The sequence below is a fragment of the Platichthys flesus genome, chromosome 9, assembly GCF_949316205.1.
Source record: "Platichthys flesus chromosome 9, fPlaFle2.1, whole genome shotgun sequence".
In the NCBI taxonomy this organism is placed as follows: domain Eukaryota; kingdom Metazoa; phylum Chordata; class Actinopteri; order Pleuronectiformes; family Pleuronectidae; genus Platichthys; species Platichthys flesus.
In genome coordinates this window covers 21,504,347-21,630,004 of record NC_084953.1, presented here as the reverse complement: position 1 = coordinate 21,630,004, position 125,658 = coordinate 21,504,347, and the positions used below count along the sequence as shown (strand labels likewise).

Genomic DNA, 125,658 nt, shown 5'->3' with positions numbered 1-125,658 from the left:
AAATCTGTCTTTGGGAGGGAAGAGACTTTATTGTTGCAAATGTTCTGCTGATGCTGGTCATGTTTTATAAAGTCACTGCAGGACAGTTGGTGTGTTTGTTTTTAAACTTCTTTAACTTGACTTTGTCACATACAGAGAAGATGTGACCGTTCTGTTTGAAACAGATCATTTTATTTTTGGGGCTGCTGTACGTTTGTCCATCAACATTAAATAAATAAAAGGCTTTTTTTGTTTGACCTCTGCCCTTTTCTTTAACTACTCTAATATTTCATTAAAGAGGATGAAACACCCTCTTAGGGTCAAGAACTGACATTTGGTACGATATTATATCATCTGAACTATTATCAATAAAGTTTGGAGCTTTTTTCATTATAGTCAATCCAATACTAACCAGGCTGAGCACTGTTGAGAGATGATGATGGTAACTATAACCTCCTCTCTCCTTCCCAGGACCTCGATGCAGTCTCAGCCCTCCTACGGCTCCGGCTCCCCTACTCACGGAAAAGTCAACAAGCTGCCCTCTGTCAGCCAGCTCATCAACCCGCAGCAGCGTAACACACTCACCCCGTCCAGCATGTCTGGAGGCCTGACTGACAGTAAGTGTGGCCCTTTGTTCCTCTTCCTGTCTGTCTCATGCCGTAGCCCCCCCCCCCCCCCCCCCCCCGACCCCTGCAGTCGTCCTGTCCCTCCTGGGCTCTCTCTATAAGGACAGCGTGTCCAGGCAAAGCAGGAGGGGACGTGAATACACCCCCACCCCCAAATACAAGCACACACACCCCACTAGAAAGCTTCCCCCTTAAAAAGAATGTGATCCCTGTGAGACTCTCCCTGCAGGACCTGTTGTGATGCATCATGTGTCACGTCGACAGTCGTGCCGATGTGTTTTGAGTTGATGTGACATAATCTACAGATCTCAGAGCAGTAAGAAAAAGCTCACAGTAGCTGCTTTTGTCTCTGCAGTGACTCCCATGATGGGCAATCACATCCCCATGAACGCTGACATGAGTTCATTGAGCCCCACACATGCACTGCAGCAACAGCTCCCCCTGGTGCCTTCCTCCCACTGTACCCCCCCTCCTCCATACCCCATGGACAGCAGCATCTCCAGGTACCTCAATAAACCACAGTGGAAAACAATCACTGCTTTTCTCACTTTGAAAATGGTGGATGTACCATCAAACGTACGGAAGCCCAAAGTGTACAATATTAAATAAATAAGACATTATAAAATAAATAAAATGACTGAATAGAGTAAAATATACCGTTCAGTTATTTTTCTATCATTTTATTTCATAATGGCATTTGTCCTGACAGTGTCACCAGTCACTGTCCTCGGCCTTTTATAACAACCTGTAGTTAGCAAGAGAAACAAGAAGTAATTCTGATTCAATTAAATAGAGGCTGTTGCTGCTCTAAATTAAAAATACACTGCCACATTGACTAACCTCGTTTTATTTAGCTTATTGAGCCCATTCATGCTACAAAACCTACTGGCTAAATATTCAAATGACCCAGCTTCAGTTAGCAGCAATATGGTTAATCACATGGGGAGAAAATGCCATTATGAAATGAAAACACCCCTCAAAGGGACATTTTGAAAGATTTTATAATGGATTAAAAATAATCTCTGGAGCAATGAAAAAAACATTGTATAATTGATAATAACTGATTTTGTTTTATACTTTTATTTCATAATGTCTCATATGTTTATTTAATTATTGAATGTATTGTGTGCATTGAATGTGTTTTCATTCTGAGCTAAAGTCAATGAATCGAATAAGAATAAAGGCCAAGAATGTATTTAACTGTTAAATGTGCCTCAACTGAAACTAAAATACATGCAGGAAGTCTGAATTATGTCTTGAGGACTTTCTCCATGCTCTTATCTTTAAGATAAGATTTGCTTTGCACACAAAGTCTCTATTTTTTTCCCACAATTGTTGCACATGTCACATTGACCCACTGACTATGAAACTCGTTATTAAATACAGACTTGGTGTGCAAAGACCTTTTATAAATATTTGTTTTATTTGCCCGTTCTTACAATTCAAGTGCAGATATCTGGTGTCAGTATGGGCTGTAAAGTAACTTGCATATATATCTAAACAGCTCTCTTCCTCTCACAGCTTCCTTATACGGCTGGGCTGCGCAGGCTGCTTGGACTACTTCACAGCACAAGGCCTAACCAACATCTACCAGATTGAGAACTATAACATGGAGGTGAGCCCTTGCCTATCCAACACCAGTCATTTGATGGGTTAGAGAGAAGAGTGGCTCCCCCCTGCGCATACTAACACTCCCTGTGTAATGACATTAGGACCTGTCCAGGATGAAGATCCCTGTGGAGTTCCAGCACATCATCTGGAAGGGCATCATGGAGCACCGACAGGCCATGGATTTTTCCCCACCTCCCCACATAGTGCGCACCACCAGCGGGGCCTCCTCCGTCAGCATGGGCTCCTCCGAGGCCCGGGGCGAGCGCGTCATTGACGCAGTGCGCTTCACCCTGCGCCAGACCATCTCCTTCCCACCACGCGACGAGTGGTCTGACTTTTCCTTCGACCTGGATTCTCGCCGCAACAAACAGCAGCGCATCAAGGAGGAGGGCGAGTGAGGCGACCCGCGTCCTCTTCTCAATTCCCCCCAAATCTCACCTCGCGCCTGCTGTTGGAACATTTCATTTGAAAACCCTGGTTTCAGTGCAAAAACCTGCTGAGAACAAAATACATATTCACATCGAGATGCACTTATTTCCATTGTTGTTCTGGTTCTCGTAGTCGCAGAAAAGAATGGCGTCGAGCAAAGGCGCATTTTATTATGTTCTGGTCTCTTGAGAGCACTTAGGAAATGCTGAGGATTTCAAGATGATTGCTTTGAGCTTGTGTTAAGTGTCCGTGATTCATTCCCATGTTAAAGCATGACTGGAAACAAACGTTGCATTAAAGGGCTTATTAGGGCTTGTATTTCTGCTATGGGCCGTAGCAAAAGTGTATTTTACTCTGTCATACTTTTCAAGTTTTCACATATGGCTGTACGAGTTAGTCGAGTACACTGGTTTTCATGTGTGGCAGAAGTCAGCATTGATTGTAAACATTTCAAACATTTCCTGTCAGAAGTATTATGTCAGTTGATGGGCAATCTGTTTTCTACTGTAGCTTCTTTATTTTGCTTTTCTTATGTCTGTTGTGAGACCAATGCATCACCTTGCTGTGTCAGGTTGTGAAGTGTGTGTGCTTAAGTGACAGATGGTCGTTCATTTGATGTAGCCATATATAGGCCTAATGCTCTTGACCCAGTGTTTTACAGTACGTTGATACTATGACTGATGTTGTTTGTTCCTTGTTTTACTGCTGTGCAAAAGTGGTTGAGTGAGAAAGAGCAGACCTTTGTTTCTTGCAGCGGGTGCCTAACACAAGTATTTCTGTTTTTTATTCATAAACCATGTTTTGGTAGAGGTTTACTTCATTTTATAACTGGCCAAAACCTATGATATAGATGTATATAAATTTGTATAGTTCTTTTATGAAAGTCTCCCTAAAGAAAATGACATGGTTTTCATCATGGAAAAAAGCACACTGATGTGAATATTCCCTGGAAGCTTCATCGGCGAGGACACGGTTTGTATGAGCTCTGACGGGTGCGTACTGTATGCGTGTAGCCTGAATTAGCTCGCAGCCGATTTTCAACATGGTTTCAATTAGCGAGCATTTGCATTTTCATATTTTTGTACAATGTATTGTAAATATGTTGCAATATACTGTGGGTATTTTGATATAAATCTGAAATAAATATCCATACTTGCTGAATTGCATTTTAATGCTTATCTGTGTCCTGTCATTGAGTGTGGCATCATTTCATTACTTCACATACAGACCCCACCAGCCTAGGTTCATTACGGACACTCACTGACAAATATATGAAATGATCAGTTAATTGGAAATCGCAACTCTTGTGAGACGGTTCTATTAAATTGGGGGGACAATTAACTTTGTTTTCAAATTGAAGTTGACAAACGTTTTTCTTTTTGTTTTTATTGTTCATGGAGCCGCAGATTCTTAAATATCCAGAAGAAATAAAAGGTTTCTGCATGACTGAGAAATAAAAGGTTTTTTCACAGTGAAGTCTCATCTGTTCTGTCAACAACAACAGATGAAGATGTGATAGTGATATTCTAGTGAGAGACGATTCTGAGATCAATTCTGAATTCTCAAACATTCAGAGGAAAGAAATGTTCTCATCCAACAGTAACGTGAGTGATGATGCACCATTTCTGTGTGCTGACACTAGGGGGAGCAAATTATCCCACAGCTGCTCCATCACCAACATCAGCAACAGATGAAGACATGATGAAATGATGAAGTGAAACATTCATGTTTCTTACTTCTACATTTATTTCTGCCGAGTGTCAAATGTCAAGGATTCATCAGATAATTGTCACTGTATGTGCAACTATGTACACACAACACGAGTGAGTGTGTGCAGGATCACAGCTCATCAAACACAGGTCGGAGCTGAACACACACTTAATACATTATGTACATTTTCAGAAAAATAGGCATCTTTTTACACTGTGATACATTTTGTGTCTGTGTGGGACAACCCTGCTCACTCCACTTCGGCCACGTGAGCCACCTCCACCTCCATGGTCTGAATCATCTCGGGGTTATCATCCAGTTTGGGATCTGTGAGGCCCTGCTGGGCCAGGACGTAGTTCACAACCTGCATGATGCCCTGATCTGACAGCGTGGCCACGGAGCCGTCCAGCTGCGTGGCATCCCCGGCCTCCACCGTCTCCTCCGTGATCAGCACCGTCTCTATCTCCTCTGAGGGCTGCGGCTGGGCGGGGCGGAGCTCGGGAGGCAGGTCGGACGCCAGGATGCTGACGGCGTGCTCCACCTGGGTGCCCTGGTTGTGGAACTGCAGGGTGTCCTTCTCCAGCATGATCTTACCGGGCAGGTTGTCGCTGTGGTACTTGGCCATGTGTTTGCGTAGAGTGCGCGCATCGATGTGGGCCTCCTGGCACATGGGGCACACGTACGGCCGCTCTCCTGTGTGTGTGCGCACATGGCGCTTAAGGGACCGGGCGTCGGCCCAGGCCACGCCACAGGTCAGACATTCAAATGGCTTCACTCCTACAAAGCAGAGGCAGGAAAATGATGAGCAAATTATTTCTATGATTACATTACATGACATTTAGCTGACACTTTTTGTCCAAAGCGACTTACAATTAGTACACTCAACATTCATGAGGGGCCATTTAGGGGTTCAGTATCTTGCCAAGAACACGTCGGCATATGGGAGAGAGTGGGGTTTGAACCGGCAACCTTCTTGTTGGAGAACCACCACTCTAACCACTAGGCCACACCGCCCCACTGATGGGTCACAGACACATGAAGTGAAAGTCTCACCCTGGTGGTTGTTGATGTGGCGTCTGTACTCTCGCAGCTGAGTGAACTTTCTTCCACACTGCTCACACTCCCTCTCCAGGTTCTGCTTCACTCGGCCCTTCTTCCCGTGCGTGGCTTTTTTGACATGTCTTCTGAACAGCGCCTTCTCAAAGAACTCCTTCCCACACACGTTACACCTGAGGACACAAACACACGTGTTTAATATGCAGCAATGTTCTGGGCACCGTGTTCACACAAACAGAGCGTGGACTCCGAGTCCTCCGGGACTTACTTGTAGGGCTCGGCCACGCTGTGGGACTTGACGTGGGAGTACCAGTCCTTCTTCCAGCTGTAGCACTTCCCACACACCTGGCACTGGAAGGGCTTCAGGCCCAGGTGCTTATTCATGTGCTGCTGAAGATCTTTCGCTTCATAGAACCTCTTATCACAGCTGCAGGACGGGATTGAAGAGGAATCAGTGAGATATAGTTACACCGTATGGCCAGTGGATGGGAAGGTGAACACTACTCACTGAGTGCAGGCGATTGGACGGACGTCAGGTTTGGGCACGTGCTTCTTCATGTGTTTGCTCAGAGCTGAGGCTCGGAAGAAAGTTGCTCCACACGTGTTGCACAGGTACTTTGATTCACCTGTAGACAATATTTCAACAGTGAAAACAGCTTCAAGTTAGTAGTTCAATTTACAGAACTACCGGAGAAATTTGTAGAAAATTAAAGGGTCAGTTCACTTAAAGGGCCAGTTTAGATGAGACCAAAGATTTAGGTGAAAGGGATCTATGATGTTTCACTAGTGTGTTTCATCTACATTGTACAAATTGTGGTTTTTCTTTACCCTAGAACGGATCCTTTACACTTAAATACTTTATATCGGGAGCAGGTCCTCTCTATGGAGCCATGTTTTTCACAGTAGCCCAGACTGGACAAACTAAAAACCTTTTCAGGTTCAGGTTCTCTTTCATCTTTGGATGGGGAGGGTGAGGTGAGGGGTATTCAGCTGCAACATGCCACCTCACCACAAGATGTCACTAAATTCTACACACTGGACCTTTAAATAATAAAATATTGCATCACTTGATCAAAACGTTTAAGTCTTGACTGTGGAAATGAGGTCTGTTCCACCTAATAGTGCCAAATGAAAGTCCTGTTTCACAGAACAGTGTGAGTCTGGACAACTCAGTGTCTGGAGAGACCAGTCATTTTTCCACATGCTTTTCTTTTGTCTTCTATTTGTCAGAAAGTCTGAACTATCTGTCCGAAAAAATTCCTCAAAGCAAACAAACCGAACCACTTTTCCATTTTTTTCGGACAGAGACCACATGTTTTGGTCGGACTAAACTTTGGACCATTGGTCTGTGATCAGAAGCACCTTCACACCTGTTATCTTGGTTCACACCAAACCTCCACTCCATCGTGGCAGGAGACATTTTTAATTTTAAACTTAAACTATCTGTGTGTCAAGACAGTAAATGGAAATGATGTTTGGTGCACACAAAAAAAATAATTCTGCTAGAAAAATTGAGCAAAAGCTTTGAAATCTTTTAAGTGCATGACCTACACGAACAGCAATCAGAGTTTTCAGAGTGCTTGGTACACGGCTATATCATTTGGGTGAACTGGCCCTTTAATTAAAACCCAGTGTGTACGGACCTGTGTGCAGGCTGGTGTGCTCCTCCATGCCCCTCTTGCTCACAAAATACTTCTTGCAGAATTCGCACTGGAACTGTTTGGTGACGTCGTGCAGCGCCCAGTGCATCTTCAGGCTGTGTTTGTGGGCGAACGTCTTGCCACAGATCTTGCAGGAGTGGGGCCGCACCCCCGTGTGAGTCAGCATGTGGATCCTCAGGGAGTAAAGCTTCGGTAAGGTCTTCCCGCAGATGTCGCACACAAACTCTCTTTTTGTGTGTGACAATAAAGTCTTGTTATTCACATCGCCGCAACCCTCAACGCTCTGTCTGACCAGGAGTTTGGTGATGGGCACCCGCTGGCTCCTCTGCTGCTTGTGTCGGGTGAGGTGGGCGCGGAGCGAGGCGGCGTACTGGAACTCCTTACTACACATCTGCAAGGACACACAAACATCGTGGTGAGAAGCTGCTGTGTTAATAATTACATGCACCATGATGACCAACACCCGTACTTACACTGCACTTATATCCGAAAGCTTTCTCGTGTTTTAACGAGTGCATGATGAGAGAATAGCGTCTTGGGAAGGACATGCCGCACTCAGTGCATGTGTACTCTCCTTCCACAGCGCCCTCTGTTGGAGACTGATCACGGTTGGTTCGGGTCTCTGCCTCTGCTGCCGCCATCGTCGCGGCCTCCTCTGTGCTGACCTCTTCGGCTGCCCCGCCCTCCACAGCGCCTGTCTCTGGTTCCGCCCCGGACTCAGATGCTCCTTCAACTTGACTCTCCACTGGATGCTTTGGTGGTCGTCCCCTCTTCCCCGGCCTCGGACCCACCTAGAAAGACAATTAGATATTGGCGTTTAGTAGTTTTTCACTTTTGACAAAATATACGATGGAAAAATGTCAGTGATAATGTGCAATGTACCTTCGGAGTGATTGCACGCGGAGGGGTAAGGCTTTTCTTTGCCTCCTCTTCCTCCTCCAGCCCCATATGCAGACGAGCGTAACCGCCCTCAGCGATAGAGCGCTGCCGTAGTCGTCTTTTGCTTGGATCGTCCGACATCATCTCCTGCTTGTCTGTGTGGCCTTCATCGGCAGATGGATCCTCCTCCTCTGGTGGAATGGTCACCTCTTCTTCGACCTCCTTCTTCACCTTGGCCGGACGCCCTCGTTTGCGTTTTAGGGGTATAGGTGCTGGATCCACCGTCTCCTGCGGCGACGCTGCTGCTGCTGCTGCTTCGGTGGCAGCTGCAGATGCTAGTTTCACCACCTCTGTGGGGCTCACGCTATCTGTGTCCATGTTTATGACAAAGGCTTCTGCTTCAGCGACTTGCGGCTGCTCCATGGCCAGGCAGGCTGACACCACAGCGAGGGACTCGCTGGCTCCAGCCTGTCCGCTGTGGGTGACCACAGTCATCGTCTCCCCGTCCATTTCTTCTGCGCTGTGTGAGATCAGAGTGACAGTCTCTCCTGGCTCAGCCTGTCCGGTTTGTGCGATCAGAGACACTATTTCATTTTCACCAGCCTCCCCTCCTCCATCCACTTGGTCCCCCTCTACAGCTTCAGTAACAACGCTTATCGGCTGCTGGATGTACGAATCTTTGGATGGTGCAACAAATGCCAGGGACTCGCCCGTAGCAGCAACAGTACCTTGGGTGACCACCATCCCGTCCTGTATGGCCAACATGTAAGCATCAGACTCGTCCTTCGAGACCTCCTGGGGAGTCGGTTGACTCGACACCACAGTGTGCACGTCTCCTCTTTGATACACCGTCAGCTTCTGTTCCTCCACCTGCTTGTGCACTGACTCACATATCAACAACACCTCGTTCATCAGCAAATGTCGGGCAAGGTTAGCGATTTCTGCCATGATGCAGAAATTAAACGTGAGCGTGGAGGTGTACGCAAAGTCCAGCAGCGGGAGGAAGCTCACTTTGCTGAAACCTGGAGAGAGAGAAGAGCGAATGTTAAAACGGAGCCAGGGTGCAGAACACTCAGACACAGGGATGAACAAAACTGGAGCTCTTACCCGAGAGGTCGACCACAGCTTCATGTGTTGACACGGCTCCCTTCTCAAAAAACAGCTCGTGGAAGTACTCGCTGCACGCCGCCAACACGGCTTTGTGCGCTCGGTACTCATCTCCCTCAATCAGCAGCGTGATGTCACAGAACTGATTGCTGAGCCGCTGCTGGTTGAGTTTGTCCAAAATGGTTTGGCTGTGTTTGGACAGGAACTGATTCACCTCACCCTTACTGTCCACCTGGAGAGAGAACACACACACACACACACACAACAGACTTCATGAATACACTCGACCTTACAGGAATCAATGTCTCGCTGCTGACAGAGATGATGCAATCATTTCGCAGACTTACAAAGACCAGTTCGTGCTTGGCCGTCGTCTTGGACTTCCCATGAGAAGATGAGTTGGTGAGGAGAAAACCATCACCTCCCACTTCTTCCAGTTCCTCCTCCTCTCCTTCATCATTCGCGTTTGCAGCCACCCGTCGTCTCCCAGACCGGGAAAATGGCCGGGATCCAGAGCCGTCGTCAGCAGCCCTCTTGCTCTGACAGTGAGTGCACTCTCTGATGAAGTCTTTCACGTGCTTCAGGATCGCTGAGGACGTCATGAAGAGGACAGTTCACTCACTGTGACAAACAACCATGATGGTTTATGTCTTTAAAAAGGCAAACAATCTTTATTCCGTCCACTATATTAATTTTAATCGTGCAATAACTTACACAGATCTTTTATTATCAATGTATAACCTCACCAAGGAGTTGATGGTTCCTTTTAGGTTTGTTTAGTTGTTTGTAGGATACTGCAAAAACTACTAAACTGAATTATATTAGATTTTGTGAAAGAACTTGGCATGACTCAGGGAAGAGCTCATTACATTACGAGGGGGCAGATCCAGGATTTTTCCTCTCACTCTCATTTTTACATTGAGAGATACTGCGTTTTTCAACATTTTCATTGATTTCTCTGAGAATAATTCATGGATGTTAATGAAAAAATCTGTCATGTTTAGGGGACTGATGTTAATGAGTATGTGCACTTTGGGGCAGATCCAGATAAAAATCCAAATCCAGTGAATTGAAATGTGTCAGAGGTTGGATCTGTGTCTACCTGAAGATTAACAACAGTGACAGTCCAAACTACAGAGATAATCAAAGAACAACCACAGAAGAAGAAAACCTAACATTCAGGGGGTTGAATCTGTGTTTTACTTAACTTGAAAATTTAATATTGCGTGTTTATATTCCTTAATCCTAAACATGACTATCAATATAAACCGTTTGAACCGTCTGATACATTCAAGTGCAAACGTGTAGTTTTGCAAATTCAACTCAAGCAGCTACTTCATTCAAAATAAATACAACAAAATACATAGTAAAACAACAGCCGCTTGAACTAACCACTAGATGGAGCCGGAGCGAACATGTGTGTGATGGAGACAACAGACTAAAGTGCATGTGTCGTTCACAGGCTTGTGTTTACACCGGTTCCCCGCCTGTTCGCACCGCCTCCCGGGGACCGGGCCCCTGACCCGGGTCTCGGGGACTCACCTCTCCACCAGTACTTTTGGGAGATGAATTCCCACGTGAGTTGCTGGTTCAGGTGCTCTCCTGCCTCCATGATGTGCGCCTGCTTGATAAATTCCCTTCTCCGTTCGTCCTGCAGCACCACCTCCAGCTCCGTGAATTCATCCTGGCCCTTCAGGCGCCGCTGGTAAAACAACGTCCCGCTCCTCACCACGTAGCAGGCGGCCGCTTTCCGGATTTTCCTCTTGGTGTTGCCGGGCGTCCCCGGTGCGTACGGCTCCTGCTCATCAGTCAGGTAGCGAATGATCGCCAAATAGCTCTCCTCACACGACATGTCTCGGCCGAGCCGCGGCCTCCCTCACAGTTCCGGGTTTCTCTGGAAGAGGAGAGTTCTCCCCGCTCATGTGCGGTCAGATTAAAATTTTATAAACCCCTCAGGCCGGAAGTAGAGTGAGTGTGAAACACCACAACTACATTTCAAATTGTTTTCCAGGGTGGAACTGCAGTTCGTAACCGTCAGGGAAGACTTGCCCGAACAGACAAAATGGCTGCTGCACAACCGGATGTGGCGTCAGCAAAGGCGGAAGCACGTCATGCCCAACATCCACCGCAAGAGGGCGTAGTGTCCAAACAAACAACATCAGAGACATGCAGCGATTTTTTTATCAAACGTCTTCTTTTATTTTCATTTGTTTAATCATTTAATTATTATCTGAAATATTCCATATTACCTATAAGTCATATTATAATTATTACTCACTGCCACTTTAGTATACTTTATTTTATTTTTATAATAATATTGTTATTTCAATAAGGCACTAGCTCTACATTTACTCCATATCCTTTTCATTCTTTTATTTCAACTCATAATTCACTTTATACTTATATTTTCTCATACATGTTTAAGATTGTTTTATTTTCTACTCTTATTTTTATTGTGCTGTAATCTGGCACAATAATTCCCAGATGGGTTAATAAACTTAATTTAACTTCGCTTAAGCAATTTAATTGAACTAAACTTGTGATTCAGGCCTCTGTTTCTCAACCTACAGTGATGACTGTAATTTATTTTTTTAATGCTATAACAGTGAACACGTACACTCTGCGTAATTACATACAATATGCAAGTTAAGCTACAGATGAGTGTTCAACAGCTGACCAATACTGCCAATATAAAACAAACATATTTTGTATCGTATGTATTAACTCTAAATATATACTGACAGAAAAGAGACAAGAGAGCAAGATCACAACAGCTTAGCTCCCGTGTGACCTTCTAGTCAGAGTCCCATTCACCAGTTCATGTTTGTGACCTTCTCAGGCTGTAATCTACCACTTGGATGCACCATTTCTTTGGTCAGATTCTCCTTTTTGAAAGTTTACCTCTCACTGTGAGGGTTTCCCTCACTGTGAGCTTTAAAATCCTGTCTCATTCACTTTTCAGTCCACAAAAACTGTTACTGTTTTAAAATGAAAAAAAATCAGGTTTACTTTATAATCTTACGTCGAGTGTCTCTAGTAGTTAAAATTAGTAAAGTGAGCAAAGTTGGATGTTTTTATTCACTTCCTGTGTGAAACTATTTATTTTATGTCGTTAGTCAGTATGAAACCAGGTCACTGGAAAACACCTGCAAATCTTAATGTAACAAAACCGCACAGTGTTTCCTTACATGTCCTTCAAAACTCACAGATTCAGCATGGATATCTGGTGCTGTGGAGATCAGCTTGACATGAGAGTTGATGCACTCACTGTCCCATTGGTGGAGATAAGTTGTATTTCTGTGCACACCAAATTCCACAATATTTTCAAGCATCCGAAGTGCAACTGATCATCTGATGTCGTCAGCGTTTTTTAGATTAAACACAAAGTTCAGTAAGATTGAAGGGGACTGAAGTGAACTAACCCGAGTCCCTGTCGGGGAATCATGAATAAGTGTTTACACATGCCAGTCTAAAGCAGAGTGGTGAACTGTAGCGCCTCAGTTAACTTGTTTTGTGTGACCCCCAAAGTACAACAACCCGAATGTATTCAGTTCACAAAGCAGCCACACTTAGATTTGGAGAAGGAGGAAGTGGCACATGTTTGGATCTTTTGCTCAGTCGAAGAAACTAAGAGTAAGAGCATGAATCAGCTCCACTTCTTCCATCGGGTTAGATGAGCAGAAAAACAAATCACACAGGTCTTCTGCTTTTGCTGAAACTGAAACTCAAATGTGTCTGTAGGGCCCAGCAGTGTTCACATGTGGATACCTATGAGAATGATTTTTTCTTTCAAACAGCGTGTCAAACAGAATTACGGGAGATCTGGAGGGGTGGGACGACACGATTTGTTGCTCATCCATGTGTCACATACCAAACTCGCCGGCAAACACTGGTCAGTGATGTGTTTCCCCACCACATTCCAGTTCGCACAGTTACACTGACTGCAGCAGCTACAGCTTTAGAATGTCATACTGAAACAACACATCGGCCCCTGCTCGTCACAATACAAACCTGATGGACACTCTGGGGAGGGTTAGTGTTTACTGTTGCCTGGGGAATGGACAGAAAATTGTCAGAGCTCTAGACAATGTGGAGGCAGAGACTCTTGTTCAGTCACTTCTGTGTCCACTGTCTCACTATCAGGCACTTGCTGTCAGTCTTAGACACACTCTGATCTTCCCGCAGCTGCTCCAGGATCTGCCACTGTGACCTGAATTCAACTATAAACACAAACTGGAGACTCAACCTTTAACTCTTCAGCTTTTCTTAGATTCTGTGATTCTGAACCTCCTTTAAACACCCCCTCCAGGATCCTTGCGAGAGTGAAGAGCTGGTCCGTAGTTCCACGTCCGGGGCGAAAAACCGCATTGTTCCTCTTCAATCTGAGGTTCGACGATCGGCCGAACCCTCCTTTCCAGCACCTTGGAGTAGACTTTACCAGGGAGGCTGAGAAGTGTGATACCCCGGTAATTGGTACACACTCTCTGGTCCCCCTTTTTGAACAGGGGAACCACCACCCCGGTTTGCCAATCCTTTGGCACTGTACCCGACTCCCACGCGATGTTGAATAGGCGTGCCAACCATGACAGCCCCTCAACACCCAGAGCCTTTAGCATTTCTGGCTGGATCTCATCAATCCCTGGGGCTTTGGCACTGCGGAGATGTTTGACTACCTCAGTGACCTCCACCAGGGAAATTGACGACGAAACACCATCAACCTCGAGCTCTGCCTCCAACATAGAGGGCGTGTTATTCGGATTCAGGAGTTCCTCAAAATGTTCCTTCCAATGTCCGACGACCTCTTCAGTTGAGGTCAACAGAGTCCCATCTTTACTGTACACAGCTTGGATGGTTCCCCGTTTCCCCCTCCTGAGGTGCCGGATAGTCTTCCAGAAACACTTTGGTGCCGACCGAATGTCCTTCTCCATGGCCTCTCCGAACTTCTCCCACACCCACTGCTTAGCCTCCGACACGGCAAAAGCTGCAGCCCTTCGGGCCTGTCGGTACCCTGCAACCGAGTCCGGAGTCTCCAGGATATCATATCCCGGAAGGCCTCCTTCTTCAATCAGACGGCTTCCCTGACCACCGGTGTCCACCACGGTGGCCGAGGGTTACCGCCTCTTGAGGAGCCTAAGACCCTGAGGCCACAGCTAGCCACCGCAGCTTCAGCAATGGAGGCTTTGAACACCACCCACTCTGGCTCAATGCCCCCAACCTCCACAGGAATGCCAGAAAAACTCCGCCGGAGGTGTGAGTTGAAGATACCTAGGACGGGGGCCTCCTCCAGACGTTCCCAGTTCACCCGCACTACTCGTTTGGGCTTACCAGGTCTACCTGGAAATTTCCCCCATTCCCTGATCCAACTCACAACCAGATGGTGGTCGGTTGACAGTTCCGCCCCTCTCTTTACCCGAGTGTCCAAAACATGCGGCCTCAGATCAGATGACACAATCACAAAATCGATCATTGATCTTCGGCCTAGGGTACTCTGGTACCAGGTACACTTATGAGCACCCTTATGTTCGAACATGGTGTTTGTTATGGATAATCCATGACTAGCACAGAAGTCCAATAACAAACGACCGCTCGGGTTTAGATCAGGGAGGCCGTTCCTCCCCACCACGCCTCTCCAGGTGTCTCCATCGTTGCCCACGTGGGCGTTGAAGTCACCCAGCAGAACTACGGAGTCCCCTACTTGAGCCCCATACAGGACTCCATTCAGGGTCTCCAAGAAGGCTGAGTACTCTGAACTGCTGTTTGGTGCATACGCACAAACAACAGTCAGAGTTTTCCCCCCTACAACCCTTAGGCGCAGGGAGGCGACCCTCTCGTCTACCGAGGTAAACTCCAACACCGCGGCGCTCAGCCGGGGATTTATGAGTATCCCCACACCCGCCCGGCGCCTCACGCCCTCGGCAACTCTGGAGAAGAATAGAGTCCAACCCTTATCAAGGAGTACGGTACCAGAGCTGAGACTGTGCGTGGAGGTAAGCCCCACCAGATCTAACTGATAGCGCTCCACCTCCCTAACAAGCTCCGGTTCCTTTCCCCACAGCGAGGTGACGTTCCACGTCCCCAGAGCCAGCTTCTGCCGCCCGGGTCTGGTCCGTCGAGACCCCTGACCTTCGCTGCCACCCATGTGGCTGCGCACCCGACCCCAACGGGTCTTCCCACAGGTGGTGGGCCCATGGGATGAAGAGAGGGGGGGTGCCACGTAGTTTGTTCGGGCTATGCCCGACCGGGCTCCGTGGCAAACCCGGCCACCAGGCGCTCGCCATCGAGCCCTCCGTCTGGGCCTAGCTCCAGACGGGGACCCCGGGCTTCCTCCGGGCCGGGTCACATCTCCTCTCCTTCCGTTATTCATTGAGGTTTTTTGAACCATTCTTAGTCTGGCCCCTCACCTGAGACCACTCTGCCATGAGAGACCCTACCAGGAGCACAAGGCTCCAGACAACACAGCCCTCAGGTTCATAGGGACACGCAAACCTCTCCACCACGATAAGGTGACGGTTCCAGGAGAGGGCTGTCAATAGATACAAAAAAAAATAAAGTAATCTGGGGAGGACTCAGAAAACCTTTCTTTATGAATATGAAATTTACCAAATAATTTATAAAGGGTTCATACGTCAATGGCCTTAAGGGGATTTTCATTTTTTCATCACTTCTCAAAGTCAGAAGACTTTTGTTCACCCATGACTTGTGTTCTGAATGTAATCTGTGACACAATCAATCGTCTGTCTGACAGAGCTGCCTCGGACTCCTCTTTACATCTGCTCTGCACACCTTGTCTCGTCCTCCTGCTAAGGTATTTGTCTCACATTCATGTCCTCTTCCTTTTCTGAAGGTGTGCTGCTACAAACAAACAAGTATCTGTGACTTCAAAAGGATGAGTGGTGAATGTCTGAGAGAGGTAAAAAATCCACTCACGCTTTTGAGTGGACGGTTTCGGGAATTTGCTCAGCCACAAAGTTCAGTGCTACTAAAAGCTGAGAGCTCAAGGGTGCATTTTGCCATTTTTGTAAATATGCTCATATTCAGTCAATGACTTGTTGAGTTGCATGATAAATAGCGAGCAACCAGTCAGCTTAGATTTGCATAAAGACTGCAACAGGGAGGAACATCAGCCAACATCTGTCCAAAAGTGTAAAGTATAAAAAGTATTTATAAAACAAATAAACCCATCAGTGTGTAGATGAAATTCCTCTGCATTTGTTCATGGTGTTTATTGAAAAATGCCACTTTATTTGCTATGTCACATCTTCAATGACACATCGACTTGTACTAATACATGTGTACACACACATATGCCTTAATCCAAGTTGATTTGAATGAGCTTCAAAGTACAAATGCAGATTGGATCACAAGTACTATAACAAGTCAATAAGCTCCATCGCCACCACACACACAGCTTCCTGTCTGCTGAGTGCACCTCTCAGTGATCACTTGATCAGTTCACTGAGACTTTTTGAAATATGTTCACAACTTGAAGCAGCATTTTGAGTAATTTAGGATACTAATATCGAACCAAATCATATTTCATTCCAAAACATCAACCTCTGTGTTGTGTTTTCTGACAGGTTTGAAAACCAAATATTTTGTTAGGTCAGTTGTGGAGTTTAATAATTTCCATTTCAAAAGTCACTGCCATGCAATGAAACTGCGTTTTTTAAAGAAAAGATGTAAATTGTCTCACATTAAACATGATGGATTGAATAAATGCTTTGATAACTTTTGTATCACATCACCTCCACATGCCTTTGATGTTCCTGCTCAGGGCTATGTTTAGGTGTTAGTTGTGATCCAGTGATTATCTCCTTTGTCACAGAATCCACTTGATACATGTCACAATTTGTTTTTGTCTGTGTCTCTATAAGCTCTATTTTCATCACACTGTCTTCTACTTGTATTACACTGTTGCAAGTCAAACCAGTAGGGAACAACCTGACCTGTGTGTTCCACACATTTAGGCAATGAAATCCTCTTCCTGTCCTGTACTAATCTCTTATCAGCTTTTTATCTCAGCGTTTTAAGGTTTAAGCTGGAATTGCTCTCTGACACTGTCTTCCCATTGAAATGATGGATGTTATATGGTTTGCATGTTTCTTTTTCCCCCCAAGTGCATTTGTAGTTATAGCTGTTACATCAATAAATGGCTTTATGGTCTGCCATCTTTCTCCTTTTATTACCCACTTTGTTTTCATCATCCCCAACTTTATCACTTTAGTAATCCCATAATTGCAGTTTATGTGTCTTCTTATCAAAGGTGTCCATTCTGACTTGAAAGCCTCGGCTGAACTGGAATAACTCCTCTCACTACTGCTACTGTCGCTAGTTTAGTGATAGTCACAGAAGCAGGGTTGTAACAATGATACATGTTAATGTATTATCTCAACTCTCTACCATGCAAAACCAAAATGGTTCACGCTAATGTTCCCCTCCTACATTAACCTTGAAATGAGAGAGAGTGAAACTGGCCTCAGGCATGTTACAACAGAGAAATAGTACTGATCAGTGCCCCTATTACCCGCATGGTTGGCCATTTAGCACTTCATTGTATATTTGCTGTTGAATCTTTTTCCACTCTCAGTTGAAGCAAACCAGTATTGAGTGTACACAGAGGAATCAAGCCTTTAAATTCTCTGTTTATCCTTAAGCTTAGGTTTCGACCTTGATCTAAAATGGTCAGGACTTTTCAGACATTGCATAGTTGAGATAAGGTTTATTGTCCTTGTTCATGTAGACTCCATAACCATAACCTTGTAACTTCACAACACAACCAGTCAAGGCAGATATAACGAGTAATAATAAGTCTGGATCTGTTGGAAGTTTCCTCCTGTTAAAATTGAGTTGTTTTTGAGTCCAGTGTTTGTATGGTAACAAAGTATAGTATGTAATAGTAATAGTATGTTAACTTTGTGTTGTAAGGTCTTGGCCATATTCAGCAAAAGTGCACCATAGTATTTGGGGCCATGTTGAGACAAAAGATTCTGAGATTTCGAAAGGAAATGCATAATATATGAGAATGAAGTCATAATATCGTGAGACTGAGGACGTAATATTATGAGGAAAATAGTCGTAATTCTACAAGAACTCAATGTAAATACCTGATATGAAAGAGCTTGGGGTGCAGTTCAAAGGAAATGATTGGTCGGAGGTTTACAGTACATTTGTAACTTCAATTTGCAGCCATTTTGTAATCTACTATCTGTCCTGTTACATTAATGGCTCTGAACTGTAGCTCTAAGGCAGTCAGAAAGATCTTGTGTCTGACCCAGACACCTGAACAAGATAAAAGAGTTTGTCTGCTGAAGGACAAACACAGCCGGGGAAACAGGGAAAAGGAGACTGCCTTATCTTTCATTGTCTTGCTCTTGCTGTGCCTAAGGCCAGATATAGTTGATAGAAAGCTTGCTACATTTCTTTCTGGCACTGGAGTACTTTTCCATTACATGCTGCCTCTGATGAAATCTCTATGCCAGCAGAAATGTGCCGGACACAGGGAGGATGCAGGCAAACCTGTAAATTTAGATTGGGCTCAGCAAAAGAAGTTAGAGAACATTATTTTTATATCATAATACCTTGTTTCCCTCAATCATACTTAGAGCTGGTGAACATAGAGTCAGGATAAATCAAACAGTCTGTCAAGGAAGCGGAGCTTTTGCATCACAGAGGCCATGAATGGATGATGATGATGATGTAAGAGCTCACAATCACGGCTCTGCTTATATCACCTCTTAGTTATCCTTCAGACCTTTGTTGTCTGGATGGCTACGGGTGACTGGTATTTTAGGGTATTTTTAGCCAACGCAGTAATACAGCCACTGAGCTTGTTTCCAGACAAGACTTAAATCGCCCTGCGCTCTTTAGGTGCCAGGGAAACTCAACAAATCAAAATTTCTGAGACAGGAGGACTGTTTAGTCAAAGCACACATAGGGAGATTGGAGAGAAATGCATGAATTATTTATCATTCAGGGTTCATGATTTGTGTAATACAGCTTTCATTTAATACAATTACACATTAAAGGCAAGAGAGCGCCTTGAGAAGACGCTGCATGTACCGGAGCCACAAGAAATCATTCCAACAATTTAAAGTTCACTAAAGAGAAGCAGATAAAAAGGATAATGCCAAAACAAAGCTGAACATTTGCATAGAACCTAACAACGACCACTAAAAGCTGCTTGTCAAACCAAATCAAGTAAGGCTATGACACACAGTTACCATAAGGTATTGAGTTGAGCAAGAGTGTGTTCTACTAAACGTTTGTTTTTTAAGAGGAGGAAAGTATTGTTGCTCTTATTGTATCGTTGCTTCATGTTGGCTGTAAATAGGATCTCACTGATAAGGTCTTCTGAACACCGGGTCCCACGTCTTAGGGTGTGTCTATGTATCCAGTGAATAGATGTTGATTTACCTCTATTGGATTTGGATCAGTGCACTGGAATCAGGGTGATAAGAAGTGGGTTTCATGATGACACAATAGCAAGTGGGTTAAAAGAATAGCTTGGTATTCTCCCATGTTTGAAGTGTGAAGGCAAAACTGGACACACATAGATTTTGGTTTCATAAAACATACTGAGTTATATTCACAGATTTTGACAATAGGTTTGCTGTTTGGGGTGCACACATTAAGTTAAGGTTTTTTTGAGTTACAAGCTCCTGGAGTCGTCTGGCTGGAAAACGATAGGAGCTCAAGCTACTGCAGTCAGGGTGTGATTGCCAATTGGACAGCACCATTTTTGTCATAATTGGGACTGCGATGTAATGTTGATGTTTTGTTATTTTTCCTTGGTAGCATTAAACAGCATGTTAATGTGGTTTGTTTAAATGTTGTTTTGTCTTTGTCTATCCCCGCTCTGTGTTTGAATGGCCTGACCAGCCCCTTTATATGTTTCACCATGTCTCAGTTTGTGCAGCTAAGTTCTGTTCAGTTGGGGCTTGAGGTCATTGTTAGGTCAATCTTTTTTATGGGCCACAGAATTAGTGTTGAGATTTTTGCATTTTTTGGTATAATTCTCTCTAGTTAACCTGCTTTGTTCCTGCCACAGCCAGATCTGGCTTCATTCTTGAAGGACCTTCATCTCACTTTCAGCTTTAACTTAAAGACGCAGTGTACTTTACCATAAACATAAGGAACATGCTAAAGGGAGAGAATAAAAAGAGCAAATGCAGCAGAAGCAAGATATCTATACTTTGAACTATACTTTTAATACTTTTCTCCAGGCTGCAGCTTGACAAACATACTTGTTTGTTGTTTTAAGTTGTATCTTTTTCACTAGTAGCACACTTACGTTTATTTTTGTGTCCGTTTCAGACCCACTTGACTTGAACCAGTCAGCCTGCCTAACAGCTGAAAATATCACCGAGATGTGGATGTATGTGCGTCAGCTCCTCTGTGAGCCTCTCTGACCTTTACTCACCTTGCTCTGCTCTCTGTATCTTTAGACAAACACAACACAGTCAAAGGCATGTGTCGCCATCCAAAAGAATTTCTCCTACACTTCCCATAATGCAGTGCAGTAGTAACCTTGGTTAAACTTTCCCCTCCTAGTAATTTAGCATGGCTTTGATCCAATGACCTCAGTGTTTTCAATGGTTTAAAATAAAAACACTGTAAAGGTTTTGATCAGACATTAAGTCAGACCAAGACCTATGTGACTATTAGCTGACATTTACAGAATAAGTTCTTACACTTAATGGAGAAACCTGAGAAAAATGTTACGTCGAGAATGTTTCCTGTGTGTGTGCATTGTGATGTATTTTCTATATCCTGAGAAACTGCGGGAGTGTATCTAAACTCCAGGTCACGGTTGGATTCCACACGACTAAGACACAAGCACATGCTCGATGGTGTGAGGAGAGCCTGTTGTGTGTAACACAAAACTGTTTGAGTCCTCCTCTCCTCTCTGCCTGGGCCTCTGGCCAACAGACAGATTAACACACTGACAAGCGCCAGTCCATCTTTTACACTCTCAATCTTGACCTTTCACCTGCAGCGACGTAAAGTAATGATGTCTGCCACCGTAAAGACGCTGCTCTCTGTGGCACCGAGTGTTTCACTCTCAGGCCACCAGGAAACGCAGCCACAAGCTAATCACGGCTAATAAGAGAGGCGTGACCGCCATTGGACATATTGCGGTGAAACATTTCCCGCTCAGAGTGAGTGAGTGGAAAACCCAGATGCTGGCCTCCTTTTCGTGGATCCATTCAGCTCTCTCCATCACAGACCATAAAGTGTCTAATTTATTCTGTGCTGGTTCACTACCAGGAACTCACCAGTGAAGAATCCAAGAGCAATAATGATGCTTTTGTCTGGAGGTGCGCTGCAAGCACAGAAAGTGAGAAAGCCAAAGGGAAGGCTGGGAACCAGTAGGTCACGGAGCTCACCTTACACCTCTTGTTCCCACAATGTTTTGGCTGCCTTCCCAAATCACAAACTTTTATTTTTTTGCTCCGCAGACACAGAGCGGAAAAAGTGAGTAAGCTGTTATTCTTAACTTTAAATCAGAACCAGCTTGTAGTATCTGACACCATAATTTTGTAATTTCAGGACGAACACCAGTTGACTGTGTAAACAAGTGCAGAGCTCCCTCCCGAGTTCTCAATGCAAAGAATCTTTCCCAAGAACCAGCAACTGGGAACTTTAACTCTCGGGAAGAAGAGACTTCCCACCAGCCTTTTGTTCGTCTTTATCCCTTCGACATTACTGTTCCTCAAAGAATCCATGTGGCTGGGACAATCATCCTCTTGGAGATTTTAGTACATGAACTGAACTAAATGGTATGTAAAGTGGGATTAGATGTGATGGAGCTCCAAGGTGCAGCTTCTCAATGCTTGTGCCAGAGCAGAACCATGGATGAGGACACACCCGCACTATTAACCTTTGGCTTGCCCAATAAGCCACAGGTTTAGACATGTTTCATTTTGTATTGGACCGTCCCATGGACAAACACGCCGTAGGTGTCAACTGTACACCTCCATACAAGAGGCCTATACCGTACAGAATGTACCTTACGTGTCAGCACATGTCAGGTAGGCAGTTTGATGAATGAAATGAAATGAAAATCCATGTTGGTGGTCATCTTAAGGCAGCTGTTAAAGTAACACGATGTAACATCCACCATGTTTCTGACAAAAAGCTGCATTAATGAGCATTAAAGTGCAATACTGCTAAATTCAACACACTTTTTGATGTATGCTGCTACACTTTGACATTGTTTTGTATGATTACCTTCTATTGGCTCAATAGAAACTGTAAAAAATTGTGTGAAACTGACATTACATACATACTCCCATTCCACGTCCTCTCATTCAGATCCATGAAAGATGTTGATCTTCAAAGCAATGAGTCTGGAAAATCTTCGAAAATTTACAGAGCAAAAGTTATTTTTAGCAAAATACCACCGACCTTCAATTTTATAAAATATTTGTTTTATCCAATAAGCCCTACACACGAAAGTCGTCACACCTCAGTTGTATCAGCACAGGGTCAGTAATCAAAAAACAGATAATTTGATTGAATTTACCCTTTGAAATCCTACCACCAGTTTTACGGTCCCTGTATGATGCTGTGTAAACATTCTATGAATTCACACTATCCACTCATGTCTTCTCAGAAACGCAGAACATTTCTTCAGTAAAATCTTGGTCACACTGGGTTGTGGTGGGTCTCTACCCTGCACTGCGCCCCTTGTTGTCAGACATGAAAAGAGGCAGCTGTTTTTGTCCTCAAGCGAAAGCAGGGAGAGCAGCAGAGGCTCCCTAAAATAAACAGGCTATCTGTGCAGCCCCGGGGCTGGGTCAGGGTCACACTCCATGCTGCTCGCTCACTCGGGTTCTCCCTGTCCGCAGCCAATCACAGTGCTTCACTTCTTTGCTGGCAGAGAACAGATCACGTCTCTTGAATGAAAAACAGTGCATTAGGACAATGATCGGTCCCAAAGTTTGAACATTTAAAAATAAAAGGCTATGCCTGATTTTATGCCTCTGAAGGGGTCACTTTGTGCTGGAAATAAATTCATGTAATCTTCTTTCCCTCTCATTTCATTGTCAGGTAATTGATTTAGGAGGTAAATAATTTAATATAATATCACAATTTAATAACAGCACTGTAGTGGATGAAAAGCTGTACAACGTTATTTGGAAATAAATTCTAGTGCTTAGTATACATGATCTTACTCAGTATATTTTAAAATAAGCCTCAGCAAAGTTGTCCCTGGTGAATTCAGTGGTAGACAAAAACTGTGAGGTGATTCGAGACAATATTGAACAATATAATGTTCATGTAATTTATATAATAATGTTCTTCAGACAAGAGTCGACCGCAATGCTAGCGGCTCTGTGAAGCTATTCACAGCAGTGCTTTGAGCTAGATGCTCAAATTAGGAGGTTCTCAATGGCAATAGTTACACACCACAAACATACTTTTGCATGTATAATCTTCAACATGTTCATCATCTCAGTTTAGCATTTTAGTATGATAATATTTTATATTTAGTACTTAACACAAGGAGCAACCAGGGCTAATGGACATTTCAATCTTGTTAAAGGGATTTGACGTGTGCAGCGCTAATAAAAGACTGGGGGAGGCACAACTTCTTTACAACTTTATTTGCAGGTTTTCAACTTAAGAACCAAGTATGCAAATTAAAAATGACTCTGTTCTAAAATTGGTTGAGCGACAAACATCTCACCACTGCCTCCCATTTTAGGTTGCAAACATAATAATGAAAATCTTTTAGAGGGTTGATTGTCAATGGATTGTCATTGTGTTTGTAGGAATTAAAGCCTATGTACTACTACTGATGTTATATCAATGTTATTTACAACTGTGCTTTTACCCTCTATGACACGTCAAAGGCTGCATCCATGTTTTCATTTGTTAAAAGCGTTTTCATACTCAAACAACCTCTGTCCATGCGAGCTTTTGGCTCCGTATCACCTTTAATTATGTGAGCCTCTCCTTCTGAGAAGCTGTTGTTTTCTCATTCTTATGGCTGCACAGAGGCCTCACTGGATCACAGCTATTGAACTGAGGCCTTTATTACAGCAGCTGGCTTCAAGTTCCGAGGAAAGAGCAGGAAGCACGCAGGGATTGACTGTAAATACATAAACATCACGTGCTCTCTCTTTAATTCAGAGTGTCTAGCACTTGAACTCACGTTACAGTTGCAATGTAGATCTTTTTATTGAGATAAAGATATTTCAAATCAAATTGAGACACATTGAGGGTTCACTTTGAATTTGTAATAAACCACTTACCATTGAATAGTGACAATTTTGTGCAGTTATATTTTATTAGGAAATGTATACTAAGTAATTTGTGTCTACTCGCATGAATCTATGGCCATATCAGTTTGTCAGTCCAACATTTTAGTCCAGGCCTAACTGTTTGGATTTCTCAACTTTTCAACAGGAGCTGTCATCAAGTCAAACTTGAAGTGAAGTCATCAGTGACATGTGTACACAGACAGAGGGTCTAAAACTACCCAATATAAATGAGAGCTTATTTACTTGAACATGAGTTATTTTCATCCCTAAAAATGAGTGAATCATAAAAACACTTTCACTATCCTAAGAATTTAACCTGCCTGTTTGCTCAGAGAGCAGAATTCACTGCTAACACAAACACTCTGGTCAGAGTTCTGGATTTTATGAAGTCTGTGGAAAGTTTTACACTGATATTAGACATCACAATGTTAAACAGTTGAGGTCATTCTCAGTGTGTTCTGTTGAAAACAGAAGCAGGTTTTCATCGGAACTTAAACTCTTTTCTATGGGGCTTTATCGCCATAAATCTATACTCTAAATTATAAGAATCAGTTTCTAAAAATGATTGTAGCAAGGAGATGTCAGCCTTTTGGCTCCTCTTATGAACGCTAATTACAGCCAGGGTGAGTATTGTTTTGAAAGGATCATTTTTCATCCTGCTGTAATGAAGATGTGTTGGAGGGCAGAGCGGATAGAGTGGGACAGTATATATCGCTAGTGTTTTCCAGCTCAGGAAGGAGGCTTCCACCACAGGGACAGTGGATCTCTGTGGGTAGGAGGCCTCTGCAGGCGTGTGGCTCGCCACCGGCCACTGGCTCAGGGGACAGCTGTGTTACTCTGCAGTGTTTGGCCCTTTGCCCCGAGACAGCAGTTGCCATAAACAAACAGCGGTGAAAGCTACTGGCCCAGTCCCCAGCTCTTTTCAAGACGGTGCAGCAGGCCTGCTCAACTTCAACAAGTTCACTCCATTAGGTTTGAATAAGACTTAAACAGCATGTTGGAGAGTGGTGCTGGTAAAACACACTGCTTGTCCTGTCCAGAATGAAATAGAGACAAAGTGGCTAATGGACAGTACTGTGTTACTACAAGTGCTGTTACTGCGCACCTTGAAGTCACATGCTATTAGATGCTTTGGGAAAAAAATACATTTCTTTTTTGGAAAGTTCACAAGAACACAATGCAGCCAAGTCAAAAAAGTTGGAGAACATTTTGTTACGCAACCAAAACATTATTTAAAAAAAAATCTGACTCAAGGTTTTCTTGCTAATTATTTCCAGAGCTTTCAATTGAGTTTGTTAACTCGGCAAAGAGATGGACTTGTAGATGTTCTTTTTCATTCAGAGCAGTTAGTTAGTGGAGTAGTGATTTATACTGCTACTATTATCAGTCGAAAAGAACCTTCAATGTTTACCTGAATGTTTGTTTTACTTAGTTTTACCATGATTAGTTTGTTCACTTTATTGGTGAGCTTTATTGTTGAGAGGACTGCAAAGATGTATTTGTGTCTGATACAGTAGATGATTAGCTTGACATAGCTTCAACGTTACTGCTCTTATACAGACTAACCAAACCTTACAACTTGTTCATTTGTAGGTTTAAAGACCTTGTTTGCCAGATCTTAACTTTTAGTCTTGTTCTGCTGACTAGCTGTGAATTTGGCATCACATTTAACAGACAGACATTTCTGTCAATGCCTTTGTAAGTCTGAGCAGCAAAGTTTCCCAAATATTCATTTAAAATAAATTATAATAATCTTACAACATGTATCAAGGAAAATATCACATAAGTGATTAGCTGTTGATATGGTAATCCCTGATGTCAGGCCCTTTAGCACACAAACACACTCTTTCTCCAAGCTTTTTGTTATGGCAACATGTGGTGTTGAGTTTGCACTCTGCCAAGTTAAGCCCAGAGGAGCTGTTGATATCATCATGGATGAGTTCATCCTCTCTGAGCTTCTGGAAAGCTTATACTCCCACAAAGCTAGATTATCCTTTCTCCCCCAACATTTATCCTGGACAATATTGTCCTGTATTGAATTCTGTTACTCACATCCCATTTGGTTCAAAATGCGTATAATTAATCCCAAACATCATAAGCTCTGTGTTTAGTCTTTTTTAACCATGCGTGCAAACTTTTTGTTGTCATGTCAAAATGTGTCCTGAAAAAACTTACTACACTTTAACACCAAACAAAAATTAACTTTATTAAGTGCCCTATGAGTGACCCAATGTAATGTGTAGAGCCCACTCAAATGATTTTCAGCTTGTTTTCAGCTGTACTTGCCAAACCGAACAAGACTCTTTAATACAGGAGCAATGTGAAAGCAGGTGGGACATTTCATTACATGATAAGCTCGTGTTTGATCCTCTAATCACTCTCAACACATACATGGGTTTTGTGTGATTTAAAAAACAATATCACCAGTCAGTCACACAAGGCAGCTCTCCCGATACTTGTATTGCTTTTATGAGCATGCAAATAGTGTTAAACCATTTTACTTTAACATGACCCCAACTCCAAGGTCTTGGAGCGGAGCCTGACTTAGTTATTTTCCATCATCATGAGCACAGCATCCAATAATTGAGTTGTTTGGTATAACCACTTCCACGTGTTGCCAACAGACTACCAGGTCCTCCTGCAACAAAATGAAAACAGTCGAGCCATCGGTGAAGCCCAAAATCCCCGACAGACCCTCTGTGATGAGGTTCATTTTGCATGCTAGAGCAGAAAATCAGTGGTTACGCAGGCATTAGTCACATGCCTGTGGTTGATCTATTTATTAAAAGTAAATATATTGGATGAAATGGATACATAGACAATATCGGTTTTATAGAATGTCAGTGTTATATCTTGATTTAATAGGAGTAAATATGTACTTGGGTTATGATAACTGTTGGTTGGATAACATTGCTGCAAATCTACAAATTCTCAAAATCACAGTCAAAGTCTGTCATTCTGCACAGGATGTACTTCCATTGCCGATCTCTGAAACAAAGTGAAAGACAAAATCAGTTGAGTGATCACACAGTACCAGATTTTACTTTTGAGTTTTTCTTTTGGCCTGATCTGCCTGAAAACTCTGGTCCCATTGGCCTCACAAAATAAACATTTTCTTCCCACTCAGCAATGAGGGGTTTCAACATTTTTGGTTAGATTTTACATCCCATTGCCACATGGGATCAGAAGTTGTTTAGAGGAAAGAGCAGATGTTTTGAACAAACCGTAGCACTCCAGTGAAGGTGGTCTGAGCACCTCGGATGAAGTAGCCATAACTAGGGACTACCAGCTCTGCCTCTTCTCTGTAGTGTTCAGGAATATCAGAGGTCTTCCTGTGGAAAGCAACAAATGTTTGATAAAAACAATATTTCCTGGGTTATCATTAATGTGTAAACCTTGAAATGAATACAATTTGGTAAATGCACTTTCTTGCATAGAGTTAGATGATAAGATCGATCCCACTCTCAATTGCTACACTAAAAATATAGCTAAAGCCATGGGAAGGTTATTTGAGCTATGCACATGCACTAGATTGGCACAGTGAGAATACATAAAAAAGAAAAACAGCCGACCAATACCCCAAAGCTTTAAAAGTTGTTATGTGCTGGATTGTTTCTTGGCCAGGAGAGGTGACTCCCTGGTTTCTAAGATAGCAACCTCGCACTGAAGAAAAAGTCAACCTAACCTCTGTAGGACGAGGAGGTCGGCATTCTTACACCTCTAGTCATGTACGGCCTAAACACAAAAGTAAATGCGGTAATGAATGAACTTCAGAAATGTCGACACGTGGACTTGAGAGGTAATTAATTTGTTCATCTGACTCTAAACAAGAAAGTGTCCAACTATTCTTTTAACATGATAATATTCCCATGAGTTGAACGTACATGCAGGAGTAGGGACATCGGCGTTTGTAATAGCAGCAGTAGAACTGCCACTCCCGGTCAAGAACAGATTCAAAGTACTTGCTTTGTACTCCCGCCACCAGGCCATTACGAGTACAAGTTGAAGTCCTGCAAAGACACATTAGAGTCATTAGGTTATTAAAACTACAGTGAAAAAGACGTTAAATGAAACCCTGTGTATTCTTTGTTCCATTCATTCCAGTCCTTGACATTCCCTGTATAATGAAACCTTACATTGGAAGGAATATTTTGAGAGATAAAACACTGACCAACCTTTTAGACCAAGAGAAATTGAGTCCATGTCATTTGAAGTAAATACTGGGTTGTTGACGGTTCAGTTGTTTATGGCCCTACACTAAACTGTCGCCACAACACATTGAAGAGGACCAGGTCCAATCAGCAAGAGCTGCAGCGTGTGTAGACATGTGTCATGGCAACATGGGCACAGCCTTCAGCTATTCAACCAATGGGGGTAGTTACCCTGCAGGGTAATGTGCGAGCCAATGTAATTCAAATAGACAGCAGACGTGGCAGTGATAAAGAGTGTTCACAGTGTTTGCCTTTGAATAGAGGAGCTGGGTGCAGTTGATCTTAACTGAAAAATAAATTTGAGGCGCTCAAGCAGGTTCGGCTCTCTAGCCAGAAATGTTGATCTGAAGCAGATAGTACAGAGTCAGTAATCTGTGGTTGTTTACAAAGAGAAGCCAGGCTACAATTCTCCCTCTAAACAGGATCTCTAATGTTCGATCCAAGTCCTCTAATTAAATCAACCTTTCAGTGCAGCCGATGATTAGTCTAACATGTTTATGTGAGTTGTAGCATTTGGAGTGGGCTAAAATTTGAATACCTGTTTGCACGAGAGAATATTTTTCTTTCCTTTTTTTTGTTGCATTGTCTGTTTTTACTCAGCTTTTTCTTGAATGGCATTCTGCAAAAGTTTGGACCCTGTAAATTAGAGTGGGACATATTTCTCCTTAGGAGTATTGACAAGTCCTGTTAGATGGATCTTATTGAAATTCACTAGAGGTACTTGTGCTCCAAGGAACTGTCTGTTGAAAACACATTACTGGATAGAGGCCGAGAATCGCGATTTTATATGGAAATAATAGATGATACATATGTGGAAATTGTGAGGTAAATTCTGTGATTTAGCAGGGACAAGCAAGTACATTTTGCTGACAATCACCTGCTATTTAATTGCAAATTGTTCATCTATTTCTTTTTTTTTAAATGGCTAGTTAAGGGATGTACTTACATTTTTTCATTTGAAAAAATATATTTATTCGTGCATACATGGACAAATATGCAGTTAAGAATGAGTGGGAAATATCAGATCCTGCTAGACTGGCTACCCGTTTGTTATTTGTAATAAATTATGTTGGGATTTGGTACTGCACAAATAGAATCGTCTAATAATGGTGTCAGTTTATTATTATTATTAAACATTGTGAATGATTAATGAGGAAACCATATTCAATTTTACCTCAATATTAGATGACTTTTAAGCTAGCTCGTTTAGCTACACAGCAGAAACACATGGAAGTTAAAGTTATCCATTCGTTTTCACTTAATAAAACCTTAATAAAAAGCAGCACAACAGAGCAGCAGCTTCAGCCCACTGCAGTCAACTATTGATAGTGTGGTCGGCTTTATACGCCACCAAAATGTCTGTAATTTTGTCTTCATATGACCAAAAACTTTCTGTCTTGACGCTCTTGATGAGGTCAGGTCTCCCATCTTTGTATGTCCCCCACTTACCTACAACATGGGTGCTTGTGTTCATACAACAGTTTGAGCAGCAGACTACACACAGGCCTTGTATGGGCCATTGTTGTCTGCCAATGGTGACCTTTAACAGCCTGTGTTTCTGGACACAGTCTGTACTAGAATGAGGGTCCATCATTTATTAGTTGAAGGCATTTGATCTGTTGCCTACTTTCTACAGATGAACCAAAGATGTGCCTGAAATGTGGCTATCACATGGATCTGTCTGTAATTATGTATTATCTGGCCCTAATTGCTTTTCTGGCATATTTTAGTGAAACCCAAACATGTCCACAGCTGCTGAACAGAGTAAAAGAGAATCTCAGTATCCTGATGTGAATGGTGTTTCATGGTGTACACGTGTGTCCTGACTCAGATGTTTCTAGATGACTAATTTGTTGATTTCAGTTCTTTTCTGTTTCATTTTGGTCGTTTATCATTCTGTTGTATTGATTAATTTCATTGCTGGTTACATCCCTGTTGGCAACGGCACTTAGTTAATGCAGCTGCAGTAAGATTAGAAACCAGCAGCAACCTTTCATCACTGTGACTTCGTGTGCCCCGTTTTAGATTTCTAACTGTGACAGCTGCTGAAATGAGTCTTGCTTAAAAAAATGTAGTAAATTCAACATAAAGGTTGTTTAAACTTTAAGTCTGCCCAAGATGAGTAGAAATGCAGAAGGCAAACTCCCTGGTTTCCCTCTGAACACTAAACTGACGCGACTGTCCTGCCACATGCCAAAGCTCACAGCTGTATAAGTCAAAGAGAAACAGGTGGCAACAAGTGAGTAAAACACTGATGTGTGACAGAGGACCCACCACTCCAACCCAGCACGGTTGATGTCGTCCCACCAGCAGTCACTGGGCTCCCCCAGACCCTCAGGTGTGGGCTGGCACTCAAACGTCCACAAGCGGTCCGAGCCGTTCTCCTCACTGAAGAAGCTCCTGATGGCCACGAGGACCTCTCCGTGGGGACACTGGAAGTTGAAGCCCTGACGGTAGCCGTTGACCCAGGCCATGTCATGGTGGTCGTGAGACTGAGCTGCAACCAAGGACAGCAGGGACAACGCCAACGCCACCAGAGCAGGATTCATGTTGAAGAAATCTGTTGGTCCTCTCAGATCTGCTCTCCCTCACAGCTGCCTGAAACTCCTCAGAGCCTTTTGCTGTCCAGATGTTTTGTATCCAGGAGTGATGTGTAATTTTCAGCTTACAGGACAAATCCAGAATTACTTGACATTTTAAGGTGGACTCTGAAATAGAGCACAAGCAATGTCCCACCATAGAGATGGGTGTACCTTAAAAGTCATCACTTGCAGATGACATGCAATTCAGATATTTATTCAATGCTTTATTTGACTCTGGAGAATGTGGTCCTGTGTTAACCATGTAATTGCTTAGCTTATAAACTTTACAGTGTAATTTACTTCCTCAATATAAATGGCCCTTTGGACCATAAAACTTATTTTATCATAAATTGTCACACCCGCCCATAAGAACTTCACCAGACAGGTTTTATGACTGAGGTGTTCTGTAGTAGTTATTGAAATGCTGTGTGAATTTGACAAAAGGGATATCTTGATTTTTATCAAGTAGTGTCTCAATATGAATAAAACAATTGTTTAGTTTATATTGTTGTATAATATTGTTTCAGGTCATATTTATTAAATGTGAGAATCAATAGATTGGTAATGTGGTTAAGTTGGAACCAAGAACAAAAAGGAATTTATCAAACATTTTACAAGCTCAGAAAATGTGTCACTAAATAATGAGGTTAGGAAAGTTTGTCTCGCATTGAAAGATACTTTAATATGAACCTTCTACTGGTCTATGTCATGACCATCAGTTATAATTAGTTCATGGTGTGTCTGTACATCATGGCAGAGGGGTGTGAATGCCATAGTAACCATGAGCCTGTCACACCCTATTTTGAGCTTTGAGTTGGAAACAAAACTTCGATAGAATCTGATTTCGAATTTAAAGATGAAGTGATTTCAGCTTTAAGAATGTTTGTCTTCATTTTCCTAAATGCTAAAACCTGTAGCTCTCTCTCAGTAATTTAAAGTAATGGGCTGTGGAAATGCTCTAACTGTGAGTCATGTAATGGGAAAATGACTTTGACTTTCACGTTAACTGCTCCAACTTCCCAACACTATTGACTGTTCTCTTAACTGGGCGGCTGTGGCTCAGGGGTTAGAGCGGTCGTCCTCTAATCAGAAGGTCGTTGGTTCTACATAAATTCAGACCATTCATAATTTAAACCCCTCCCCTTCGCAACCATTGTCCAATCATAGTTTTGTTATCAAAACGTAAGCAGAAAAGTGCTGTTTACCCCTGACTCTACCAAAAGTGTTTTGGAGACTCAAACACTTCCCCCACCCCTCCATTGGCATAGTGGTGAGTAGATAATGAGGGTATTTAATTTTTGGGGTAAAATCCAGTCCATTAGAGAGTTATATGTACATTGAGCCAGAGCGCAATCAATAAACTATTATCGTATTATCGTGCGCAGCTGTTGCTGCAGTTATTCAATCTGTCTGAGAGAAATTTGTCCTAAAGCAGTTGTGGTACTGTTTATGCTCTTCTCCACTTTAAGTTCTCCTCATCTCATGAGTATTGTAACCAGCTATTTCATTTTTGTATTAAGTAAAAGGAGTACGAGCTCATCATCAGGTTCCATCCATTTTTTACTGGGGCAGAATTTTTTTCGATCCTCACGGCGTGCTTAATGGGATTAGTCAGAAGCATTTGCTATTTCGGGTCACCATTGATTGGCAAAGGCTTTACTGAAGTAGCTTGGTCCTTTTGAAATCGATGCAGTTGAAATTGAGGAAGTTTACAGGAGCCTCAGCCAAACTTGTCAAATGAGATAGCATTTCATGCTCTGAAGATAAAAGTTAAACCATATTGTTTGAAATTAAGAACCATAAAGCATTTAACTGTTATCCTTGACTTAGCAGCTAAAAATGTTGGAACAGATGCAGACAATCAACACTTTGAAGTACGCTGTTTCTTTGTTATTTAATTTTCATGTCTTTATAGATCAAGTGTATTTGAAGGCCCTTATACATCGTGCTCAACAGACACAGATTCAAACATAATTTGGTGAAAGTTGCAGACGTTAATGTATAAAAATTGAAATCATAAGCATCCATCAACAACAGCTACAAGCTCAAATGAGAAGCCTTTCCATTATCTACATCTGCTTGATTTTCTGCAGTAAATCATCCCTCTATGTGAAATAAGAAAGCTTGACAGGCGTAGCGAGGCAAACAACTCAAAATGAGAGTGAGTGAGTCACTGCTTTGCACTGTGTGGCATGTTTCTCCCCCCGCATAATCCTTAGATATCAGTGGGGGCATCTCAACAAGATAGGTAAGCAGGCAATTGCCACAGGAACAGCTGCAGTGTTGTGAGAACCCCCTTGTTCAGCTTTGTACAGGAGACAGCAACAACACCATTGCTAGAAACCCCTAACAAGACTTCATGCCACCAACCTTCTGGTACAAAGTTCGTGAGGAATGGATGATGTGATTGTGGAGGAGGTTTGCACTCTCCTACTTTGGTTTATTTATGTATATGTAAAACAATTTGTTATAATGTTATTGTTTGAAGATTGGACTGATATGGGTTGGTATCATGTATTTCTGGGGGGTATCCGATTTGGTCCGATGAAGGGCTCTTTTGCCTGGGGCCCCTAAAGTCACTTGAAGCACCCTGTTTATGCAATACATATATTTTACAAAATACAGTGTGAGCTGATGTGCAAAAGAACAAGTGTTTGCAAGAGAGAGGCAGACTGGGTTGGTTGACAATAGGAAAATATATGGAAAAAATTGCAGCCATTTCGTCAGAAAGGTCATTTCTTTACAGAGCCAGCAGAGGACACGTCCATTACAAAGAATAATTCACAGAGCTTGTACACAGTTCGGATGCAGATCACTCAGTGCTAACATGACCCTGACATTCATTAGAAAAACAAATGGATCAGTGCACACAAACTGGTGGATTTTTTTCTCTGTATCACATAACAGCCATTACAATTTCCCCAGCCTCTCATGTTCCTGTGAAACAGTGTTTTTGTAAAAGCCAACTGGCAGACAAATTAGGCTGTTGGATGAGATCACATTATTTATAGGGTGTGGTATTACAATCATTAGTGCAAGTGTTTTTTGCTCATTCTTACATCAACTATTGCTACAGAGTCGGAAGATCTGGCAGGTTGTGCCGCTTTACTGTATATGAAAAATGTACAATAAGCTCAAAGTCGACCACTACCAAACATATTCCCTTGCAGAAGAGGCAATTTCCCAGAAATCTGTGTGGTTCTTTATATGTAATAGACTCAGTTTCACACTCACTCACTGCAACTTGTGATAATGTGGTGCTGATGTGTCAAAAGATAATGTATTTCCTCATTTAGGGAACCAATCCTTAACTAGACGCTACATAGTCCTCATTTTAAGGCAGGTTCCAAGCTGATCTTCTGATATTTCCTTCTAAAAATTACATGTAGCATTTATAAAGCAATTATTACTTTATTCTTGTCATATTGTGACTTTTTTTCTTTAAAATAATGATTTCATTCCTGTAATATTATGACTTTTTTCTCCTAAAATCATTATGATCATAATCTCGAATCCCTATTTGTTTGTGTTTGAGTGGGTCTAATACTCTGTTGTACAAAGTTAGGGTTAGGTTTAGGAAAGGCTCACTAAGCCTTGTGTAATAACAATTAATTGATTATTAATATGTGATTCATATATTCTGTTACGCAGCATGCATCTTGGTTATTTTAAAATGTTTTCCGGCCATTAAGTCAACCTAAAAGGTTCTTGTATTATTGCAGCCTTGGTGAAGTAAGGAGAGAAATCCATTCGATCACTGCCTGCCTGAGAATCTGATCCCATGCGAGAGATCATCCTCACAGCATCTAAAAATAAGTGTCAGCACATGTTCAGGAATAGTGCGCGAGTCACTGCATGAGGAGTTCCACAAAAGTCCAAATGGAGCAGAACTCAAAGTTATTAATAGACACTATTTTCTATTTAAAAATCTTTATTTAGAGCAGTGCTGTTGGCACTTTGAGAATGTAGGGCTTCATTCACAATACTTTGATCTGACTGTGACATACAGACTTCACTGTGCCAAAGATCACACAGCAGAGGCAGCTCTGACTGAGGCCCAGTTCACAAAGCACCCCCAAAGGTCTAAAGGGCTCATACATCGCTTACATTCACATGTTGCTGATGTTGCAAAAGAAACAGGCTTTAGGTAACTGAGCACTACCAAGGATTGTCAACGGGCATGAATACAAGTTTTGTGTATAGTGAAGACTTAATCCATTTGAATTCACTCCAGGGATGAGTCATGCTAACAAGATGACACAGTGACAACATCTTGCACAAATTAGTACCAGTATTTTCTAAGGTAAATATTTTGGAGCTACAGTGAACATCTGCTTTTCCCAGCGTCCAACTTTCAATAAATTCCTGGCCCCATGCTTACGCTAAGGAGGACACCATTCAGTCTCCTTTAAAGGCTAACATCCTCCTTGCAAGTGTTGCCTGTTGCTTCTGTGCATCAGATTGTATAATTTATTTTAATCAGTCACCAGTATCTGTGAGAGCAGTCAGCTCTGCTTTCTTTAAAACAGAGGTCTTCAACAGGGGGGTCCTCGACCCTTAGGGGGTCTGCAGGGGGGTCATGGAATTTGGGGTTGATTCGATTTTTTTTTATATCCGTTTAATTTTAAATTTCTTTTTCCAACCAATTATTTTTCACATGTCAATTGTCTTTAAATGCACATTAACATGAATCCAACTATTGTAACAAACGGATAAATGGAGGCAGAAGACTTTATCTCTCAGTCAGCAATGCAACACTGCAGATCCTAAACCTTGCACATTTTTAAATTAAAAACATGAATATATGAAAATGTGTAATATTGGAATAACTTAGTATTGAAGGCACAATAACAGGGTAGCAATGTTTAAATATGGCACTAGGCCCAGTTTAATATAAAACACAATTTTATACAATATATATAGTAGGGGGTCCCCGCTCAATCTCTCCACCAGTTTCAGGACCTTGGCCTGAAAAACGTTGAAGCCCCCTGCTTAAAAGATGGAAAATAGAAACAACCCCAGAGAGTCACAAAGTCTTTGTGTTTCGTACTGATACAGTGGTAAAAATAGGTTTAATTTCTAGATAGTTAAGGCATCTTGAACCAGTGTTAATTTTGTGCTAATTTAAGTGGTAACACATTGTTGTAAAAAAATTACACTAAAAGACAAAATAATGTCTTCAAACATGTGTTCGGATAAACTCAATGGTTATTGTAAAGATTAAACTGGTCAAGTGAAAGTCCCCCGACTATATTGTCAAAAGCCCCTCGTTATGGGGTGTCTGATGATAAAGGAATCCTCCGTTGGTATGGCACATTGACAAATAAAAAGATCCTCTGTTTATGATTAGAAGTAATAAATACTCAATGCATATATCCAAATGATCACATAACATCACAGATAGTCACTGATGATCAGTCGCCTTCTCACTACAGAGCAGCTCATTGTTCTGGTGGCTAGAATAAGGTTTGTATTTAAACCAGGGTGCAGGAGCAGCTGCCAAGTACATGGCGTACCATTCAGAAGTATTTTAACAAATTTGACATCTCACGACTGACTATCGTGTTCCTATTGGGACATAACCTGGAAGATAATACTGCACTTCCCCATCTGAGGTGGAAAAAGACAAAAGAGGAACAACACTCTTGCTGACTCTCATTTTCAGTTGGGTGCGCTTCATTATCCAACACCCAATTCTCATCTCTTGTCAATTATCACCACATAATGGGCCAGGTTTAAAACAGAATGGGCTTGAAAGAGGGCAGAGCTTTCAATAACCTTTCCTGTCAGAACAGACTCGTCAATTCGTCAACAACTGCGAGACTATGTCACAGTATACTGTACATGCTATCTCATATGCTTTCTATGATAAAATATATATATGTAACGTATGTATGTGTCTGTGGTTGAGATGGCCGATAGTGATCGTTCCCAAACCTCAAGGAAGCAGTAAACATTTGAACTATAAGAACGAAGGCAGTAGTCAGTTTAAATCAAACCACAATGTTTCCATTGGTTAAGAGGATATTGGCAAATAAGGTGGGCCTCAGATCAGAAAACACTTGTTATACAAACAACATACATTATGTTGTTGAATTTGATTGACTCGTTGCATCTTGCAGAAGGAGAAGAAGAGGAGGGAGGAGGAGAAATTAGCACGTTCATTAGATAAAAGCCAGATGTTAGTGAGTGTTATTGGGTTGTTTGATCAGATCGAAAAAGGGCTTTAGAAACTTGAGGTGTGGTGTTTACAAACAAGGTCATTTACAAAACAAGCTGGATCCCATGAGAGATAATATCATGTGCCAATCATGAACCACTCAAGGGGGGGAGTCTTATCCAGCTCTCTTCCCTCATTTACTGGTATCTTTCCGCTGTCAGATTAAGGCATGAAATACTCATGGTTGCATAATGGGAATTTTTTCTAGAGTCCTTCTTATAAGTCAACCAGAAAATGGTAATACTAAACCACTGATTAAGCCCTTTGAGGTGTAATGCAAAGCAATCTGTCTTAAGGAAATGAGTATTAATAGGCAAAGCATAAGACATGATGACTCAGTGCTGGATCAGTATGAAAGGCCTGGAGATACAAGCCAGGTAGAACCATGCACTATTGTAATGGATCTGATGATTATAGTATGCACAGTGGTAATTAAGTAGCTTTGTTGCTGTGCTATTTTAATATAAACCCCTCAAAGTCCACCTACACTAAACCCTAATTACATAAATTACAAGAAGATGTATCACCATAGAATTTTATAATATAAAAATTCAGACATTAAATACTATATCAATATTGGTATGGTTGGGTTTCTGTGTAAAATTGTAGGAACCTGAACTTACAATGTTTAATGCTTTGAGATAGTGTATGTTATGGTTTGGTGCTATATAAATAAGATGAATTGAATATCTTCAAATGTAAATAATGCTCCTCCCATCTTTTAGTCCTAGAACCACAATTATAACAGTTTCAATCAGCTGTGCGATTCCACAGTCTCAAATATCTATTGGGTTACTGGGCACATATAACCAGGGAGACGATTCAAAGTCCTTGCTAGTGATGTCATTATACAAATGTGAACATGTTCCTAAAAGTCTTACACCTTAGGCCAGAGCTAAAGAGTACAGAGTGATACACCCTCTGCATTATTTTAAAGCCATATCGACGTCATCTAGATCATGTCCTATTGCAGTATTTTAAATTTAATGAGTCTTAGTTTTGTATCCCTTGACATCTGTCTTTGATTTTGGCATAATCCTTTTCTACACTCCTAGATAGTCAATGCTGTTGGAAGTGTACTTGCCTGGTAAAATATTTTTGAATTGTATTGAGAGGCCTTATGACCCAGTCCAAATATTTTGATGACATAGAGCACAGAGCAGTGCAGATTGCTGAGGGGGGTTCTCTCAGAGAGTGAAGCACAGTAGACAATAACTGCCTCTGTTGTAAGTGTACCCACATACTGAATCGAGTGAGACCAAAGAGTTCAGTAACAAATCTCTAAGTGTCCAAATCTCTTTATCTGATAGGGACTGCATCTAATGGATAAACACACAAGTGGGAGCAGGCACACACCTCATTCAATATTTGAGCATGGAGGGGCTCTTCCTGCTGGAACAGACCAATGGGAAATATTTCACATACCAGACACATAATGATTGAAGTAATGATAGTTTTGGATGGCTATACTCTCTATGTCTGTTGGGAGTTGTATTTCTTCCAAACCCATCTAATGAGTTTTCCAATTTAAGTAAATGTGGTGTATGTGTGTCCAATTTCTTGATTATTTTCAGAACAGACACTATCATACACTATCCCCAACAAGATGAAGATGAAATGGACCATCTTTCTTGGGGATTTTTGTAATAACACAACTGGGCTTACGCTGGTGGTTTTTGTTCCTATTGGGTTAACTTCTATCTAGTGCATAGAGTGCACAGGAATGCTGAGCACATCAATGCAAATTATACTTGGCTGCTGAGCTAGCTAGCTGTTATTACCATGCTAATGTCAAACAGTAAATATGCAATACTTTTTACCTGACTTCTCTGAAGATTAACAAATGCTCTCAAATCTCTTGTGAGTTACATTACAACAGTTAATGGCACATTCCTTCTCCTCACACTGTTGTTGTTTGTTTTTGACAGCTGTTATTTGTCTCCTTCTTCTGCTGTTATATTTCTGGTAGCTACACGATAGTTTCAATTTCAAAGTCAAAGATTGAATTCTAAAATATAGATTGAGAAAGTAAAATGTAAAGCAGCAGAGTATGTATTGAACATTAAAAATCAAGGTAAATGAGAAGAAACATAGACAACAATGATCATCTGCAAATGCAAAGCTCCTGTTTCGGGAACGTTTGGAGGGGAATAGGGGATGAGCTTTGTTGAAGACAAACACACAAACACTCTCCAACTAAAGTAGTAGGATGATACACGATCAGATTCAAAGTACACCATATCATCAATATGCTGCTGCAGGTTGTTTGTATAAGCTTTTTATCATTTTTGGGAACAGGTCAACCTGAGAAAAACTCATATGTAAAGCTGTCTTGGCCAATGGCTTGCCCACTGACTGCTCTTACTGCCTCCAATATCTTTTCATGCACAACTGGAGAGAAAAGAGCTTGTTATTGGTTCAGGTTATAAGGCAGGTTCTAAAGAAAAGATGTTCTTCATCTATCAGTATAACTTTACTGTCTATTACTGTGATTTTTCTAGTGGTGTACAATTTATCTAGTTTGTAAGGTGACAGTCAATTCCGGTATGTTTTAGTTTAAAAACACAATTTCCCATATTTCTTAACTGAGACATTGAACTGAAAATGTGCAAACCTAGGTCTAATGAGAAAAGGCCTTGTTCCTTGGCATTGAGCACTCACTGTGGTGTGTTTTTTTTTTCCGTCCCATCATCAAAAACACAAAAACCCCATCAGAAACTTTTTACCAATTTGGTGCTAACGTCGGGCGTTAGGATAAACTGACAACATTTTGGGGTCAAGGTCAAATTTTTGGGGACATTCAAAAGTTCCCCCAAAAACCCTTGTGGGCCCCTTTAGGAACAGAATGGGAGATGGGACCATAAACCTGTAACTTAACTGATTGGCTCAGGCATTCAAACGTTCTAATTGCTTCCAATGTTCCTTGAACAACTTGTAGCACTGCACACACTCTTTTGCGTGTGATGAATTGAAAATAAGAACTATTTAAAAAAAACTTAACTAATTCAATCCCAAAATCAGGGGTTCTAATTGTGAATGAATAGCATTATACTTCACTTCTAAAAACACAATTATCTCTGGTATGCAGGGTTATGCAACTGCCACTGTGAGGATGTCAAAAGGTCCCACAGCATGGTCTATTTTCTGTAAGGCCTTTGCTGTTTAATAGTGCTTCACTGATGAAATCAAGAGGCCAGCCAAAAGGCCACCATAATAATGTCTACTACAAAACAAATCACTTTGCTTTAGGCTACAACCTCATTAGAACAATGTGTCGTAGTTGCTTGGAGGATGTGTCTGAGCCATGACTGGTGAGGCAGGCAGGCAGAGATAAGCCTCGCTGACAGCAGTGATAATGGGAGAGCAGGAATGGAAATAATCAGGCCCCAAGTATTTCAAGCGCATGGTATCCAATTCTCATTTATTTGGATGTATGGATGGCACAGCTTTCCAATCAAGCTTCAAGGTTATCCGGGTGATGATGTGCAGTTTGATATGAGTCCAAATGTTTCTTGATTTTAAAAATTAACAGAGGAACGCACACTTATATATTACAGTTTAACAAACCTTATCTTGTTGTCAAGTAGTGATTATTTATAACTTCACCTATCTGTGATTCATATTCTGACAATGCTACTCACAATTGAATGAATGTATTAGTTCTGCTTGGAAAAGCAGTACAGTTCAATAAGTTTCATCTCATGTTTCATCTCCTCTGACAGATCCTGGAAAGTCGGACCATCAGACCAAAAACAAGTAGCACTACAGCAGCGATCTCAATTATTATTATTTAAGTCCAAGTGAAATTTGGCCCTTCTTTACTTTTTGTTGAAGAAAAATATAAACTATAATGTAAATAAAAAATAATGATGTAAATGTGGAACACATGAAGGTTATGAAATCAGAGCGACTGTGGTAAACCATGTTACCAACCAGGGGATGAGCACGGAGGAGACTGGGCAACAAGCCGAAGGTATTAGGCACAGTAAATCATAAGCTAATATACATGGATGAGAAAATGTTCAACCATGCAAAACTAAGTGACAGATAAATCATCACACACAGTATTATTAAAGACAATGTGGTGGCAACATGTGGTTGCTATGAGTCTAAATTACATCCTTTACCCTCATCCACTCCTAGGCCCACTTAACACTGCTCATACTATCACATTTCTGGACACCTCTCACAACGGTCTAATTCCTAATGGCCAGAGGCCAGAGCAGCTAAGGTGCTATATCATTGGGGACAATGTTAAGTTTCCAGCAGACGTGTTAGATCCACATTTGGTTCACAGGTCTACCACTTTACATCACACATAATTTACCACCTATACTCTCCGTTCTTGAATCCTATTGAAGAATGCATGGCGTTGGAAGATGTAGAATCACTAGCCCCAAAAACACAACCCTTCGACAGGAAATGGGGTCATGCCAGGCCTGGGTATGGCATTCCAGGTATATAAGTTCTGAGCTGCTCAGCTCAAAACAAAATGAATTTAGATGAAATCTGATGGCTGAAGCCCCAAAGAGAGTGAGATTTAGCCAAAGAAAGAATAGAGAGATGGACGACATGACCAATCACCAGCTGAGATTGACTCCATTTGGCAGGCAGGTGTATCTTCCGGACCTCGATACAGCGAAACCCATTCTCTGCACCACTGCATATACTCTGTCACTAAATGATGTCAACAACGCAGGATGGAACCACTCGTATCCGGTATATTTTGGCATCATTTTTGTACAATCTTAGACATGACACCATTTCAATATACAGACAATGGATTAAGCTTCTTTTTTTCTGTTCTTTTTCTTTCTAGCACAAATGGTTTTGTTTTAATGCACAGTGCTTGATGTTTGTTGGAGTGTCAGAACATTGATATATTTGTTCTTGCTGAGCGCTGTTTGTTCTACACTGTAGAAAGAAGCAAGGGGTTAGCTAATGTTTGCCGTTTCTCTTTCATTAGCCTTGTTAGAGAGATGTCAACAAAGCTAGAAATGTCGGCCCAAAGCTAACAGAGTTGACCTCTATTTCTAGTGCCTGACCCCACATATATTGGACCAATAAAAGTCTCAATACCGACAACAACAGTTGGTACACTATTGACCAAGTAAGTACAGAAGATAGAGCAGACACCAATGATTATATACTGATTTCTTAGCAAATCAGAATTTTATTTTCATTTTGTTGAGATAGCTGTGATCTCTTAAATGACCGACTCTAAATAAACATGAGTATTCTGTTTCCTGCATACGACAATAAAGTCTTACATCTGAGTCATTTAATGGAATATCTCTACAAACAGGGATGGGCATCTCTAATCGAATTGGCAGTAGAGGCTGGTGGTGATCATTAGTCTCCAAGTGGATAATGTGGAAAGTGACACTGATTCTGCTAATGCTGTATTGCTTTTCAGCTTCTGATGTTATTCAAATTACTGTGAGGAAATTAGAGTGAGGGAGATGTTTCACAAACAACTGTATTTGTATTCTTCCTCAGACTCAGCTCTGAATTTCAGTCTGTGATTTTAGCTTAAAATGTAAACCATTTTCGACGTCAGTTTTCTTGCATGTCATTTACTGGACGATAACACTTAATGTGAGCTGTAGCACATGGTGAATATAACTGGTCAACCATCTTTATCCAAATCATCCACAATTAATGATTTGCATACAATGTAAACATGTTCAAATCAAGCAGATTTCAGGTAAAACAATGAAAAATGCTTGAGTGAATGTACATGATTTTTTTTTACCATTTTCAAATCACATACCTGCACCGGACATTAACATCCTCACAGGGTTGATTAAACTGGTTCCGTCCGAACTGACGGAATGGGTTATGGAGCTGTACGCCAACACTGCTAAAGGTGGTACTTTTAACGACTATAGCACAGAACATTTCAAATGAAGTTTAGACGTGAGAAGGAATAGGAATAACGAAAAAAACGTCATCATAATTTGCAATATTATCATTATTTGTTGATGATGAGTCAATCACTCAACATGCAAAGTTAACAGTTGTGATTACATTTTGGTTTATTGTAGAAATATCGCTCATTTGAGTTATTTGTTCCAAGATATTCAACAGCTAGCAACAGTAACATTTTGTAATAGTTTGACATTTGGGAAATACATGTCTATTCACTTTGTATGCCTGAAGTTATGAGTAGATTGGTGAGATTATCATTATAACTACTGGATAAAGGTGAGGTCACAGGAGTCAGCCAGCATATAGCTCTGTCCACCCCCCCCCCCCCCCCCCCCCAAAGAAAAACCCTCTTAGCACCTTTAAAACTCAATACTTGCTCTATTTTTATGTATTTATTTGGTTAATTACATTATATTATTAATGTAAACTTTTTTTTCGAATTAATATTATCTACACCTACAATAGAACGTGGAACATTATTGCTCCATAAAAAGCATTACAGAGAAAAAGGATTGTGGAGCTGGAATATGTAGTGGTGCCGAATTAAAAACAATTGCTAATCATTTTGATTAATAAGATAACAGAATTGACAAATTCTGACATTATCTCATGAGAGGATCTGCTGTCGCTGTGGTCGCAGTATGGAAAAAAATGTGACGTGCTGTTTATTGATTTAGCAACGTAACTCAGACCCTGCAGGGCAGACTCTCCATCCGCAAACATCCTCTACTTTCTACTCTGCCTCTGCCTAACACTGAGAATATCTGTGGCAAATGCTCTGAGACCCTACTGATCAAATGGCAAAATAGTTTCTGTAAAGGAGTTGCATATTTTAATCTTTAACAGCACTGTGAAATGTAGTCAATGTCCCAAATCAGACTGTTCCAGTGATCCAGTGAATAGTAGCCAGCAGGATCACCATTAACCAACCCCTCTTACAGCATTTGGAAATTCAAATAATGATGTTTGAGATATTAATAATTTATAGTATTGAATTATTAAGTGTTGAAGAAATTCAGATAGATACTGATATTTATCGTAGCAGGAGTATAATGTGGGAAAAGTTAAACCAGAATACACTCACCAGGCGCTTTATTAAGAACCCACACTAATACAGGTCTTCAACAGCCTCAGTGACATTAATTTCATGTTGTCGATTGCGTCACATGATCTCTGTACATTCATGCTGCCAATCTCCTGTTCTGCCTCCTCTCAAAACTTTTCCACTGGATTCAGATAAGGTGATTTGGGAGACAATTAAACAACCTGTGAATGGCTATAATAATATTTACTGCATCATTTAAAACACCTTTTAAACCTTTTTATGTTTTTGTATCAATACATGTGGTAATTAACTATGGTAAGGAGCTAAGATACTATAAAGCACTTTCTTTATTTCCTGTGATAAATACTTTGGGATTCATACGGTTTTGTTACTTGTGTCATCGTGACAAATATTAAAAATGTCCCCATTTACATCATTACTATACATATTTTTATTCAAGGGACAGATATGTCATCCATGTTCCATATTAGCTGTTTGAGTCTTCAGTCATGTATTGTGCTGTGTGATTGCATGGTAAGGCCTGCTTACTTACCTGTGACCAAGCACAACAAGTAGGACAGAACACAGAGAGGAGGTTGCTGGAAATATTAAAACAGTCAGACCATGTGGCCTCAAAGCACCCAAGTTCTGTTGAGCAAGTGTTGAAGGATAGTGTGCGCCAGCCCCTCCCGGAATATTACTTCAAATTAGAAATTCAGGTCAACTTTTCCAGGCGGCAACACAACCACAAGGTATTTTATTGAACGGCTCACAACAAAGACTTGTTTGTACTCTGTATGAATACAGCACACAGAAAGGATACAGTCAACCCAAAATGAGGGGTGTAAAACGAGTAATCCACCAGACACTGGTTCAGGAAAATTCAAAGTCCTACTATATATGTGAGCGATTACTAGTATTAAGTTTTTAAAGAAAACTCTGCCTTCAATTTAAATTAAGGTTACATTAAATCACCATGTTCATAGTCCTATAATTCTTTATTAAATAGTATTAATATGACTTGCTACCATGACAACAATTTCAAACTGATACCCAGTTTTTATGAATACCCCTGGTAAAATGTAATCATACAGAAGCCAATTTCAGTCACAAAACTGCATTTTATTTGGATTTTGTTATTTTACACATACATGTTTGTACTCTTTCCCTTTCATCTTATTTTCTTTTTATACTTATCCTCTTAATTCTTTTACAGATTTATCCTATCTTTTACTTCTTTGAATCGTTTTAGCTCTTCTAAACATTATTTTTACTTTAATTTAGTCAGTGTGACCTGATCTGGTCTGATGCGGTTTCTTTCTGCAAACAGTAGCTAATACTATACTAGTGCAATTTTTTTTTGCAGTTACACATCCATCTAAATTACTTATTACCCAAATAAGAAGACTTGAGCATTTTAAGTCCATTCATCCCCTTTTTCTCAGACGATTGTTTGATCAAGGTTGTTTGGCTCTGAGTTGGTATGTATCCACTGCACTTTCATGCAGCCAGTACAAGAGGCCATGTCAGACCTGCTCACCTCATAGACATGCTGTTATTGATGAGCTCAAGCCCAGCTCACACGCTGCATACCAGATTTCATCCACAACCTATCTCAGAATGCTGCACCTCCTGACAATCTTGGCAAACCCTTGATCTATGTAAACATTGGGCTGCTATGTTATCGCTGCAGAATCAATAGTCTCACAAAGGAGTGTATTACATTGTTTACTTTTAATGGTGTGAAAACAGACCAGTACTGGCTGTTTTGCTCATTCTAACAGACTTACTGGTTACTCCAACAAAGGAAAATTAATTCCTTCATTGGGAGTTCTTTTTACATAATAGGGGGGAATCTGGTTAATGTCAGTTTATTTGAACTAAACGTCTTTCCACTCGTTTCCTGAAATTTTTTTTTTCTGAAGCTGTCTAGAAAGGGCTATGGCAGTAAACCGTGTCGTGTTTCCTCTCCACAGTCAAAAGTGACATTTGTCGCACCTTTTTGATGACTTTCTACTTCTGGATCTGATATGTTTGTGTTGTTTTCGTCTTACAGCCCCAATGGGGTGCTCCTTCTGACAGCTGATACTTTAATATACAGTTGGAGGCAAACTACAGTTGATATAGTGCATGTAGCATACAGTAACTTACAGCACTTCCTGTGAGCCATATATAGGTATCTATAATATGCAGCAGAGAACAGAGAGCAGTAGCAGGCTGTGGTATGTTTCAACAGCTGGCACTAGGGTATAACAAAACATAAATACATTTCATTCAGACAACTCAAGTTCAAATGTTTATTGCAACAGTAGAACGTATTAGTGTTTGGCGTCAAAGCTCTGACTGAATTACGTCCCCCAATATGATTACATAGATATGATGGAAGAGATGAGCAAAGACTTTTAAAAGGGTTAGGGTTGATAACATGATAACTTGTACCTGTGACTACAGGACTTAAACTGTGAGGGGACAAATTAGGCTACTAGCCTCAACTTTTACACAGTACATAACAGCATATTTAACTCTTGGCCTACACTGCATTTGGAGCAATTCTTCAAAAGCACTCATTTTTATAGCATGTGTAAAGTTATAGGATATACTTATTGTTTACCATCTATTTTCATTATTCACAAATAAACAAAAACTATTGAGAACTATTGACTGGTCTTGTACCTTCATTCTTATTCAAGGTTCTTAATAGAGGGGTCTACAGGTCCTAGAAATCCTCTAATGGCACGCCCTCCTTTCTGAGCAGCCCCCTACCCTACCATCACCCCAATGTTATTTGTGAGAGAAACCTTAATAGCAGCTAGAGCTGCAGCTCCCTCCTCTGTACTTATCTTGCTGGGCCGATCAGCAGCTGTTGATACAGTAAGCCAAAGTATCCTCCTATCTGTTCTCAAATATATGAGCATATTGTGTCATGGCACAATCATCTGTATCCCATCCATTCCCCATAGGGGTACCCTAACAAGTACTGCTGTAGCCCCTTTGCAATAACTTTCTTGGGTCCAATTATCTGTTTACAGAGTCTCTCATGTCACTGTTATGCAGAGGATGCTCTACTATACCCGTCAGTCCTGCCAGATGACTCTATAGACTCTGCAAGGATCTAGGCTTGTCTCTCCAACATTTCCAGAATTCCTCAATCAGCCATAAAAGGTTACCTGTCACTTTGCTGTCATTGGCCTCCACTATACGCCCCTGGCCTCCAGTCCTAAACTCAAGCCACATATTGTTTACAATGTGACATCGGGATCTGTAAACATTGACTTGAACTCTATTATACAGGCTCTTTTCTCCTCCTAGGTACGTTGTCTGGCACTGCCATCCCTGCACACAAGCCCATAATGTTCTCTTTTGTGGTTCCCTGATGGTGGAATTAGCCACCAAATGCTATCAGGGCAGGGGTGTCCCTCTCTATCTTCAAAAGGCTCTTGAGGACTTATCTTCTCTGAGAGGAACTCCTCTCCCAACACCTCTAACACACTAACATGCCATACCGTGCACGTTTGGTCCCTCCTTTACTTGATCTCCTGTACTTTGTCTTATATAACAGCACTTGTTACTTACATCAAGGTCTCCGACTGTACGGACGCTTTAGTGTTAACACTTAGAAAAGATGACTTTCAAATGTAAATCTAACACAGTATGCAGTGGTAAGAATATACAAATGAAGCAATGACCCATTCACCCCACAGTCATCAATTTATGACTCATTACCAGGTGACACTGAAAGTACTGCAGTGGACTTCAAATCATCATGGGATTCAGCTAAATGTGAGCATAGAACCAGAATGTCATTGATAAGTTATTTAGAAACATATGCTGGGTTTGAAATATATTTTCTTGCTTAGGCTGCAGGAGCGAAGCTTCCTTTTAAATCCCTGTTTACTGGTTTTTAGTCCTTGATTTTGTTGTGTTTGTGTTAGTTGTATCCTATTCCACTTTGTTAACCATATTACTACATATTAATTACATTGTCAGTTCTTCTTCAGCTATAATTCTGGCCTCTTGTTAACAATAGAGTGTAACAGTTATCGCACAATTTTAAAATGGCTCTGGTTCCAATGGTTTAAACCCCATTCATTTTCTCCAATAACTTTTTATAAATTCCAAATAAAGAGTTTTAAGCAGGGAACCAGGCCAATGAGTTTGTGTCTTGAATATATTTGTACATTTATTGCATTTCATATAGTGTATAGTTGTAAACTATCGTAGTAATGCTGAACGATCCGATCGTAGCCGATTCTGGTGATTGTGGTAAACGTTTCCAGGGAAACAGGTTGCTCCACCAGTGAGTCATGTCACTATTACACGTGAGGCTTGTGTGTGATGTAGTACTTCCCCTTGTCATGTTTTTCTTTAAACGCAGTTCATAATATATGGACTTGTGGCCCTCTATGGAGTTCAACATTGTTTTTCAATCTCGCAGCTTGTGGTAAGTCTACCTTGGATGTTTAATATAATACGGATGATAATAATAATCTATACATTTTTACTTCTGGAACCATGCTGTTGAGCTTTGCAGCAGCCATTTTGACACTCCAAAAATAAACACTGGTGTTACTAATTGGAGCTCGGAAGTTGCAACTTCGGACTTTTGACTTGGAAGGATGGAGGGATTTCACCAACCCCGACTTCGAAATCCAAGATGCCCCTCCGTATATATATTTTTAAAACAAGTAGCACTGTCTTTGCTTCGATTTTAAAACCAATAGCACTATTTTTGCTAAGATCTAAAGCCAGTAACTCTTTGCTGACATTAAAAACTAATAGCATTGTCTTTGCTTAGATTTGAAAACCAGTAGCTCTTAGCTTATATTTATAATCAGAAGCTCTTTGCTTAGATTTTAAAACCAGTTGCGCCTCGCTTATATATTAAACCAGTAGCACTGTCTTTACTTGTATTTAAAACCAGTAGCCCTGTCTTTGCTTGTATGTAAAACCAGTAGCACTGTCTTTGCTAAGATTTTAAAGCAGTAGCTTTTCTCTTATATTTTAAACCAGTATGTCTTTGCCTGTATTTAAACCCAGTAGCACTGTCTGTGCCTATAGATTGGGCTGTTTATATACAGTCTGTGGCTCGGGCCTTGCTTTGCCACCACAGTAGAGTTTGGAGACTGGATGGGGTGGAGGACACTGGTTGCTATGACAGGGTTTAAAGACGACAGTTGGACATTTTGCTCACTCGGTGGTGTTCTTGCCTGTAACACCCCCTCTCTCTCTTTGCCTCCTCCTCCCTTCCTTCGCCTCTTACGCAGAAAGCAGCGGTGGGTTGTGATTTGCTGGAGCCCCCCTCCCTCTCGGGGGGTAACTTATTACTGGAGCCGGCGGGCGGAGCCGCTCCAGCACCGATAAATTGTGTGTGGTACAAGTGACGGAGACGGCTGCGAAACGTTCCTTTCGCATTTCCTGTGGGGGACAGTCGACTGCATTCTGAGCTAGAAGTGCCCGAGCAACAGCCGCGAAATCACACCCAACTGAAGCAGGTGGGGGACAGTACCGAGGAGCTAACATGTCTGGAAATAAAGACAGCGACGGCGGCTGGAAGAATTTTATCTGGAATTCAGAGAAGAAGGAGTTTCTCGGACGAACGGGCTCCAGTTGGTGTAAGTACTCGTTCGACAGGTTCCCCGTGTGTGCTGTGAAATTACCGGTTCTGTAGCCGGTGTGTGGCAGGGAGGGGACATGTGGGGGTTTAGAGGCTTATCTCCGGTCTTTTTCCTTGAGTGTCTCCGGACTCTCAGCACCTGTTCGAGCACAACGGCTCCGACATGCTGCGTCGTGACTTCGCCTTTCAATGGAGTCTGCGGGGAGAAGTTGGTCTGTTAAATCACAAAGTCCACCGTGGAACACGAACCCAGCTTCTCTCCCACACACATGCCACAGGTTGAATTTTAACCCTATTCCACACTTAGATTATAGCTAGTTATAACGCTAACTAATTATTTACACCGTCCTGATGTGTGACATTTAAAAGGGACATGTTTAATATGTGCTAGTTGGAGACGTTTCACCGAGGCGTCGCACAAATGAAGCCGTTCGTTAATAAACGTCCTTTATGAAAAGGTCACCCTGAAGGACAGTGTGGACAGGGCCAGGACTTTTCCAATCAGCCGCCTGCTGAAAGTTGGCTGCTGTGTATTCTCACTGGACCACCGCCTCTTTTTAAATATGGGAGGAGAGAAACCAGAGGACGTTTTATTCCTCCGTGTTAAAGAACAGAAGCGCTGATCTGTGGCTCCTATACAACGGGGGCCCGGTTATTCTTCAAGCCGCCTTTAGCTCAAACCCCCAGATTAACGGCTCTCGTCGTTCTACAGGCTGTTTCTAACACTTTTTAAGGCGAGCCGGCCGGAGAGAGTTGATTTGATAGGATAACTACACAGGCTGTTAAATAGTGCCCGTTAATCTCTTTTAAACCGGTTTACCAATTAGGATTCGCTTCCCCCCCTTCCCCGTGTAAAAGACAGCGGGGTCCGTTCAGACACCGCTTGGCAATATGGTACTGTGAGCAGATCACGACTCACATGTCTCAAGGGCCGCCCCTCAATCTCCCTGCTATTATTCATATACTTCCCTGTGAAGGGAAGGGAGACGTCGATCGGCGCGTTTTCCCCAGTTTAAACCTTGTAATCCTGAATATGTTAGTGAAAGCTCAAATGGGCAGTTTGTCTCAGAGGAAAACTCAGTATATATCCTTGTGTGGGTAAGCCAAGTTGAAAGGAAAATCTGATTCTGCTGTTGTTGTCGCCCTCTTATCTGCTCTGTGCTCGTCAATGGCGAACTTCGAGCTAATTCAATGTGGTGTTTAACATTGAAGTGGTGCTACAGATGTGTCAGTCAGCCTGTGAGACTCAGGGAGAGTGATGTCGCACTATTCTTAAGTGAGCCATGTTGTTCTAAAAAAGCAACAGGTACGCACGTCTGTGCCCTTGAGTTGCTGGCGCCATGGCGGCTGATCGATGCAGCCCATTGGAAAAAAATGAATTGTGCATTCATCAGTTTGGAGTCAGGTATTAGTATTACAGCTGTTTTCGATGCGGGGAAATGTCAGCTGCGCTCATTTCTTCACTCGTGTGTGTTCACGTCGACGTTTGGAAGAGGCAGCGTCTGAGGAAAACACCGCAGAGCTGTCGAGACGTCAAAAAAAGACGTCAGTAAAAGTCTGGAGACTTGAGTGTGGCGTGGACGTGGTGATGGTCCCTTCACGAGTCGCTGCAGCAGTCTGGTGGGGGAGGTGCTCCCCATTCAAACTGCCGCTCACCACTAGTAGGCCAGCTCCTGTGCTATTTACATGTGTGGGCAGCAGTGTTGATGTATGGCCTCTCTGACTACAAAATGGTGTTGCACCCACACCCACCCCCACACGTGTTCTGACACCAAAATTGATCCCTTGTCCTGTTAAATCTCAAAGTAATTGGCTATAAATGTAATCGTGCTGCTTCAATGCCCTCACAGCAGTCAAATAAGCGGTTGTCGGGCAGAAAATAGGAAACACTGACACCTTCCAAGAGACTGACTCACTCCTGATTTTCACTTCCATACAAAAATGTAATTCGTTTTCCAAATAATACAACATGGGCTGATTGTGTTTTTCTCCTCTTATTGGATCACATTTAAGTCTGCACAACTCTTCAGCATGCGTCAGTCATTCCAAAGTTTCCCCCCGAACGTGCAACACACAAGAACCATGTCATACATGAGGACTGTCTGTTGACAGTGCTCTGCATGGAAACATGCCAGGGTCAATTAAATTGATCAATCAAGAATCTGTATAGTAATGTTCACAAAATGCAGTTTGACTTATAGGTTTGAAGAAGGTGCTTGCGTCATCCTCTGCACTTAACCAGCAACAAGAATGAGGAAACAGTAACAACACTTAACTCAGAGAGAGCCGCAAGTGAGGGATCCCTACCCAGAGTGCATAGATGTTGTGCGTAACAATAAACTAACAATATTCATTAGACGTATATATGATTCACTCAAAAGCTACCAACCCCAACCTGTAACATAACGTTATGTTTCTGAGCCGCAGTTGGAACATTGTGTAAAGGCAATTAATCCTTAAAAAAAAGATTTGAAAACTCTTCAGATGGCACTATTAATGACATTTGTAAAGCTTCTTTTTGCATTAAGGAGCCGGTTTTGTGACAAACTGTGTTACAATACTAAAACAAAAAAATCCTGTGTCTCTTTTAAAATGTATTCATATATTTCAATCATGTTTTCAGTTAGTTATGATATAAGTAAAATTGCTTAGTGTGCCCAATCTGTGCTGCATCTGAGCATTAAACACAAGGATGTTCCTCTCCATTTTATGTGCAGGAAACACTGCTCACATGTTCTAAGGGAAACATGGACTGACTAGGCCCGAGTGAGTCTGAGATGAATTTCCTCTCCACCGTTTACAGTCAGTGTTAGGCTGTGGAGCCGAACCTGTGATCAACCAGTCAAACTGGTTTCACAGTTTTTGTGGTCATGGAAGTTTTACGACCGACATACAACACAAAACCTACCAAGATCACAAATATAAGAGTATATTCCCGCCACTGATCTTGAATGAGTGTAGGCAAACCGGAAATGCTAATTTCAAGTTTCTCCCTATAAAGCCAGGTTAATTAATGTGAGCTCAGTGTTTTTTATACCTAACCTGTTGTAAGTGTTGACAAAATGGGGGAAGGGTCTGCTGTGATGGAAATGATTACTGACTCATCCAGTTGTACCAGAATCTTTGGCACTCCTGCTGTTGCAGAGTAGGTTCAAATTTAAATAGGGTGAGACAACTTAGCATTGTTCTCATGTGGCTTTGACAATGAGGAAAAAAAGGGACAATGTGTGGAGAGCCTGATTAATGCCATACTCATGGTTACTCAAGTTTTTTTTAAAGATTTGCCACAAGTGTAGTGTCTATTTGGGATAATGAAAGCTTTACTCCATTGTTCTCACATCTGGTATATTCACTTCATTCAAGACAGGAGCTGATCTTATTCTAATGTGTTTACATTAAAGCTCTCACAAATATTTCTTTTTTTGTTCTCTGATGTTTATTGGTCATGAATGAAAACTAGTTTCTCTATTGTAATCAAGTCAAAAAGTTCATTGCTTTTATTAATTGAGTTTACTAGAATAACATAAACCATGTCACCTTTGAACAGCTCAAATCAGAAATGTTGTTGTATGCCCCTTCACTGGATATAGCGTGGCTGGATGATTTACTGTAGGCTCGTTCATCAATCTGTCTGTCTCATGAACATGGTATCCCAGGCACGCTTTGAGGGAATCTTTTCAAGCCTGTCAGAAACGTTTTTTTTAGAGTCAAAGATAAACACGGTCAAAGGCCAATTTCACTGTAACTTAACAAATCGTTTTTTGGCCATAACTCAAGAATTTATACACTGATCATGACAAAATACACTTAATACCTTTTTTATTACATTTCTTTAATAAATGACTCCCCTACATAAGTCTGGAGAGAGGCATACAACCACAATGCAGTAATTCTAGCTGCTTAAATTCCTGAAGCAATTGAATCAATAATCAATGTAGTTGCTGATGGATCAGTTAATTTACATGCTTGTTGAGCCCTTATCATAGTACATGGATTTTAAAGACCTTCATTTTCTCCTCTACAGTTAAGATCTTAGCGTTCTACGTGATATTCTACGGATGCTTGGCTGGAATTTTCATTGGGACCATTCAGGCTTTGCTGCTCACATTAAGTGACTTCAAACCCACCTATCAGGACAGAGTGGCTCCCCCAGGTAAATATAATCTAAAATTATTTATTATTCCTCTACCTTTGCCCTTTCAAATCATGTGCAGGATTGTGAACTGACCTAATATTTGTGTGTGTGGCTCACGCTGATAGATGACTGTTGGGGTGTGCCTTTAAGCAGATACTCTATCACAAGTCTGTCTGACCTTAGATAGGTTCAGCCATTTTGTCCTTCACTACTCTCTGCCACTCAATGTTTCCCCCCTCGGGCAACATGGGAACCGTTGAAGCTTACACCCACTGTGACTGAAACAGCTCACGTGTGCTCTGATCATGCGTCACAGCCTGTGTGTTTATACATTTACATATTCATGCATGGCAGCCGGAGTTTGTAAAAAGGTTTAGTTTTGTCGCAGCTTAGAGGCCACTAAGCTTGTTTAGCTGGAGGAAAATTCCAACCTGTAATCTTATGAGAACAACACCATTAAACACTGCTACAGTCACTCTACAAGAGTTTCGAAATTTCCCGCAAGCTTGGAGACAAAGCAATTTTTTTAAAGTGCAGAGCCTCGTCGTGTTTGCACAGCACATGCTGTAGCCTCAGTAGTATTTTTTACCAGCCATTGTAAATGAGTGGCTGCATGCACACGGGTTAGTTTGCCTGGCGTTTTGTCTGTCAGCCGTCCACGACTGTTAACAATCAAAGAGCAGCCTGGCAAAGCAACAAAGTAAGTGTGGAGCGCTTTGAGCTGAAGTGAGTTTCCAGCAGTGGCATGATAAAGGAAGCGGAGTCTTTTTTTCTGAGCTCAAGCCTGCCTCTCACTCTAGGGCTAAAAGTTTCCATTGTGAGAGAGACACACGTGAGTGTGGCGGGGTGGGGGCAGGGTATTGGTGAACTTTCACAAGGCTCCAAGAGAAATTCTTATGACTGAATGTTAGTTCTCTCTCTCTCTCTCTCTCGTGCACATTTAACGCCGATCTTGCTCATACGTACAAAAACAAAAACAGACTCAATGGTAAAGCTGGAAAAGTTTGATTACTGTTGTTTCCTTTCACTCCTCTCACCCATCTCATTCTCTTCATGCCACGCCTCACTGAGGCCCGGTGGAAAATTACTGTTACAAAGAGCGGACCCAGACCATCTGAGGAAATCCCCAAGATCTAACATTGTGTTACATTGTAATGAGCATGGACCAGTATCTCTGGGTCTGACAAAGAACAGCTGGCATGATATAGAGTGCAGCTCCTGTCAGGAAATTCCCTCCTTTTATACACACTGCCATATATATATATATATATATATATATATATATATAATTTCTCAAGTTGTTGCATCAAGTTATCTTTGAATCATTGCATTCCCCTTTTTATTTTGTTGTATTTAATCAAAATAAATAATATCTGTTTTTCAGGTCTGTCACACACCCCACGCTCTGAGAAATTTGAAATCGCATTCAAATTGTCTGAGCCGAAATCATATGCTAAGTACGTCGAGAGTGTGGAGAAGTTCCTTAAACAGTACAACAAGGGGAACCAGACTAATCAGAGCGAGTTTGAAGACTGTGGAGGCAAGTATAAGCCAATCACCATTCAGGGATTGTCATACTCTGGCTGATCCCTGATGGGTATGTAACAATCGTCAAAACAAGATTTCTCACTGATGTGCATTTAGATCCAATAACTAACTGAATAAAGTGCATTCCTCCGCAAAGACCCACCCTTATGAACCACCTTTTAAATTCTGAATTTTATTTGGATCCTCGCCAAATTTAACTCACTCATAAATAACAGTTACTTAAAAGTGGATTTTTTTTCTTGATCAAGATTCATGAATTATCTCCTAAAAAATCAACAAACATATTGAAAAACTCTAATCCGGATTCGGTTCTTCCTTGGGTTATGTCCCAAGGCTTCATAAAATTTCCTGGAAATTGGTTAAGTAGTGCTTGCATAATGCTGCTAACAAACAGATGGAAACATAACTATAGTGGAGGTAATATGTTCTCGTAGAAACAGTGATAACCCTAAATAAGTCACCCTAATTTGTATCAAATACAAGTAGGTTTTTGAAAAATATCTAATATATTTACAACATCTGCAGAAGTTCCTGCGACGTACAAGGACCGTGGACCTCTGGAGAATGATCGCGACCAGAAGAAATCCTGTCGCTTCCACAGGACCTTGCTCGATGCCTGCTCAGGGGAAACGGATACCACTTTTGGCTTCGCGGACGGAAAGCCCTGCCTTATTGTAAAGCTCAACAGGATTGTCATGTTCAGACCAAAAGTAGGTATACACCTCCAGCACAACATCTCTGTGGGTCTAACAGACTTTCCTTAAACATAGTCTAGACCACTCACCAACCTGATGACATATCTGTTGGGATCAACGAATGAACCAGGCATTGTTCACACTTGTAGCACACATCCTGGGTGTTAAATAATTAAAAAGGCATTTCTAGATCTCTTTGAAAACCTCGATGTAGTATGACAGTAATTTTCATACATTGTTTCTGAAGACTATGCAGACACTGAAGGTTTTTCTGAACGTGTCATTTCTTTAAAGGGACATGTCACTGAGTGTACATATAAAAGTATTTTTCCAGACTCACATTTTGTTTCTCCAGAAGTAGCTTTCTGATGAATTACCTCAAGTGCTGTTATTAGAGTCAGAATTGGTTGGTTCTTAAGATCACAATTTAGAATTAAAAACACATTTTATTAAGAATGCACTGAGCTGACCATACATCCATAGCTCGCCTGCTGGTAAAATCCGGAGACGTGGCTACGGAGTTTACCCAGAGTTTTCCTTTCACAGTTGTACAACACAGTGGGAGGTTCTCTGCACAGACACGTTCACAACAGCAACAAATCCTTTGTATTATTCAGGTGAGAGTTGGATCAGCCGCATGCAGTTTATTAAGTCCGCTGCGGAGATCGCGTGATTTTCTTGACACCGGTGTCAGCTCTTATCACAATCTCCCTTGAAATATTTGTTGGTGTCTTCTTTGTGTATGAAACTTCTTTTTTTCCCTACAGATATCCGTTTTCTTTTTATTAGTTTTTTTAGGAGAATTTTGTTTTATGAAATTCTAATATTATATAAGCTAAAAAATTCACATTCAACTTATTTTATAGGAGCTTTTTGTGACTTGTCTTTGAAACGCTGCAACAGAGAAGTTGTTAATACAGGCTGTTTATCTGATCAGTGGTGCTTCCCTTGTTCGATTAATGACGGGGAAGAATGTGTGGAACAAAAAAAGGTCAATATATATGCACTTCTGCAGCATCAATATTTGTCAGTCTGACACTGTTACCGAGGTGCAGTACTAAAATAGTGGGGAACTCTTCTGTAAGGACAAACTTTGGGATTATAAATCAGTAATGCCTCAAATTGTATTGTATCCTAAATATTTAAATCGTATGATCCAATGCAGCAAAGTAACTGTGCTGCATTCAAGGTGGCAGCATATGTTCTAAAGCCCCGTTTTCCATTGGTCATAAAACCCACTAACAGAGGTTTTTCTGCAAAGGAAATGGATACAATCGACGTTCACTCCCTGGTCAAGTGACTCTACTGTAGAAACAGAGTTTCTTTAGCTTTGTTAACTTAACCACCTACTCAGGATGTGGCTCAAATACTCTCACTCTTTTAGGTTCCTGTTAACAATACGGCACTCCCAGAGGCTCTGCAGGGCAAAGACATGCCCAACCTGATCCCCATTCACTGCAAGAATAAGGTACGTTTGATGCGATATCTACCTATGATTTATTAGTGCACTTTAAAAAAGTTTGACTTAAAGTCCAACTATCACATTTGTAGAGAGAAGAGGATGCAGACAAGATTGGAGACATCAACTACTTTGGCATGGGTAAAGGCTTTCCTCTCCAGTACTACCCGTACTACGGCAAACTGCTGCAGCCTAAGTACCTGCAGCCTCTGGTGGCCATCCAGTTTGCCAACATCACTCGGGACCACGAGCTCCGCATCGAGTGCAGAGTTTATGGAGAAAACATTGACTACAGCGAGAAAGACCGCTACCAAGGACGTTTCGATGTTAAGATCACAATCAGCTCGTGACCTCAGCCGTGACGAGCACTCTCATTTTAAAAAACAAAAATAAAATGTAGAGAGAATTAAAGAGTTCAGATATACACCACTAGTCTTTGAACATTCATAATATACAGGACCTACACTTAATCTGTGTGCTTTACACTAGCTTTTCTGTGTGTTTGTCGAGGGTTAGAATGTAAAATACAAAAAGTAGCAATAGCAAATATTTATTCTACTGTAAATGAAAATATTCCTTGAGCCATGGGATGTGTTCATCTATTACTGTAAAACCGCGATTCCACTACTGACGTGTAGCGAGCTGTGTTTCTGTCCCCAGAGTATTTCATCCTGATGTGGTTGCTATATATTTTTGGAGTGTCCAGTGCTGTAGTCTTGTCCTGTTATCTCTTTTGTCTTATGTCAGCTTTAGTGGTCCAAGGTGTGTGCGTGTGCGCGCTCGTGTCTGTGTGCAGGTGTGTTAGTTTATGTGAGCGGGTGGAGTGTGTGTTAATGTGCTCTGTTACCTGAAATACTAGCATGGTACTCTGAACCTTTAAAGCCCATGTAAGAGTAAATGACTGCGCTCCATGGAATCTTTTTGTTGTTTTTGGTGTGTGTTTCTTTATCCAAGTTGTTCATGTTGACAGTGGGAGGATACAAGTGTACAACTTTTCTTTGCCGTTCACTTTAGCTGTAGGATTTGGTTTGATGACATTTCTGTTTGATACTCTTGCATCTGTTCATTCTTAATTCTTAGTGTAGAGCTTTGTGGGTCCAGCCTAGAAGACTGTCACCTCCATGGAAACCGTGGCAACTCAGTGCTTTGAAATCGGTCTTGCTGGCGACATCACATGACGTGATGTAACTTACTATTGAATGTTTTAGCCATTTTCATGGTGGAAGAATTTTATATTTATGCAGTTGTACATTTTTTTTTCAAAGTGTAATGTATGAATCCAATACCAAAGTCGCTGGTCAAAAGGTTAGAGAATATCAGAGGCAATGCAGTATCCCGTGTAATAAGATGTGTAGTTGGTGTGAAAATACTTAATTCAGTGTTGAAGATCAAAACACTTGTCAGGAGTCTGCTCTTGTCACTATTTAATCTGCATAAGGCTGAAACAATAAACAGACAACTCTCAAGTCCTTGTGTTTGAAGTGAGTGTTTTCTCTTCTGCTCATCTGTCCAAAATCTTGAAGAAATACTGCACCTAGAAAAAGAAATAACAGTTCATTTAACAGCACGCACTGAATCAAACCCTAACCTCAAAGTATCAGTTTGTCATCCATTGTGCTGCAATCAGAGCAGTCAAGTTTTACAGCTTAATTTCTCCTCTGTACACAAGCCCCTTTCTTGGCCACTATGTCTGAGTCTTGGAAAATGGCAGCTCAGTCTGGCTAATGTGTAACAAGGGGGCATTTGTCCAGGCAACAGATCAGGAGTTCTCCTGAACAATGACGCTCAATGGGTCAGACCCACTCTCCGTTAAACAATGGTTTTGTTTAAAATTCCTCTGCCATTCTTGTTCTACTCAAAACCAGTGTGATCTAAGGTTGACCCAGCCCACAGAGCGGAGTCATGAGACTCAGCTTCACAGAGTTGAGGGGGTTTAGCAAGGTAGCTACTTATGCATGGACTGAACGACAATGAGGAAACCTATGTGCAGGGGCACAACACAGTGGGTGTACTCACTCGTACAGTGTGTGTCAGTGAAATGCCACCCACCTCTAGAACACCATCTTCGGGGAGGTCTGTGCAGTGGACGCTGTTCTTCACTTTGTCTTTGCCATAGAGAGCACGCAGTGTGGCTGGACGAAGGTGCCGCGCAATTTCCTGTTGAATGAAAACATCTGGATTGAAGATTGATTCACTGATGAAACTGACAAATTCACACGTATTAGATTTTACTAAATATCCCAATATCAGGATGACAAAGTTTTTCCAAAATGGAACATCCTGTTCTGTTGCATGTTCCTCACACAGTGATTACTCAGCAGCTGAACATGTGATATGTAGAGGTAATGACAAAACACTGACACTCAGCAAATATTTAACACTGAACGTAGGAAGATAGATTAACATGACCTTACATTTCAAAATGAGTGACAAGCTAACCTATAATACTGCAGACGGGTATTGATAAATGTCCTTTACTACTAGTAAGATTACTATCTGATTAATTCCATATTCCATATTGGTTTATAAAAATTTATGATATTTTCTGGAGTTGCAGCTTTAATGGACGTGGGCCTCAAACTTAACAAACCAGACACCATTCCATACTGTTTAATAGGTTCTCATCACTACACACTAAAAATACAACTACAGACACATGTTTATTTCACAGCTAAGCAAAGACTCCGGAGTTCTGCTTTATATTGCTCATAATCATTCAGCACTTCCTCTTCTCACGTGGCGTGTTTCCTTTCAACATGAGACACTCCCAAGGTCAAAGCTGGGCTCTGTTGCCCTTTGCTACTTGGTGCCTCCAGGAAATGAGACCCTCTCACAGGTTCCTCCATCAGGGGAAGGACAATGTGAATAATTAATTCACAGAGATGGCTATTAACTCCAAAAGAATTATGTAACATAGTGCTTGTGTAGTGCCTTTTATCACAAAGCCATGTATCACACGCAGGTTAAAAGGTTGGCAAAGAAAATACACTGAAAACCGATGAAAACAAACCACTGTGAAAGTCTTTTTCCAGTTTTCCAGGGATAAATATATACAAGATAGAAATACAGTTGTTAAACTCCACCAATATAAAATAATCTGATGGGGCCTTGTAGGCTGTTTTCCTATGACAAGCTCTTATTCTCTGGTGGTTTATGAGAGCGGACACAAAAGACAGGAATAAGGTTCAAGGTCATAAATCCACTGAGCCTTCTTCTCAAAGCCTTATTGTCTTTTAAAACAAATACCCTTGTGGAAAACATTCTCCTGTTTTAAATAACTGTACCACACAATACGGAACTGACAACTGACACAAAGGATCATGTGAACAGAGGAAGGATCATGGGAACTTCGGATCACCGGGATCAATTGGGTTCTATTTTAAGTGTGGAAAAAAAATTATTTTCATCTTCCATCCATAATCTATATGGCTTATCCTGTGAGAGTTGCAGGGTGGATGGCTGAAGCCAATCCCAGGGGCCAACATCGTAGACACACAACCATTCAGGCTCACATTCACATCTACGATCAATCACCCCTTATCCCTCCATGGGTTTGGACTGTGGGAGGAAGCTACCCGGAGAAAACCCACACAGACGATGGCAAGCGTGCAATCTGATTGTAAGACGACAATGCTAAGCACTACATAACAACTACATATAAAACACAGCCTCACAGAGCTGAAACTGGCTCATGAACGTGCGCCTGAATCGTCTGCCTCCAGACTTCTTCTGCTCTCAAATCTTTTGCGCAACAAGTCTTTCAAAATTCCCCAATCAATAGAATGCCAGGTGAAAAGATGTGGAATAAAATTACCCGCCCTCGTTGTGGCTACTTTTGCTGTTGGTGGCCATAATATAAGAGGGAAAGAAACAGGGCGACATCTATTTCTAAGCACAAACGGGGTCAATTTGAATGCGAGCGCAGGGTTTTGAGTGTGAACATTTCAAAATCGGAACATGAAAGTAGTCATGCTCAGAGGGGAGGGAAGGAAAAAAAAACATGACACATTCTCATTATACGGATACAAGTCTGTTCAGACTCAGTTTGTGTCTGACAAAGCTAAACACAACATCCTGCGCAGGAATATCTGCAAGATGTGTCCGGGCAGCAAAATGTCCTCTACATGTCCCCTGCCACGTGAGACTGAGGCCGAACACAGCAGGGGGAAATTAGAGGGAGAGCTACCTAGATAAAAGAACTCTTTTCTGAAGCAGCATTCGGTGTAATTGAATCAGTTTCCCATGAGTGACCTGCTGTCAGAGTTTAATTGGATTTTAATGAGTCCCATAGGGTGCTACACTGATGTCCCTGGAACAGACTGGCTTGTCTGATGTCTGGGGCAGAGTGACCTGTGGGTACACGACCGTCCCTTAAAAAGGCTCATGTCCGGTCCTGTCTGTGTGAGGGAAACACTGAAGCCTAGAACTGTGCCCTTTTCTACTGGGAAGCACCTGTGTGAGGTTGTTGTTTGATGTGATATGTAAAGACCAAGCACTTCTTTATCAAATGATTCCCCTCCTCCCTGGTCAAGGTATTTATACACATACATTGCAGCCCCCTGTGTACATACTGGTAAAAGAGATCCGTTGCTGGAGACATTTAAAATACTTTTGGATTCCTCCATAATGTAACTAAACAAAGTTTGCTCCCCCCATACCTCACAGAAGAAATACCAAGGCAAGCCAACAGTGGAATAAATGTATCATGGTAATCTCAACAGCATATAAATACTAACACATACTTACACATAAAATGAAAGTGAATGTTGTACAAATGCTTCATAGAGCCTCATAACTGATAACTCTTCTTTCAAAGAAAGTAATAAGACATCCTTTTACTTTTATGACCATTATATTTTGTATTTATTCATTTATTACTACCACTACTACAACTGTACGCACATTGCCTCCTCCACACATTTTTCCTCCTCTCAGTGACTAACTGGATAAAGAATCGCAGCCTGTTTTGTTTTATGTATATAACATGATGTGAATACAAAGCCTCCTTATGAAGCAGATCCTACATCACAGTGGAAACTATTTCTACCTGCTTGACAGTAGCTATAGTTTCTTCTAATCAGCATCATATTGTTGGTTTAATCAGAATAAGGCTACTTGCATTTCCACTCAGAAATGCAAGTAGAGACCAGAGCACTAAATTTAGCACAGGAGCCACCGGGTTCCACAAAAGCATTATGCAGATGAATCAAAAATCAATGAGAAAAACCTATTTAATGTTGGCCTCATATAACAGGACATTTAGGGCCTTCTTGATCATCATCTCTGTGAGACAGTGAGGCAACACAATATGTTGTGAGCACTGCTAATAGAGATGTTTATGTTCGATTGAGTGGCTCATTAAAAATGTGTGTAGAAAAATAAAACCTAATGGAAGAGGCTGGGCCTGGACTGTCTAACAGAGGACTGCTGTGTCCGTCCACTCTGATATCAGGACACATCACAAGACACAATACACTAGGATCCTTTATTGAAAGATGTGTGGCCCCTGCGCTCAAAACTTCGTATGTCAAAAATGTCGATTGCAACTTCTTGCTCCTCTCAAATAAACAGAGTCATTTAAATAGTCCACCGTCAAGTCTGACATGATGAAGTGTTTGAGGTCACTTCATCCAAACGCCCAGCTGCACAGTCATACGTTTCTTCACACATGACCTGTGCTATTTATGGATTGGTGCCCTAGTCAACTGGAATGGATCAATATCCTGTTCTCATCACAAAAAGCAAACACTTAAGCAGACATAGACATTCTGACCTCTTCATACAGACTGAGGTTACACTGATTGTCCAGTCCAATCTGTCCACATGATAATGACGTCTGGAGTGTCGGCACAAACACACCGAGTTTAAAGAGACAAACAGTCTGTACTTTGGTGTTTTATCAGAACAATGTTACATGGCGTCACATTTGCCCTGCTGGTGACCTCATCAGCTCGCCTCTCACACACTGATCTAGTTTGTGAGTCTTACTTGGAGTTCTCAGGGCTGCTGTGACTTCCCGCTTATCTCCAGGATCAAATGACTGAGCTCAGCTGAAGAGCAGGAGTGTGAATGTTTAGGTTATTTGTAAGATAATACCGAGGTGAGTCTAAGGTCGTGGCAGGATCGACCTCGCAGTTAGTCACTCAGTCAGGTCCGAGGCAATCAGAGAGGTAACAGAGGACGGAGAGAGAGAGGGCGGAATACAAAGGGGAGCAGCTGAAGGAGGGCAAATCAAGCAAATTTAAACATTAATTTATAGTCAGAATAATATTTTTTTAATAATTGGTTTCAATAACCCACTGGATTTAAATATAATGTGCGGATGCATCGTTGTGATTATTTAAATGTTGCTATCAATAATAAATGAAAAGGCCATCTATAACTCAGGGTTGGTAATCCTGGAAAAACTAGCGGGGCTAGGCTACAGTGAGAAAAGGCAACAGATGCAACCCACCCCTTCCCATTGGTCCTCTGGTCTAAGCGACACCCCCATGAACGCTCACTGCCTGACAACTGTTACAATACTTATTTTCTTTCTTTTTTGGCACACAAAATGTATTTATTGAGAGCTATGAGTACGTGAGGAGGATTTCAACAAATAAGACAAAACATGTTTCAGAAACAACTCAGCAACCCCACCCTAAATCTAAAAGATGCAATGATTACATCGAACTCTCCACACACAGGGCTTTACAGTGCAAACCAGGGCCAGGTCTGATGAGGGTGACTACTAAACAGAGGGCAGTAGCAATGGCTTTATTATTTTGGCGTCAATGAGGTGTAGGGTCATGTGACCTAGAAATCATTAGCTAATTAACAAAGCCCCTTCCTGCTCAGCAGCTTCAATGTCAGTAACATTTGGGCTGTGGTCTGCACGGCTGATGGTTAAGCAGATAATTTTTGTACACAATGTGACCAAATACAAAAATGATCAAAAACAGAAGGGAAGGCAGAGTCACAGACAAACACTGAACATGTAGGGGAACTGTGCAGGTGGGTGCAGTCCCTCCTTTTTAGTTTAAGCACACAATGATTAAAAGGCAAAGCCTCTTATCATTAGATTTCACATCACGCACCGGCACAGCCCTGCAGCACTGGTTCCACAGCACCCAGGAACAAGCATGAATGTGTGTTTTCACGCACACAAGCTCACACTGGCTCCAACACACACACAGTCTATTTCACGAGCCAACTCTTATCTAATCGCATAAGCCACAAAATGTTTACAGCGTACACAAGGACTAACAAAAACTTCCAGTTCCTCTCGTCTGATTCACGTTTTTTAAATGAATAAGCTCGAAATCAAATACTGAGATCAGCTCAAATTTATGAATGTTGGGCTCCTCATACACCCACTGGTGTGTTTTGTTTTTCTAATGCAGATTTATCCCAGATTACATAAAGTCTGAACATGTAGCCAGGCTTATGTACAAGACAGAAGAAATATATTGTGTGCTCTGGCTTGACTAGCATTCACAAATAAAAAACAAGGAGCTGTACAAGCCATAAAACAGGACAATAAAAGACTAACACTGCTGAAGCTTTGATTAAGGTTAACTAAAGAAATGCGTTCAGTAGAAGAAATGGCTGCAAGATATAACCTCTGAGGACCGACTTAACGTAAGAAAAATGCGTACCTTCACTCAGAGAAGGATCTAGTGTAGAAGAGAGTGAGGAAATAAGAGACCATTTTGAATATGTTTTGACTCACTGGATCAGCAGGTCCACAGAACTCCCTGAATGTCTGCGGCGCGTCGGTGCCATGGATCTCCAGGACCATGCAGGGTCCAGTACATAGCTGGGTCACCATACTCTGCAGGTGGAGGTGGGAATACAGTCAATACTGTGATTATGTGACTTTTTATTGAAAATAAATAATTACACTTATGATGATAAAAAGCATCATGAGGCTACTGACACCATCTGCCACACCTTTAGTGACTGTTTAAAATCCAGACAAAAGAGGAGATGTTTGCATTTGCGTTACTATCAGAAGAAGCAATTTTCAGATCTATGATGCAGGTAGCTGCCATGATTGCACAACAACGTGGTGTTTATACTCACAAGATACTCTGTCACAACACCTTTGTAAATTTCATAGAATTCTTCTGCATTGGCTCGGTCCACATTGAACTGTCAGGATATCAAAGTGTAGAGGAGGCAGTGAAATTTTGGCAGTGAAGTGAGAAGACCGTGATTTGAAATGTAAGAACAGTCCAATTATTGTAAAACAACTTGTGTAGTTTCAGTAATGAATTAACAACATCAAGGATATGAGATTGGATACTTAGAACAAATGTGCAGCATCAATCAAAGCACTAATTCTAATCCCATTACATTATCCCTATGTGCTACAGGGATTAATGTATTTTTGTGCTGCCGACCAGAATGTGCATCACATCTGATGTGGCAAAACGAATGGACTGTGAGAGGTCACCGTTGACAGCAGGGACGCTGACTTCCATTATGAGGTCAGGCTGGGTCAGAGCAAATCAATACAGGACAAAAACAGGTTGAATGAGTTTTGCTGAGATATATGTGGCCGTATGAGCAAACGAATTAACTTTAGCGCAGATTTACATGAACACAATGAAGGGGTGTAAGGCAGATCGAAGCACAAAGACATGAAATATTGAATTAAAGTAAAACTTTTACCATCTGAAGAGCTGAGATTTCAAATCCAGCCGCCGATATGGAGTTTAGGATCTTCCCCGTCAAACCTGTGAACACATCAGAGCTGTTGATGTCTTTGAGCTTTAATGGGCTTTTCTACGTTTTCTAAGTTAACACATAAACTAACAAATAAACAGTTTAGTGCTGCAATAAAATCTTCAGTGTGATATTTAACAATATATCACACTGAAATATATTATCAATATAATATTTAACAAGTCTGTGGAGCAGCAGTCACAGTTCTCATTACCCAATCAAACATGGTTCTTATCCTTATTTAATCACATAAGTGGTAATTATTGAATGTGCTGCTTAAGAAGGGATTATAATCCAGTATTATCATATAGTGCAACATCACATCTCAGTGTCTCCTTTATAAAACAGATGTGCCGTCTCTTAGAGGAGGCATTCTTTTTGTCCAGTTTTATCTCACGTCACTGTGGCCATACATTAATGTAAAATTGGTGGAGCTGCAGGGACAAAGGTGCAGCAGTGACAGTGAAGGTCAAACTGCTGCAGACACACACGCACAGCACATGCACACGCACATACACACGCACGCACACAGACACAGTCTAATTGAAAGTGGGGGCTAGTCTCATAATCTCAGCCAGACATCGTGATAACAAGGGGCCTGCGTACTCGTCAGGCAGGACACCGACTGTCTACATTTTCCTCTCTTTCTGGAGGAGGTTGTTGTGTAATCGTGACTTTCTGTTTGGACCAGGTGCCGCGCCAGCATTGATGATCTTCTCTTATTTGAGTAATGATTCAGTCACCGCTCGGTTGCTCTGTGTTCGAGGCAAGTACCACCCCCCCCCCCCCCCCCCGAGTCCCCTGTGCCCTCCCCAGGCAGCAACCTGCAGAGGGGAGGCACTCACTCAACGCAGCTTCCAAAAGCAGCTGGTGCTGTTGCTAGGAGATCCTATTCTGGGTGCCTGGCAACAGAAGCTTCTCTATTCCAGTCATGTCTGATTGCATTTTCAGACACAACTTCCTTTGTCAGCACCGTGATTGGGTGCGCCCTGCACACGTAGCTGTGGCGTACATTAGCCTCTTAAGTGATCTTGAGGGAAATCAGAGCAAGCTTCTGATTGTGCTGGTCTCAGAACTGATTTAAGATCTCAGTTTGGGCTCCGCTCGACCAGCCACCCACACTGAGTTGCTATTTTGGGATTAGACCACAAGTGTCAGCACACGTCAGGAGGTAAACATTGTGGGCAAATTAAAATATAGAAAATACTGTAATCGGAGCAATTTATGACCTTTCAACGACGCAACTCAAAAACTAAATAATTAAATTCTCCATCTTCAGCTTCACCATTTTAAGTGAACCAACATAACTCTAAAAACAGTAGAAAACAAGAAAGAGCTTTGAATATATATTCGTATGCTGACACAAATCCTAATTTTATACCTTGGCGCATGACTGTTTTGGAGAACTATATTATTGCAGGTGATTTCGAGTTCAGTTGATCTATCGTGCCCTGCAGCAGAATAAAACGTGCCATTACTTGTGTGTTTGTTTTTTAACGGTTCCTTTCTCATGGACCTTTCTCACACGAGACATTTTGACTTGTCAAAACAGGAAAAGCACAGGTGCCACTCCGGTAATAACTCCAATCGTGGCACCATTCCATATAGGTGTGGAAGAGAGTCCTTTTCAACTAGCAGTGTGCATAGGATCAGGGTCCTGGCACACCTACATATACACATGAGGAGGAATTAAAGATTACACAACATTAAATGGTCCATTCACAAGAATACTTATATCAAGTCAATTCTGCCTAGTCCTTTTTATTAATGTATTCCCTTTCAGATTTCCCTGTTAAATAGACAGCTCAAGTTAGGACAAAAGTCTCCTTATTAAAATGTCTTCTCAGCTCAGAATGTTCAGCTTATATTTTGTCATGTGTTCTTTTGAAAAAAAGAGAAAAACAAAGCACAAGAACATGCGAGGAGACTAAATATATATCCAATCCTATATCAACGAAATTACTGCCAAGGAGAAACACTCCAGGATAGGACCATAGATCAGATTCATATATATGAGCGCAGGCTGACCCTCTTGACTTTAATGAACTGTGTCTGGTCTCAAACTGTATGTCATGAAACCAGTCCAGCCAACCACTCTTTGTGTGCATACTTCAGCTCTATTCAGGGACTTTCACATTTCACAGGTCACAGCTTCAGTGGCATGCTCCATGAACACGGATCAGTGCAGGGATTTGGACAAATCCAAAGTGAAATTTGGTAACCATGTAGTGCCTCTGTGTGAAACCATCCCATTAACAGCCACAGGTAGAAGAGCTTATACAAGTCAGTTGAATTCGTTTTATAAAACATCTACAACTTAAACTGGGTTAATTGTGGTTTTTTACACATCTGACATTTGTGAAATGAGTAGGTAGATGTATAGGCATTAATAAATACTGCTAGTTTTAGCTGTAGTATTATGGATAATGAAAATCTTTATACATCACAGTAAGTATATGTGCTCCTTACCTTCTGATATGGCATGAGGTTTGATGATGCAGCATGTGCAGTCTGTACAAAGAGCTGTGTTAGCGGGACCATGGCCAATTGTGGATGGGAAAAAAAATTCAAGCTCCTAATAAACAGAACAAACACAATAAATGTAGGTGAAAATATCTAACAGTGTGGAGCATGGGCACGTATGAACATGAGCATGTACTTTCGCTGCTGCAGCAAGTGAGTCAGAGCCGTGGCCAATGTTTCTGACGCCATCTGTTCCAAACTGGGCACGGGCACTCTGCGGTGCCTCCCTCCGTGCCACAGCCGGGTCTGTGGGTCCCACGAGCTTCCTCCAGGTAGACATGGCCTCATCACCCATCAGCTCCATGGCAACTACAGGCCCCGAGGTCGCAAACTGCACCAGGTTACTGCAAAACGAATTTTTCATTTAGAATGGCATATTTAGGCCAGCTGCATTATATGTGGCACAGAGTCACCACAAAGTCATCAGGATCATCTTCACGGGCTCAGTTAATGATACTGGCCGGCAATAGAAAATCTTCTATTGCTGTTTGCACTCGCTCAGAATTGGAAAATCATTTACAAGGGCACTCACTTGAAGATAGGCTTTGACTGATGTTCCACATAAAACTCTGCCGCTTCTTTCCTGTCATTCAAGAAAACCATAAACCAGGGAGTTAATAAGAGTTAATAAGTGACCAAATTATCTCAAGTAGTCAGTAAAACTCTGTGTGACAATCTAATGACAAAGACATTAACAAAGGTCAATAGTATTTATGAGTGCAATTGGTTTTGACTTTCTTAATAATAAAAAAATAAGACGGATCTGAGGTGACAGTACTTAAATAAAACGTTTTTTTCTTTACCACCACTGAGGACTTTGAGGTCGTGTCCTCAGATCTTTGGGCCAAATTATGGGAGTTTTAGCAGCATGCTGAGAGTTTACATAATAAACACTTCTACCTTTCTGGAAAGAGATTCTGTAAACTGGTTCTAATTATAGAGAAAGCTGAGACAACATTCTGGGAAATGAGTTGAATATATCAGGTTTATGAAATTAGTGATTTCAGAGGAATACCTGCGAAAGAACTGCAAAGAATAAATTAGAAAAAATTACAAACCTCAAAATTGCTAACATATTAGATATGGACCAGAATTAAGATCCTGCAAATATATCAGAATCTAGTGACACAAGTACAGGCAAATATCCTTCATTCATGATGATAGTCGAGGAATGTGGCAATATATACTTAAGGTCAAAAGTCCTCATTATATCAATTCACGTTTTAAAGACATTTACTGGTTCAACCAAGCAATTACACCACGAGCTAGAAATTAATTAAATGCTACCATTGACAGGCCCTTGCAAAGCCATATGTTCCTAATGAGTGTGAGACAGTCCATCTGTTTATGTGAGAATACTGGCACCACACAGCCTGTCTGCCTCTGTGACAAGAGTTTGTCTGATACTTCACCTGTAGTGTCATTAGACTCTGCCCAGTGGGACTTTTCCCTTACCAAGTGAGCTTTGTCATTTTGGCTTTGGTCACAATCAGGTTGGAGGAGTATATCATTTCAAGGACATCTCCGATCTTTGTAGCAACGTCTGGCTTTATCAAAGCAAGAGTCCTAGAGAAACAGGGAGAGAAGGAAAAATACGCCACATAAGGAGAGAAAATACATCAGGATGTGAAGGTCTCATATCTGATACTACACATAACCGGAGACAACTTTTCATCTGACATCTTGACGGAAACACTCCCGCTCTACAGTGATATAAATATATTTTGATTTCATATCATATTTACATGTTAATTTATCCATTATTTAACCAGGAAAGTCCCATCGAGGGTCAGGGAATCATGGTCAAGAGAGGCAGAAATTTTCAAATATGTATGGCAAACATGTAGGGATTACTAGTACTGTCTGTATTTTACCTCAATATACATTGTACAGAAGTGCTGTGCTGGTTGATTGGCTTTGGTTTATGTTTTATGAATTAATCATACATTATTAAGCCAGTTTTTGACTTTGTGATGAAAGTAATAAACAAAACAGGTTGCTTTGGTATTGTAGTCGAAAGGTAAGTATTGTAGAAGCAGCCCTTTAAAGAGTTATCGTTAATGAATATTGTTTACTTTGCAGTTGATCACAAAATAAATCTGTTTTACCATGCATCACTGACCAAACTGATCTAAGAATGTGAACAGACCATACATCAAACTATAATAGTAAAGGTTGATAACAGAGCAATTGCCCAAAATATGTTGCAGCCAATCAAAAAAATTCAATTGATTTCCAATCTCGCACCATTCTTGCATAGTACACTGAACAGAACATGTAAAAAATATTCGAAGAAAGATTATGAGTCAACCTTGAAAGGTTTCATTTCAAGTGGCATGTAACTGGAGGATATATGGATAATGTGGACTTAAAATAAACAAGCATACCTTTCTTTTTTGCTGCCAAGTTTGTTTGCTGTGTATAGATCCCCGTAGTCAGTCAGATTAAGCTGTCTTGACAAAACGTTCACTCGATTCCCAACAAACAGGTCCTCTTGATGGAGGTCGTCGTATACGGTCCTTCTCAAAAAGACTCGCTGGTTCTTTACATCAAACTACAGAAAACAAAATCATTGTTGATGGTTTAAAAAAAAATAATGAAGTACAAAATTCAGCAATAAACATGACATCTTGTAAATCTAAAATCTGTCTTATGCTGTCAGATGACATATATATTGTCTGGTGAACTTCCACTGTAAGTAACACATGTATTGTTGAATGCAGTAGTCACTATCTACCATTTCCACTGAGCCATCTTTGGGGTAGTAGAACAGTTGGTATAGCCGCAGGAGAGCAGCAATGGGGTCATACCACTCCACATTAAAAGCAAAGCGTTCCTCCTAGTAAAGTTAAAGACAAGATCAAAATCGGATTAAGGAAGGGCACAAAATATCTAATACACAGGTCTAAAAAGACATAAAGTAAGAAAAAACAGGAGGCTCTGACTCTGTAACAAATATGATTAAGATTTTATATGTTTACACCTCAGTCCCAGAAAGAAATGAAATCTTCTTTCACAATAATCTTAAATGAGAATAAGAAAAACACTGATTTGTGTGAGTCAACCATTTGAAATTGAAGAGATATTCCTGTCAGGGTAAACAGCTCCATGTTTTTTTTGTAGACTTACTCATCCTTTAAGTTTGTAAAACAGCCACATCAGTAATGTTTGGGAAGTTTTATTCCATTTACTATAATTCTCATATGCTATACATTGCTGTGAATTATTTTCAATGTATTGTTTTGGCATTTCATGTTTTTTAACGTGTCTTTTTGCCTCCTTAAGACTCATCAGTGCTGAAAATGTATTTCAGAGAATTGAAACTAGTACTTTTAGAAAATACTGAAGTAGACTTTTCAACCTAACAACCAACTTTACGTTCACAAAGCAATGACTAAACTTTCCCAAACTAAACGTACAACTGATGTGAATTGTGTTAGATTACATAAGAAATGTAGTGCAAGCTGATTTAAAGCATACAAAAACACCAGTATGTTCTTTAAAAAAAATGTTTTAATCAGCCTTCTTCAAATCAAAGAAATGCTATCAAATGACATTTGTTTGGTGACCGTTAACAATTTAAGAGGGATTAAGGAATTATCTGATATAAACACTTGTGTGATGACAGATCTGACATGATTTGTATTATCTACCAAAAACAATTCGGACTTGTGAGCACTGTCAGAGTGGCCTGTGTTTGGGTTCCGTCTCCGTCTGTACAGACAGTCACCATGGGAGCTCTAGTTTCCTGCCCCAGTCCAAAGTCACGCAATCAGGTGAATAGGTGACTTCATCCTGATCCTAGTGTGAGTAGGTGTGTGTCTGTGAAGGACAATGAGTGTCCACAGTGCTTCCTTGTATTCTGCCCATTGTTAACTTGAAAAAGCTCCAGCCCCTATGACCTTGACCCCGCAAATAAAATAAACAACGCCTCTCTCCTGCTCTACAAACACACAGGGTATGATGTAAACTCTCAGTATTTAGGTAATGATGGGTGAAGTTATCTTAATGAACTAACTGTTCAAGAATGAGATGTTGTGTCTAGCACACACATATTTACAACCTCTTGGAGATATGTTATGTTTTATCCTGTTCTATGTATCCATTATTACAGGACAGTCAGAATGAATGTACACTGAAGCCACTGCCTTGGCATCAGTGTCTTGCCAAAGGGCACTTCAGCAGAGCAGGCGCTCTTTGTGATTGTGTTTCTTCTTTCACTGAATCAGCCACATGTTTTCTTTTTGTCTACAAGTTCCAAAGACTATAAGTGTGTGCCTGCAAGCTAGCTAACTGAAACAGTTTGGTTCTTTACAGTGAAAACCATGGCCACCCTGACCAACATGCTGATATTGATAAACCATCCAGCTATAGAGTAGCCTAGAGTAATTTTAACTTATAAGCTGTAAACTAATAATATTAGCGTATCTGCTGTGTTATCCTGTTGTTGATATGCTAACATTAGCAAACAAGCTTCCGTGTAAGCACACCGCTGTTTCTCCCGGTATCGTATAGTTCACAAAGTACGTTCATACGATAATAGACGAGCAGTGATTGTTAAACTTACCATTTTCAGAAACTAGCGACTACTACACCACGATCTGTTGTCACGTTGCTAACGTTACCAGTAAGGCAAGCTCAAATCGTGGCAGCGGCAGATCGTAGAGGAACTTCCGGTGTCAACGGAAACTGCCACTGACGTGTGAAGGCGGTGTGGTGTGGTGTCACACTGTCTAAAAGGAGGCAGCTTCCTTTGATGCCACACTGTTTGGAGGCAGCTGTCACGGTTGCAACAAGTGTTTGGGAACTAAGGCAGATTATTGATCCACTTCATCATTAATATTAAAAACAACTGAGTTAATCATGCTCGTTGTATAAAAACCTTCAATTGAAAAATATATAAATCAACTCAGTAAATCACGTTCAGATAAACAGCTGAGCCATTAATAGTGGAATCAATTCAAGGATTTAAATACTGACACCACCTTGTTTCATCTGGTCTTGGAATAAAGTACAAAAAGTATCTTTATTAGAAGTACAAAACACCTCAAATCAGAAGAATGTTAGATTACAAAACTGCTGGTCTTATTTGTTTTATTTCCTTCATCCTCCTGTCTTCTATAAATCTTTTCTTGTAAAACGTGTCCTCGTGTGATTCACAGAAATTTAGTCAATGAACATTTCAAACGGGTGAAAACTGAAAACACTCATTTTATTACAACATGCACTTGAAACACAATACATTTTTGGAGAGAAACATGTTTATATTAAGTTTCTGCCTCGTCTTTCACTTCTTTTTCTTCACAGACGTCTTTCTCCTGAAAAACATAATCGTTTTAAGCGTCAGTTTGAGGGAAGTTGCTGCTGCTGGGTAGAAAAACACAATTCACTGTTTAATATCGGAAAACCTGAGGACTTCATGTTTTACTAACCAATGGTTCTAAGGCTGAATTAAAAAAAATCTGAAATTAAAATCTTACTTCTTTAATTTCAAATGATAACAGTAAAGGAGGGTTGTTTTTCCACATGAGTAGAATGTTCCTGACGGTGTGAAAATATGTTTTATGAATATCTATGTTTTTTGGGGGGTTGATTAGTTTTAACCAAAGGTGTATGCAATCGTGTATCTGGAAATACAGAATAAAGTAGGACAAAGCAGGACCAATGAGGACAAAGCAGGACCAAGGAAAGACATGAGCGAATGAGGCGATGAAGCACCTGGTTTGATTCATCCTCCCTCTCCTTCCTTCTCCTCTGCTCCATCTCCACCATGCTGTAGAAGTCGTTCTCGGCTCTGATGATCAGCTGATCAGGACTCTCCTCTCCCTCCTCCTGACCTCCTTCCTCCTCTTTGCTCTGCTCGGATCGACTCCTCTCCTTCAGGCGAATCTCTCTCTGCCGAGACTCCAGGATCTTTTCTCGCTTTGTCTCACGCTCAAACATCTGGAAATACAGAAACACAGTGATGCCTGAGAAGTTTCAGCTTTTTCCTATTTCACGGTGGAACCTCTGGGATGCTCCACAGGTGCTCCTGCTACAGTAACATCTGTAATTTACAGTAAACTGTCCAGAGCTTCACTCCCTGTGTTGTGAATTAAGCCGTTTTTGAAGCTGTAACAGTTTCATCACTTTTTCTCCGAGGCCACATCCACATGGGAATTTATCAAAAGATGTTTCCCCTCCTAAATTCTGCATCGAGAAGAGGGATTGGATCTGATGCAACTATCTTTCAATATAGTGAAAGTGTAACTGTAGATTTGAGTGTAGAGCACTTCAATGTGCTCTACAAAGGCAGCAAAATAAAACAGACCACAGCAATTAGGTATCACAAATATTAAAAGAAGATACGTTTTTAAAGATTAAATTCAACAAATTTAAAATGTCAGGTATAATCAGGAAAGGCTGTCTGATAAAGGTTTGTTCCAACAAGGGATTTAATTAATTTAAATTCACTGACCCAACTGACTCAGCTGACCCTTTAGCTTTTAATCTGGAACACCAGACGACCTCTGCCTGAGGATCTCATTGTACGTGCCAGCTCATAAAATAATAAAAGGTCTGATATGTAGCTTGAAGAAAAGCCATGGAGACCTTAACAGTTTTAATTACTAAAACATCAGGGGGTCAGTGTAAGGATGCTGTTTTAGTTAAGGCGTGATGAAATAAAAGTATGTAAAATCTAGTAAAATGTACTTTTAGCCTTGCTGTGTTGCTCAAGAGTTAAAATGCTGTCTAACCATACACAAAGGTTCCTTGTATCAGGTTTGATTCTAATCCAATAATAGACCAGCAGGTGGCAGTATTTGTTTGGTTATGTGGTCAGGTCCAATTAAAAACAATCTCACTTTTGTTTGCATTCAGCTGCATAAAGTTTCTGGACCTCCAGCTCTTAATCTCAGAAAGACAGCATACGAGGCTCTGTGGGTCTAACTGCCAGGTACAACTGCGTGTCATCAGCATAGAAATGAAATGAAACACCATGCTTGTTTATGATGTGATCCAGGGGGAGCATGAAAATAAAATTGGACCCAAAACCCAACCCTGGGGCACACCACTAAAGCGCCTCATGTAAACAAAGGTGCACACTTGGACCTCACAGGCCCAAACCTAAGTGTTCCCTCTAAAAATGACAGCACTGACATTGAGTTTCTGAACATCTTCACCCTAGACGCAGTTTTCCTAAAGCTAAGATTAGGGAATTAAACATGTATCTGCAGGTGTGTCAGTGTTTCTCACAGCAGCCAGTAGATTCTTCTCGTTCTTCTGGAGCGTCGACAGTCCAGAGCAGATTTCTAGCAGCGTGGCTTCGCCCTGCTGAGAACCACACGCCACCAAACGCCCGTTATCCTGAATGCATAGGCTGTTCAGAGCCTTGTCACACACCTAAGGACAACCAGGGACAACAACGAACAACAACATTAATAACAAACAACAACATTAACAACAAACAACAATGATATTTACTTTTTATGGGGTAGATAAGAGCACCTTGAGACTGAGTGTGGGGTCGTTCTGTTTGAAAAGGATGTCCCAGACGTCCAAGACACCGTCCATCTTTACTGTGAAGAAGACAGAGGGTCTGACTGGACTCCAGCAGGCATCTGTCAGGAACGACATCTGATATCTGAGGAAACAAAACTGGATGTTAAAATCTGGTCTAAGTTTGACCCAAACTGAGCAGAAGGTAGAGTGGAGGGTCTGAGTCCTACTTGGTCCACATGATGGATGATTCCTTAATGTCCTCAGACCAGATTCGAGCCGTCCAGTCCCCCACGGTGAGGAAGTTCTTGGGAAAGAAGGGATTCCTCTGCAGGGCGTAGATGGGTCCGTGGTGACCATCGTACGTACAAACAATTTTCTCCGCCGGTGTCTTTGCCTTCCTGTTACAGGAGACGACGATACCCTGCTCTGTCCCCACCATGAACTTAGTGGGCTGCAAAGACATAGGACAGAGTAACAAAGACAGAAACACAGGGTCTGAGATGAAACTGCTAAACCTTTTTTTTCCTGTTTCTTTTAAGCTATAAGGACTTTTCTCTTTTTTCAAATCTTTTCTGGGTGTTGGTAAAACCAAGAAAATCTAAGTTATCCATTATTGTGTTTTTGTCTGCATTATCTTTCTTTATTTTTGGAATATTTACATTTACAAAACATTTATTGGATATGTTTACCATTTTATTTACATCATAAATGTCTGAATTGTTTTTGATTATATTGCATCAATAACTTATTCCTCTACTTTCTGATGACAGCTGCTTTTGATTGCTCTGTGTGATAAATAGATATTGCATTCCTTTGAATCTTTATGTTCTAACTTGGCAGAAATCCCATCACTTTCTCAATGAGATCTACAACCATCATATTCATTTACAGCTGGAACTAATCTCAGTGTACAGTACATTGGTGGATCCTGGGCAGCGGCCAATCTCAGGGCCAACATACAGAGAACAACTGAACTAACTAAAAACAACCATTCACTCTTATCTTCTTACCTAACCCTATTCTCTTTGTCCTTGGTCTGTGGGAGAAACTCCACACAGAAGGAATCCGGCCGAATCAGGATTTGAACCAAGAACCTTCTTGCTGTGAAGCAACAGTGCTAAAGGACAGAGTACATGGGGGCCTTGTCACATCTTGAGCTCCATGCTGGGTAGAATAACAGAAACTCACCATGGTGGCTTCAAATTCCAGTGAGACGGCTCCTAAAGCCCGATTTAGGTTCCCCTCCCTGCCCAGGTCCAGAACCAGACGCTCTGTGGGCTCACTCAACTTGCGAACATCCCACCACAGTACCTGACGGATAGAGGAGGAAGTATTTTTTAAAGATAAGTTCCCTGGTCCTATTTAGGCTTCTTCAGCCTGATATGCTTATTCAAACAATCATAAGTCTACCTGTCCATCCGTGGAGGCAGAAAATGCATCAGTTCCAGTCTTGGACTGCAGCCAGACGACTTTGTAGACCGGGTCCCTGTGACTCTGCTCCACAGAGGAAAACTCCACAGGCTGGCTGCCTCTCCGGGTGTCCCAGTAAGCTAAAACCAACACAGTTGCATCTTTATAAAACTTGTCACAGACAGAAAATCACTGCCTGTCAGTCTGGACCTGAACGTACCGATCTGCCCATTGAAGCTGCCTCCTACCAGAGTGTGTGAATCTTTGGGATTATAATCCAGACAGATAAGTGGAGATGTCGGCTTGAGTGTCATCTCTGGTCTGTTTGGGTTCTCTGAAACATACATCATTCATTTGTGAACAGACTGAAATCTGTGGTGCTTTTGAATTCAGCTGCTTTCTCACCCACCAATGTCCCAGATGTAGGAGTCCAGGCTCATGTCTTTGGACGTTTTCTGGAACTCGAGGCAGGAGTAGGCGGCTGCCAGCTTTCTGCCGCTGTCCGGATGCCATGACAGACCAGTAATGGTACGTTTCACCTCATTAGGATCTCTGTAGGCACAAAGGAGAGGGATTGCAATGAACAAAACAACCTCAGTGATCAATCAGTCACCGTCTGTACATCAATTTGTTGAGAGTTGCACCTAAAAACGTTGATGGTCTTGGCGGAGGGTGGCTCCTGAATTTCCTCCTCCTCCTCCTCCTCCTCCAGGTACTCCTGGTAGATGTCCACAGCATTGTTCTGTCTGATGCAGTGCTCCATTACCTGCACCAAACCAGGACATTACATGGTGAAATCATACAGTGACATCACAGCCGTAGACACGTTCCTCTCATCTGCTGACAGCCACTTTACGCACAGTGAAAGTGAATAAGAGCAAAGCAATGAGGATTCAATGTGGACTGAGGTGAATGTGAATTGATATGGACGGGGTGGGCTGAGATAAAGTGGGTGGATGTGGACTGAAGTGAACTGGGTGGATGTGGATTGATGCGGACTGAGGTGGACTGAGGTAAAGTGGGTGGATGAGGACTGATGTGGACTGAGGTAAAGTGGGTGGATGTGGACTGATGCGGACTGAGGTGGACTGAGGTAAAGTGGGTGGATGAGGACTGATGTGGACTGAGGTAAAGTGGGTGGATGTGGACTGATGCGGACTGAGGTGGACTGAGGTAAAATCGGTGGATGAGGACTGTTGTTGACTGAGGTAGAGTGGGTGGATGTGGACTGATGCAGACTGAAGTGGACTGAGGTAAAGTGGGTGGATATGGACTGAAGTGAACTTGTTAGATGTGGACTGATGCAGACTGTGGTGGACTGAGGTAAAGTGGATGGATTTGGACTGATGTGGACTGAGTTGAATGTGGATCTTACACTGGCCAGCTGCAGGACGCTGTTGCTGTAGCCCTCATCTTTTTCCACCTTCTTCCTGAAACGGATGGTTTGCTCCATCTCCTCAGGGTTGACATCTTTGGGCCAGCCCCCCTCCACATGATTAATCCCACAGCTGTTGGACTCAAAGCGCTCCGTGTTCACCTGTAGAATTGTACTACTTAATACAGATGTAATCACCTATCATTTGAAGGACATTAATTAATCTCTCCAGGGGTTGACCGGCCATGTCTAGTCACTACTGGTGTTTCCCTGGGCTCTGTCCTGGGGCCCATTCTGTTTATAATCTACATACCTCCTCTCTGCATATCTTCTGTAAATTGAACAATAAGGATGGATGACACCCAGCCCTACCTGTCCACCAGACCTATTCCACACTTTCTGAAACTCAACAGTGATAAAACCCTTGGTTCTCCTTATTGGCACCAAATCCACCTGAACAAATCAGAACGTGTTTCAGACGAGTGTGTCTGTCCCACAGTGAGTCTCACCTGGTGCTCTGACATGTCGCAGCCCACCTGCTGGGCCTGCTCTCTGGGGGTTTTCAGGATGAACTCCTGACCCAGACTCGGGTCCGGGAGTACGTCCACCAGCAGCTCAGCAGGCCGGTCCGAGAACAGACACTGGCGGCCGAGCTCCCCGCGGAGCTTCGTGTAGACATGGACGATCTCCATGGAATCTCTGGTACCGATCCTCTGGTCCACTGGTCCACCGTGACCCGCGGGAATGCTGTGCTCCGTTTCTATAGTAACGGTGGCGAAAAACCGAGATGCGTTCATGACCCACTGTAACGCTCCGTTCAAGATGTGGAAATACAACTCAACTAATGAAAAAGCTGTAATATAAATCAAGGGTTGTATATAAATAACAACAAACATACTGTAGCATCCGTACATGTTAGGCTCCGTTAGTAACATGTACATATAATATAAAAAAAGTAGATGAGTAAAGAAAATGTCACATTAGGGAAAAGCCCGACTGGAAGGTGCTGTGTTCTTGTTCACGTGGTGATTTCACATGTCAGTGAGAGAAGTATAAAGTCACAACGATTCAGTCATTCACGAGCTGAATTATATTATGATACAACACTGTTCGTCTTCCGCATGCGTCACAACATTGTGTAATGCGACATCTAGCGGTGATACAGTGCAAAAGTTAAGAGCGGAATTGCCTCAATAATTTAAAGTTTCGAGCCGCTGTAAACGCACCATTTCACCGTCCTCTGTAACCCGGAACAACAACAGTTTACAGAGCGACCTCGTGTGTGTATCCATCTCACTGTAAGGAGTGTGTGTTTGTCAGTATTCTGTGTTATAAAAATAGTTACAACCTAGACAGACGCAGATAAAACCGGTGTTTCTCTATGGCTTCACGTCTGAGAGCTGACATGGCTGATAATCAACCTGTGATTCTGGATGGAGGACTAGCGACTGAACTGGAGGCACAAGGAATACAATTACAGGTACAGCTTACTGCTCCATACATAAACACCGGTGTCTAACCCCCCAGCCAGCAGGGATTTCACATTTAAATATGTATGATCTTATTATGCAGGTAGGCTGCAGTGCACAGGTTCATATTTATAACCAGCTAGTTTATGTTATTAGGCCAAAAATATCTCTATGCATTTTAGTACACTTACACGACGTTGTCAGACTCACAATTCTAGTCAGAATTATCAATTAATTGATTATTAATAATCAGAACTGCCCGACCAAAAATGTTGTGGGCGGGGCTAAATTCGTCTGGCATCCAGGCTATCAGATAAAGGTTCATCTTTATAAATTCAAATGTAGGATAATGCCCTTTGTATTCCTGCTGAGGTGACCAAGTGAACACTGTTGGAACTAACTGATCATACTGATATGGCATAAAGCTGTGTTTCAATGGAAATAGTAGAATGACATTTTTAAAAGAGCTATTCTCTAAAGTGTAAATCTGATTTAGGAGCATTAGAAGTTAGAATGTTAATATTAAAACTTCTAAATGATTTTAAAATATCTGAATGAACTGTGTAAATATTGATAAGAAAAGGTAGCTGAGCTGTAGAGTACCAGTAAAAGTACTCACTCTGCAGTCAGAATGGCTCTGTCAGTGCTTTATTATTGAAAATTAAAAATTAAAAAATGCTACTTTTTAATGCTATTTCCTGCAGTACAACTACTATTACTCTTTAAAGCAACTACAGCTGCTGAAATTTGTTTAATGGAGACAAGATATAAAGTAATACAAAATTGAAATGTCAAGTATGATGCTGAGCCACTTATTCTTTACTTAGCTTCAGTAACCAAGCAAGTACAAAGTAGTAACTTTTCAACTCTCTGATACATAGCTTCATGCGTCGAGTGATACAGGTTCAAAGGTTGTTTATATGCAAGTAGATATGGCTGGGCAATAAACAATATCATAAATTATATCAGTAGCAATATAACAAAGGTTCAATACATCAATACAATTCTTATGCACAGTGGGGAGGTATAATAAATCATTGATCGACCTCAGATTTGTAAAATATTTTGGCTGTTTGTCAAGTTTTTGTCATTCTCTGCTCATAAAGAATGACAGAAGTCGCTTTGGATAAAAGTGTCAGCTAAATAAAATGTAATGTAATAAAGAAGAGCTGAAAACCACAACCTTCACTCTAGGGCAAAATTCCGTCTAAAAATTTAAGAGAACTAAGTCATTTGTTTGACTGATATGAACAGTTTTAACTTGATATAATTTCTGCCCATATCGCCCAGCACTACACACCAAGAAATCCAACTCTGTATATAAAAAAAGGGATTAATAGTTTTATATCATCAGTGGTTTAAGATATAGACTTATGTTTCTTGTGTGTCTCACACATAGGGAGATCCTTTGTGGAGTGCCAGACTGTTGCACACTAATCCCCAGGCCATAAGAGAGGCTCATTACAGGTGGGTCCACAGGAAATAGAGCGGTAGCAGAGTCAGTAGAATAGAGGTGTATAAATAATAATCAACTGTAGAAACAATGTGTTTTCTATTTCTATTTTACTACAGTTTCCTGCGCAGTGGAGCTGATGTTATCACCACAGCCACATACCAGGCAAGTATCCCAGGGTTCGTCACTCACATGGACGTGAGCTCTGAATGTGCCAGAGAGCTGTTGATGTCTGGTGTTCACCTGGCCAAAGAGTCCGTGAAGAGATTTGTCTCTGAGAGCCCTGCAACAGGTACAGACTAAGACACTCGGAAATCCTCTGAGCTGTGTGCTATTTGAATGTTGTGATTTGTTTATCTCCTCAGAGCAAAGATGTCCCCTGGTGGCCGGCTCTGTTGGACCATATGGGGCTTTTCTGCACAATGGTTCAGAGTACACTGGGGCGTATGCAGAGAAGATGAGTATTGAGGCGAGTGGTTCTTCTTGCTGTGCTCATACTGGTTCATTTAAAGTCATTACGGATGCCGTGTGAAGTTGAAACATACAGGACCTGAATGGTACCTACACTAGTGCATAGCTCCCCCTTCACACGATTGTCTAGTTCTTATAGTAGAAATAAAAGAAAAGAGAATCGGTCCTACGTGTTTTATTTGTCATAAAGCATGGTTAAAGAAAGTGCAACACATTTCCTGGATCTGCGCGTATATTATGTTATACAGGAAGTGACCGACATAAATGATGTCAACACAGCATCTGAAGACCTGTTTCACATTTCTCACACATATGTCACCACCAAACATTAGGGGTCAGTAGGAACTAGTTAACTTCAAAAACATAAAGTGATTTAGGGTGCTGAAAGACCAACATTAAAACAAAGAGTAGAAATAAATTCTTAAACAATTGGCACAATAAATTTAAACAAACATACTGGTGCATAGCAACATGTTCTCAAACAAAGGGATTTCCTTGGATACAGCCACACCTTAAACAATCTCCCCTTCACACCTCCTCCCCTTGCCCAGACCCTGACAACAACCCTGACCTCACACAATGGGCCTAATTCTTTCTTGAGATTCATTAACAGGGTTCCTCCCAGGCCCAGGCCCCTTCCAACAAGTTTCATTTATTCTGTATTTTTGATTTTAACCTCTTTGGTAGAGGTGACTGTAACTTGATACTAGTGTAATTAACTTGATTTTAAGAATCTCAGGATTTCTTTTTCCCCCAAAGGAACTTAAAGAATGGCATCGGCCACAGATTGGTTGCCTAGCAGCAGCAGGAGCTGACCTCATTGCTTTTGAGACAATCCCAAGTATCAAAGAGGCAGAGGCTCTGGTGGAGCTTCTCAGAGAGTTTCCCAACACCAACGCCTGGCTCTCCTTCTCCTGTAAGGTAACCTTGTACATGAAGAGTATAAAATTAATGTTGATCCATTAGAGTTTTAAAGTGACTCACGGTCTGTACAAATACTCTCAGGATGGGAGGTGTATATCAGACGGCAGCCCGTTCACAGACGCAGTGAAGATTGCTAACAGATCCCTACAACTGGTCGCTGTAGGAGTCAACTGCTGCTCTCCAGGACTGGTGGAGCAGCTGCTGGACTCTGCAGGCTCCCTGCTGAGCCCAGATATGAGCTGGGTGGTGTACCCCAACAGTGGAGAGGAGTGGGACACAGAGCAGGGGTGAGTCCGAAGTCATGAGCTGTGTCTCAATTCAGGGGCTGCATTTAAAGACTGATTCCGTCTCCGCGGCAAGACTGTCTCATTTTAAAGGCTCCTTCAAATGCAGCTGAGAAATGAATCCTAACATCCAAAAGAAATAAAGGATCCTTCACGGCCCAACCTATCCCAGGATTCATTGGGCTTCAGTGACAAACCATTTTCAAAGAGGTAATGGGACTGGCAAGCGATGATCCTGATACTCAAGCACGTTAGGATCAGGCTCTATCTCCCTGGAACAGTTCACAGTACACGTGTTAAAAAAACAAGGGGCATTAAAATGATTTCGTAATGTTCAACTCCAGCTCTGTTGCTAGGCAACCATATCCTTTTCTGTAGACCAGACCGTCTCATCAGTGGGGCCCACGGAGGAGGTAATCTTTTTACGCCAAGTAGACACATCCCCGAAGGATGCAGCCCCTGAATTTGAACAGCTATGACGTTTTAATAATAAGGTCACAGCTTTAACAGCCTCTGTATTTTTATCAACAGATGTGACATAATGTCAAACGCATATAGAGATTAAGGAAAAATTGGGCTCTTGTGTAAAGGCAATGTTTTCCTCACCACCATAGTAGCTAATTACCCCTGTATCAGTCAGTCTGCGTTTTAACATTTCATCTATTGATTGAAAACAGATCCCAAACCAAGAATCTCTTTCCATTTGGTGGATAAGAGACTGAGAATCTCTCCATGAAAATAATACAGCATCTTACAACAGGATAGTCAGGAAATCCATTAAAGGAAACCTGAGATACATAGATAATGTTAGTGAGGCTGCTCTCTGACTTGTTTACTTATTTTAACTCATTTGTACCCAACCATGCTCTTTGCGGCTTCATATTTAGGATAATAGAGAGTAAAATATTTCATGATTCTATGTATCAGAATATAGTTGAAATCAAATGATCAGAAGAAATCTAATTTAACTGAGGCCGGTGACTTTCCAATGAAAAATCCTATATATCGTTCAGATTTCTTTCAGTCTGTCTTTCGATTTTCTTGACTAGATTCCATCCAATCTACTTTCAACTTGCTTGGTGTGTTAACATAAAGTCTTTTTAAATTTTTTATTCGAAACAAAATTAAAAAAAAAACAGACTTGAGGCAGATAGTGCAGTAACCAGCGACGTCTCAGAATGTGGATTTGTGAGGATGTGAATGGCAGCAATTTCCCTTAGACTTTTAAAAACAATGCCACACACTAACAGACACATATTCACGAACCACAATTTGCCTCATAGGGCTCAACAATCTGTACAAGGTGCGATATCCTCTGTCTTAAAACTTTGACTAGGGTTAAGAAAAACATACTTTTAGTTACTATACATACAATTTTACTTTTCCAATGTGCACAGAGGCACACAACAACATCTGTTTCTTTTTCCCTACAAAGGTGGATGACTCCAGGAAAAGCATCAGCATCAATACTTGAACTCAGTCATACATGGATGAGGCAAGGTGCCTTCTTAATAGGTAAGAAGAACTTTGTTCTCTTCTCTTTTGTCTTTTAAACTTCTCCGAACTGCAATTACTCCACTAAACAAGCCCCATGGCATATTTGCACTATTGCACGTAATTGCACTACTGTTTTTTCTTCAGCTGTATATATATATTTAGATATATATTTATTTTCTATTTTAAATTTTTGATATTCTATTTTATACTATTTTATTCAAATTTCGTTTTTTTTTGTTATTAATTCTTGAGCATTGTTAGAAGAGAGCCAGCGACTGCTTAATGTTATCACTGTGCATTTGATGATAAATTCTTGAATCTTGAATCTTTGCATCAGTCTTTCACTCTGAAGAGCTTCTCTCTCTCTCTCTCTCTGTCCATTAGGAGGCTGCTGCCGTATTGGTCCTGCTCACATTAAAGACTTACGACAACATTTAAAAGGAAGTTGTACCTCTGCAGCCTCTGCAGAGTGACTGGACTGAAACTGTAACAGTGATTGTGACAAAGACAAAGAAGTCTGTTCTGGGAGTTTGTAAAAACCTTCATTTATTGTAAAATAAATTAAATATACCACTACATCAAAACCAGTTGGGAAAACGATGACATCTGTATTGGGACAAAGACATAGAACTTCTTGGTAAAAGTGTAAGAATAAATTAAATGTTTACATAAACAGAAAAAATAAAACCATGTAGTCGTTCACATTTTGTGTCAAGGTGCGTGAAGGATTCCACCTTCACTTCTGTACAGAATCCCGTCTTTTAAAAACTGGAAGGGTCTATGCAACCATCTCAATGAAGGTTTCACTAAGCACAACAGCTGCTTTAACAACGTTTGGGACTGAACGGAATATCCACTGATCTAACCACTGTACGTCAGGCAGAAAACAAGCCCACTCACTGTACCTCTACAATGGAATATGAAGGGATGATCTTTGATCTGAATTCACAGCTAAATATGTCATTGTCATGTTTCCTAAGACAGCATGAGCTGAATATAATGTGCTCTAATACAGTATCAAAGCAGGGAGGTAAAGACAATGTGACTGAAACATAACTTAACACAAAGAAAAGGGTTTGATCGAATGAAAATAATCTTGTAGTGTGACTGTCACATGGGAATGTAAATACACAGGTGGACAAAATAAAAGTAACACCTTCCAGTGCTGTAGCCCTGTGATACTCATGCTTTAAGAAGTGTTGATTCACTGATCTTCATTTTTAAGGGTTCAATGCTTGGGTCAGGAGATATCTACTGTCTCTATTTAACACTGAAGTATTCTTCTGTTTGCAATGCGTCACCAGGATTTTAAAGAAGGTCTGCACTATTTGAAACTGATGCTTAAGCATCCAGACAGCAACCATCTGTCCTCCATGGGGCTGCAAGGTGTCGTCCGCCGCTTCGAAAGTCAGACAGTAATAGTGCAATCGATTTAAAACGGCTCACAGGTGTAGCTAATTGTGTAACTTTGACTTGCATATGGTTGCTGGTGCATCAGTCCCCAGTTTGCAGACCCTCACCAACACTAGCTTCCACAGAATATTTGATTAAATTCAATGCAAACTAGGTTAAAACTTCAAGCTGACAGCTGAGTTGAATCTAAATCTAAAGTTAATACTAAAAGAAGAGAAGTCTGGTGTTATTTTGTATTCTTCTTGTTAAGAACAAATCCCAACATTTATCCTCCGAACAAGAAATGCTTGTGTATCCAGAACTCATGCCCTTTTACACAGAACTCTATTATTGCTCAGATATTATAAACGCTAGTTCATTATAACAAACTTATAAATCGTAGTTTATTTTTCCATAATGCTGTGGGGGGGATAACCGCAAGAGCCTTAATTGTATTAATCCACTTCTGTTTAAATATAGTTTGATTAGAAACTGCAAGGCCCAGTGGTGTTAGGACATTACGTTTTGAAACCATATATTAGGGTTGCATTTTTAAACATTAACATCCTCTGTATGAACTTATGGGTTTTGAGTTCAGTGCCACAAACGGGGTAGAGAAGCCAGAACGTACAGACAGATGGACTGATATTGTTTTTTGTTTTACATATATTGACGATAAACTACAGAAAAACTCTAGACTTTTTCTGTAACTGTATCTTAAGGGTACAGAATTGTGTTATTTCGTCCTCCCGTGTTTGTCCCGCGGAGACTTTTCAGTCTGTGATGTCTTCTTGGAGGTCGCTGTCAGGGGAGCTCTTCTGTCTGTACTCTGTGGTGTTGGACAGGCGTTTCCAGCTTGTGTCTTTCTGACTTCCCATACTGTGCGAGCGTCCCAGGTGGGCCAGGCGTTTACTCGACGTACTCTCCTCCGTGTCCTCTGGGACGTGTCCGTGGGCCCGCTCCGTGCTGGAGGGGTGAAAGTCGTGGCGCAGGTTCTCCAGATTCATTGCCCAGGGGCCGAGCTTCTGCCAGTTCACCCTCTGGAACGCCATGATGCAGTGCAGGTTGCCACCCACCTGTGTGCCAGGGAGAGTCTATTAGTTGTATCCTTCATGTGTTTACTTAAAGAACAAACTTTTTAAAACAACAGATGTGAGGGGAGGAACCTTTTTGGTTTTGCGCTGCTGGATCCCCCTCTCTGTGTGACGAATGTCCAGGTATTCTGGGTTCTGTGTGTTGAGGTCAGTCACAATGTCCAGCCACCTGAAAAGAGTGGTTTCATGGTAAAGAGCGTTAGGGTGACCGCCTACTTTGCTCCGCCAACAGGATTTTTGGAGGTTGTGGTAGACATTACAGCTAGCTCTATCGATAAGAAACATCACTTTTACACTTGGCTTTTATAGGATTTTATAACCTCGTTTCACAATCTCATAGCTTGTGGTAAGTCTACCTTGGATAGTTACAATATTAGGGCTGGTAATCAGAATCTGTTCTCAGAAAATGTATGGGATTTTTTTCTTTCCAGAACCATACTGCTGTTGAGCTATGTTCAACTCAACAACAGTGCTGATAAACTTCAGCAGAGACTGAGGAGAAACCGAGCTTACTTTTTACAATGAATAGCTGGGTGTTTCCTGCTGGGCTCTCCGATGAGGATCCAGTGCTCCATTTCATTTGTGGGTAGAGGGCCCCTTTGCACAACAGAGAACAACTTGTCTGTTTTAAAAACTGATATTCATACAGTGTTTATACAGTCAAACAGTTAAACAACTATATAACATCAAATTCAAAGGTTGAGAAACAGATCAAAGTTCATAAAATATAGAGCTCAGACAATTCAAGGAGAGAGAGGCTTGACTGTGAGAACATTTCTCAATTGTGTTGACAGCAGAGCAAGTGGTCTCTTGCACACATGCAGACAGCACGTGACGATTTCAATGACCAATGTCTATTAATTTCCATAAACTTTCCAGGTCTGTTTTTTTCAGTCTTTTTTCTGTAACTTCGGAGCCATCAGGAGAGAACTGGGTACACGAGCGGTGCACAGACAAAGCATGAAGGCACTTCGCAGAAGTCTAAGCGAGGGGCAAATCACTCTTGTATGAGAGAAATTATATATCTGCAAACTCAATATGCTCAATGGAAGAACTGCATAGGTCCTCAAGCAGACAAATTTCATGAGGGGCTGCTGCATTTAATCACTAACCTCTGCCGGCTGACACTCTTAACAACACATATAGCCATATAGAACACTCATAGCTAACATGACAGGCAGATATGGCTACCATAAACCACTGTGTCCCTGTCTGAAACATCAGACAGAATAAGCTACAGCCGTGTCTGTGCCACCACCGTGGACAATCCCTCAGCCCAAGGAGAGCACTGCGCAGTGAGACAGTCGGAAATTAATCTAATGCCCCCAGACACATTGCCCGATGGATCTGGAGCATGATGACAGAGCTCAGTGAACAAGGGGTTCCAGCTTAAGCTCAATAAATATGATCAAGCTGTGTAGAACAGAACCTGCAGGACTTGGATTGGAGGGTTGTGGGTCCGCCTACACCGTCCTTATGGGACACGGCTGGATGAGTGGGCCGAGTTGGTTCCATAGATGGGGAATTGACCAAACCAGTCTGCTCAGCTTCATCCAAATCCCCAAATTGTCCATTTGAGACATTGGTAGATGGCAGCTTGTTCTATGTCCAGGTCAACTCCGAAACAAAGTCTGGGAACATAGGCAAGAGGTTCTTCACCAATGTCGGCTCAGAAGGAAAAGCCACAACACAACCAATTTGTCAGCTGCATGGCAGCATTGAGAGTTCAACAATGTGTAATTTTGGCTTACTGACCCAGTAGCAGCAGTATACTGGTCCAAAGTCTCCTGTTGATGTAATGATCTTCATGATGAGCAGTTAGCTCAGGTTGTGGTTGGGTATCGCTCACCATGGAATCAGGCTCAAGCTTAAATAACCCCTCGACAACTAACTAACTTCGATCTGGAAGTAGCTATTGTTGAGAGATGTATATAAGTGCAGGTGGGACCTCAAAGACACTATCATAGGTCACTCAGGGACATAATATACCATACTTTATGTGTTGTACTAAGTGAGGGGCAAAACAACTAATTGATGATTCACAAAACTAATCAACACTCTAATGACAATAATCAAAGGTGGACCTACCTGTAAGCTTTTGCTGCTTTGAGTGGTGTAGCTTCAAAGCCCACAGGGCAGAAGTAGTGGTTCTGGCAGTGGTAAATGTAGGCCATGGACTCATCCTTCAGCCCTTGGGTCAGCTTCATCAACGCTCCTTCCGCTGAAAAGATTAGACAAGTTATTACTTGTTTAAGCTTTAACCAGATATATAACGGGGGGGAAGCTGTGGGACTAACCTGTTTCTCCTGCAGTCTTGTGTTTTCCATGGGGTTTGTACAGAATGTAGGAGCAGCCTCGCATTCTGAAGTTTTCGTTGATTTGTCTGAACCACCTGTAAGATCAAATGCATGGATTAAGGAGTTGGGTATGTTTCCTGAGATGGAGTGGATATTTTAAAAGGGCAAAGGAGACGTTGTGTACCGCATTAGAGTAGCGTTTCCGGTGAAAGGACCAAACTTTATTTCTTCAAAAGGCGGCAGAAAGCCAAGAATATGCAGAGCCTCCTCCTGAGAGATGGGTGGGAGACTGGCAACACAAATAATGGTGCACATATTAATAAGCAACTGCAACTTCAGCGCAACAGAAAATATGCAAATCATCTCACATGATACCAGTTGAAAAGGAATCCAATCCAGAACAATAGAACAGAACAACCGGTTTCAGATCACGCTGGTTTCGATCTGTCGCATCAGCAGTTGTTTGACGGGTTCTACATTTTTGGACTGAAAGACAGGAGTGTTCTGGCATCTGAGGGAACAGCTGTTGATCTGGAACTGGAGTAACAAGAACTGGCTCATGTCCATGGTGCATTTAATTGCCTTTTTTTCATCGTGTACACTGACAGCTGCAGAAGGTGTAGGGACGACAGTTACCATGTCAGACTCTCAGGGAACACTGTGTTGCTATCTCCTTCAGATCCAGAGCAAGAGATTGTCTGTGCTCTTTCTGCTTTTTAACTGGTCCGATGACAACATTTTTAGAGTTGAATGTATCCAATTCAAAAAACATATTGCTAATATTAGAAACACGCAATAAACAACATTTTTGTTTCTGTTGCATGTTAGAGACAGAATCAACTCGCCTGCTCGCTGGTGAATTCTGCGGAGAATCTCCTGCTGTGAACAGGGGTTAATTAGGAAATTATCAGATGTTTATTACCAGGGGGCTGGACAGAGGCTCTAACTTGGCCATTTCTCACCTTCAAGAAGTTATCCGAAGTTTTGTGCACGTCTGAAAAAAGCTACAGAGGGGGTTACTAAACAAGAGAAGAGCGCACTATTCTGAATTATTTTTAACTCAGTTCACTTATTCCTCGTTGTTTTAATCAGTTTGTAACTGAGATTCCTTTTAATTTGCTGGTGTGAGTCTGACACAGTCTCGTCAAGAGCATCAACTTTATTGAACTTTAAGTTCTGTTCAAAGCAGATCAAACTGAGGGGTGTGACTTATTTTAATGTCAAGGAGGAAACCAATGAACACACTGTACCTACCTTACTTTGGCATGAGCTGCATTTTAATATGATATTGATAACACAATGTGCAGCTCACCTTCCTGCCCCCAAAGTGCTGTACAAAAAGTTCCAAACAGACACCAAAGAGGAGATTCCACAGGAAGTCTTGTACTGGGGCCGACTGATGCAATACCTGAGATAATGAACAGATCCACAGAATAAACCATTATATCACATTAACAATGTGATGTAATATTGTCCTCTCCAGTATAAAGCCTCTAAAGAATGACGAGTGAAAACAGTGCATGTTAAACCAACTGCCTGACTAAATCAGTTTTAATATAACTCCTCTCCTTGCATTCTCCAGTACAAGTTATGGTTTCCTGCATTTGCATCTGCAACTGTTTAATGTGCATTAATTTAAATGTTTTGGAAAATTACCATCTTCTGAGGTCGAGCACCTTTCGCTGTTTGATCTCCTCCATGGAGGCGTGAGGAGGGATGTCTTGCAGATTGCGGCTGGGTCTGTCTGATGACTTCATCTTCTTGGTGCTGCATTTCTTCACATTGCCTGAAATGTAGTGTGAGATTATCTTACTGACAAATTTGACAAATTTATATCACAGGCTTCAGTTAGGAGATCTTTCTTACTTGTTCTTATTTTTCTCATAAGCACGGCATCGAAGTCTACTGTGTCGATCTCCCAAGCCAGAATGGGTTTGGTGTTGCCCGAGGACACTTGTTCCATTTCATAGTCCCCGTCTGATCCCACATGGGCCCCACAAGAGCTGAAGTCAACTGAGGGTTTGGTCTTCATCAGCGTGGACCCATCATCCTGCTTGATCTGTACATCGTCCCTGGCTGTGCTCGGGGGACAATACACCGAAGCAGCCTGGTTGAGGAAAGCATAGTCTGAGCAAACTGTGTAGAACTTTTCTCTGGAGTGTGTGACCGGGCAGTTCCACGGCAGTTGGAGCTCGACGCTGGAAGCCCTCCTCGCTCTGGCGGCGTCCCGGGCCAGCGAGCTGATCAGGCCGCGGCCCTCCTCCACATCAGCTGTCCTCTGCTGCCCTGATGGCTCTTCTGGCCCAGACAGGTTCCCTCCCTGAACATCTGATGTATTCGGCATTGAACAGCCACTTTAAATATATGATGGGTGGGAGAAACAGCTGAAGCTGACTGGGATGCTGAAGTGATAGCGGTCTCTTCTGGGGATGAGAAGAGAGGCATTTATAAAAAACAGTGCAGAGATTTAAAGGGATGATATTGAGGAGGTGACAACAGTGTTTCAACACACATCCCAAACACAATCCAAGTCACAACCCGGAATATCATTGTTTGAACTTACAGTGATGTTAGCTAAGATAAAATAAGACTGTACATCAAGTCATTTCTTGTTCCAGCTTGCTCTGAGGTTACAGTAACACACTTTAAAATACAGACAATAAAGCAATATAGAATTATATATGAAGTGTATTCACAGTAAATGCAGAACTAGTGTCTAATAGAAATAGCAATAGAAATGACAGAAATTAGCAAGTTACTTGAAAAACTGAACCAAACTGGCAGTTAAGTAATGAGGAATATTGCACATGGAATAATATAGTGTGGGGGAAAACGGTAATTCTGCAGATGAATAGTTATATCGTACTTATTTAGCACACAAATAGTTGTGCATATGATAAGTTATATCATAACTGTATTACAGATGAGTAGTTATATTGTAATTGTAATACAGATGAAAAGTAATATTGCAGATGAGTAGTCACATTGCAGAGTTGGCATAGGAGTCTCTGGCTATCAGTGGTCCTCCCTGCAGAGGGGTGAGGTCTGTGTCGCTCGTCGGTGGCCTCAGTACCACTGGGGCTGTTATGATGTGACACCACGCACGGGGACGAGAAGCCATGATGCTAAGTAGGACAGGATCACACAGCATTGCCTCTAACCTACAATATGTCACACAGTGAGGAAGCAACCTGCTGCTATTGTTGTTGTTATTGTTACTGAACATTAACAGACACCTCACCTGTGACGCCGCTGTGCACTGGTAAGCCTGTGTACAGCTGTTACGTCTCCTTCGCAGCGAGGAGCGAGGTGTCACGACAGAAAGTGTCTGTGAGCCGGTCAAATGTCAAACTCTGCTCACGCGCGTACAGCTCGGTGCACATGAACGTGAAACATTCCACCATGTTAGTCCTGCACCGTCTTGCTGCTGACACCGACTTCCTGCTCCGCCGCACGGACCGTGCCATTCTGTCCTCTGAGCAGGGTTGTTCTGGAGCAAATCAATTTGGTAATGACACTGAAAACACATAGCTGGAAATTTATGTCAAACCCAATCTTTAATTCACATATTCACAACGGTAAATGGAATTATTGTTCAATTAAATCTAATTAGTAAAATGGACGGCATTTCCTCAGCCCGTTTACCCCCCCTGCTCGAAAACAATGGACCGATCCTGGTGTTCCAAAGAAGTCCCTGCACTCTCAGAAGAGTCTCATTAAACTTCACTTCACGCGGGAGGTAAGTGACACTGTAAACACTGTGATCTGACAGCTGGTCGCAGCTCAAACACGGGCTGATCCAGCGGGACCCAGGGGAACAGGTGTTAGTCTCAGGAGACTATTATATATTACACTTCCCTGTCACTTTGACTACACTGGGCTGACTTGATATTTTAGACTCTGTGATGTGTATGACAGAGGTGGAGGAGGAGGAGAGGAGGAGAAGGCAAACATGAACGAGGAGGAGAAGAAGAGGAAGAATGACTATACCAAGAAGAAGATAGGGAAGAGGAGGAGTAGAAGAAGACAGAAGGGGAAAGATGGAAAAGGGAGGAGGAAGAGAAGTAGTTGATATAGTTGTATTAGTTTTCTCTAGAGCAGCTGAAGAAACACAGGTTAATATTAAACCATTAAAAACGATCACATTTGACTGCTGCTGAAACGTTGATTCATCAGTTTGCCTCAATACATTTCAGGTGAAACACGGAAGAACAAGACACCTCATGACCACTCGTTGCTTTATTAGTGATATTTTTGACAGGAGATCATTCTGAAGGGTATTCACTTTCATCGATGCACGGTTTTGACAGTGATTTCTGAAACTTGAATCCTAGAGATGACCATGGCAAAGAAACTGGTGATCATCGACACAGACTGTGGCATAGACGACGCTCAGGCCATCATCATGGCCTTGGCAGCACCGAACCTCCAGATCCTGGGCTTCACCTGCGTGTTTGGAAACGCTGCGGTCGACAATGTGTGACAGAATGTTTTGAGGGTGCTCTCCGTCTGTGAGCGTGAGGAGGTATTTTCACTGAAGACACACGACATTTAGTCGAATCAACCTGAACGGGAGGGATAGAGGATCCAGGATCAGGAGAATGTAAACATTGGTCATTTTAACACTCATCAAAAAAGCTCATTTTGATTAGTATATAATATGAAAACTATTTTTTTTAAATATGTGCATTTATAACCCTTACCCTAAAAATATGCTTATTTTCTTTATTCAAGTTCTACATATTTGGTGTTATTTGTTCTTACTTTTGATTATAGTCATTTATAATAAAAGTTTAGGATTAAGCTGTCAAATACAAAGCCTCAATCACTGGAGTTATCAAGGGTTTGATAATGACATCTTAAGAATCATATATTTATATCAGATTTTTTTTATTTCCTAATATCGTTGTCGTCATCAGCCCCAAAACATCTATACTGTACGGGCTCCATTTTCAGCTAATCTGGCTCTGGATCATTCACTTCAGTGATCACAGGAAGATAACAGCTGTAGTCAGACAATTATTTACTCAAGTAAATAAACAATAGAATGATACTTATTAACCTATAAAGCTTTTAATGGTCCTTTTGGTCACTGTAGTGTTCAGGAAGCAAAGTGAGTTGATTCAAACATGGTGACATTTTTAATAAGATTGCATGAACAGTAGGGGTTAATATGTCAACAAAGAAATCCAAGTTAAAACTGCACTAATGGGAACTTTTTGTCCTGCAGATTCCGGTGTTTCGAGGCTCTGGCGTCCCTCTGGTCATAGACAGTACCTCAAGTACTGACCACTTTGGCAGTGACGGACTTGGAGACGTGATTGAAGATAAAGATCCACAATGGGAGGAGAAAATCCAGAAGGAGCCTGCAGCCAATGCATTGATAAGACTGGTGTCTGAAAACCCGAACCAGGTGTGGGCCCCACTGTGATCTGCCTGTAATCTGCAGCTGCCCTCTGGTGGTGGTGCACTACTAAAACATGCCTTCTACAGGTCTCCTTGGTCGCCCTCGGCCCGCTCACTAATCTGGCACTGGCTGTCAGACTGGATCCACGCTTTCCCCAAAAGCTCAAGGATCTGTACATTATGGGGGGCAACATGGAAGGTAATACCACGACATGATCACAGTGTTTGTATTGCAGACATGCAGGGATCAGTAACGTTTCTTTGTCTTTGTAGGAATAGGAAATATGAAACTGTGTGCAGAGTTCAACTTTGCGATGGACCCAGAGTCAGCCTTTATTGTTCTCGAAGAGTTTCTCTGCCCTACATACATCACAACATGGGAATATGCGTGCAGGAACGGACTGACATGGGTAAGATGTATAGATCTTAGTAAGCCTGTCTGTCTGACTCTCTCACTTCCAGGAGCCGGGGACTTCAGGCTAAAAGGACGTGAAGGGGCCTATATCCAAAGTTCAGTCAAGTTCACAATTTTCAAGGACCCATGGTCAAGGCTCGCTGATAGTTGATGAGTTCACACATAGCGATCGGCAACTTGCAATTGAGTGTTGATCTGGGTCTTTGTCGTCGATTAGCAAAACTTGATAGCAACTGGCTAATCTGGCCAAAAATCTTAAAGAATGATCAAGGTTTCAGGGGATTTCCTCCCATGGTGTTATTGCAGCCTCTGTACATCGTATCTGATCATAGAATTTAAAGAGGGTCTCACCGCAGTCTCCATGTTGCTATGGACTAACTCAATCAACCATTCCCTGTTCCAACGCCCCTGCTTGCTTTAACCTGATTTCACTTGTGCAGGACTTCTTTGAGGAGTTGATCAATCAGGATGCACCAGCCGCACGCTTCATGAAGATGATAACATCCAAGTGCTGGGCCTACTCCAAAGAGGCTTTGATGAACAAGAGAGACGTGTACTTTGGATCGTGCTTCGTCTCCTATGATGCCTATGCGATGGCCGCCTGCATTGACGGCAGTGTGGTGACGGAGAGCATCCAGTGTCCCGTTCGCGTGGAGCTGCAGGGTTCCATCGCTCGCGGCATGATGGCACTAGATCGCACCAACATGCTGAAGAAGAGTCACAGTGTGTTTGTTATGACTAGGTGTGATACTGCCAAGTTTGGTCAGCTACTAATGGGGTCTCTTAGGCAACCATGTAAAAAGTAACTTTTTTGTATACAGATATGTAAATAAAGCGGTTACACCCTTTTTTGTTTTTTGAGCACGACATACAGAAACATTTTAGAAGTTCAATCAGTGAATAAGTGAATAACTAAAACTCACTTTTCCCTGAGTTAAACAACACTGCTTCTACTAAAGTACAGCATGCCATTATTATTTAAGTCCATGTATGCCGATGTACAGTATGTCTATATATGTAAGTGAATGTAGATATGTATACATATGTGCACATACATGCATACTTTTATGCAGTATGCTCTACACGTTTGTATATAAAAAGGTATTACACAGACGCCTGAGCAGAAACCATTATGCAACAATGACATGTATACGCTCCTCAGGTTCGGTGTTCGGGTGCAGGGAACTGGCTCTTCTGTAAATTAGACTGTGCTTTTGATTCACAATCAATGTACACAAACCAGTGAATTTTATAGATTATGTGTCAATGGGAGGTAATGCTTTACTTCACTTCTGTAACATACCTTAAGTACAGACACTAACACAGTGAATAGTGACAATCATTCACTAACCACCGCCTACATATCCACACCTCGTTAAATGAAGTGAAGAACCTGATAAGATCGGGACTGAAAACTTGTTGATTCTGCCCTCTAGTGTTTGACTGCTGAGGTGCACTTTCCACACCAGCCATAGTTTTTTATTATAAAACAAATAGGAAATATGAACATGAAGCAATGTTGACAAAATAAAACCAAACAGGTCACCACACAAACTCAACTTCAAATGAATGATAAGGTTAATGGCTGTGATTCCTGAATGTGTACAAAATTTAAGTGTTGCTCTAGAATCTTAGTTCCACTGCCCCCAGCAGCCAAAGAACCCAACTGTTGCACTTTTTAAAAGGAATAAGATATTTACGAAAAACTGGTTATTTTGCTGAAATCCTTTATTTAAAGTGGTGTACCATACAAATCTCAGACTCAATGTATTCTTACAGAAGGTTTTGACAGTTTCAGGGCCGAGGCCACTTTAAAATGAGGAACATAAACGTTCATGAAGCTTTCTGGGCTGCTGCTGTTCTGAAGAATCACATGTCAGATTATGAAAGATCTCTGCTGCCAAATAAAAGCCCAGTGCAATGATTTAAATTCAGAAAAATCTGAATTTGACTTTTCAAACAGAGTTTTATAAGAAAACCAATAAGACGCAAAATGATTTTTGAAAAGAAAATGTGGTTTAAAACAAGATCTCTGCTCCAACATTAATACTGATCTTTAGAGATGCTGCAGCGTTACCAGCCTTACTATATCAACAAAATGTCTGCCCTGGCATTAGCATTTTTTTATTTCAGGGGCACCTGTTAAAACAAATCCAAATAAAACATAGCATTTCTGCCCCCATGAATAAAAGACCTGCAGAGAACTAAATGGCGGGGTTGGTAAGCTACAGCACTGGGCTACCAAGCATTTCAGGTAACGTGGCTTTCTGTTGGGATTCTCGGATTAAAAGAAGAATTTTGTTTAGCGTACAGAGTACATGAAATCCATGACATGCTTCTGTTAAGTGCCTTCAAGTGCTGTTTAATTGCCGTTGTCAGGGGAGCTAGGCCAGGGTTCTGAGCTACGCCTGCTCAGGGTTGGGCGCCACATGCTCCACGGGTTGTAGGTGCGACTCATCTCAGTGGAGGCTGGTGGCGACGGGGCGGAGCTGTTGACCAGATCAGTCAGAGTTGTGGTGTTGGTAGAGGGAGGAAAAGGGTGTAAGGCTGAATCTGCGCTTGTTGACCAAATGGAGCTGCCGAAGGGCGTGGTCGTGGACCAGGGACTGCGGCTGTTTCCCAGGAGCGACTAAAAAACAAAACATCATAATAGTAGCATGAACAGGAGGTGGATATGTGCGCTGCATTAACACTTAATAAGGGATCTTACTGCAGTCGGGGCAGTGGGTGAGCTGGAGCTGCTGGGCCAGGAGTGCAGACAGTCGGTGCTTGGTATGTCCCAGATGGACGAGGGCACAGGGGGGATCTCGGGCCAGCTCTGCTGAGGCTCAGATGATTTTGCGAGATTCATTCCACTGAAAACTAAAAACAAAGCAACATATTACAGTTTAGTCTGAGTGCAGCCAGTCAAACATACACTGCTTCATCAGTGACCCTGCATTCATCTGTGTGCTCGTTTTTGGCCTGTGGCCCACATGGAATACCTCCTGACAGGTTGAAGGAATTGTTGGGCCCAAAAGCAGAGAATGAGTTGGCCGAATGGAAGTTTGGACTGCTCGCTGTGTCAATGGGACTCCATAATCCAGAGCTGTGGGAGTAAGTACATATATTCAGATGGGATAGGGTCTGGATGTCATGTGTGGATGTATATCATACATATATACAAGTTTTACGTTACCTGTCAGAGCTGTCACTTTCCACTGATGTCATGTGTGGCAAACTCCTTCCTTGGCTGTCAGTTTTACCTGGGCCAGAGCCGCCTGACGAGACAATTTAATTATTACATCTCTCTAATATACAAAACAATAACAGTGTAAGAAGAAGGCATACTCTCTAAAGTGTTAACTGTTGCATATTCACCTGGGCTTTTGTCATAACCAGCAGCTACAGCAGCGAAGGTGGGGTTCCCGTTTTTGCCTGGCAGTGGAGTGGCAGGAGACAGTTTATTTCCTGGGGCCTTCTTCTGGTATACCTCGCTGCAAAAATGTCTGGATTAGTTTCTGGTGTAGATAAAAATACACAGTACCAAACTAGTATGGTTATTATAATAATTAACTTTTTTCAAAGAGTTGGGAAAATGAATATAAAACAACCCAGCTCTATAAATAAATGTTAGTTAATTGTTAAGCTCAGTCAAAGGAAAGTTTCCTGTTGAAAACTGCAGCCAGGTGTCTTGTTGCTCTGTAGGCTGGAGCTGAAAAATGTATAACACATACCTCCTAATTGTAGGAGGTATTAATGGCACGAGGAGAAGAAGGGTGTGTGTGTCAGAGAGAGGCAAAGGGAGAGAGAGAGAGAGAAAGAGAGCGAGAATGAGAGCGAGAGAGAGCGAGAGAGAGAGAGAAAGTTCTGGGACTAACTTCACTCTGCACCATAGATGTTTATAAAAAGCTCTGCATACAATTTATTGGTGATGTTAGGTTGTTTAAGTGACGTGGTGGATACCTGTTACTGTTGAGCACACTGCTGTAGCTGCCTCGGGACAGTGAGGGGGAGGTCGGTGGAGGGGAGCAGGGGGTGGATCTCTTCAGGAAAGGGTCAGCAATAATTGTCTGGAGGGAGATCTGCTGAAGGCTATCTGCTTCTGTGGCACAAGACAAAGATCAATCAGTTTTAGCAAAAGATCGGAATGGGTCAGACAGCTACTGGACACGACAGGATGGTTTCAGGTCTGGACTTACGGACGCTGTTTTTCGAAACAGGCACATCCCACTCTGGGGAAGCAAACTCCTTCTCGCCCTCAGAGCTGCTGCTGTGGCCCGGTTCAGGGGCAGAGCCGCCACTGGACAAGAGTTTGGCCAGCAGAGAGGGGCGCCCGTCGTCCAGCTTCCCATCAACTGACAAAAACAAACGTTTTTGTGTCACAAACACAGCTCGTAATGCCGCGAAAGGCAAAGTCACAACATTCAAGCCAAAGAAAACTCACATCTCTGTTTCTGCAGGGGTTTGGTCTTTGGGAGGTTGGTGAGAGGGTGGAGAGCTTTGGAAGTGAAGCTCTTACGCTTGTTCTCCAGTGGTGTTATATATGGCAGCTCCAGAGAACTGAGGACAGAAGTTATTTGTCAAAACGAGGACAAAAAAACTAACATAAAATAATCGCTGTCACTTTTAATCTTTAACAAACCTGGATTTTTCTGCTTGGGTCTCTTTCTTGGTTGTTCCTTGTTTCTTGGTTTTGGGCTTGATTAGGAAATTTGACGTTTCTTCTTTCACTTTTACATTGGTTACTGTCCTGCCTTTCTTTGTCACTGGTTCCTGAAGGGAACAATGGGAAAGAGATTTAATTACATTCATATTTTAGTGAATGCAGAGGAAGGAGTATATTTGATTAGGACTCTGACATTATAATTTACCTCTCTGATGTTTGTCTCCACATCTGGGTTAGATGTCTCTGTAGTGGTGGAGGAGCTGTCGTCGTTGTCAGCGAGGTTATCTTTAAGCTCGTCTCCCTGAGTCTTTCCTGTTGATTTTTTCTCTTTCTCTTCCTTCTTCTTCTGGGCTTTTGTTTTACCCCGCAGCTTCCCTTTGGATTCCAAGACTGCAAACAACATAAGTTCACACACATTGAAAACCTGTAAATGATTACACAGACGTCCTGCCTCTTCTACTATCAACAGGTAGAAACAAACGTGTGTGTGTGTGTACCTTTGCTTTGTATGGACTGAGAGCTCTGCTCCTGCAGAGCCTCGGCACAAAGTGGCTCTGGGCGATCGAGGTCGCTGTCCATGGCTCCTACCAGATTGGCATATTCTGGATCGTCAGCGCTGAGGGCTCGGTGAGGCACTGACGACCCAGCTAAGTTTTGACTCTGGAGGTCCAGCTGTTTGGTACTGCGAGCCTTGCGGTTGGTTAGCTGGCAGGCTGCTGGAGGACCTTCTGGGCCTGATGTTGTACTTCCTTTGGTTAGCTGAGAGGAAGCAGCTTGCATAGGTGAGCGGCCGAAGCCCATCCTGGACCTCTTGTCTTGGCTGTCTGAGTCGGACAGGGTGCGAGTGTTGCTCTGTCGGCCTCCGACCCGCGCTGCTCCGTTGCTGGACGCATATAATCCTCTGGAGTTCTGGGTTGGGTCACTGTACTCGTTCGATCTAAATGTTTACAGAAAGGTTCTGTTAAATTTCACTGAATCTGCTGCAACTGCTCTCTACAGTCGCCTTTTCACAACAAGTGCTCTATTTTAGCATCGCATACAGAGCACTTTTATAATCTAATCTTAAGGGCCCTTGACACGCTGAGCTAACTTTACAGAGGTAGTACCAACAAATGCTGATTTAACACCGTGCATTAATTACACAATACTTATTACTATTTAAAGTTGAGTTTAAATAGACCAAAAAGTAGGTTTGAACCTTCCGTCTAGAGCCTCTATTCATCATCCAGAATACAAAGACAAGAGCTGCACTGATAAATTGATTAAGTTGATGTCAGTGGTAAGTACCAGACACTCATGCTTACAGTACCAGACAAACCAAAAACTGTGAGCTGTGATTACAGCAGTGAGCGACAGATACTATTGACTTTTCTATGTGTCAGAACCCTTTCATCACAGTGTCAGTTAGACTGATGGAGCATTAGTCCAAGTTTTTTCAGAACAAATCTTTTCTGAGTTAATAACCGACACCCTCCATTCTGCATGTTACACTTACTTTGGATCATTGTGAATTTGCACAATTTCCCTGAGATTAAATGGTCTCCCAGTTTCCAAGGAGGAGTTGGATTCCACAGACACTCGTCTCTTAAAAGGTTCCCAGATGCTCTGAGCCTCCAAGTAGGCTGTGGCAATCACCAACAGAAACATGGAACTGCAGAGACACAAATGCAAGGGAAAACTGTCAGTCAGGTTAAAAAACATTTTCACTAAAGTAAAAACAGGTTAGCTTTTTTTGTTGTCTTGATGTTACAGGTTTATGTAGAGGGACACTTGCCTCATTATGAGAGACACTATGATGTAGAGCTCCAGCTCCCAGCTCGGTCTGGGCAGGGTCCCTGCACACGCAGCTAACATGTGGTAGGGCAACGAGGCATTCAGGACAAACACAAACTCAGAGCCTCCACATGTCACCAACTTGAGCTCCCTGATCACTCGAGACGAAGTGAAGTCGGGTGTAAACCTGTGAGGAAAGGAGGTAAATGTCTTAGTTTAACTAGGAACATGAGCTGTGGCTAATTAAACAACTACATAAGTGGAGGCTGGTTGGAAGGCCAGGTAGGTATCTGTTATTCATGAACGTGTGAGCATCAGGAGGCAGTCGTTTTCTAAAATCACAATGAAGTACTAGTTCAAGATGTAGGTGTAGTTTTCAAATACCATTTGTCTAAATAAAAACATTAAATGTCCTTTACTGGGTGATAAGAAACAACTGGTTATGAGGTGAGCTGTGCAGTGCAGCAAACCTTGGGGAGCTGTATTTATCTCAATATTTTCTAATGCTGTCATTTTCAGAACATGCATAGTGACAGAGCTTGTGCTTGTGCATTAACTGTAAACTTTTCTATTTTCTAACTGATCAAGTAGCTTATACTGATTTGAGCAAGGCTTCTTGTGTTACAGAAGTACAGGCAGACATTTTGTGACAGTAACGACAGGCACAATTAATAACTTAATGGACTGTGTGTTGTAGATAGAAGTAGGTGGGAGTGACAGGAGTGTGGGCGCTGGTTGTAAACTGATAAAAACAAGAATGTAGACAAACAAGAAGTCGCACCCTGACTCTATGAAAGGCTCGACATTGAACAGCTTCACAAGCTTGTATGTTAAAGTTGAAAGTGACTGAACAATGCTCGCCATGGCAGTGAATGTGTCTCGCCACATTCTAAATGGAAACGAAGAGGAAGCAACAGATGGTGTGGCAGCATTATTTCTCATAAGCCACACCAATAATCCGTCAGACATCGACTGGAATCAGCCGTCATCTCCCAAACTGGATCTCTGTTAATGTACAGGATCACTAATGATGTTTCCAAAAATGTATGGCAGAATATTTGGTGGGGGGTAATCAGGTTATATGCATCTACAGCAATCACCATTTATTTAATGTGGGAATATTTCAGCAGTAGGAAGAAACAGACTCACCAATACATCAATATATATATATGCTCTGTGTTGGTGTCACTGAGTACAATCTAATTTAAAAAACATCCTGATAAATATTTTGAAGGAAAATTTCTTATTAATTCAATGTGTTTTTTAACTTTTGGGGGACTTCTTTATAATCTGTAAAGAGATGAAAAATGTACAGCGAGTGTAAGTGTGTCCATCCACGATATAGGACTTAAAGTGATGATGAAAAAGGAGAACTGCGGGGAGCAGGCAGAGGGAGCTGAGAGACACAGAGTCAAGTCATCCTTTTACTGAAGGCTTTCTCATCAGAGGCTGAGGACGAAGTATTAATAGAGCTTGTGGGTGGATGGGCAGAGGCACCAACACGCACATGCGCACACATACGGCAGTGTGTTCACTTACAGTATGATGAGGTCTTTTGAAGCATTTGGCTTGAGTGCAAACTCTTGACAGTTGAGAACTTTGAATCCATATCCTTCACAAGCTTGACCATTGATTTCTGCTGGTCTGATGGTGATCGGGAGCAGACCTGTGTTCTCCACCCTGAAGGTTCTTCTGAGAGTGAAGTTCGGCTCTCTGACTTTTGTCTCTGCAATAAACAAAGGGCAATGATTAATGGACTAATAGCTGCAAACGAGAAACATTTGTTGATTCACAAGGTCATAAATTAATTTAGATTTAGTGTACTTTTATTTTAGATAATGCTTGTGGAAATGTTTTTCCTACTTTTTATTCTGATTAAATCTTTTTATGGGGGTAAATACAATCAACTGCAGAACTGATGCACTTTCTACCGTAGGGACCTTTCTGCATTTTAACAGGAAATGCACCATTTCCTTTATTTTTCTCAAAGTAAGTCAAACTGTGAATAAGCTGCCTTTACTTCCTGTTTTTCATACAGCCTTTTTCCTTAGAAGTTCACTCTTTTCTTTCATCTCTACATCAGCGATTATCATGTTTAGACATGCCCTCACTCACTATCACTTTATGTATTGCATAAACACAAGGATTAGATTTTATTATTTTCTAGTTTGGCTGCAGTCACTATTCATGCTTGAATTTATTATTTTAGAAAGAGCAAAGGATATTATTGGACAGCAATCCAAGAGACATTTTAGATTATAGAGACATCACAAGAAAACAGTGTTTGCCTAATAATGAGGTGTAGGTTAGTCCTGAAAAAGGGTCTCATGTTCCTACAATATGCCAGATTGATACAGAATAATGCAGAATAAAAAAAATAAAGAAATGCAGGCGTTCATGGGTTCTGTGTGTACAAATCAAGACTATATAGACTTATGTTAATCACTGATAAAAATACAGAAAACCTTTCTCTGGTGGCAAGAAGTAATATTTTAAAAAGTAACTGTCTCTTTTGAAAATGTAGTGATTACTTATGATCATGTTGTGAATGCTTAGACTTTCTGGTGCTGACAGATTCTGTCTGAGGTAAAACAGACTCCATGTTCACACTGATCTGAGCCTCAGCAACACAAACTCACTCTCTGTGCAGTCCTTGAGAAAGGCCTCAGTCATCTTAAACCTCAGTGAGCTGCCTTGTCCCGGAGGCTTCCCTGCGACTTTTAGGCTCTCCGTCGTGCCTCGTCCATGAAGTATGATTGTGTCAATCACGGTCAGATTGTTTCTTTACAGATTCCCAGAAAAGCACACAATGTTAAAAGAGAATCACAAATTTACTTAAGGGAATGTTTGGTTAGTTAATAAATAAAAGAAACGTAAAAAAGGCCAGTACCTGACTATGAGGAGAGATGAGACACTGTGGTTGCTGATGGGAGTGAATCTTATACTGAATGACTTAACTTCCCCAGGCAGCAGGAGGAGGTTGTACACAAAGGGTCTGGTTGAGCCCTCTACGAACCCAGAACTGGTCTTTAATAGGGACGTCTGCCAAACAAACAGAGGTTCTGTTAGAGCCAAACACCTTCCACGTGCTGCCTCAGCTACAACAGGACTGTGGTTATTCCAGCCAGCTGATTCTCTAAATCCATGAAGTCCATGATCGAACTTGTAGCACTCACTTGATTTCTATGCACCTGGAACTCAAGCGTGTTTGTGTTGATGTTGATGTTGGACAAATTGCCTAATGGAAACCTGGGAAATAAAGTATATCAGAGTAAGATGAGGGGATAAAGAACAAAAAATGTGCAGTTATTTGTGGAGATTTCTCACCTATCAGCCAGTTTTCCAGAGAACACTGAGGGGTTGGGTAACAGGGCCAAGGGGAGGACCTGGACATAGACAGGGACGTCGGAAGGATTTTGCAGAATCACCTCCTCGTTCTGCAGAGAAAACAGACAGATTTCCAATCTCAGTTTCAAAAACAGAACTTTAACGACACTTTTAAGAATTCCTGAGGTGGATTGATTCTACTCACAGAGGAGCTGTTTGTGTTGGTCAGAGGGAAAGTAATTCGTTGTGAGGAGTTGATCAGTGAGGGCCAGGTCAGGTGAGCGGTTATTTTAGCTTGCACATTTTTTTGAAGGTCTGTGTTGACTTCAAAGATGGCTTCGATCCTTCGGTGAGAAAAGAAACATCTTGTGACATTCTTTAAATGGTTAACCAATGCTGCATATGTAATTTACCAGTACAATCTGATAACCAAAGCCCAACATCACTGAATCACTGTACTTACTTGTGTCCTGTATGTTCTTTCAGCTCTTTCCATCGCCTGAGCAGTTTCTGATGAAAATCTACATCAGCATCCCATATATCCTCCTGTAACGCCATCCCGTGAGGCTTGGACTCAGCTGTGGGGAAAAAAACATTATCATTTAATTTGGACTCTTTAGGCCTATTTAGATCTGATTGCATTAGAGTAGGAGGTGGGGAACATAGCTCTGAGCAGCATTTTAACAATCACAAAATAAGCCAGACTAACTTTTTCCACTAGTACCTCTTACTGAAAATATTAGATGGACCAGCACAAACACTTACAACGACATCACATTTCCCCCCATCATGACTGTTTTACTTATAAATGTTTTGTTAATTATATGACATTACATGTCATTTAGCTGTTGTTTTATCCAAAGCAACTTCCAATTAGTGCATTCAACATCCATGAGGGGCAATTTGGGGTTCAGCATCTTGCCCAAGGAAACCTATGCATCGGCTTGGATTTGAGCAGTCCGTAACAAATAGACAATTTACTAAAAACAGAAAAAGGGGCTGTTATATTTTAAAGCCACAAAGTGAAGTGATGTTTTAAGAGGAGCTTTAAGTGCTGAGAAAAATCTGATTAAGTTAAATGGTGCTAATAACCAGCTCCTCCTATTTCACGTGATGGCTATATGATGATGATCTTTTTTATGTGGAGCTACTTTTCAAGTCTAGGTACCGAAAAACATAAATATCTGCAATAATAACAGGTGTGGAGTGAACAATGATCCACAAACATACTTAGGGTAAGATAAAAAATAAATAAATAAGAAACTAGTACCAACCAGGAAATGTGATGTTAAAAATCAGCCCACATTTTTTAGAGAAATAAATCCAGTTTGAATGTGACATTTGAATGTAACAAACAGTCAAAATAAAAGGAAAAAAAACACTTACATTTAAGCACAAATGGCAGCCCCACATAACAGTGATCACCACACTGCAAGCTGGCATCAAAATAAATATTTGCCACCTGGAAAAAAATATGTAGAAATTAAATAAGATCATGTCTATTAATACAAATATGGCTAATTCTCTGATTTGGCTCCTTGAAGTGTCACTACCTTAGATTTACGCCTGGGCTCCAGCTCATCTTTGTTGTTGCGGAGCCGTTTGTAATAAAAACGTATATCCTCTGTCAGGGAGCGGATCTGCTGCAGCCTCACTTTCTGTGTAAAAGAGCTCTGTATGCTGAAGCTCTGATGAACAACTTTACCCTAAAGAGAAAAAAGAACATGTCAAAAGATTGTCAAAAACACTTTGTGCATTTAACAGGAAGGTACTTTCACGCTTTAATTCATTTTCTATCTGTTGCCAGGGCTGAACTACATCTTAATGTTACTCACAGGAAATGAAGCTGGTAAAATGATGTGGTTGGGAGAGCTGTTTAATGTGCCCACTGCAATGAGAGCTTTCACTGGGATGGTTAATATCTGAAGAAAAAGGACAGGTCAAGTCAACATTAGGCTGAGAGCTGCTTGTGTATAACTTTAAAAGAACATCATCAAAACCACTGATAACCTACCTCATAATCTGTGGTTATATGTATGGCTCCGTCATATGTGCCCTCCAGTGCCTTGGCCACTAGTGTCACTCTGAATGCTGCATAGTATCCAGATGCTAGTATCACCTTTTCGGAGAGAAAATGTTGAACATAAGGTTATTTTTTATTTTTTAAGTACCTCATGGTGCTCTGGGTGATCATTGTACCTAAGCCTATAGCAGTTTTGGAGTGACACTGTAAAGGTCTTACCGTTTTGTGATGGGAAGCTGAATTGTTCTGTAGCTCTCTCAGGCGATTCAGAGCCACTGTTGCGTTTCCCTTCTCTGTCTTCAGCAGCTCCATAGAAAGGCTGTCTCCTGTGACCAGCCAGGACTTAATCTCAAGCTGGAAAAGGGTCAGAAGAAAAAAGTTCTAGTATTTTTTGGGACTTTGATTTGTCCTTTTGCAGGTACACAGACAAAAGAAGGAAAGACAAGTTCTTACATTAGCGAAAAAAACCCTGATTTGCCTGCCACAGCTGTGCTAAAACTCTAAGGTCTGATTTTCTGCATAGAGAGTAAAAACTACTTGTGGTATTACATAACATTTCATTTAGCTGGCGCTTTTAAAGCGACTTACATGGTGCATTCAACCATGAGGGTACAAACCCAGAACAACAGGAATCAAGAAAGTACAATTTTCTTCAAGAAAGCCGAACTACAAAGTGCTATATGCAAATGTCAGCTAAGTGCTACTAAAGTGCTACTTTATAAAAGTTTATTTTATTCAAGGTATAGTTGGACGAGATATGTTTTTAATTTGCGGCGGAAAATGTGTAGACTTTTCTACACATGATTTTGTTGAGTGGTTAGCTTGTAGTGAGGGAGCAACAAGCCGATTGGCAGATGCATAGCAGACATGCGGGGGGGGGGGCTTACACACTTGTGGCAGCACCAGTAGCTCGAAAAATGCAAGCAAGCATGAGGCAAAAGGCGCTGCAAGTTAGAGATGTCTTATGTTATAATAATAAGTGTTCAAATGTTTTGGTTCATAATGAAACTGTGGCTGGACAGTGAATTAATCATTTTGTTATCGGTTGCACCATCTTTTTTACCTCTATTGGATTACTGTTGATAACCACAAATGTGATGCTGCTGGTGTCTGTTGCACTGCGGACACCGAAGTCCAGGAGGTTCTCCTTCAGACTGGGAGGCAGGACCAGGGGCTGTTCATGCCAGGCCACAAAGAACAAACACCATGTTACACAGACATATCTTGACCAAAACATATAATATTTACTCTCTCCTACAAACAAAACACAGGTACTACATAAAGGGTCAAAACTGAGTTGAAACCTGAATATTACCTCTTGGTATGTGTCATACAATATAATATTAGGACATAAAATGTATAAATTCTGTGAGTATATATCAGAAACAATAAAAACAGGCATTGCTGCCTAGGTTGTACTTATTATAGTCATTGAGAAGGAAATTCTGTTTATTCCACAAGTCCTACATGAGGCAGGAGTTAAACCCAGTAGATCTCCGTGCCTGCCATGTTAGCAATGGCATTTAATGTGGTTTGGTAAAATAATCAGCCTTAAAAAAACGACTATGGACTTTGTCAGCTAGTCTGAAAACTGCACTTCACTGCATCAGCGGTTAGTATGTACCTCCAGGAAGCCTGTGTAAGCCCGGACAGGCAGGTGAAACTTTGATGCGTTTGTGATGAGCAGGATGTTGCTGTCTATGTGAATGGAAGGTCGAACCGGCCGGAAGAGGAGGGAGAAGATGTACCGTGACTCATGTTGGGGGATGAGGATCGGTGCACTGAAGTTCTGCACCTAAAATAGAAAGAGGAGATGGTGTCATTTCCCTCTAGGCATATATGTCTATTTATCTATATAATCTGAATGATTTCCGTTAAACCCTTCTACTGGCACTCACATTAAACATGGTTTTGGCCTCTTCGGGCAGGGACACGTTGTGTATCCGAATTGCAAAGTTAAAGGCATTTGTGAGGAAAATGGGTCTGTCCACCGGGTCTACAGGACTGTCCCTGATGTGGAACAATGTCGCTGTGTGGTCAAAGCCCAGGTAGCTGCAAGAAGAGATGACATACCATGTTTTCTTCTATGCAGCATAATACATAAAGGCACCCAGTCTCCATCTACAGCCACAAAATCACTCACCCTTCTAAAACTTCGACCTGGTATGGGATTTCAAGCTTGGAGTAGCTCTTCTCTTTTGCTTTAACGGTTATTTTACCAGAGAACTGATATGGTCTTCTCGCTTTTGAGGCTGCAATGGAAACACATGATGAATAGAGTAGTTAAGTGAGCTGCAAAACGATACCAGGCCCCGCAAGAGGAAGTTGCACAACACCAAGCCAAAAGTGAAAGAAACTGCTAGAGTAAGGAAATGTAAAGCTTCTATAGCTGAACAAGTCAAGAAAACAGTGACTCTAGATGTTTCTGATTGTATATGAATAAAACATATGAAGAGTTTTAAAGGATGTTGATACAAAACATTGATTACACACAGAACTCCCTCTTGACTTCTTAGAGAGGATCTTTCTGTTTCTGATAACCAGTGAAGAGGAAACTAACATGTTCAGAGACTGTGTTGGAAAATAAGCATGTCATTGCACTTCCTTAAGACATGTCTTTCATGTTGTATAGTTAGTAGTGGGTGGCAATGGAGGAAGTATATGGTAGGTGCAACTATGTCAAAAAAAGCAAAAAGCATCTTGAACTATTGCCTTGAGTTGGTATGCCTCCACCAACAAGTCAAGTTTACATTTGTGTAAGTACAAACATATGTAGAGGGAAGTCTTTAAGGAAACTGAATCAGTATTGAGCACATCTTTACCATTATTACTATATTCATTCAGGAGTTATGGACAAGAAATATATCTACTTAATGAGATACTGAATTCACCAGAAGGTGATGGCAAAATGACCACACGATTAACAATATGTATAATTCAAGATACGTAACCACACATACATTTTAGAAGAGCAATTGTAAATTATTGGTACATAAACACAAAACTTACCATCAAAACTAATACTTGCTACTTTGGTATATCTGCTCTCTCCTGCTTTTAGCGTGACTGCCTTGAAATCCACTGTGACTGCTTCATTTGATGGTGTTGTACGTACACTCTGAAATTATGAGTGGTAAGCATTAGGTAAGATAACAATTTAAGCAAATCAATTTTTAAAGTCTTCCAAGGAAACCTACTGTAATTGGAACATCTTTTGTTCCTGAATTTAATAGGTGTAGATTCAGCAGTTTTGGACGATCTGTAAAAAAAACAAAACAGATGGGAAATGATAATGAGCAAAGGAAGTCCGGAAAATACTATATTATTGAAAACTGCAAATTGTATCTTTGTCCGTACCTTGCGAACGCAGCGTACCGAAGTCAAGCATCTCTGTGGAGGAGTATATGCCAGGGGCTGTAGGGAGTGAAAAAAAAAAAAATATCAAAGCTGAAATACAGATAAAACTTCATTGAGAGTTAAAGACAATAAGCCTCATTCACCAATATCGCCTTAAGAATTTTCTTAAATTTGTATTTTTCTAAGAAAACTCTACGTCAGATTCATAACACGTTTTTAAACTTCAGAATTGTTTGTATCTGTCTTCTTATATTGGTAAAGGACATGTCTTTGTAATATGAAAGTGTGGGACAGTTTTTACCGATTACCATAGGTAAATGTTTTTTATTTATGTTTGAACAAAAGTGTTTTGTGGACTCAAACACCTCACCCACTCCTGCATTGGCATAGTGGTGGGTAGATAATTAGTAAAATCAATATTCATTGTTGGGTGAACTATCCCTTTAAGAATAGTTGGTGAATGAGGCCCAATGTCCTGTTAGTAAAACACACCTGACGTGACCTCCACCTCTACAGGCAGGATGATGAACTGGTCCTCGTTGGGGGCGTTGGTTTTAATTCTGATGAAAGCCGTGTGGTTGTCTGCATCTCTCGATGAGAAGCTGGCTCTCATCACCCCTTTTGTCTCAAACGGAGGAATCTCCTGAAGGCAGAAGGTCAGCATGGGTAACCTGGTCTCAACTGTCTGTAACCAGCTCTGGTTTTCAAATCGAAAGATAACTCAGGAACGACCAACAACAGGAAGCGGTGACATGAAACTCACCCACAATTTTCCAGTGCCTCCTTGTTGACCTGTGGGCAGCTCCAGATGTAGATCCCCACCACTCGAGTACATCTCAACAACCTGGAGCAGAGCAGAAGAAAGCAACACACACAGACATGACAAATCAATCTAACTGTGTATAAAAAAGAACTCAAACACATGCAAATATAACCATCAGAGAGTCTCATTTCCCCAGGTTACCTGCAGTGGTTCACTGTATGGGTTGTGGATGTGTATAAGAGGTGAAAAGCTGCTGTTTACTGGGACTCGAGCCCCAATGAAGGGCCGCAGTCTGTAGGGGTTTGGGATGCCGACCCCAAAAACCTTCCAGACAGAGAAGGAAAGAAAAGGATTTGTTAGTAGCACTTTTGATAATAAAAAAATACTTTAAAAAACTGCTTGATTCAAGTCTGTACCTGGTATGTAAACACTCCATGATGTGATGTATTAATAAATAAAGTGTTCTCAACATTCCCAACCACTCGAGCGAGAAACACTACATCAAATGATGTGTTCCCTCCTGGTGGAATTATCTGTTGAGAGAACGGATGACACAGAGCCACACACATACAGATCAAAATATGGTTAAACACTTTTTAACAAAGAACATATTAAGGCCTCAAACATTTACTGACCCCACAACCGCTTGGCTAATAACCACAAAGATCTTAACACTTGTCCACAACACCTGACCTTAAAGGTCACTGCTAGGAAAACATAACAGCTACACTCTAACTTTAGCATTTCGGTGTTGACTGTAGTAGCAAGTGGTGTCTGTTCTAGAGTTTTTGCTGCAGATACCTCTGAATTCTTTCCTGCCAATTCCTACCAATATGAAAAAGAAACAGAAAAAGAAAAGACATGTAATGTAATGAACAAGCTCCAGAATAAAGGAAGAAGCTTATTATATCTTGTTATAAACACTACAACAACCTAAGGCCTCTTGGCCTCACGTCTACATGTTGTCCCCTGATGTAACAGCACAGAACAGAACAGATCTTGTTGTGTCATCGTCGCTGCTACAAAATGTTCAGTCTTAAACATGCAGATAGTGAACGGTGCGAGAAGCCGGTGGAATTTAGAATAACCTTGCAACACATTTACTTCATTTTGAGATTAAGTAGATTAAGACTTGGAAGTGCTGATGTTAAAAGATAAAAGTATTACACTGTAAGTTTATAATGGCAAGTACATCATTCAGGAATCTTCATTTTCGTCACAGCAGCACGACTAGGCTGTCCCATTTCAAAGGCTCCCTCTAATGGGGCAGACAAACACTTTCCTTTACCCCCCCACAAAGGCTCCAAAGGGTGGCTCCTTCCCGGCCAAACTTATCCCAGTGTTCAATGCGCTTCAAAAAATGTTGTGTCCAATGCTTTAGTTTTACGCATCAGCTCAACCAAACACCCGACATTACATGTGTTAAACATCCAAAGAGGCATTAAAACGTTCTCATTATGTCCAACGAGAGAGTGACGCTTGTATCAGGAATCCTCTGACGCCCAGACCAGATTTGAGACATATTTATATAAATGTACATTCTTCTGCCTTCTTATGTATTGTCAACACACTAACATCATGATTATCTTCCTTAATCGAGATGATAGACAATCCTGTACTTACATCTTTAGTACAAATTTTACTTCCTTTAGTTAACATTTGATTGAAGCTCTAGTGAAAAGTGAAAAACTCACTGCACCTCTTCCCTCTGCTCCTTAAAACTTATTTCTCTGGTTACGGCATAATAACCGAAGGCCAATCAGATAAGCAGCATGTTATCTTCTATAACAAATCTCTACCAAAGTGTTTTGCTGGAAATGTGAACTTCACACTAATATACAAAGCTTCTGTACAAACACATCCCATGACAGAGGACTAGAGACCTTTGGTTGTTATTCTCCCAACCGCACTTATTTTCCACTGGTGTTAGACTCGTGTGTACTGCAGTTAAATTTATTTTTACATTCCACACATGTCTGTTGTAAGAAACAATGAATACATTTATTCATAGTGCCATAACTGATTTAAGGTTTTCCTCTCAGTATGATTTTTCGAATCTTGGTGTACAGCCAGTCTACAATGTTAGAGAAAAAGAGCTGTTCATATTTGCAATGTGTCTGTTGGTGGGTGAATGGCAGTAAACTGTACTATAAGGTGCTTTGGTTGGTCATCAAGGTTAAAAAAGGGCTATATTATTACAGATATTTACCATTCATCTTACTGTGAGGTTTGCCATGAAGTGTTTTCCATAAGATTTTAATATAATATACAAATATGTGGAAAAACAAGAAAACACTCATGTCCCATATTACAACTCCTTGTCAGTGCCTCACTGAAACACGTATGCTATGTTTGCGGCTAAAGTGACAGAACGGGCCTTTCCTGTTAAGGGAGTCTTCACATGAAGCACAGAAAACATGATATATTTGCTAATATAAGAAACTATATTTTGGAATCAGATTACTGTAAAAAGCCAAGTTCTATGTACTGGGACCTTCACCTCAATGAATAATAAAATACATTGAAAGACAGTTTACGTAGATTAACTTTCCTGGTGGAGTTATGTTGTGTGTTTAAATCTCAATTTAAGCAATCTTTACTTTATTAAAACTTACATTGTGCTATGCCAGATGCTTGACATCCCTTGATATTATTGCCGTTTACGTTTTTCTAGTTTTATTCCCTGTTTTAACACTGTCACTCATCGTGAGTTCATTGGTGTGGTCACATGTTTAAGCGGCTCATGTGATTTGCATCAAAACTCCCAACAATATTGTAAGTGTCTAAATAAAGTGTCTGAATAAAGTAATCTATCTATCTATCTACATGAAGGAGATCCCAGACTACTAGAGGTTACTCTAGTTTAAAGCAAAAAAAGAAGAAGGAAACAGCTTATCTTGTCACTGTGTCCTCACCTGTAGTTCGTTTACAATGAATATACCATTTATTAATTAGTATTTAAAATGTCTTATGAAGCATGATGATTAAATAACAGTGCGATTAACACGCAGCCATGTGACTAAATATCAACGGAGCTGTTTTTCTTTCATAGATAAAAAGACTTCTTATGAGATAACGATTTGACAATTTAGCTGGGGACAAAAATCTTTTAAAAAGCAAATTTTAAAATGATATGTACTTACCCTATTCTGGAAAAAGGATGCGTGAAAATGTGCTGTCGTCGCTGATATTGATATCAAACTTATTTCTTCTGGGCTAGGATTATGTAAATAAACTTTCTCCATTTTTGGCATTCCAACAGGCCTATAAATGAGGATAGAAAACATTTGTAAGAGCAAATAAAACAATACATTTAAAGAAATTAGAAATTAATCAAAGAGGAACCATGCTGGATATCAGATATTAACAGACACTGATATTATTTCCATGGATGAAATATGAGAGTTTACATTAATATAAAAACTTTAAAGAATTTAATTATTTCTATCACTGCAGAAGAGAGAAAGAAAGGAAGGAAATGTCAATCGGGGTCAGTAGGTGTATGTCTGTCTCAAAGGTTCCTAAACAGAGTTTTCTAAATTAAATTTCCTTTGAGATTCATGACAAACAAACAAAATTCTGCATTTGATTTGAAAAAGGACAATAGCGGTGGTTTTGCATGTTATTATCCATCAGCTGCGGATAGTGTACTTTGATTTATTTAATATCAACGTGGTATGAAAATATGCAGGGACTTGAAACATGGGGAGTCTCCTTACTGCAAATAGACAAGCTTGATGAAATAGCTATGGCTGGAAAATAAAAGCCTATTAGCCAAGCCAATTATCACAGATGTTACTTCTGAGTCAATTAAATGAACCCTGATATATCACCTGTGCAGTCTTTTGAACAAAGTAGATAAAGAAGCGTGTGGTTCCACCAGCACATCATCATCATCTTAACATAATTTACAGTGCATCTGAAGTTGAGCTTCTGTGCATGGGTTGATATTTTGACACTGCTAACTAAAATCCTGCCGTTGATTCATGGGAATTGGTGACGGGGTAAAAATAATATCTCAAGGTTTCATTTTCATGTCCTCCAAACACTCACAATTGATAAGTGACTCATTTATTGTTGCAGAAGGGCGGAGGAGGACAGGCTGTCGACAGCTGGACTCCTTACTTGAACCCATGCCTCTCTAAATGCAACTGAATGATTTTCACTCTGCAACCTGCCAATCGACTGTAGGCTGCACTTGAAACAGGGAAATACTAAATGGGTGTGCACCTACTGTCAAGAGTGGAATGTGCACTAATAAGTAGGACAAATACGAAGCAAGGGCTGAAGTAAAAAAAAAAACCTGTTGAAGTGCATTCCATGGAAGGCTAAAGTACTTCCTGACATCTGTTTATTATTGACTATTTCAAGTGTGTCGCTCCTGAGTAACTCAAAAGTTTCACTTATGTCTGTCAACTGTCCAACTGGTAAATGTTGTTTAGTAATAATAAAATTAGGCTTTTAATTATGTTTGAGAAAAATATTCCCTCAAAATACAACTTAAGATAACCTCTTTATCCCTATAAAAACAACTTGAAATGTATTAAAAGCAGCAGAGTCTGTCACACAATAATAAATGTTATCAAAGCAGAGATGACGAAGACGAAAAAGAGTCAAATCAAGTAGGAAACTATGACTCACTGTTCGTGAAAATCCAACATTGGAGGTTCAAATCGTATAGGTCGACAGTTCCCACGGTGCGGGGACGTGCTGTAAAAGACAGGAACAATTGACAGCCACAGCAGCAAGCTAGGAAAAATACTATCCATGGTTGTGTGCGTTTTAAACAAATGGGAAGCTAAAAGCACACACAGACACCAAAGTCTGCGTCCTTTTTTTCACAATGCATTAAGCGGAGCATGGGACCACTCCCAACTGTGGTGCACTATTTCCATATGTAAAACCTCTGTGAAAATCCATAAAAAGAAATTAGAAGACCAAAAAATATAAAAACGCATCTCTTCTGGTCACCTTCGGAGAGCTGCCTCCCTCGAACAAAGGCAAAACGTTTTGAGGATCGGTTGCACCCGCCTAGTTGTAGAACATAACTGACCAAACCTGTTCAACAACAGGTGTATCTTAACAATAAACAAGGCCGTCCCTAAAGAGAGCCAACCTCTCTCTTTGTAATAAGAGCATCTACAAATATCTACTGAAAAAAGGCATTCATTGGCGATGCAGGTGTGGTGCATAACTGGTCTGACTCATTTAATGGTCGAAAGGGAAACACCTTTATTTTATGTGTATTCTTTTTACCCAGAATATAGCAAACTATTTATGAATATTACAAAAGATATGAAATGCAAGACAGAAATGTTTAATTCTCCAATTTTTGGCACAATAATAAATGCAGATCCTCGAGGACTTCACTCAAGATGTATTTACATTAACATCACCCCAGAGTAACACAATTTAGCAGGGATCAATTTCACCTATTTACTACCAAGCCTAACATGTACAGGGGCAGACAATGGTGGAGCTCGCAATAGATGGGGTGGATTTCCGTCCCCTGAGGAGCACAGCAATCCACACCGAATCCCAAACCATGCAGAGTTCATCCGGGATAATCTGTCATCTACAGCCTGCTGTCCCATCTCTCATTAATATAACAACTACTGACAAAATTCTTGTGAGATTAAGAATTTAGATGGATCCTGGCTGTGAATTCTATGAGGCCATTTGCTTGCTGCTTCAGAGCTAATGTGTTGAATGTCAGCGTGTAATTGGAGTAGCCGAGGAGATCATGGGGAGGGCAGTGCCCCTTGGCCTCAGGATCTGCATATGTCCAGCGTCAGGGTAACATTAAGACAACTGGCACATGAAAAAAGTTATTGTGAAAAGCATCTTTGTTCCTATGGAAGTAACAAGTGTGTTGAAAGTGTCCTTTATAAAAGAGGAGCATACCGAGTACAGATGAGATTAACAAAAAAGGAATCCCAAACATGACACACATAATGGGGAAATTGAACAGTTAAAATGTCTCACATTCACACAGTCAAACTGAAAATGACCACAGCCCTAATTTGAGGGAGTGGTCATGCAATGCCCTAGCAAGATAAACCTTTCATGGTTTAGAACTATGTACAATATAAATAGTTAAGGCTCACTGTATGTTGCACCCGGACAACTCACATGTGAAAAATGAAAGACACTAGAGGAGGGCTTATGACATGTGGAGGCTATAAAACCTGATGAGAAAGGTTGACTTATAAAGTCATGTCAGGTCGTATTGGATGTTTGTCTAAAACTGACATCTCAAAGTAAACTATAATGTCCCTGAACAACTATCCTGTCTGAGTGTTAGTGTCTGCTTTAGAGGCACTTAAGCAATCCTGACTGTGAGGCAATGTGACATGACCATGAACACTTGTCAGTACAAGAAGTTCCTGCTCTCGTTCATTAGGCCGGACAAAATAACTTTTTTGGTGTTTGTTCATTTGACCATGCTGAATGATAATAACTTTAACAATTTGTTACAGTACAATGTCAATGTTTGTTACTTTTCTTTGTTTTTGAGCGGGGAGAAAAATGGTGTGTGCTACTATGTCAGGTTTTGCTATGTCAGCCTAGGTCAACAACTCCTCAGGCTGTACTTAAAGTTTCCACAGTTTATATGCGTTACAGCAAAATGTTTCAATAGAATTCCATACAGCTACAGCACCCAGAAGATGAATAACCACAGCACCTGTCTACCTGACTACACCCTAACTACTACATGGGGAATTTAAACACAAACATCTGATCTGGGTGCAAGAGTGGAAGATGTTTCTAAATGAAAAAAGAAAACATACCTTTGTTGATGATATAAACTAAAATCAATGTCAGATTCTGCCTGTAAAAACAGAAGAATACGGAAAGTCATGTTTAGAGGGCTGGCATATTTCAATTTTAAACATCAATCAAATTACCTTATTTATTTTGTTCTGTTATATTTGACATCAAGGTGACAATAGTAAGTTAGTTGACTTACCTGTAAAAGGCTTCCTTCGCCAAAATGTAGAACTTCTAGAATTGTGTCTGACTGAATGAATGCTGTAAAAAAAAATAAGGGGAAAATCTTTTCAGTAACTCAACCTTCATCATCATGGAAAAATGACAATCTGTTGATAATTTTAGTGTGGAGCATTTTACAAAACATGAAGCACTACAGCTTAATTAAATAAAATGTTGCGTTCATTTATTTAAAGAGTTTTGAGTGGCATAAACATAAACCTATTTCAGATGGTACAATGCAGGCACTAGTTCAAATAGTACAGAAAAGCGCAGAGAGATTCTAATATACTTTAATGTCAGATAAAATAATACATTATTTAAAAAGCTCTCTTTTGGCAACTCCTTCCAAATCTCGAATGGGAAGGTCAGATGTTCGCAGTCATCATATCTTCTGAACCACAGAGTAATATACTGGTTGAGATAACTCCCTGCTTGAACTTTAATCTCTGGTACTTTCTATGAAGACAAGAGTCAAGAGAAAGCGGCGCCACATGGTGTAGAACTGTATCTGTTCCACAACTTCCACAATGAACACATAACATACACATCTATTTCCTTCCGGACTTCACACGGTGTCAGTCCATCAAGTTTTTTGTAGTACACCCAACCATTCTTAAGCTGTATTAAATAGGCAGTAACTACATTATCAACACAAGGGTTACAGGACAGGATGTATCTCTGATTGATTCTTTCAAAGTATGAATCTTTCAGAGTTTAAAACTAAACCTGCTAGTCAGCATTTATTATGCTTTCTCTTTACTGAGAGGCTTTTCACCCGACACCATCTATGTGCCCCTGCTTGTTTGTCAGGAGTGCATCTCACAAAGAAAAATGTAGACCTCTTCTACCATGAATTAGCATTTACTATTTATTTTGAATAAATTTCCACTTGCAATTTTGTAATTTTCTCTCATTTAATTAATCTCTTTTGAGTACGTATAAAGCGGTTAAAAAAAAACACCTTTCCTGCTGTACTACCACGGTGAAACATACGAGAAAAAAATGAGAAAGATGTGTTGGAACTTAAACTACCACCGCACTTGATGCAAGTCGACGAAAAGAAAAACTTACTTTCCCATCACTTCAAATGAATACTTCCCTTTTTGCACAGCATTTGCATCGAGGCAGACACAGCACAATTGTTAGAGTGGCATCGTCTCAAAATAAACAGCAAACACAAAACACACCCACAATTGATAACTAATGTCAGAACGGCTTTAACAAATTTTAGTCAACGGTCACATTAGTTACTCAAGTGCAGGGACACTACAATTGAACAAACTGAAAGGCAATCTTGAGATTTTATCATTTCCTCTTGGCACGGACCTGACTAAATGTACACATATTTGAAATAGTGAACCCTGACTCCATTTTCTAGGCTTGGTAGTGTTGATGTTGGCAGAAGAATGATAAAGTTGGACTGTGGTGCAAGATACAGGACACCAGGGTAAACGATTTAAAGGTTCAGTGTGTAGAATATAGTGAGATCCAGTGGTGAAGTTTCATGTTGGAGCTGAGGACCCCTCACCTCACCCCTCTTCCAAACTTGAAAGAGAACCTGTGGCAGCCTTCAGTTGTCATAAAAACTCAAAGGTGCTTAGTTTGTCCTTTTTAGACTACTGTCAAAACATGGCGACCTCCGCAGAGAGGACCCGATCCTGATGCAAATATTACGTATTTAAACATGAAAGGGCCCATTCTCGGGTAAAGAAAACAACAATTAGTACAATGTAAATAATTACACACAAGTGAAAACATTACTAGGATCATTTTGTATTAATTTTCTCCCAATAGATCCCTCTCGCTGGACCTTTAAACACACCGGGCACCTTTTAGAAGTTGCCACAGGCACTAACCCGCTAACCACTGGTATACTGGATGTGACAGCTGAACACCTAGGTCACAATGGATAAATAACACACGGCTGGTCCGTGCCAAGCTGGAGCAAAGCCAGGGTCAAATCAAAAACGCTCAGCCACGTTTACAGATAACTGTCAACTGACGGTTTGAAACATTTCCTCCACCGAAGCCAGCATGAGGAAGTAACGTTAGGTGGGCTGTCTGCCACAATGTTCTCAACAAGGTTCCCGATTGCCACATCTCCTCATTTGCGAGCATTAACCTCACACCGACGCGAGCTAACATACATACTAGCAATTATGCTAAAGCTGCTCTTCCCCGTATCTGCCCTGTGCTGTTTTGTTTGCTAGGCAGTGTTAGCCCAACTTAGCCATATATGGACGGGATAAAATGACATGACAACAAGCTACACACGAAGCTAGCGTTCACTGCAACGTTAAAGGCCACATAGGGCTAACTAACGGCAGCACTTTCAGTACGAACTCAGACGTCAGCCCACCCCCTTAATGAACTGTGGCTCATAGTAAAATACATTTAACAAGGCTGGAGTTAATGTTAGCTGGCTAGCTGTGGTAAAGTTGGCCCGCTGAGGTAACCTCAACCGACACTTGATTGAAAAATGCCTGCGGAAGTTAGCGCGAGCTAATGCGGACGTTGGCAGCTAAATTACAAACCTTGTTTATTCGCCCGCGTCGCGTGGATAAAAGCAATAAATATAATCCTGAATAATCCGATACACGGTGCTCTTCTTCCTGTGTGGGACTGGCGACAGCTCGGGACTCTTTCTTCACTCGCCATGCTGCAAACCTGTCTGTTACGATAACAACCGAGCTTGTGTGCGGACATGCCCGTGTAAACCTCCGCTGACTCTGTCAATCATAGCCGCTCAGAAACCCTGGAGCTCCGCGGCAGCAGAGACTACAGTCCTGAGAGGAGGAGGCTGCGGCCTGCGTCTTCTTCTCTTCCTCTTCCTCTTCCTGCGTGACGCGGCACCGCGCGGTGGGCTGCCGCTGCTGCTGCTGCCTGCTGCAGCGGAGGCAGCGAGACCCAGCGACCGTCAGCTGCTCCAGACCACTGGTCACCTGGTTCTACAGGTCCACACCGGGTCTGCTGCGTGCTGGACCTGGTGGGTTCATTAACTCAAGCAGCAAAAGTCCTTGAAAATCAACACATTAACTCAGTTGATGCATTAACTGCATCCAACTCGGAGGATTTGGCTGATTCATCCAACTTGCGAAATGCCCAGTGTTTGTTAGATGAGATAGACAGACAAACCGACCGACAGGCAGACATACAGGCAGACAGACAGGCAGACAGACAGACAAACCGACAGACAGGCAGACAGGCAGGAAGACAGATAGACAGATAGACAGACAGACAGACAGGCAGACAGACAGACAGACAGGCAGACAGACAGACAGACAGACAGGCAGACAGACAGACTAACCGACAGACAGACAGACAGACAGACAGACAGGCAGACAGGCAGGCAGACAGACAGACAGACGGAAGTATAAATGTAGATAATGGAAGTTTTGAGGTGATAGAAGTAGAATACGGCAACACAAGTAACTGAGCCTGACTACTGATAACAAATATAACCACAGATTTAAAGATGAATAACTGAAGCTATACAAAATAGTGCATTAGACTAGACTGGTTCAGCAGAGGTAAGTGTGTTTAAGTGTGAAAACAGTGCAATGCAGTGCAGCTTGACGCTGGTTGGCTCATTCTTTCTGAATCTGTAAAAGTGACCTGGAGAAAATGAGCTGTGGCAAGTGAAGAGCGTTAATGTGAGAGTGAGATTGTCTTGATAATGGCCAAAGTATAGTGAGAATACAGCAGGAGATCTACCTGATGATTCACCACGAGCCAGAAGGCATTGTGAGCAGACATGCAAAAAAAATAAAATAACACAACATCTCAGGATGAAAAATGTCTGCCATAACACAAAGACTTGGTGATAAGTGACAACACCAGTGTCATGTGCTGAAAAACAAAAACTTGTGATCACCACAGCACAAATAATACCTTATGTCCTGCCTCTGCCTACCACTCCTTACCAGAACGCTGTGGAGAGTTGTGTCTTGTAGTGATGTGTCTGAGCGGATAGTCTCCTGCTGTGTTGTTCATGTCTGAAAGGCAAACTCTGGAGAAAGTCTGAACCTAATTGCAAGGACATTCTCCTGAGTTCATGTTTGATAATGGCTTTACTTTGCTGAGTCTAATGCAGCTGCCTTTCCACACTTCACTTCCTTGGTCATTAACAGCACACATACCAAGTGTCAAGGTGATAAAATGATGATTCTCTAGATGTGCAAGGCACAGTCAGACCGAGATTTCTGGATTATGAGTTAGATATCTGCTCCTCCATCCTTGACCATATTGCCACTCTCAAACTCATTCATGAGGTCAAACGCTTCCCCCATGGCTAAATGAATATGCTCAGGCCCTCAAGATAGTATTCAGAGAAGCTGAACATAAACAAAAGCCTGATAAGGTCAGTCTTGACATCGTAAAAGTCACATGGTCTGTTAGATCAACATACTTTTCATGTTAGGTCTCAGAGCTGTTAAAAATTCAAAGTTGTTATCTAAGGTTATTGATTCAACTGTTTACCACTCCACTGCGAATTCTGAAGCTAAACCTGATATAGCGGAGGACTTTACTTTGTCAAAACAGTGGAGAACATTTGATCTCATATTGTTCCAGACATATGTATCCTACCCTCGGCAGTGCTGACTAAACTTCAGCCAATTTCTTTCTCAGTCCTAGAGACCATGTTCTCTTATATTAAGTCCCCCCCTGAATTGATATAATCCCTTCTTAACTCATCAAAGGCGTATTGACTACAGTCATACCATACATGTTATCAATTAATAACTGTTCCTTGGAAGCTGATGTTTTTCTTTCTTCCCTTGAATATGGAACTGTAGAAAACACGTTTAAAAGATAGAATATTCACCTACTCTCTGTCAGAAATTACCTATTTCAAAATATGTTTCTTATCTAAGGCAATGGAGTCAGTTTTAGCTTCTCTGCTGATTTCATTTATGATTGTTAACAATATTTTTGACAATTTTCAGTCTGGGTTCAGCGGCTTACATAGGTCCTAGACAGTCTTGCTTAAGATATTCTGCTAATCGGATATAGACGGCAACTCAGAAGCCATGTAAATCCAGGGTTTTTATATAATTCTGGCCTTTGTTCATGTACAGTAATTCAGTCGTGCTTTTTTAAGTTAAAGTAGTTTAAATTCTCAAAACTTTACCCGCATTTATCTTAACATCTTAACATCATAGCCTCACTAATCCTTGTCCCAAATCCCAAATAGGTTCCTGTATTGGCCTCTGGACAGACAGACGATTCAGACTTCCCTGTATTGCCTTCAGTTGGTTTTCACCAGTCAGAAAACATAACACCAATTATGGCCTTGCTGTTTTGACTTGCTGTACGTTTTCAAATATATTTTGAAATAAAAAAATTCCTTACGATGTTTCCATTTTTCTCTTTGAGTTGATTTTCTGGTATTGGTCACTTGGTTCCTCCTGTTGATCCTCTGTAAACTGTCCATGCACAACTATTTGCCCTCGGGCATTAACAAAAGTTCACTTGTACTGTGAGGTGAATTTTCTGCAAGTTTAAGTTCCTATGTTTTGTGCTGACAATATGTTAGGTGTCATTGGAGGATACCAAAACATATGTGGTACCTTAAGTGTGGAGGAAAAGTTTTTTTTTCAAAATCCACGTGCAGCAGACTATATCGTCTAAGAGCACTAGAGCTAAGATAACACTAATAAATGTACGGCTCGTTTGATAATAACAAGGGTGGCAAAGGTTGGTTATTTTATGCTGAGTACGACACCTTCTCTGATTGTTAGTGCATCATCCTTAGTGTTCAATTACAGAGAAGGGTCAACAAGGATTCTCAATGATTTGCTTTTTGTGTTCTGGTGCTATTACTGGCCTAACTGATGACCATATGATTTGGAAGTATAGGGTACAATGTTATAAATCACGTATTTTTTTTATGTACATGCACATAGATATTTGCGACCATAGTATGTGTGGAGCCAAATCACTTATACGTAACCTGTGTCAGTTGGTTGCCTTTGAACCTATAAGGCATTGAAGGCAGTACCTCAATCTGAAGGGAGTGTGTGGGAAATGCCATTTGTGCCTCTTTTTTTTCTCTTTTCCCATCACTATCTCCATAAATAGATTTTATTACTTGCTGTAGAGTAATGGTCAGGGTAATTCATTGATACAGATCTAAACAAAAGCTCAAAATTGATTTTGACTGTGTGGTGTGTCTGCACTCTATGAAATGTCGAGCAACTCAATTTTTCCATAGTTATTCTTTCACCACTGGTAAGATCTAAAGGCCTCCATTACACTTGCGGAGTGTAAAATATATTTATACAGTAGAAAGTACAATTTTGAGGTATTTATTTTACTGCTCTTCACAAGCTAAACTTGAATGACATGATACAGAGATGATTTTACCTCATTTTACATAAAGTTTTTAAGTAAATTTGGTAAAATTCTTGCCAATACCTCCTTCATATTTAGTATTAACACAATTAATATTTTTGGAAATAAAATAAAAATGGCAACAAACCTAATAAAGAGTTAGCATTCAGACAGTAATGTTCATTAGGAAACAGTCAGTGAGAGACCTGGTGGATGAGGCCCTGCAGAGGATCCGACTCTTTGACTGAGCTTTCCCTTTGGAGAAAAGAATAGTTTTATTATTATTGTGGCAGTAAAGATATTAGTAACCAAAAAGTTTGAACACATTAAATCAAGATATCATACAGTCATAAAAGATTTGAAAAACCAATGCAGTGTGATGCCCTGTGCCCCTTATCACATGATACTGTCCAAACTGGTGTTAACGTCGTGACCAGGGATCTGAATTTGCTAAATTTAATCCAAAAAATGTA

At 41.3% G+C, this 125,658-nt stretch overlaps 10 protein-coding genes across 18 annotated transcripts in view; 4 read left to right on the top strand and 6 right to left on the bottom strand.

The window, feature by feature from the left end:
• The window catches only part of tp63 (tumor protein p63), a 31,643-nt gene extending 27,826 nt beyond the window's left edge, over window positions 1–3,817 (top strand). For 4 of the 7 annotated variants that reach the window (XM_062395269.1, XM_062395268.1, XM_062395266.1 and 1 more), the window contains 4 exons: window positions 451–596; window positions 961–1,108; window positions 2,127–2,220; window positions 2,318–3,817. In XM_062395269.1, coding sequence (XP_062251253.1) covers window positions 451–596; window positions 961–1,108; window positions 2,127–2,220; window positions 2,318–2,614 — 685 coding nt within the window. In that variant the 3' untranslated portion in view covers window positions 2,615–3,817. Of the gene's footprint in view, window positions 1–450; window positions 597–942; window positions 1,109–2,126; window positions 2,221–2,317 lie in introns of all 7 variants that reach the window. The other 3 variants (XM_062395264.1, XM_062395263.1, XM_062395267.1) reach the window with 2 other exon arrangements.
• Window positions 3,818–4,367: 550 nt separating this feature from the next.
• zbtb11 (zinc finger and BTB domain containing 11) lies at window positions 4,368–11,125 on the bottom strand. The gene is made up of 10 exons (XM_062395262.1): window positions 10,601–11,125; window positions 9,406–9,647; window positions 9,059–9,290; window positions 7,955–8,973; window positions 7,546–7,863; window positions 7,055–7,463; window positions 5,920–6,037; window positions 5,680–5,838; window positions 5,409–5,584; window positions 4,368–5,132 (listed from the first exon to the last, which is right to left on the bottom strand). Exons 1-10 carry the CDS (start codon window positions 10,908–10,910, stop codon window positions 4,606–4,608), a joined length of 3,510 nt encoding a protein of 1,169 aa, XP_062251246.1. The 5' UTR covers window positions 10,911–11,125; the 3' UTR covers window positions 4,368–4,605.
• Window positions 11,126–26,582: 15,457 nt separating this feature from the next.
• dpt (dermatopontin) lies at window positions 26,583–31,140 on the bottom strand. Its single transcript, XM_062394813.1, has 4 exons — window positions 30,813–31,140; window positions 28,212–28,337; window positions 27,552–27,659; window positions 26,583–27,315 (listed from the first exon to the last, which is right to left on the bottom strand). Exons 1-4 carry the CDS (start codon window positions 31,085–31,087, stop codon window positions 27,249–27,251), a joined length of 576 nt encoding a protein of 191 aa, XP_062250797.1. The 5' UTR covers window positions 31,088–31,140; the 3' UTR covers window positions 26,583–27,248.
• Window positions 31,141–49,677: 18,537 nt separating this feature from the next.
• atp1b1a (ATPase Na+/K+ transporting subunit beta 1a) lies at window positions 49,678–59,233 on the top strand. The gene is made up of 6 exons (XM_062394756.1): window positions 49,678–49,928; window positions 53,955–54,083; window positions 55,450–55,605; window positions 56,139–56,323; window positions 57,693–57,776; window positions 57,860–59,233. Exons 1-6 carry the CDS (start codon window positions 49,835–49,837, stop codon window positions 58,115–58,117), a joined length of 906 nt encoding a protein of 301 aa, XP_062250740.1. The 5' UTR covers window positions 49,678–49,834; the 3' UTR covers window positions 58,118–59,233.
• Window positions 59,177–73,695, bottom strand: nme7 (NME/NM23 family member 7). Its single transcript, XM_062394755.1, has 12 exons — window positions 73,567–73,695; window positions 71,737–71,838; window positions 71,387–71,553; window positions 70,455–70,565; window positions 69,532–69,582; window positions 69,136–69,343; window positions 68,946–69,051; window positions 66,423–66,487; window positions 65,832–65,900; window positions 65,479–65,580; window positions 59,817–59,924; window positions 59,177–59,301 (listed from the first exon to the last, which is right to left on the bottom strand). Exons 1-12 carry the CDS (start codon window positions 73,567–73,569, stop codon window positions 59,269–59,271), a joined length of 1,125 nt encoding a protein of 374 aa, XP_062250739.1. The 5' UTR covers window positions 73,570–73,695; the 3' UTR covers window positions 59,177–59,268.
• Window positions 73,696–73,998: 303 nt separating this feature from the next.
• On the bottom strand, window positions 73,999–80,006 carry dnai2b (dynein, axonemal, intermediate chain 2b). The gene is made up of 12 exons (XM_062394754.1): window positions 79,776–80,006; window positions 79,267–79,428; window positions 78,536–78,657; window positions 78,301–78,443; window positions 78,112–78,225; window positions 77,892–78,031; window positions 77,670–77,792; window positions 76,709–76,932; window positions 76,488–76,623; window positions 76,236–76,382; window positions 74,718–74,942; window positions 73,999–74,317 (listed from the first exon to the last, which is right to left on the bottom strand). The coding sequence occupies exons 1-12, from the start codon at window positions 79,956–79,958 to the stop codon at window positions 74,267–74,269; spliced, it is 1,770 nt and encodes a 589-aa protein (XP_062250738.1). The 5' UTR covers window positions 79,959–80,006; the 3' UTR covers window positions 73,999–74,266.
• Window positions 80,007–80,505: 499 nt separating this feature from the next.
• On the top strand, window positions 80,506–86,530 carry zgc:172121 (uncharacterized protein LOC337599 homolog). Its single transcript, XM_062395505.1, has 8 exons — window positions 80,506–80,746; window positions 82,135–82,202; window positions 82,308–82,480; window positions 82,554–82,657; window positions 83,419–83,580; window positions 83,665–83,870; window positions 85,303–85,382; window positions 85,749–86,530. The coding sequence occupies exons 1-8, from the start codon at window positions 80,648–80,650 to the stop codon at window positions 85,835–85,837; spliced, it is 981 nt and encodes a 326-aa protein (XP_062251489.1). The 5' UTR covers window positions 80,506–80,647; the 3' UTR covers window positions 85,838–86,530.
• On the bottom strand, window positions 85,891–93,621 carry LOC133960702 (basic immunoglobulin-like variable motif-containing protein). 3 transcript variants are annotated; one of them, XM_062395502.1, is made up of 11 exons: window positions 93,389–93,621; window positions 93,132–93,272; window positions 92,014–92,570; window positions 91,804–91,933; window positions 91,460–91,555; window positions 90,332–90,436; window positions 90,148–90,242; window positions 89,939–90,071; window positions 88,364–88,447; window positions 87,923–88,019; window positions 85,891–87,832 (listed from the first exon to the last, which is right to left on the bottom strand). In XM_062395502.1, exons 3-11 carry the CDS (start codon window positions 92,489–92,491, stop codon window positions 87,530–87,532), a joined length of 1,521 nt encoding a protein of 506 aa, XP_062251486.1. In that variant the 5' UTR covers window positions 92,492–92,570; window positions 93,132–93,272; window positions 93,389–93,621; the 3' UTR covers window positions 85,891–87,529. The 3 variants fall into 3 exon arrangements, with proteins under 3 accessions (XP_062251486.1, XP_062251487.1, XP_062251485.1); XM_062395503.1 differs by lacking the exon at window positions 93,132–93,272 and having other exon boundaries at window positions 92,014–92,567; XM_062395501.1 differs by lacking the exon at window positions 93,132–93,272 and having other exon boundaries at window positions 93,389–93,620.
• Window positions 93,622–93,771: 150 nt separating this feature from the next.
• Window positions 93,772–96,816, top strand: si:ch211-201h21.5 (uncharacterized protein LOC555526 homolog). The gene is given in 6 exon segments (XM_062395504.1): window positions 93,772–93,886; window positions 94,482–94,672; window positions 95,378–95,560; window positions 95,641–95,752; window positions 95,827–95,963; window positions 96,409–96,816. Coding segments are annotated over 5 exon segments (987 nt in total). The 5' UTR covers window positions 93,772–93,886; window positions 94,482–94,483; the 3' UTR covers window positions 96,775–96,816.
• An 862-nt stretch (window positions 96,817–97,678) lies between these two features.
• tmem131 (transmembrane protein 131) lies at window positions 97,679–121,685 on the bottom strand. Its single transcript, XM_062395500.1, has 41 exons — window positions 121,387–121,685; window positions 118,830–118,891; window positions 118,651–118,691; window positions 116,501–116,569; window positions 115,003–115,123; window positions 112,276–112,392; window positions 112,061–112,183; window positions 111,860–111,940; window positions 111,589–111,739; window positions 111,097–111,153; window positions 110,937–110,998; window positions 110,749–110,857; window positions 109,883–109,991; window positions 109,638–109,791; window positions 109,364–109,534; window positions 108,803–108,913; window positions 107,959–108,093; window positions 107,731–107,835; window positions 107,552–107,638; window positions 107,270–107,422; window positions 107,103–107,178; window positions 106,180–106,294; window positions 105,922–106,060; window positions 105,717–105,826; window positions 105,566–105,638; window positions 105,280–105,431; window positions 105,029–105,171; window positions 103,929–104,115; window positions 102,391–102,576; window positions 102,112–102,267; window positions 101,114–101,553; window positions 100,822–101,006; window positions 100,593–100,723; window positions 100,395–100,510; window positions 100,150–100,305; window positions 99,914–100,052; window positions 99,329–99,444; window positions 99,147–99,228; window positions 98,953–99,056; window positions 98,679–98,830; window positions 97,679–98,597 (listed from the first exon to the last, which is right to left on the bottom strand). Exons 1-41 carry the CDS (start codon window positions 121,556–121,558, stop codon window positions 98,331–98,333), a joined length of 5,415 nt encoding a protein of 1,804 aa, XP_062251484.1. The 5' UTR covers window positions 121,559–121,685; the 3' UTR covers window positions 97,679–98,330.
• Window positions 121,686–125,658: the final 3,973 nt, after the last annotated feature.

Bases quoted from the DNA above. Each gene is read 5' to 3' on its own strand.
- zbtb11 (XM_062395262.1), bottom strand. From the start codon at position 10,910: ATGTCGTGTGAGGAGAGCTATTTGGCGATCATTCGCTACCTGACTGAT. The intron at 7,864-7,954 runs GTACATTGCACA...TTGTCTTTCTAG, and splicing joins CGCGTGCAATCACTCCGAAG to GTGGGTCCGAGGCCGGGGAA. The intron at 6,038-7,054 runs GTCCGTACACAC...TATTGTCTACAG, and splicing joins GCACACCAGCCTGCACACAG to GTGAATCAAAGTACCTGTGC.
- dpt (XM_062394813.1), bottom strand. From the start codon at position 31,087: ATGAATCCTGCTCTGGTGGCGTTGGCGTTGTCCCTGCTGTCCTTGGTT. The intron at 28,338-30,812 runs GTGGGTCCTCTG...GTGTCTTTGCAG, and splicing joins AACCGTGCTGGGTTGGAGTG to GACTTCAACTTGTACTCGTA. The intron at 27,660-28,211 runs GTACGTTCAACT...TGCTTTCCACAG, and splicing joins CGATGTCCCTACTCCTGCAT to GAAGACCTCTGATATTCCTG.
- atp1b1a (XM_062394756.1), top strand. From the start codon at position 49,835: ATGTCTGGAAATAAAGACAGCGACGGCGGCTGGAAGAATTTTATCTGG. The intron at 54,084-55,449 runs GTAAATATAATC...TCTGTTTTTCAG, and splicing joins GGACAGAGTGGCTCCCCCAG to GTCTGTCACACACCCCACGC. The intron at 55,606-56,138 runs GCAAGTATAAGC...CAACATCTGCAG, and splicing joins CGAGTTTGAAGACTGTGGAG to AAGTTCCTGCGACGTACAAG.
- nme7 (XM_062394755.1), bottom strand. The intron at 65,901-66,422 runs GTAAAAGTTTTA...ATATCCTGACAG, and splicing joins AAATCTCAGCTCTTCAGATG to TTCAATGTGGACCGAGCCAA. The intron at 59,302-59,816 runs GTGGGTGGCATT...TTCTTTTTCTAG, and splicing joins CCGAAGATGGTGTTCTAGAG to GTGCAGTATTTCTTCAAGAT.
- dnai2b (XM_062394754.1), bottom strand. From the start codon at position 79,958: ATGGAGATCGTCCATGTCTACACGAAGCTCCGCGGGGAGCTCGGCCGC. The intron at 78,226-78,300 runs GTGGGTGAGAAA...TGTATGTTTCAG, and splicing joins CTCCTACATCTGGGACATTG to AGAACCCAAACAGACCAGAG. The intron at 74,318-74,717 runs GTGCTTCATCGC...TATGTTTTTCAG, and splicing joins GGGAGGATGAATCAAACCAG to GAGAAAGACGTCTGTGAAGA.
- zgc:172121 (XM_062395505.1), top strand. From the start codon at position 80,648: ATGGCTTCACGTCTGAGAGCTGACATGGCTGATAATCAACCTGTGATT. The intron at 83,581-83,664 runs GTAACCTTGTAC...AAATACTCTCAG, and splicing joins GGCTCTCCTTCTCCTGTAAG to GATGGGAGGTGTATATCAGA. The intron at 85,383-85,748 runs GTAAGAAGAACT...TCTGTCCATTAG, and splicing joins GCAAGGTGCCTTCTTAATAG to GAGGCTGCTGCCGTATTGGT.
- LOC133960702 (XM_062395502.1), bottom strand. From the start codon at position 92,491: ATGCCGAATACATCAGATGTTCAGGGAGGGAACCTGTCTGGGCCAGAA. The intron at 88,448-89,938 runs GTAGGTCCACCT...TGTTGTGCAAAG, and splicing joins AAAGCAGCAAAAGCTTACAG to GGGCCCTCTACCCACAAATG. The intron at 87,833-87,922 runs GTTCCTCCCCTC...CCTGGCACACAG, and splicing joins AGCAGCGCAAAACCAAAAAG to GTGGGTGGCAACCTGCACTG.
- tmem131 (XM_062395500.1), bottom strand. From the start codon at position 121,558: ATGTCCGCACACAAGCTCGGTTGTTATCGTAACAGACAGGTTTGCAGC. The intron at 109,992-110,748 runs GTAAGTTTTGTG...TTTCCATTGCAG, and splicing joins AGCAAGTATTAGTTTTGATG to CCTCAAAAGCGAGAAGACCA. The intron at 105,432-105,565 runs GTGAGTGCTACA...TTTGTTTGGCAG, and splicing joins TCCAGGTGCATAGAAATCAA to ACGTCCCTATTAAAGACCAG.